Source organism: Pempheris klunzingeri, chromosome 6 (genome assembly GCF_042242105.1).
Source record: "Pempheris klunzingeri isolate RE-2024b chromosome 6, fPemKlu1.hap1, whole genome shotgun sequence".
Classification (NCBI taxonomy): domain Eukaryota; kingdom Metazoa; phylum Chordata; class Actinopteri; order Acropomatiformes; family Pempheridae; genus Pempheris; species Pempheris klunzingeri.
This window is the reverse complement of record NC_092017.1, coordinates 17,621,089-17,765,267: the sequence shown is the minus strand read 5'-3', so window position 1 is coordinate 17,765,267 and position 144,179 is coordinate 17,621,089. Positions and strand designations below refer to the sequence as shown.

Below are 144,179 nucleotides of genomic sequence, written 5' to 3'. Positions count from 1 at the left end.
CTGCACTTTGTACATTCGTCAAACCTTAGTGCTGCATTCACTCAAAGAAACATTACCTGTGAACATAATCCAGGTAGCAATTAAATGGTCAATGGTCTGTATTTGTATAGCGCCTTTCTAGTCATTTCGACTACTCAAAGCGCTTTTTTACATCACGTCCTCATTCACCCATTCACACATTGTTCATACAGGAAGAATCTAAATTGTAGGAGACTATTCTTTCACACACATTCACACACTGAGGCTGTGCTTCAGGAGCAAGTTGGGGTTCAGTGTCTTGCCCAAAGACGCATTTTCTTCTGTCTTTCTGCAGTCAGGTCACAGTGGCAGCACGCTAAGCAGGACACTTCAGACTTCCCTCTCCCCGGTAACACCTGTCAGCTCTTCCTAGAGGATCTTAAGGCGTTCCCAGAGCAAACAAATCCCTCCAGTGAATTCTCAGTCGGCTTGGGGTCTCCTCCCAGTTGAACATAGCCAGAAGACCTCCGAGGGGAGGCACCCCAGAGGCATCCTCACCAGATGTCTCAACCACCTTAACGGATTCCCTTTGACATGAAGGAGCAGCGTCTTTACAACGAGCTGCCCCTCACTTTTTCTCTCAGGTTGATCAAGTCCCCTCAGGAGAAAATTCAGTATTTCTGATTCATTATTTTTGTTTCAGTTAACTAAAATGTTTTTCACACCTAGCTTTTAGTTTTTAGCTTGATTTGAATTCACTATAATAACCTTGACTCCAGCCTGGTACACTTTATTTATTAGAGCCTTTTCAGACCTCCAATTCTGTTTTAACTGGTGTGCAGCTGAATACATTTATCACAAAGCATGTGGGGGGACTCTGACTCATTGCCTGTCTTAAAGTGAGATGTTGGAAATGAAAGCTTTGCATCTCAAGTCTAATTTTTAATCACAATCAGGAGAGACAAAAGGTGTGCTTTTTGTATGTATAAGTCTACAGAGAAAGCACACATCACCTCATACTGAACCTGAAACATTTCAGTGATCATATAAAGTTTGTTCACTTACACAGTAAAGTTAGATTTGGATAAACAAGCATTTTTGTTTCATGCATCATTTTGAAACATATCACACCGCTTGAACGCTTCATCTATTTTAATGAATGGACACAACTGAGGTTTTTAGCCGTGTTCTCGAAGGGGAGCTTTTGGTGGCATTTGTTTACTTAATTAAATCATGAGAGTCATCTCGAGTGTGACAGGTGAGCAAAACAGACGGTCGAGGGTTTCTTCCCCTAATCCCATGGAGACACTTGGATCCAGAAGCCTGGCACTAATGATTTCATTAACATGGCTAACAGGGCATCAGTACACCTGTTCACAGGCGTTCCAGCAGATACCTCAGTAACCTTGAGACAACGGTTCGAGGCCCCTGCCAACACTCTTTGTTTTATGACTGCTGTCTCAGCTCCTGTGCAGTTTTATTAAAAGCTACAGCGCATGCCTTTGGATTTTTCTTTAAGCACAGACCGCTGCACCCACATATGTGCTGTTCTAAATGAAAATATTTCTTTCTTTCAGCCGTCTAGGAATAGCAGATCTGTGACATTTTCCACATGGAGAAACGAGTTACAAAAAAACTTAAGACAGCTACAACAAAGTGTCAGAAAGTACATTTTTCTCATATTGCACCATGCTAAGTCTGACTGTTTCAGAAGAAATCACACCCATCTGGTCCTCCAAGAAGATCTCAGACAAATCATTTTCACATGAAGTCCGACCCTTTTTGTTTGTTTGTTTGTTTTTTTAGAACAGTTGAAGCTCTAAATTAACCAGCTGGAGTTTCTCATATCCTCCCGCTTTTTGCAGCGATATTGCTCTCCATGCCTCTGACTGTGTCCGTCTCTGAACCCCTTTTCTCACATTATCTGCATGCTTTAATGGTCTGTAACTTGTCAAGAAGGCCTATCTGTCTCCTCGCCCACTCATCTGACAGCCTCAACGGCGTTTCCCCCCTTTCCTGTCTCAGAATGTGATCGATAGCCCCCGAGCCCCCAGTCCCACTGTCGGCACAGGTGGATATCATTAAGGGATGAAGAATCAAACCAAGCCATCTTAAGCCCTCAGTATAAACGGAGTAGTTCAAAACTGCATCATGAATACACACATTCACATGTGTACACTAATATAAAATGCATGAATGTAGTTTTACACATTAAACACATATCGTACAGACATGAGAGTAGTGTGGCTCTTCTTATCTATCACCAAGATCCAGATCCCACTGAAAGGCAAGTGAAACAGCAGTTACCAAGGAAAGGGGCGAGACTTCATACTTTCTACTCACAGGAGCAGCACTGGACCTTTTCGAATCAGTAGACAAAATATTCAGAAATGTGCAACATGACTGAGAATGTAGGTAAGCTCACTAGCCACAGAGTAAAGTAAGTAAAGAGGGTTAGTGGTGGAGCAAAAGAGGAGCAAAAGCAATTGTGGTTGTTATCCTTTTTTCCCATCTGTATTACTGACAAGACTGATATTAAGCCAGCAAGGTAACTTTATCTCAATCAAGAGGACTATTTCTACTCCCAGAGCAGCTCTTACTCCATTTTTAATATGACCAAACTGCAGGCAGGTCCTCCTCTATCTCTTCAAGGCATATTGCCAGTAAGAATGCTCCAGACTGAGAACACATAACCCAGACATTGTGCCCTACTTTGTTCAGGTCTTATGCGCAGGGCCTCACTGTTTGTAAAAACAGTGTCCAGTGTCAGTGTTCTTGCTCTAGTGGCAATTGCATTATATTTCACTGACTTTTATATGGTTGATAAAGAAACTGAATGTCAATTGTTGTTGATTATACATCGGTCCTCACTGAATCAAGGGGTGGTCCCACTGCCATGGAAGACCTCATCCAAGAAAAGACAAAGCTTGCTCCCTCAACGACCACAGTATTTGTTGATTCTCCTTCTGCTTTTAATACCATGCAGCGTTTTATTTTCAGCAAGAAACTGGACACTCAGTTCAATCTAGACCAGGGTCTGATTTTATGGATTATAGATTTTTTAACAGACAGACGCCAGCAGAGTCCTTTCGTCATGGCACTGCCTCCGATACACTGTGTACCAGCAAAGTTGAATGCTGCCAAGAAAGGAGACGGGAGAGGCCCACTAGTCATGCGCAGCGGGGAGGTGGATGCTGTGGACCACTATAAATATCTTGGTCTCATCATCCGAAGCCTAGCATCATATGTGAGCAGCAGGTTAGTGCAAAGGCCCTTCACATCGTGGGGGACAGCACCCACGTCCTTCACCCTCGGTTCCAGAGGCTCCTTCTCTGGCGTCACCTGTGCCTCCCCAGGTGCTCTACCAACCGGCACAGAGCATCACTCATTAGCCATCAGGCTGGTAAACACGGAACTGAAGGACAATTCAGTGCTTTATCTGGAGTTTGGCACATGAAATACTGAAATACTTAAGAGCCTGTCCGTATTTATTTTTCTCATATCTAATTGATTGTGACTATTATTATTACTGGAATAAGTGGAATTGCACTATCAACCCAACATAATCCCAAACAGCTCTTTGGCTTGTAATTGTGTGTCTGCACATACAGTATGTCTAATTACTAACGGTTTGTACTTATGCCCATAACCAAATTGCTATTGTAGAATCTGAAATGAATTGAAAAGAATTCAATTAAGCACTCATGACCCAAATCAATATGAGTATGATGATGGGTGAAATTGGGTTTCAGTTTAAAGCAATGTGCTATTTACATTTAACATTCTGTATGGATGTTAAGGATTTTGATACATGATACATATATTTTATACATGATACAGCATCAATTTCAGTTAAATATAATATTTTTGCTCCGTAAGGTCCAGGTACATTTTTCACAGGGTGAAGAGTGGTACCTCCCAGGTGATACGATCAGCTCCAGGTATAAACCAGTACTTGGTATGACTATCATGGTTTTCACAGCAGGCTCACAAAGAGACCAAACTCAACCTGGAGATTGGATCAGATCCAAGCGGCTGTGTTTTGTGAATCCAGCTGTGCCTAAAGAGAGAGGTAAGTCAAACTCCTCGGAACAAGCAGCATATTCAGGAGTGGTATGGGTCTTGTGTTAGATCCTTGCTGATATGCAGCGATAACACGCTCTCTTTATCACACACACACACACAAATGCACAGACATACAGTCGCCCGTGTACACACACGCACTCCTTCACCGCCCATGTATGCTCTTGTGCAGAAACGCCTACATGCACACATACACACACACACACACCGTCAGCTGTGTGAGATCCCATAACAGAACAAACATTGTCCAGCAGACTACCTTAGAGGACAGGGAAGAAATGTGCCACCCTTAGCGAAAGGCCTATTATTTTAATAGGCTCTTGTGTTTTCTCAAATGCTTAGGTTGCAGAAGAATAACGAAAGCTACAGCACTGAAGATAAGAAAAAGAAAATAGATTACAAGGAGCGCTCAATGTGAGTTTGTATAACCTGTGTACGGACAACTGCCGTAGCTGTAAGTGAGATTACCATGTTTAAATATTGTGTTAGTGGAGTGACTATGCTACGCCTTGCCACTTCATTATACTGCATGAGAAAGCTTCCAAAGAAATACTGCATAATGCATAACTGCATTACTCTGGGGCTGTAACAAGTTTGTTCCCTTGCACGCTCCCATCTGTATTCGAGTAACTTCCCTTTGATCCTGATTAACTGATCCTTGTTTAAACACCAAAAAGTCACAGAGCACTGTTGTCGATCCCTACTTTTTTTTATGTTTTAGTACATATTTAGACCACAGAAAAAAAAAAAGCCAGAGATATGGCTTTGACTCCCTGACATGAGGGGAGGTGAGGATGTCAGCCTTGTCTGGAGTTATCTGGAGCTGCAAGACCCTCCCCAGGCTGTGCGAGTCTTGCTACGAGAGCGATATATCAGCCAGGGAGCGAAGGGAGGAACGGTGACGGGAGGGAGGGAGGAGTAGTGGGGGAGTCTGCCAAGGTCCAGGTTCACTTCTTCTGTTTGACTTGGCTCAATAACGAGAACATCAGCGTCATCAAGAAACCCGCAGAACGTTTTATTACTGGCCATTATCACTATCTCTCCTACTCTCCTACACTACAAAATCATGCAGAAAATATGCTGTTTCGGGGTCAGACATGTGCTGTTTTGTATCATGCACATAATGCTGTAAAAATGTGCTGGAAGTTGTACTCTGTCTTTGCTTCTCTGGCCTGATGGTCATTTACAAGCTTGCAAGCATGCTCATCCAGCAAAGATTGTTCACTCTTTCACATTTATCCCACTGTCAGGTATCTAACACAGTGCGTGTGGCTGAGGAGCCTTGTGATGCTGTAATATCCTTTAGTGAAAATATCCTTTGTGATGTATTATTTGATCTTTCTTAATCTTGACCACTCTGCCTCTTTGTTCCAGCATTGACCTCTAATCAGACAACTCCAGTGGGAATTAGAAAAACATTAGGCTACTAAGCACAATAAATTTAGATGGTTCAGCTAAATCAGAGGAAGTCCTCATTGGCCAAATAACCTTATTGACTGACAGTGAACCCTAAACCCACCTATGAGAGGCTTCATTCAAGTCAGTTTTTTCAGCCAAGGAGGCCACCTCTGAGATGTGTATGTTGCTGTTGGTTGGGTTTATGTTTAAGGTTGCTCGTTTAGAGAACAGTGACCCCTGTCGAGTTATACCCTCCCCGTTGGAATGTAAATCTAGGTGGCGTCTTTCAGGATGCTAATTTATGTGTCCCCACTGGCAGCTTAAGCCCTGGTCCCTTTTGAATTGGCAACACCACCAGCTGGTGTGTCCTCACTCTTGCTGAAAGCAACATTGTCTGTGGAGCGTTGAAAAAGTGTTTTGCGTTTAAAAACCTGTCCCTGATCCTGACAGAAGTGTGGCCCGAATGGGTCTGGCTCAAGCACTTTCTAACTGATTCTTTAGAAACATAAAGACAGTCTCTGTCACATGCAATGTTACACTAGAGGGTTTACTCAACAAGGCTTTTATGCCATAGTTGCTTATCTCTGGGTCATCCAGCTGTATTCCAGGAAGGAAAACTCAGTTTAGCCCCGTCTTACAGTTCATGTACTGTTTTCTTAGAGCTATTTTGTGATTATGTTCCTCTTTTCCAGCAGTGAAAAACAGGTTGGAGTGTTGATGACTGTGCAATCCACTTTTATCTGATTTCGGAGAAACACATCCTTTATCTCTCTGTTAAGAAATGCAAGTTAGAAACAGGCGTCTCTTTTTGGCACATTACAGCTATACTGGCCTTAAACAAATTTCCGCAACTTAACAATCAACCCATTTTAGACTTATGTTCTCATGTCTGAGTCGGAGTAACAGCAGGGCAAATATCAGTGCACTCCAGTCATTAATTGTGAGGATGCATTAGGAGCAGTCTCATTATCAGATGTGTTAAGTCAAACAATGTGTAATGATGCTTTCTCTTTGGCTTATGTCAGCACACTGGTGCTGACGGGCTGTTGTAAATACAGTTTGTCAGTGCCAGTGCTTACAGCATATTCTGCTACTAGAAATGCTGAAAAGGTGCTCACACATTTCACTGGCCACACAGGTAACACAAGTGATTATTATTTACACTGTTTGCTCATGTTAGAATTAAACTGCTTCTGTGTTTTGCTCATGTGCACTGTTTTATTGGTTATTACTGGAGGAAAAGAGTTAAAAAAACAAATAGTTCTACTACTACTAATAATAATGATATTGTATATCACAGGATTTCTCAGTGGATACCAAAATCCTAATCCCAAGGCCCCCAAATTATTGTTTTGAGTATGTTTTTCCTGTAGCATTGGAAAATGTAATCATGCTATATTTCAAACCTTATAATACATTTAATTATTATTTGTTCACTTAAAATATATCAAACCCTCAGGGTTACCCTGAACTACATCTGTATATCAATCTGATCCCAGCTTTATGAAGCACAATTACCATGTCAGATTGATCATCTTTCCTCACATAAATGTATAATGTGCACACTGAAGAAATCAAAATGAATGACTTATGGTAGATGGTTGTTGAATATGAGTGTGTCAGAAAGAATTATACTGATGACTACCCAGTCTGACAGCCTGTATGTGATTCCTTACTTTCAATGAGCTGTATGTGCAACTTAAGAACTGTTCCCTCTCTTATGAGAAGTGCTGATAGAGATCTTGCACAGCGTCTTTTGGCTTAAGAGTTATTCCCAGTAACAATTTGCTTGTTTTTTTTTGGCGACAGCCATCTTGGAATGCTGCCACGTGGCCAATTTTAAATAATTACACGGTCAGGTACAGGAGCACTTGAATATGCCCCAGGCCTCCCTTGGGCATTATACACAAAGGGTTCGAAATAGAAAACAACAAGCAAAATAAAAATTCTGTCTGACATTAACAGGTAGCTCACTAGCTCAAATTATAAGGTGTATATTAAGCTGAGTAAAAACCAAGAAAAGCAGATTCAGGTTTCTCGTATACTTGCATGCCAGAATCCCGTGTCTATTTGCACCATGAATGCAGCTATTACTCTCCATTTTAAGAGTAATTATGCGTACTAACTCAAGCTCTCGCTAAAGAAAATACCTCAGTGGGTTAGGGCAGGCTTTCTCCACCCTGAGTCATGGTAGAGAAATTCACCAGGGAGAAAAATGGGTGGAAATGTGTTTAGGTTGCAGAAGGAAAAGAGTTTTAAAGTCCCTTACCTCACTTGACCTGAGAGCCTTAATGGAAAGCTTAAACACAGGTAACAGTGAGTGAACTGTTACCAAAGTTTATTCAGCTCTAAACAACCAAAACATACAGAAAAGTCACAACCATATAGCAAGTTCAGTTTCACTTTTGACTTTCTCGGGCTCAATTTTGGCTTGTTGATACACAGAGGCACTCTGCCATGTTGGAGTTAGACCAAAGGAAGACACTTAATGAGTATTTTTCTCCTTTTGTTTCGATGTGGTTTGAATGCCACTGCAGCAAAACATTTGGCATAATAGGTTTCTATTCAACACCAATATGATTCTTTCATTTAGAAAAAAAAAAAAAAGCTTAAACCTGTGACATAACAGCTGTCGTATGACTATCTGGTGTACCATGTGATTTCAGAGGTCTGACATTAAAGATGGAGTCTGCATGTTGGAGGAAATCAAAATGATTAAAGCATGTTTAGGTGTTCTTTGAGGTGTTGTTTCATGTTGATGTTATGTGATAAATCAATCTTCGCCAATCCCACATCCCTCACCAAAACCATTCAAAAATTGTGCCTCATCATCTCTAACTCCACTGTGTCTCCTCCCCCACACACACACATCCACTACCTGTGTGTCATTTTCAACAGCAACCAGACCTTTGAACACAAGGTCAATCAAATTGAAATCACCAGAACTGCCCGTTTCCACCCAAAAAAAACATAGCTTGCCTCCACCCGTCAGTCTCTATCTCTGCTGCAGGAAAATCCATGACATCCAGAATGAATATCAAATTGAAAGGTTTTCTCCTGCCTGCTCATAAAGTTGTTCATAACCAGGCCCCCTCCTATCTCACCAACATGATCCACCACTACACCCCTCCCTGTAGTCTCCGCTCCTCCGATGCCAACCTCCTGTCTCCACCACTCAAGAACAAACACCAGACCTTGGGTAACAGAGTCTTCGCCACAGCTGCCCACTCCCGCTAGTATCTTGCTAGCTGAAGTTAAATGTCCTGATAACATTGTTGATATTTTGTCACTTGTGATATTACACAGAAAGTCATGAGATTATTTCACTTTTTCAATATGAAAATGATATTAAGTTACTAGTTGTAAGTTACGAGCTAAATGTATTCACATTTCCAACATTCAGTAATGTAAATAGCAAAATAAATGAATATTTTAACAAAACTTTTTTTTAGGGATTTTAGCTTTAATAATAACATATCGCACAAAGCAGCTTATCATTTACATCTAATTATTGGACTTTATTGTCCCCGGGGTGGGAAATTCTTTTTCACAGCACTGATTCTGCTTGACAAACTAACAGTCAGACAGTAGACATGACAGCACAACAATTTCACATAATTGTACTAAATGTATCAAACTCGCAGCATTTACTACCCCTTTAAACCCCTTATCTTGGCAGAAAATAGCGTGGAAGTTGAATATGGCAACGATCACAAGACACAGTTAAAGGGCAGATACAAAGGTTGATCCTGCAGGATGAGATCAAACTGACATTTAAAGATAACAACAAGGGAGCAAGAGAGAACATCAAACACTGAGGCATTGTTAAGATGCTTTTGCACAAGTAGGGCACTATTTACGCACTCAGACATACGCAAGTCTAAACAGGCTTGCTTCTATCTAACATTATGCACTGTGCTCTACTATCTCTCTTGACAGTCTGTAACCCTGATGGGATAAGGAGAGACCAAGCAGTGTGGGTGGGTGGGCTAATTTTCAAATTAGGAGTAATGTGAGGTTAAGCTTTTTTCACAATGCTCTCACATTTTTAGCCATTTAAGAGACTTTGTGTGCATCTAGACATTGTTTTGAGGCCACTCAGCTGTGATTAAAGGATTTGTAATACAAATGCATGTAATGTTTCACTACTTTTGCTTGGTTAAAATTAAGCACAACAGCACTTATCATAATCTCTATAAACACATGTCCTTAATGTCCTGTTGTCTATTATCAACACAATATATGTGAACTACCCACAATATGTAATGCATTAGCACAGACGGCGTCCAGAATATCCTCACCTTGATCCTCGGAGCCCCGTTTTTTAATGGATACACGCCATGAGAGACAGTCGGGTAAAGGCAATGGGAAGTTAGGCCTCAGCAGTGTCAGATAAAACAAGAACACAGCACTTTGTGTTCGTGCCAGTGGGGTTGGAACAGCAAAGACAACAGGCGAAGAGAAGGTAAACATAACAACAAAGGACACCTCTCCACAAAAACTCACTGTGACTCGTGGCCAAGATAAAGAAACTACAGTCGGCCATTATCAGCTTTTGTGTGAGCACAGGGTCTGGCAATGAGCAGTTGATTCAAACTGTTTATGAACAAAGTGTAACATGATTTTTCTTTGACTTACCAAATCCTCACTATAAAATGCTTTCAAATGCTTTCATGATGTCATAAATCATAAAATTAAGTATTGTAAGGATAGGATATTATTATTATGTACTATGTATTATGTACCGTTATCCTAGGTATTGGTTATGGTATATAACATGAAAGGACTCATCAAGTAGGGTGGTCAGTTTTAAAACAGGACTTCAATATGAATATATTATATGTGTATGCAGTGAAGAAACTTCAGAGTAAAATTGTTCTCCTTATGTCCTTGATATCAGCAATGCTCTGTACAGGTGGATTCAGAAGCACCAGCTGTTTTACGTCCATCAAAATGTTGTATCTATAGAATAAAGCAGTCACACACCATTATCGTGACTGTACAGTTTATTGTCATGATGTTACACAACTGTTTGGTAAGTTATTGTCAAATGTTCACGCTCTTCTATGGAAGCCCTTGTCTGCCGGCAAATTTGAAAAAGAGTTATAATACATGACAAAAATGAAAATACTCATAGAAAGTTAAGATTATACGATACTCAGTCAGATAGTAAGTCAAAATTCATTATTTTCAACTATGCTAGCTTCATTGCTCTACAGAGGCAATGCCGGTTGGTTGGTCTACTTTCAAACTCAAATATCTTCAAATCAAATATCAAACATCTTCCTCCGAGGATGAATCCTCTTGAGTGTGGTGATACTCTGACTTTTCTTCCAGTGCCACAGGTGGGTCACTGAACTAGATGAATTGACACAACACAGTTCAATAAATCTCACTGACTGATCCTGACTGTGATGATCCCCTGACACCATGACGCTGACACACTGGTTCATAGAGACCTGTCTCAACAATTGACCGACAATTATTGGATGGTTTCCATTTAGATTTAGTACACACATTCATGCTACCCCAAGAATGTACTCTGGTGACCCCGACTCTTCCTCTTAACAGCATCAAACTTTTCACTTATCAAGTGAAATATGTTAGCATCTGCCAGATAGATAGACATTTTTCCTCTTGCTGCCATTTGCCAATCTGTAATACTGTTCAGGGCCTTCACTGACTTTGTGTTTTCCTATGAGCCCTGAGAAAAATCGATGTGCAGTGGGAATCAAGTATGCTACATTCTTCATCAATAGTGCACCAAGTAAAGTGAAGCTTTATTCGTGATTATTTTATTGTTACAGTACAGGTACTGAAAACGTAGAACAGACACAATTTCTGCCTTGTTTTCAAGTCACATATATCCACAATCTAGCCTTTGTCTGCATTGTTTTACATTTTGAAACATTTTGTCTTATCACAGCAGAAATGCTACAATGCGTACCTGCATGTTTTGCCAGTTTCAGATAGCTATCGACCGACAGTTTTATCATGACTCACCCTTCCCTTCTCTTTCCGAGATGCATTCCTTCCTTCACCCGCATCAGTCTGTAAATCTCTCACCACCACGAAGTACAGTAGCCATGTGAAAGAACAAGGGAGGGCAGGGTTGAACGGAGGTGGAAGGAGAGATGGGGCAAGAGCTCAGAGTTCTACCAGAGTGATGATGGCTGTCCACACCTATCTAACACGGCAGCCGTCATGTTTACAGGAAACCAGTTTGAGTCACTGTTCAAACTTGTTGTTCACAAACACCTCTGGTTAACAGGGTAAAGGCTTGATTTCTCACAGTAGCTTCCTTTTTCAGGTTGTCTCGTCCTGGTATTTCTGTCGATCCATCAACCATGAGGATCAAGCAAACAAAACAAACAAATGTCAAACAAAATCAACCCAAAAACCCCAAATCCCAGACCCCATACACTCTGTACCACCCACATTCGTTCTAACAAAGGACCATTACATGGATTGTTCGGCCAAAAAATAATATATTCATTTATATAATTTTATATGGCAATGGGTCCACATCTTATGAAGGCCACCATGTTAACTGCTATATTCAGAACATGTAACCAGATGGGCTTAACTTGCTGTAGGAGACCACCAATACCATAGATTACCATAGATTACTATACATTACCATAGGTTACTATACATTACCATAGATTACTATACATTACCATAGGTTACTATACATTACCATAGGTTACTGTAGATACCATACCATACCATAGAATAACATAGGTTACCGTACCATATCATAGATACCGTAGAAGACTATAGATTACCATAGAATACCATACCATACCATAGTTTACCACAGAATACTGTACCATAGTCACCTCCATACAAGAGTGACTGTTCTAAATTAGTGGAGACATTTGCAGGAGTGTGATTTCATTTAATTTCTAATACCAACCTTTGCTCCAGTGGAAATATTAATATAATAAATCGGGAGTTAATTCTTTGTTTTTGTAAGCCCCCTGGCTTGAACTAATGTTGACTTGAACGTAAATTTGAACTTTTGTGTAATATCATATTTTGATAGAGGCCTCCTTATTCCATAAATGAGGTGCATTTATAATACAGTATACAAGATGTGGAAAAATCAATGAGAATATTGTTGATTGTTCCTTCATACACTGTCTGTCTTACCCTATAGCTCTTATTTAAGCTCCTCTTCTTTTGTCAGTTAGACCACTGTATCCTTCACAGTTACAATCCTCAACATGCTATTTGTACTAGTAACATACTTAGAGGCCACATCTGCTGTTTGGAGTGAGCATTCAAAGATGCTGAATGTTCTGGATTTGGTATTTTATTCAAGGGTTTGAGTGCAGTGGACTGAACAATGTTTGGATGGTTGCATTCAAATATAGTGTATCATGGTGATTATTATTATTATTATCATAAAGTCAGCAGGCTCATAAGCGAAGGGGCACTAATTACATCAAATAACTTAATTTATGTTCCAAGCTGCTGCTGACTCTACAGAAATATATTGACGTGTGTACAGGCGTGCAGAGGACCCGATTGGAGGTTGAGGAAACCGCTACATGTTTGAAATTACCAATATTAGTGAAAGACAGAAGGATATTTAAGAAACTAGCCTAAACATGATGTTGTTGTTTTATATTCTAAAGAATGAATCAGATTTAATACAACCGTGGTTGTCATGACTATCATTCTCATTAACACACCATACCATAGAATACTTTCCAATTAATTGCCAGGAAGTACAATAGATTTTGGAGCAGGAGAACTAGATTTCTTTCAGTAAATATAGCACACACTGAGGTATTCAATTGATTGTATTTACCAACAACACTGATTGAAATTCATCTGTACGGTATGAACTGTTCCCATCAAGTAAAAAAGTGACAGACAGAGTAGGAGAAACAGGGGGAGGAAGACAAAGAAAGAGATAGTGAGTATAATATAGTCTCTTGTACCGCCTAAAGCAATACATCTCCCTGGAGAGGTTACAGCTGACAACAAGACATAAAGCTAGACAGAGAGGCAGAACAAGAGACGAGGAGAGAAGGAAGAGTGAGAAAGGCAATCACCTGCTACAGGCACGAGAGGTATGGAGATGAGAGCAATACTTAGACATTTCACATCATTCAGTCACAGTCATTTTCACATAAGTGCAAAATCACTACCATCAGCTGCATACAGAATGACTGAGGTAACACCATGTACCAGGGGGTCACTCATGGTTTTTAATAAAGAGCTCTCAATGGGAAAATTGATGCAAATTTTGTGACTTTCACAGTGGAGAAAATGTTGCCCTCACATCTGTTTAGATTTTAGGATCCTAAGAAATAAGTTATGGGCATGGTTGCATCTACATGTGAATTAGGGCAGTAAAAAAGTTTACTTTTTCCGTCTATTCAGAATAAGTTTTTCCATGACAGGAGCCGGTTTCCTTGTCTTCATACAGCCTGAGGTCGTACACAAGCCGACAGTTTAGCACATTATTTGAAAGTAAAACTGAAAAATCTGTTGGTTATTCCTCATTGCACAAGAAAACTACAGCGAGCACGGAAGGTCACAGTTTGAGTAGGAAGTGAGTAGGAAGTGAGTCTGGAAACTGTGACGGATGTTGGACAGTTTTGGTAATAACATTAAAGTTCGCCTTAGTTTACACTTCCAAATTAGTCTGACTAACCCAGGGGCTCGTCTTTCTGCTAGTGTTGCTTGTCTTGTCAGGCTTCTTTTTAGTGATTCATCACTGAATTAACTGAGTTACAATTGCATCATTGTTATTATTGGGAATGATGAGAAAACCTACAAAAATAGCATCCAAGTTGTAATAAACCACATTCGTCCGTTAAGTCTTGAACAAGTAGATACCCATTCCTCAAAATGTTTCAGCTTTTTAATATGTCAAACTAGCTCTTTATATATAATCTACGATGAAGAGGCTGTTCCCTTAAATGTGTCTTATGGGTTTTAAGAGAGCAACGGCATCTGAGGAATGTGTGCAGCTGGCTTGGTTTTCTTTGCACGTTGTGAGTGACACTTGCAGATTGACACTGACTGACTGACTGTGCCTCTGGGAGACTACCAAAGGGTGTGAACCAGTGAGTGTCGGCGTGTGTGACTGTATCTGTCTGAGCATGCGTCTCTGTGTTGACAAAAGCACAGATGAGTTTCTGATTGACAGAGCATTCTTGTCCATCCAGTTACTTGGTTATCTATCTCTAAAAGACTGTCACAGCAGTTGACTCCACCACACACACACAGTGCTGGTTCCTCTGAATTCCTATCCTGTTGGAAAGTTCAATTATCTTAATTTCATACACAGACGGGCGCATGCACATATTTATCACAACCATGTCTTTAATGTGGTTTGAGTTGCGATTAGAATAAAAATTTCAAATTCTTGCACCTTGACATGTTTGTCCCCACAGAAGACCACAACGAGGAAGTTCAGCTTTATTCCCCTGGCAAATCATTCAGGTAACTATGCGCTCGCACACAAACATAAACAGACCTTGAATGGCGCAGACTTTGATACAAATACAGACACAATACAATGCAGCAGAGATACGCTTCAGAGGCAGAGCCGCTCGAGTAAGCTCATCAATTCAGACAACAACAGAACAAGTCTGTTCATTGGAAATGTAACAAGACGGAACTGTGGTTAGAATATGCTAAATTTATTTCAGTCAGAGACACTTGCTATGCTATCCAGATGCTATGCAAAGGAATTCACCATTTACAGCAAGTGGTTACAGAGCGAGGGTTGCTGGGAAAGGCTCTGAAAGGAAGAGCAATGAGGATTTTGCAGCAAACTATTCCCCCCCATAACAAACATGTGAACATTAAATCAATCAATTAGTAGAGTGAAATATAGCAGAGTTTTGTGCATAAATGGTCAGGAAAGACACCCAACATGTTTGTTAGCCCTTAAGGATACATGTAATTCATTCTGGTGAGTAATGAAGACAGAACTTGTAGCCAAGCATCAAGCCAGAATACACTGCAGAGAAACTGATGAGAGCATTGCGTCAGTGCATTCAAAATTCTGGTCACAATGTGTGTGAGTTGTAGAAAGAAACCACGTTCATAATACAGATTTTTAAAAAATCAACAAACACTGGTGAACATACTGTATTGTGTATTGCTATTATTTTCAGCAAGCAAGCCACCTTACCCAGATGCCTGAGTCCAGTGTTGTTGTTGTTGTTGTTTGAAACTGGACGGTGATTTATTTTGCCAACTTAAATAATAAGTCATATAAATTACTCAATAGGCGTCTTGTATGGAAGGCATTTTGACATGTTGTGGTAGAAAAAGCAGAGGTGTATACAACAATAAAATTAATGATGGCTGTATTCCATGTAGCTGCTCCAGATTCAGGGTCCTGGTATTGTGCATGCTGGCTCACTGTCATGGCTTACTGGAACACTTGAATAGGACATTGTTAATGTTATGTCCCTCTTCCTACTATTGCAAGTCAAAACATCAACCACGTATTGATACAATCAAAACTATTACAAATATTGCACATAAAAATAACCAATGAAAATAACTGTTGAATGCAATGTTTTAATGTTTCTTGCAGTGACTTTTTTACATTGCAAGGTCATCTTTAAATGCGTGTGTACAGGCATGCACACAAACAGGATAAAACTAGAGTATATGCACACACACACACACACACACACATACACACAATCATGCGTGGACACGCACACACACACACCTTGCCCAGAGCCAGTGCGGTCCAATTATAGGAAGAGCCCAAAGTCCTGCTACATCAAAATGAGGAGGAGAGGATTAAGACCTGGGAAGAAGGGAGGGCAGCAGTGAACTGGCAAGCAAGTTGCTGACAGGCCCTTCAAGCATCATCCTGCTCTGTTTGCCTGGCATGTACTGGTGCAACCTGTCTGTGTGTGTGTGTGTGTGTGTGTGTGTGTGTGTGGATGTGTGTGCGTGTGTTTGTATGTGTGGTTGTGGGAGCCTCATCATGGACTCCACTTCATAATCTGCTTCCTGTACTCTCTGCTGCCAGACCTACATGTATTTGGACTTTCTGGGTCACAAAGATTCAGGAAAGTGGAAAGTAGATGAGACCTGTCACTATGTCAGCCATTGTAGACCAGAATAGCTGTCAAACATTGAGCCTTTTAGGAGAATGATTTGAAAGTGGACTGATCTGGATTGGGCTCAGCTGTTTTGCTGCCATTAACAAGTGCTATTTATACAATACACACTGATTTGACAGGGTTTATTTTGACAGGGTTTATTTATGTGGATTGATGTATAGTGCCTGATGTTTTTGACACAAGTAATCTTGATTAAAAATGGGTCCACGCCCCGATGTCTGAGTTCAACCAAACCAATTTCTTAGAGAGCAAACCACATTATGCTTGCTGCATTTTAAACATGCCCACATGCATGCATGGGGAGCAAAGGCTATCGCTTCCCCCCCTCCCTCCTCAGTCAGCACACTGCAGTCTATTTATTTATTTTTTCTCACAGGCAGTGCCTGGAACAGATGGCCAGTTTCACGGGTGTGTTTGTGAACTCCTGGGCTGGGTCAATCAAACCGTTTTATGGGGTGAAAAAAGGAGGGAGTGATGGAGGTATAAAGTGAGAGGGAGGAAACACATAAAGGTAGAGGACAAAACACAATCAAAGCAGACTGTGTTGTGCTGCTGTGCGCTCAGCTCCTAGTCACTAAATGGATTGTTTGTAATCTAAATCTATTTTAATGTTGAGTGGGCATTGTGCAGAGGCTCTAGAACTCGTCACACCTTGAACGGGAGCCCCAAGCTCAGCGCAGCAGGGAGTAGGGGGCGATGAAAGGAAGTGGTGGATTCAGAGCCTACAGGTGGATGCTGGGGTGGGGCAGGGTCTTTTGAAATGCTCTTACAAACATACAATGCAACTGCAGCAGGACAACAGCGAGAGAGACTGGGCACAGCACCCATGGCTTAAGTGCACCACCATGATCAAAGGGGTGCGTTTGATATACTGTAGTGGCTTCCCACCCTTGTGAGTGGAGTGGCAGACTAGTGTTTACTCTCTGAACTAGCTCACAGGCTTTGTCTCCACGCATTCATAATTGAAAGCAGTTCAGTGAAAGAACTTATTGAATGAAAAGAAAGTTCTTAGTTACCCAGAATTAAATCTGGAAACATCAGGTGACAATGACACTTTAATCTCAAGACGAACACTGTAATAAAAAAAGAGTTATGTACATGCCTGCAAAAAAAACCAAACACAACATTAAAGTATAATTTTTCTCTTTTTGTTGATTCTTACCTTTAGCTTTGTTTTTGGTGAATGTAGGATATTAATTCACAACCACATGTTGATAAAACAGCATTTTGAAGCAAGCTTGCTGACTTGAAGTGAAAAGAGCTCAGAAGTGAGTTTGGGGGGTGGGGGTGTAGGGTTGTAAAGTTCTTCCTGGCAGTCAAAGAAACGGTTTAGATTAGAGTAAAACTTTGCTTGAGAATCCAGCAGCCTATTCCAACATGAGGGGAGACTTGCTGTACAGCAGGTAATGACAGCCCACTGTAGTTCTCTTTCTCCCTAATAAGAGTTCACCTTAAATTTGGCCTCTCTGATCTGAGAGACAATAGCTTGTTAAAGCTAACCTTGCACACTTCACCCTGCATGAGCTTTCCCTATACTTTTAAACTTTTGAAACTACCCTAGGAACAGGAAATGTAATTACCTTTTCTTCTGAGTTGGACATGGGGGTTAGGATTTGTTTTAAACTTCAGGTGAGAAGAAAAGTTGAGAGTTGCATGTGAGAGGTCAGGGTTTCTCCCCATTCCTTTCTTCATACCTCATATTAATGTTTAGGCAGGGATTACTTGACAAAGGGTATCTAAGAGTCCACACGAGTATATGTACTAATCATTTAATGTCAGTTAATAAATGAAGACAAAATTGGCATCTTCTCTTCTCTAAGCTTAAGGTTTACACAGGGATAATTTATGCCTGAATCACAAATCAGTAAAATATAAAGAGGAGGTGGTTTCAATGTGTCTCAACCAGGATTTATACTGTCTACAGTGTGGGTGTTTTATTGTCTCAGGATAGCTGGTAAGAAAACATTTCCCAATCCTGACATAAATGAGTTTTCAGTATTTCAACACGCTATTTGGATGCAGACACAAAATAAGATGGTCACACAAGGAAATACAATGTGTTGATTACCTCCAGGTCAGTTCGGGATAATTGGCTGGTACAGCATACGTTTGTTGACCAATTAGTGGGACAGTGACTTTGGTTCCTGAATTTCTCCACAAAGGAAATTATTACATTTTACGGCTGTGTGGACAATTTTATAGTTCTAGTGTCCCAGCAATCATGTGCTGTATGATGTTGGCTTGGATTGTGTTATTTAGACAAGACATTCAATAAAGCACATATGAAAACTGAAGCAATATTGAATACAGAGCTCTGTCAACAAGAGTTTTATGTTTTGACAAAAAGCAGCAAAGAATATTCAAAAAATCACATCATTGTCAAGGCAGTGTTTAATATACTAGTGTTTGAGTGTGATCTGCCATTGGCAAACCAGCTTGAGTGTGTTTGTATGTTTTGTAACTTTCTAACAGATTGTACCTCCCAAGGTTGTGCCCATGGGGAAAGTACTGGGAGAAGACAATCCCACTGAGACTGCCATGCACACAAACACTTGGCAGTATTATAACTGTCTTGCTCCTACAGAGTTGGTAGTACATGTGCAAGAAGAGAAAGAGGCCAAAGAGTCTGCAATCACAATAGTTGATTCAGTATTTACAGGCAACTTTGTAAGACTTCGCTGCGAAGAGAGAAAGACCTGACCCTATAATAACAAGGACAGGTCATGGTGATGAACACAGATCGAAAAATATAGGGAAAAACAAAAGACGGGAAGGTAGTAAGTGGCCCTGAGGTTTTGTAATCCCGGAGGGCCAAATTTGCTAAATGGAAGTTCTTGTGGCAGTAGACGATGTCTGTGAAATTGCTTCCCTTGAGACGTGATGCCTGTAAATGTCACTGTCCTCACGGGGCTCACATCTTCACGCAGCAGGAAGGACCTGCCGTTGGCTCGGGGTCAGACCTCGGAGGAGATGACCTGTCTGTGTCCTGCCTCTGCTTGTTCATGCCTTCCCTCTTCCACAGTGTGTCTTTCTGTCTTTGTCCTCTGTCTCTCTCATATTCCTCTCCATCGACAATTATTGTCCTCTTCCTCTGCTGTTCCTGCTTCTCTCTTTTGCACTCTTCTCTTTTATACTTACTTCTCACTCTGCCCTTCTTTGTCCTTGTTACCATGGCTACTGCCTTCTTCGAATGAGGTGGGGAGGCAAGAGGACTGATGGAAGATACAGCAGCCTATGATGCTCTCGTCATTTATCATTGCCCCCTCCCTCCACACACACACACACACACACACACACACACACACACACACACACACACCCCTTAAATCTTTATCTCTTTCAAGTCTTCAATTAACCGCTGCCAGAGGAAAGTCATGTTCAGTAAGTGCCACATCTATGCCTGCTTGCTGTCCTGTTTGTCCAGTAATTGTTTACGTCAGAGATCAAAGACTTAGAAAAAGTCATGTGTTAATTCAAGACTTAGTTAATTTGAGAATGATTTCAAATTCTAATTTGGTTTCCAGCTTTTGTTTTGAGGTCATAAAGAGCAAGATAATACCAGGCGATCTTGGTTGGTTAAAGTATCTGAGGATGTGCTAGTATGAAGAAGTATAAGGTAGTAAGCAATGGAAGAAACCCAGAGGAACAAAGGTATAGGCCCGGCAAACGGAGGAACAAGAAAGGGGAAAGGGATGTGCAAGTCTGTGATGCAGATCAAAGTCTAGGTGATACCCAGGGAGGGAAGAAGTGAAAGAAAGGACGAGAAAACACACACACAGACAGTGTTTGTGTGTGTGTGTAGCCGCAGACGGAGTGAGGCCTGTAAAAAGAAAGGGCAGTGATCAAAGAAGAGATGAGGCGATGGAGGAGGCATGGGGGAGACACACGGAAGAGTGGGAGGTACAATCAGACCCACAAGGCCAGTGTGCGCATAGCAACTTTACTGTTTTGTGCACTATCTTTATGGGAATGTTTTTCTTTCATGATCTCTTTCCCCCTTTTCGCTCAGCAGATGCATGGACACACCCACCCACACACAAACAAACTGTCACCACTTTTCATACCAGCTTTGCATCTGCCTGGCAGGGGAAGCTCCACAGTCATAAAAGATGCGGTCACACTGCGCCTCACAGTTTTGCCTTGTTAGCCCGACCGTAGAACAACCACATTCAAACAACCGTCGCCTGATGTTGCAGATGTCATGCCGCCTTTCTGCATTACCTCATTTGCCGGGCTTGCCGATCTAATGAACAGTCACCAGTGGAAGGGAACAGCAGGAAAGTTTAAATACACGTAGTACCCGCACAGCAGCAGAGGAAGTTATTTACATAATGCCTGCCTGATTACCCATCTCCCTGCCTGCTTGCACTTTTATGTGTTGGTCTTGTGGGTGAGGTGAAAAAGAGCGAAGCAAGTAACATGGGCAAGATTGTGATTTCCTGTGTAGTGGTGCGATGGCTAATGAGATATTAATTTGCAACCTTGACTTTCATGGCCTTGGGATGCACAGATCAAAGGGAGAAGATTTGTTTTCCTGATGCAGGGGGTGTGGAATGAATCTGATTTCCTTCCATTTTATGTTACAAAAATGTTCACAGCAGTAAAGGGTACAGCCCACACATTTTTGTTGACAACAGTACATGCACACAGCAATACTGTTAGGACTATAAACTAGTTATGGTCATATTGGCATCAGAATATCCTTATCTCTAGTGTCCTGTCAGGAGATGAGGTTTTCTTACCCCATTCCACTAAAAAGTCAGCTACTTCTAATGCAGGGGAAAGAACTGCTTATCCAAACAGAAACACACTCCTTACTGTCTTTACCTTCTCCCCCATCATTAAAATGTACAGCATTGCCCTCAGGAAGACATAGCTGTCAAAGCTTTACTTTAAATAAAAATCTTGTATTCTTCTCATTCAAGTGCGCGATAGACTTTCATTTCATGAAAGATTTTCTGAATTTGCTGCGCTAGCATCTTTCCACTGCCGGTGTACTGCATCTAAATGTATGCACAACAGTGTGTGAGTCAGACATTGACCTGATCAAATTGCGGGGAAAAAAACCAAAAAGATAAAGCAGTGAATTGTTTCAATGTCTCAATAACTTTTAGACATTATAAATGGTCACAATAAACATCGAAAATATATGTTGATGCAGTTCGCTCAGTAGCATTTGTGCCCCTCAAAGCCTGCAAAATATCACCTTTGAAAAGCTCAGGTTTCTCAAAACAATCAAGATCTTGTAGTGAAAAGTTTCACAAGCAAGCATTTTCTGCCGTGGTGGTCTCACCAAATTGTGTTAGTGGTCATAGATGAGCGTGTGGTGGTCATAGATGAGCGTGTGTTGGATATAAAAACCCAACTTTGTAAACATTTGCTGAGATTTACTGCTCCAGTAGTTCTACCAAGCAGCTCTGCATTAGCTAAACTTTATACACTGTTTACAACCACCTCCATATGGACAATAGCCCCCAGTTATCCATGAGTGCCATTTTTGTCTCCATTTACAAACTTAGCTGGCGTGTGGAATTTTACTCTATTTTGTGTGGCCTGACCTTTTAACCGTGTTTCGAATGATTACACCATGAACTTGACCAGGTTGTAACCAAGTAATGACATTTACAATACACACACGCTCTTGGTTACTTGAGTAACTGAGTTAAGAAGGGGATTCGGAGTAGGTATAAATAGAGCGAGGGTTAAAATAGACGTGTGTAATTCACATTATCAATGTCATATGAGACGATGCACCTCCTAAATCCTGGGCCCAGCCTGAGGCACTCCGTGTTTGTCTTTTGATGGTTAAATTCTGTTCACCCAGATGACACTTCCACCAAGCAACTGAACACCTTGTCACGTTTGCAGACAGGCAGGAGAGAACATAACTCAGAAAGGGCACTGTGGGGCCAGCCTTGGCCTAGAGGTTAGATGGCCCCAGAGTTGCTGAGCTTCTCTTTACAGTGCTTATGAATGATGCATGGCGGTCTGGAGTTTGGGAGGGTGTGGGTAGAGAGAGGGAGTGAGAGACAGTAGCCATACAAGCAAATGAGCATTGATCAAGAGAGCTACAATTACACTGACCTCAGCTAGTTCCTTCCAGTGTGTGCCCGCAGGAGCGGAGGAAATGGCCTCAGTTGGATAAAAAGGTCCTGATGTGTGTGTGTGTGTGTGTGTGTGTGTGTTCATATATGTTAAGTGGGAGGAATCGTGTACTCTAACTTTGGAGTTTTTCCTTTTTCCTACTTTTTGGTGTGCAGAATAAGATTCAAACTGAAAATCCAGACAGAAGTAGAGAGTAAAGAACAGGTCTTCTTTTGTGTTGAAAAACATACTTAGCGCGCATGCATGTTTTTTGTCCAATGGCGGCAACATGGTATGGTAATGCCTAAAATGGGACCGTGAGTAGGTGACAGGGATCAAGTAGGATTGGGGGGGGGCTTGGTGAGAGAGAGTGAGGTGTGAGATAAAAGGGAAGGATGAGAGGAATGCAACAGGGAAGAGGAAAGGTGATACGGTGGGCTGGGGAGTCGACAGATTGATGGATGGCTTCGCTGCAGATGGATACTGAGCAGAAACAGAGCTGCAAAAACACACTTTAGCGCACGCACTCACACACATAACGCAGACACACCTAAATGCATTCATACACACACACAGTGAGGATACCGTTCTGAAAAGACTCACGCATTGGCATGTATGTACGCATGTGAAAACAATCACACTGGCACATAAACAGTCAGACACTCTAATCCAAAAGTGGCATTCAGGTGACAACATTTAACCCATAACACGTCAGCTTTCTTCATGTCTAACACGCACTCACACATTATTAATGTGCGTCATGCAGCACAGGGTAGCGCGCTGACTAATAACTGTAAACAAGTATCACTATGGGGCCTATCACGCAGCCCAGTAATGGTTATTACCATCATCGCTCTTCCTATGATTATTAAGGCCTGTCGGTCCCAGCCAAATGTATCACTGGAATCACAGAAATACACTAGACCCCTCTCCATTTCGCTCATTTACATCCCGAGCACATCTGCTTGCAAGGTGTCACCGCTGTGTGGGCCGCATTAAAGGTTTCAAGCTGATCTTCTGTCAAAGACAAAAAATAATGCTTGGCTTGATGCATCTGTAACAACCAGCAACTTACTCAACAAGACTGGAATGCTCCCATCTGTTGATGTGTTGTAGTGCAACTGTGCAAGCTGAGTGTACAATAACCGCATGGGGAGCAAGGGCTTGTGGGTTGTAAATGCCAGAGAAGCGTGTATACTAACAAAACAAAAAGCCACCGTGAAACTCTGCATGCCCTGTGTGTCTTATTTTGAGGCTGAACAAGCACTGAAATCTGTCGCGATGAGGAGACACAGTCCGTGTTTGTGTTTGTGTGTCTGGGTGCACATTTGGGATTAGAGCTCCTTTTAAGTGTTACATTTCTTTATCAACCAATATGAAAACAATCTTTTTTAGGTTTTCAAAGAGTATGTCAGTGGCTTTTCACTTTACACTCCGTCAAACTAGGAAAGCTGTAGGTCAGAGGGAAAAGGAAAACATGATTTATCTTTTTCCTTCTCACTTTTCCTCTAAATATGTCATGTTGGCAATCAAAGATTTTCTACCAGTGCTTCCTTTCTGTCTGTTTTGTCCTTGAACTTGAAAGGTGCACTTTATTGCTTTTATTACTCAGTGCAGTAGTGCTCCCTTAAAAACCTGACCTGATCAATACTTATGCTGTTTGGTGATGTGCTAAGCAGAGGGTGTTTGAATGCAGAAGTGTATTGGTTAGTGATCAGGTTTCTTAACATATGCATTATGCTGTCAAACATGTTCATAATTTCTAAATGCGTCAATAGAACACAGGTATACAGACATACCAAGAGGGTTGTGATGTGCAGGACATTTGCTTCAACTATATGATACAGTTGCATCTTTATAAATGGAATTAAGCTGACAATGTAATCAATACCGTTACATTACAGTTTACATGTGTGCTGACAAACATGATCGGCTAAGGTGTCCACTTTAAATCATATAGCACCTCTGTTGGTTTGCCACACTCATTTTGTACCGAAGTCACAATAGTGAACACAAGGCTGATGTCCTGAAACGGTTACCGTTTCGTTAGATTTAGGCACCAGAACTATTTGGTTAGGTTTAGGCTGAGATGATGGTTTGGGTTAAAATAAATTTGTTTGTAAAATTTCACTTTTGGCTTTATCCAGGTCACAAACACCGGTCTACTGGGTAAAATTGCTGTGTTTGACCCATCAATCCACTCTAGCCTCCTACTTTAATAGCCTCTAGATCTCTCTATACTACATTGTCACATGACATTTGACTTTTCAATTCTTGAAGGTTCTTACCAATAATGTGCATTGCTGTGCAAAGTTGAGATATGTATGAGGAATAGAGGTATTGAGTTTGCTTTTGTCAAATTGTGGATGTTAGCTCACTGCATGTAATGCACTGTAATTGTAATGAAGTATTCCCTACACTCTCTGAATGGAAGTATGCTTAAAGGGTTATGTTTTCAATGAAATTCAGAATGTTAAATTTGTCATCAATCAAAGCATATCCAATGGACTTCAGCACAGGAGTGGAAAACCACCTACATCAGTGCACTTTGACATTGGTAGCTGATAGTGTAAAAAAAATAGAGACAGATTAGTCTGAATTTTTTTTTCCTGAACAGTCAATATTGATCCTGGAGCTATCTTCAATGTTTGTCCTATGTCAGGTGTAATCATGACACCTAAGACCTTCCTTGTTGGAGCTTGAGACCTAATTTTCCTGCTTTAATCAAGAAATTAATGGCCTTCGGTCATGGAGGCCCAGATAATAAACTCATTCACTGTAAATTAATTAACAAACATAACAGCAGGCAGTTAGAGGGAATTATGGAAATTGCTGCATGCACACAATATAGCGATTGTATACTATGCTAATATGCATAATATTATTGTGATATTTAATGTTATCACAAAGAGACAAACAAACCTTCAAAGCCAAGTAGGGCCTTTATATAGCTGATCTATAATGAGGGTGACTGTAGCTCAGAAGTAGAGCGGGTCGTCCACTAATGGGAAAACTGGCAATTCGACTCCTGGCTTCTCCAGTCCACTTCCATGGGCAAGATACTGAACCTCAAATTGCTCCAGAAGCTGTGCTTTGGTGTGTGTGAATGCTTAGTTTCTTTCTGATGAGCAGGTGGGTACCTTGCATGGTAGCCCCCGTCGTCAGTGGGGGAATGTAGCGTTAGAGCACTTTGCATGGCCAAAAAGACTAGAAAGGCACTATACAAGTACAGTCCATATAAACTGTCGATACTCTCTTTTTATTGGTCTGATGAGAACAGTTTTTCTTTTCAGCAAGGACGTCAGGATCAGCTACAGAAACATTACTGTGCCAGCCGGGATTCTTGCACACAAACACTTCGGCATAGCCAATGCCTGGCAAACTTTGGGCTCTAATATGGTTCTCCTTCCTCCAAAGAAGTTAGTGGAAAGAAACTGAAGAGATTGGAGAGCTCATGGAAACACAACAACAGCTATAAGCTGGACTTGATCCCACAACAATTCAAACCCACACTAATAACTCCTACTCACAAAGCCACTGCTTAACTCTGCCACAGAATTATTACCATTAAAATGCAAGTCATCTATATTTTCTTGGTTACTCCTGATGTCTTGTTGCCTTTGAGGAACAGTGGACAGAGGACTGCACAAAATTTGTTATGCTTTAGAAATTTCTTCCCACGGTGAACAAGAGGAAGGCAAGGACACATTCAATAATCACGGCTTTTAATGTTGTGGCACAAGACAAAGTATACGTTGATGACATATGACTTACACTGCTGTGCCTTTCCCTGTGTGAAACATCAAAATCAGTGAAAGTTTTTACCTTTAAGTTAGCAACATGCTTGGGTGTATATTTGTCAAACTGATACTGTATGTTGAATACATGATGGTTCCTTACTCAGAGGCTAAGCTGTTCTTGAACGTTTACCATTTCTCACTGAGCCAATTAAACTAATTGCTTGAGGTGAGAGCTGCAAATCTACAACAACTGTGTCATAACATTAGGTGTTAGTTCTGGGGTTTGTGTGAAAGAAATTGTGAAAAGCTGCCTGAAAATTGGATGTGGGCTACACTGGTACAAATTGTGTTCCCCACTAATTTACCTTTTACTTTCCCCTTTAGAAGAGACAAAGGTCGGTGACATCTAAGCTTGAAACACCTGATGAAATTCCCACCTGTACTTTTTTCCCTCTGTGCTACTACAGTATGTACACAGGCTTTCATCCTCTCAACAGTCATAGCAGGCTCACATTGTAATGGATTAAAATGGCAAGTGAACCAGAAGCTACACTTATTCAAGATGATGAATAACAATACTTTCTACTTGACATAAATACACAAGATAAAATTAATTGCTTATATGAACAAGCCCCCAAGAGGCAGAGAAACACCAAAAACCCATTACTGGTGCACAGTGGCAACATGAAGCACGTGGTCGGTTTGTTTCTGCTTAGTGTCCTGAGAGACCTAAGCACACATGCTCACTTGTCTGTTGCAGTCACACATTCACAAGTACGCAGATGCATGTAATGTACATGCACATATAGTTCCTAAAGATACACAAACTACGATGCACAAAAGGATGTGAATTTGTCAATGTCCCCGTAAGGAAGACGTTGGGGTAGTGGAGCTTGGGTATGAGGGTATCAGCAGAGTGGTGAAAACTGTCAGTCAATTAGTAGGCGGATTTCTCATCTGAGCCCATGAAGATAATGCATCAATGAAACATCGGGGGACTGATGCAACTTCATTGCTCTACCTAAACTTAGACAATGCTCCAAGAATGCTCCATCACTGTGTCTGGATTCTCAGTAAGAACAGCACTCTGTTATCAGGCTATTGAATAACATTATCATCACACATCTATCCCAAATGTATTGGTGCGGCTATGGCTCAGTGGTATAGCAGGTCGCTCACTAATGGGATGACAGCATTTGACTCGCTGATGAGCAGTTTGGAAGGTGGCCCTTGAATGGTGTATGAATGTAGTGTTACAGTGTTTTGAGCGGTCACAAGACTAGGAAGGCGCTATACCATTTAATGGCCTGCTTTACAAGTGCAGTGCATTTAGTTATCACTCAAAGCTGAAGTCAGGTGCCATAATGCGAAGAGTGTAGGGAGAAGGTCTGGGTGGTCAGATGATTCAAAAACAGATCCGTCGCGTAACACAAGTTCCTTCGATTCATTTCCGCTATGTCTGTGCGCGTTTGTATGTAACTAACTTACTTTACTTTTACTTTAACCCAAACCAACATCTTCTCCTGATGCTAAGCGTAGTAGTAGTTTTGGTGCCTATACCTAAACAAAATGTGACAATTTTACACTGTTAACTGGCTGTCTATTATTATTACCATGACGACGAAGGCCCAGTGCATTTGTCTGTGGTAGTCCCCAATGGCAATGCATAGCAAAACATTGCAGCTGTTGGACTCAGTTGCATTTCACACCACCCGCAACCATTCAGAAAAAGGAACCGTCTGAAGCCACAGTGCACACAGCAGTGAAGTGGCACTAGCTGCTTTTGTGAAAGTGTGTATGTACATGTATTTGTGCGTGTACATTCAATTTTGTGATATAGCAGTGTGAACACTTCTTTATCTGTTTGTTTGATTGATTATCCAGCAGTCTCTCAACACCTTTATGCTTTTCTTATCACTCTCTTTTCACACACACACACACACACACGCACACACACACACACACACACACACACACGCATATATGTACACAAGCCATATAGGGGGTGAAGGAGGCCCAGCTAACGGCATATTAGCCACCTGTGGGCAAGCCAAGTGCTGTGTAAATACCCAAGGGAGAGAGGGGATGAGCTGTGGCGCCCTGTCAGCCCTAATCTAGGAAGACACCTAATCTCCACAATCCCCCATGGAGCCTTCTCCATCACTCCCAGATGGATAGGAATAGTACCTGAAGGAACTACATGCCAGTACCACTGCAGAGAATTCTGGAAAATAGTCTAGGTCACAACAGGCCTTAAAGGCCAGATCTGAGGATTAATTAAGATCTACTGTCAGCATGTACTCACAAAAAGTTAGGGATATTCAGCTTTTGGGTGAAATTTCAGGATGAACCTAAAATGCATTCTAACCTTTCCAGGTGAACTTAATGTGACCTTCTCTAAACTTTTGAATGCGCATATCCAACTGTTCAGTGTTTCAGTACTTTTTGCACAAGTTGCTGTTCTCTAACAAGAAGCTTAACAGCAAAAGTCACAACAGGCTTGATCCATGAATCGACCAATACATTTCCTTGTTGTGGTACACCCACCACTGTTGTTAGATTTTCTTTCAATAAATTGTTTAAGATGAAGAAATTACCATTGCATGCTTCTACTTAAATGCACTACTTTCATGATATAATATCACTGTAGCATTAACTTTTTGCATTTTCCATAAATTTCACCTGAAAGTCAAATATCCCTAACTTTTTGTGAGTAGTGTATTTTTGGATTACACTGGCATGAGTCTCATTTTTTGAAGAACATCATTAATCAGTTATGCTGATGTTCTACGCATTTGGCTGTAGAGAAAGATCTTTTCTTGTTTCATGAAAATATGAAATAATATTTCGCTGTTTAACTGAATCAGCTATCATTACATTTTTATCTGGTCTTACATTGTGGTTACTAAGATCAGACACTTCACACATTTGAACAAATTACCATTTTCACTGGCTACGCTGACATGAAAGAAGATATTCTCTTGTAATGATAGAATATGACAATATTTCCATTGTTAGTGCTATGTACTCAATAATTTATGATGACACTGTTTATTCTCCTGCTTAAAAATGCCTTTTCATGGTTACCCCTGTGGAACAACTGACTTCATATGTGTAATTATATGAGAAAATAGGGAGAAGTCATTATCATTAATTTCAGTAAAATTATTTGCTGTTCTCAATTAACTCGATCAAGTGTCAGCAACAATATCATCCTCAAATGTATGAGTCGTTTGTGCGGTATCTCATTTTCAAGACAAATGTGTCATTAACGAGGCAAAAAACAGTGTTCGAAGACGGAGTCCGTAGGAGTGTTTTGTGGTTTCAATGTTGTGATCAGTCTGATGTTCTTATGTGACCTCCATATCTGTGTGAGGGCTACTGCAGCTATGAAAGCCAGATGTCACATTAAGTGACAAAGGGTTATCTATATGATATGATTTATATCATGCAGACAATAGTATTGCATTAAGAACACATCAATGTCATTGGTGAAGACCGTTGAGGCTTTAGCAATTTCCAGTCAATGTCTGCTGCAAAGATGAGAATTACTTTGACTCATAACCAAGTATTTCAGTAAGGGTCTAGGTTGGAGAAGGAGTAGGAGGTAGTGTTAGAGACAATAAATAATAAATTCCTCTGAATCTGATCCTTGTACAGTCACGCTTCCAACATTTAGAATCAGGTAGTATAGTCTGCAAGGACGGATGTTTAATATTCAATTGGTTGTCACTGAAGGACATCTAAACACATTATTATGGTTTGAGCATTATGTTGAAATAACTGCAATGGAGAGCTCTGGTTTGTACAGGGAAAAAGCACTTTCCTGTGGAAGTGGGTCTGAGCTGAACCTCCACCCTAATCCAGTTACTCACACCCAAAATGTTACTAATAGCGAGGCTGCACTTCAAATCGCACTTGAAAGGTGAGTGGGGGAGGGGAGGAAAAACATCAACCAATTTGCATTTTTTAAGCACCGCTCTGGCAGGTGGAGTGCTAATGAACAATTCTATGATCCATTAATCGGGATCTCGTTTGTACGTGGCCGTCATCACAAAGTGCCACTTGAGTTTGCGTGTCTCCATCAGAAGGGTTAATGGAGACAATGGTGCTAATCAGTCCAGAGCAAACAGCTTTCCTCCAGTTTTAATTCACTAGCAGCCAATCAAGGATGGCCTACTGGGGTGCCTGGTTGAGACATACTGTATCATTGTGCATCAGTGTCATAACAATAGCCTCATGTGCAATGCTTAACAAGAACAAGGGTATTTGATGACCCTACAATGACTTTTATAATCAAGTTGCATAGTGCTGTTGTTGGTGGTATAGAGGTCAGGTTTGACCTCCATTCTACCTGAGGGATATTTCTTCACTAGTCGCAAAAAGAGAAGTTGTACTTTTTAAATTATTTCGGGTCTTTATTTTACTAAATCAAACCAGTTCTTACCAAAACCTCATGTTCACATGGTCAGAATATGATATGGTCAGACCACAGTGAAGATCACTTCCCCTACCCCCATCCATCATATGTAAACCAATGCAGCACATTGCATTCCTCCTATCTTACATAATCTACCAGTTCCTCAGTGCCAGCACTCCTCCTTTCCCTTCTCCTCATGGGACGGCACGCTGACTATTAGACCAAACAATGTCCACTCTCTGCCTGCTATGTAGGCCACCTTTTAACCAGTATTGGGGTTTTGCGATGTCTGGAAGGATTACAAGGTGAGCTGACAATGGGACACACAGAGCAGAGAGACACACACCTAGGTGTCTTGTTGCTAAACATAAAAGGAGAGTGTTGAGACATGTTGGCCCAGCCTTGACCTGAATAGGTAACCTCTAGTCAAAAGCTAGATGGCAAAAGATGAAAAAGAAAGCGACCGGTGAACAAGTGTGTAATCACAATAGCTGCGGCCACGTACGCTTAATGCATCTTTGTGTGCATGGATTCACACACACACAATGCCTCCCACAAGAGTCTCATGGGGGAAGTTCCATCTGTGCAGAATTTACATACGCATGAATAATATTTTTATGATCAACCCAATATTTATAAGTATGGGAGGTTCACTTAACATCAGTTGTCTCATGCGTCATTTCTTTGACAGCATTATCACACTTATGTGACAACCAATTAAGTCAAGCCACTCACCACAATAAGATTATCAAACAGAGTAGTAACAACTGTTTGATCAAGTTTTGTAACTGACCTTGATCACAAACTCCATACAGTTTCTCATATTGGTGGAATTTTAATGTGATTAAAATGATATGATATAGTCATGTATAGTCATACTAGTCACACTTTCAAACTTTTTGGTGACATATATCAAATAATGGGTGTAGTGATTGGCTGGAGGTAAAACCATACAGAATCAAAATTCATAATCTGTGTTTAAAAAGGATTGAATGCAGGTATCTTTGAGTGGAGAAATTTTGATACAGCTTTGCATTTGGTTATTTCAGTTGCTACCAATACCAATAAACAGTCTTACAATCAACGAATAGTGATGAAAACTGGAAGATGATCATAACCAAATGACTTAAACAGCCATAAGCATTACAAATTAGGATAACAATGCCAGGTTATCACTGTAATTGCCCCACAGTTGCGGTACTCCGCATGGATTTCCACCTCATACAGCGAACCATGCATTTATGTCAGGGCCATAATATAAACACTTGACAGGGGACGAGCCTTAATGAGTCAACATGGGGAGCTGCTAACTGTGCAGTCCTGAATGATTTATTGTCATGGTGAAGATTATGGCCAGTTAAGTTAAAATACGATTCAAGACGTGTAACAGTTCATCGCCGTTCATCATTTTATTGGTTTGTCCTACATGTCTTATTATTTTTTGTCTCGGCTGTTCAACCTTTCATTACCTATATATTTTTTCTCCATATGCTTCATTGTATGTTTGTTTAGTGCATCATTGAAGTAAACACATACGAATACATTCAAAGCAAAATGCGTAAGGGAATTAAAACAGCATCAATGCCTGTTGTTGTGAACTGACTAGATTTTCCGCTTCACTATCCCTCCTCTCTGCTCTGTGGTAAATACTTGAATGAGGTCCCAGTATTAGTCATGTGTCCCTTCCAAGCGATGCGCAGTGATATGCAAAATGGCACCAATCTACTCAGGAGACAAAAAGGGAGACAAAGCAAATGTCAAACTGTGTTCCTCTGAACTGGGACTGGGACTGGGGGTGCAGGGATGGGGGCATGTTGGTGTGGCGGGGAGGTTATGCTAAGTTTTGTGTGTGTGTGTGTGTGTGTGTGTCTGTCTGTCTGTGTGCTAGGGCTTAGGTGTGAGAGCAGATGTGCGCAAACACATGTGCGTGTGCGCATGTGTGTTTGTACATGTAATTATCAGCTTCATCGGACATTACCTCGTCAAAGCCATCTCCCTGTCACCCAACCATCCCCGCAAACACAAACACACAGCCTCACAAGGCTCCATACTTAATGCATGGGGGAAGGAGGGTGTCTGGTGTGACTGTGGGGCCCTAAGCCGGTTAATGACGCCGGGCACCAGAAGCCCCACAGATGGCTAATCTAACCATTGTCTTCCCCACCGAGCCCTTCGAGCAGACTTCCATCCCATTGGCCCCCCATGCACCATGCTACTGTTTACTCCTATTCTGACCAATTCTAATCCTGTTTAGCTACATTCTTAGAACTCTGAATGGCCTTTCCCTCCTACCTCTCCCCTCTCTTTTCTCTCTCCCAACTCCTTTTGTTTTTTCAAATGATAAAACAGGATGGCTGGGTGAAGAGGGTCCACGGTTACCCTCACTTGTGTAAAAAGAGAGATAGGGCCACTGGGGAAGGGAGGGAGCGGATAAAAGCAAAGAGGGAGGGTGGGAAGACCTTGGAATGTTCAGGGTTTCTTTCAAGGCGAGTTCATGCCCCAGCTAATTAACGATTATGCTTCATAGTTCTTGCATTCACTAATATGTGGGGATGATGGATACGGTGCTGACATCTTCAGCCTCCTGATGCTGCTCCTGGAGCCTCCCTCTCTCTTTTCTCACATGGTCTGTCACTCTGTGTCCGCCGTGTCAATCTGGCCCCAGTCTGGCTGACTGATATTCCCAGGATTCCTTTCCCTCTGTCTGGAGGGGGGTGTCTGTGTGTGAGGATGGCATTGTATGTGGCATCGCTCCTAAACGCGCATATGCATAAGTAGACAACTACAGGGACACACACACACATGGTCACACACACACATTGGCTGTCTGTAACCTCTACTAAAGCGGGAATGTCATGAAGCAGCCTAGAGAGGATCAGTGGATTGGGCCTGTGTGTTCACATTGCCCTCTCTGCTAGTCTTTTCACTTTTGTTTCCATACATCTCAAAGCATTTTTCAGTTCTTTTGCCTAGCCTGCTAATATGACACATTGCCATTTATACTGATTTGAATAAGTGGATAAGGGGCACAAAGGCCCACACAGAATAGGGAATGACTTGAAACTCTTTCATCGGCCGCTGAAAAGGACATTGTTACTGTCCGACCTCACCGCCGAGTTTCAGAGGCGTTTCAACAGCGCAGGAAGATTACAGGCGACGAAAGAATCCACTTAACACGTTTTGTTTTGTATTTTTTGTCTTTTCTTCTCCTCCTATTTGCTCAGCAGTGGACGTATGAAAAGGATAAATCATGCACAAATGGGATTGCTGTCTATCTGTTGCGCCCAGGTATTGGCACGCCATGACTTCAAAGGCCACCAGAGCACTTTGAAGTGCAGCTTGAAGAGAGACACCTGTTTTTTTTCTTGTTGTAATAATTGTTCAACACACTGACACTTAACACCCCGCCGAATGACAGGCTTGGATTCTGTGAACATCACAATCGGTCTGGGTCACAAAATCCTCATATCGAATGACGCGGCAGGGGGAAGGACACCAGGAACACAATGATACCATACTGAGGCGATGTTAAAAGGCAACTCCCCAAGCACTGGCCAATGCAAACCATTTACAAGGTAGTGACTTACGATAGAACTGTACGTTCTGTGATCTAATATTTAAATTTGAATGAATTCAATTCATTGGCACTGCTCACTGGCTCTGCTATCCTGAGCTATCATTTTCCCTTTAAAAGCCTTGTGAGAATCAGTTTAGGTAATTAAGAAAACCTACATCAGCCGAGCCGGCTGCTGTCTGTGAATTTATTAATTTTTTAATAATTTTTCTCTAAACGTCCATAGGCAACTCCGTCATTAAAGTGTTTTCTAGAGATGGAGGAGGAGAAGGACCCAGTAGAGCGGGTCTGCCTCCGTTAATCCGCAGTCATACCTGTGACTCCTCAGCCTCCCCTGTAAAGATGAACATAAAAAGGTAATGTGTTTCTGACCTCTCACCCTAACTCTCAAAGCATTTCTCACATTCCTTCTTCTATCACCTTGCTTCATCTTCTTTTCATACAGTGTATACTTTTATCCAAAGGACCTTACAGTGCTGTGAGTGAATGCATTTTTTAGCATGGGTTGCACGTGTTATAACTGAAACCCTGCAGGAATAAAACCTCTTTTTCTCATCGTTCCCTTCTCTCGCTCTTTTGCTAAACCATACAACCATAAATCGGAGAGACCTTTCCCCACAGTCTCATAAAAAGCTTTGGCCTTGTAAATCAAGTTTGGATAAGGTTAGTGTTGGGGTTACTTTAACCCTTTATTTGCACATTGTGTAAAATATTCATACATTTGTCCTGGGAAATATGCTGGCAAACAGTTTTCTGCTTTCACATTCAGCAGCAGCAATGCAACATTAGCATTCAATTGGTGTCATGGTTACCTGATGCATGCAAGTCCAGCCTTCATTCTGTTGCTGAGACTCAACCGCACGGTTAACACACAGGTTCTAAGACAGAAACGATGACCGTGAGTGACTAATCCTCTAAGGTTCCCGCAAAGAATGCATTTCTCATTTCTAAGAGTCATCTAATTCAATCTTAGTATGAGATATGTGATTTATAATTTGATTGATCGATCAATCAATCAATCAATCAATATTTATCTAAATAGTACCAATTCATAACAAATGTTATCTCAAGACACTTTTCATAAACAGCAGGTCTAGACCAAACTCTTCAGAAAAGAATTCAAAATTGAGGATTCAAGAATCCCCGCATGAGCAAGCATCAGGTCTCCCCTTTAACGGGTAGAAACCTCAAACAGAACCAGGCTCAGAGGTGGGCGGCTTTCTGTCGGGGTCTGTGTTGGGTGGGGGTTTGAAGGAAAGAGAGAGAGAGGGAGAGAGAGAGAGAGAGAAGGGGGTTGAGGTGTGGGAGGGGAGATGCACAGCAAACAACCATAATGATAGCAACTATATTACATATATTACTATATTATAATAGGAATAGGACAAACAATGAGCAATACGGTAACAGTGAATAACATGACAATAATGAATATATGAATAATAATAACATGACTAATAACAGTAAAAAGCCGCAGCAATGATCCATGGAGGCCAGAGAACCATGACCACCATCCGCAGGAGCCTGAGAGATGAGAAAAGCACAAAAAGGCTCCGGGGAAGATACCAAGTTAGTAACAGACATTAAAGGGACATGGAGCATAGAGATGCAGAGGAAGGAGAGGAGAGAGGAGCCTGGTGCGTCATGGGAAGCCCCCCCCCGGCAGTCTAAGCCTATAACAGCATAACTAGGGGCTGGTCCAAGGCTTGAGCCAGCCCTAACTGTAATATGAAACATATTATCATCAATACAGGTTTATGCTCACTAATGCTCACTAATAATAAAGATTTGGACTGTAAAGGAAGTGGAACCAACTTCTACAATTTTTTTTTCTGTATTCAATTGTATTATACATCAGACAGGCATTACAAAAACTGCATTTAATCAGAAAACAACTTTTTGTTGTTGCTCTCAGATAACACTCTACTGTTGCAGAACAAAAAATCTTGTTGGCTCAATGAAATTCCATTAAGATACTGTACAATGTTGACTCTGCTTTTTCATATTTCTCTATCACACATTTTTACATATATAGTATAATATTATTAAAATAAAAAAATGGTTTATAAAGGGAGAAAATGAGCAGTGATCTATATGTGCAGAATGAGGAAGCAGAATTAGTGCCAGTCGATTAAACAAATTCTCCTTTTTTTTTTCAATTATAGGTCTTCCCTGTCTAGTTAAAGCACTGATTTGGGATCACATTTTGACAACACAAGAATAACAATTGTATTAATGTTAAGGGTTTGATAAACTATAATGGAAATTGTGCTTTGCATAAGCTTGAATTTATGCAGTCAAAATTGAGGATAAAAGTAAACAAGACATCCTTCATCCTTACCTCTATGATGCTTTAGTCAAAATAATCTAACTTTTTCCTTTCCAGGTTTTTTTTTTTTTTTTTTTTTAATGTAAATGTAAAATTTTGTATTTTTCTCTTTCTTTGAAGCCCAGGCCACATTATTTACATTTTAAGACATTCTGCTTATTCTGAAATTTTATTAGACCTGTTACACAGGTATCCCAGGCTGAGACCTTTAAAAAGAGAATGGCAGGACAGCAGCATCAGCAACATGAATCTACAATGTGGTTTCCAAGCTGAGCAATAGGAAGGCTCCAGCACAAAGAGAAGCTCTGTTCTCCCATTGATGAGCCAGCACAAACTGCCAGTCCCCTCACTGAATCATTCCCCTAGTAAATGTCCTTCACCATAGGCTTTTATGCAGCACAGCCCCCTCGCCCAGACTTCAGGCACTGTAAATGGCAAGCAGGGTCAGAGTAATTGAAATCATTAATCGTGTTTTATTCCACTTTGGGGCAAAGTAAGCTTGAATTGGAGAGAGGTAGGTAATGGCTTTGGATAATGTACCAGTCTTTGAGGGAAGCGAATGAAACAATATTGAGTTGTGTAGACTATTGAGTTTCTAAGGTGGAATAGTTGTAGATCATGAACTATTATGCTGTCATAATAAAATCATTGATTTATCTTTTGAAATTAATCTCATACTGTATTTATATCTTGAATTAAATGAAAGCCGCTAAGACATAAAAAAGACAAAAGACACCTTCTCACACATTCACATACACCCTGGTACCTCTTGTTATCAAAGCAACGATGTTAAGCAAAACAAAAAGTTTGATTGATTGATTGATTGATTGATAATAGCAAGGGAAGGATATGTTCTATATGTAAATAGATTATGTAGGTTTAACATGTGTTTTCTTTTTTCAAAACATCAACATGAGTAGTTTGACTTGAATACTTGACAGTGTCAAAAGAATTTAATTTTATGTCGCATTTTATTCACGTTTCTTGATCAAATGTGTACTGCAAGCTGACAGTTGTCACCCTGAGAGACCAGTCATCAAAAGTAGAAAACTCAAATGGTCCACCTATAACTGGATCACAGTCTTCCTATGATGTTTGACAAAATCAAAAAGTAGGTATTTTCCCAACACTGACATTTCAAAATGTTTTTTCTTGTTGGCTATGACGTTGATGCACATCATTACTATAATTAAAATATTCGTCTTTACCCTTGTGTCACCACGGTAGTAACTACGATCACATGTGTCTGAGCCAGACAAGAGCCTAAGGTCAAAGGTGACTTGACAGTTGATTGCATGTCCATAGAACAGAGCACCCTGAGGTGCAAGGGCACAACATGTCCCGTACCCCATGGGAGCTGAACAGCATGCTGACCTCTGGCGCCATGCTCCCAGTTAGGCTATGACCTCGTGATGTTCCCCCACTGGTTCAGACAGGCCAACAATGTCAGCTTGTGTCTGACCTGTCTCCACCTAACCCTGCTCGAGTTTCAACATCGATAGACACACTGGATGAGGACTCTAAATATGGTGGCCCATTCACTCCAAAGACAGCTGCTCACCATGCACAAAAAAGTTTGCTGTCCTTGACAATAGCACATGATCATGATCATTTTCTCTGCCTTTGCCTGACTTATACTGAAGCAGTTGGGTAAAATTGTAATAACTAATAGAGTGATATTAAATATTTGTATATCCATATAATTTGTTTGTGTTTTCTGTATATACTATGTTAATAAAAATGCATAAAAATGTTTTGAAATAACATAAGGACACACAGGATGTCACTGAAATAAACAATGTTAGTCTCTCTATGTAAAAACAATCAAACAAGGTCCAATCATTGTCTATTATCTGTTTATCTTAACATAGAAATATTGACATATAAGTTGTTTAGGTTACTTTAAAAACACTGTTGCCTAAAACAATTAAAAGTCCCCCTCTGTAGTTCAACCAACATGGACACAGTCTGCCCCCCCCCCCCCCCAATTATAAAACCCAATGGATGCTCTCACTTCCTGTTTAGCACCTTGGACCCATGACAAGCAAGTGATATGGATGGGAACACACGTCAACAAACACTTTGGTGAGTAAAATTAAAACCAATAAGCGTTGGCTGTGTTTGGCTCACGAATAACGGCAGCGTGCTCACTTAGATGACCAGAAATTTGCTACTGTTAGCAGCTTAGCATGCTAAACTCTGTGTGTCACCATGCTAACTTAACCTCAGGCCTTAACCTACCTGATGCTAAGAGGACCGTTGCGATGATGGGCAGCCTAGCCGCACAACTAGAACTACAAAAAAATCTTTGTTGCTGCTGGATGAGATCAATTATGGTATTGCTGGTAGCACAGTGACTCCTCCTCTTCTGTAGCCTGGCTCTATACCTCTGGTAACCTGGCATACTGACCCCATCACGTGTTACCGGGCAGGTGTTGTGAGATTGAATGGGCTTTTCTAGATTCAGTAAAGTGGTGGGTAATCTGAGTTACTCCATAATGTTCCTCCTCAATGTTGATGTTGTCTCTGTACATTGTGTCTGTACCAGAACTCAATAAACTAATTTATTTGCTTCCTCCAGATGTGGTCTAGCTTTTCTTTAACCTGCTCAACACTGAAATCAGACTGTTTAGCCTTGAGCCTCGGTTCAGGACTTTTCTGTGTACTTTCACTTGTTACTGGCTTTTCACTTGTAACCCTATGGATCCTGTTACAGGGCAAAGCTTGAGTGAAATGTGGTTAAGTTACAACATTGTAATTCTAGCTCTATGTTAGGGTTGAGTCAAATCCACATTTATTTGGCAATTTTTTTATGAATATTTATTTAGTATAATGTTTTAAAAGCTGGTGTTCCTCATAACAGGAGAGTGGAGGAGAGAAAGAGCACGGACTGAAAAAGAGCAGCACAGCCTGATTACAATATGGGCAAAACATGCATTGCTGTGCCACTATTTTGTTTTAATTAGGTTTTTTTTTTTTTTTACCTCAAGTGGTTTGCTGAGGTAGTTCACTAAACATTACTTGTGTAAGCTATTTTAATGAGTTGCCTGCCTGCTACGATGGATGCTTAAGCAGGAAGAAATCCCACTGCTGACACCAAGGTTTGAGGTTATGAGTTGCATCTCTGTTTATGAGGATTACAAAATAATAACACGGAGGCTCCGTATTTTGAAACAAGATAGCAAACTTTATTATTCTCTTCCCTTGACAAAGGCAGCACGTTTTAGATCCACACCTTCCTTTGTTACCTTTCACAATAAAAGCCTCAGACACGGACACTACATAATTGTTTGCCAGAGGGAACTAAACGTCATGCAGAGTTGCCTTTTTGCTAAAAGGCAACTTTCTGTTTGTCTTCCTGCAAAGCGTGACCAGGTATTTATTAGTAACATTTGAGTTTATTGGTTTGAGTATGGATAAGAAATTTATGTTAGTTTTAAGATGATTTACTTTTCAATGATGCTTATGGTCTTACGTGTTTAGTGTTGGGTTTATAAAAACCATAAATCAATACTACGTTTAAGTGTTCATAATTATTATAGTGATTTATCAAAGAACAGTTACATTAACACTTCAATATACTAAAATTAGATGTGCAATAAAACAAAAAAAACATATGCCCATTTCCACTTTTTTTCCTCACACAAATATTTTTGCTGCCTAAACAAATATAGATACAAATATGAATACTGGGCTTTCTGCACATCCCTTCTCTATGAGATTGCGTTGCAAAACAAGTCAGGGATCCTCTAGATGCCTGCGTAAACATCTATAAAGTCAGTGATTGCATCCTGAAACGAGTACAGCATATACATATAAACAGATGCATATATAATGTTTCTTTGTTTAGCTTTTTTTATTGAGACTAAAGCTGCACTACACCTTATTATCCACCCTTGCTGTGCCATCTCCATGACATTGGTATGTGATGCTTGTAAAACTTGTATTTAATAGCTTTGCTGTGAGTTTGGGTGTGTTTTGATTACTGGTTAGAGGTGCTGAGATGTGATGTGGCTCCATCCTCCTGATACAAAGCAGGTTAATTGCCTCGGTACAGGGCAAAGTATGCCTGCATGCTGACTCACTGGCATGGCAGAGCTAACTTTAAGTGCTAACTAGAGATATAATGGGATTGCCTTCCCTGCCATCATGCCAGCTGGCACACCTTATCAGGTTAACTACCATGGGGTTAAAAAGGTTAAATCGTGCTCATTCACTGGCACGCAAGGGAGACTAAGGTGAGAGAGTGACAGTTGCTTTGGGACTGCAGTTCCTCTTTTTAGTGCTCTAAAAAGTTTGTTTTTAGTTTTGTTTTGTGGTTTGTTTCATGTGTATCTTTGCCAAATACCCTTCTTTAGATATCAGTAGCACTGGCACTTGACACAAATGTACTGATCATCACAATTTGATGAGGTTTGATTTTCTTCTTGAGACATTAAATTAAGTGCAATCTTTTGCAAGTATAACATTTGTTACACGATTTAAGATGCACAAGTCTGGCATTTAATCCCGAGTAAGCTATGCGTCATTAAGAAAGATTATACCATACTGACATTCATATTTTACCTAATTGCTCACAATTGACTCAGTTTGCATTTAAATAATTGCAATAATCAGTGCTAATATATATTATAACTTTACACAAAAATGTTAAAAAAAAGAAAAAGAAAATGTAACTTAACTTCAGGTCGATTAAATTCCACGGCTTCCAAACCTCACCTTTAACTTTCACTGATCTTGGGTGAATAGAAATGCAAAAATGTGTTTTTAAAAAAGGCGTCCCATCTTTTGCAAGGTTACATTTTTTATGCTTACCACTGATGAACCCCTTCAGACTGTAATGAATTTCCTAAAAGTAATCCGAATGGCCTTTCTTGTGAACAGCAATTATCTGACTAAAACCCGTTCCAGGAGGTGTGTGAACCCATTTTGTGGCGTGATTGAAAGCCATTCATCACAGTTGGCAGTCTCCTCACATCTGCACCGTGCACGTACATGTGCCATGTCTCGGTCCTCCGCAAAAAGCTTCTTACATTTCAAAACAGAGAATAACTGCCTGTGCCCATACTTTACTGCTCACAGCAAGGTTTTTAAGCTTTCATGTGGTAAACACTCAGCACTCAGGGAATAAATGCAACCTACATTGCGTTACTGTGGATGGATCGATGGTGACAGTGGAAATATTTCATTGTAACCCTCTTTAGTCAAACACGCTACACATCAAGTCGCAGTCATCACTGTGTGCACGTAATGTGGAGCGGAAGAAGCACTATGTTAAAAATCATGTTGTGCTATGCTCAACAGGCCAGCTGACTCGAGGTGGTTACCCCATTGTCGGCTCCACTGTGAGTGAGCAAGACACAGCAACATATACCATAGCTGTATAGAAATGTGCACAGAAATGCTTACATGTGCATACACATTACTTGTAATTAAGCAACAAAAAGAAAGAAAATTGTAGAAAGCATTCAGTTGAGCATAGTGTCACGTTGCATTGGCATGGTGGGAAGAGATATACTGTATTAGAGTTATACAACATGTGTAGTGTTTCCTCCAGGCATTGATAACACGCACACTTAATTTCTTCAGTCACGAGTTGGTGTCTGCGGCGGAGGAGGAGAGAGTCTGTGGAGGAAGAAAACGCATGATCGAGGAAAGGAACAGCATGGCTTTGTAATAAACCGACTGTACGTCATAATTTCTCACCACGGCTCATCTCCATTTTAGCAAACATGACCGCTCTTTGACCCTCGGAGCAGGGGGCAGATGGTGATGAGGATTAAAACGAGGGCAACAAATGAGGGAGGGGGGACAAAGGCGTGGAGTATCAAAGAGGAGGCAACAAAAGAAGAGAGTAGTGAGAAATTAGCGTCCCTTTTAGAGCTTAACTGTTTTTTTTTCCTGTGTTTTTTTTTTTTTTTTCTCTTCTATATGCCATAACAAAGACGTATTACCATAATCACCACTTCTCCACTATCATCACATCGATTAAATTCCCCTCCACTGTTCTCAAAGTCCTTTGGGAGAAACATCAATATCTTTGTGTTCAAGGTGAATTGTGTGCGCTCTTGTGTGCAGGAATGCATGTTTTTCTGCGTGTATATAGTGTGTGTGTGTGTGTGTGTGTTAGTGTTAGTGTTAGTGTTAGTTGCATCTCTGTCACCACTCTGTTTGTGTGGATGTGAGCATGTTGAGAATGCTCCCTGGCAGAGGCAATAAAGTCTGGCAATAATCACCAGTCCAGTGAGGTGTGTGTCCTGAGGAAAAAATGGGCTCAGCCAGTAACCACAGCCACATTATCTATCATATCATATCATGTTCTATCATATCATTATCTCAACTACACACAGTGGCAAGTTGACAGTGAGAGAATAGAGATTTTGACCAGCGGGTTTGCAGTTCAAACCAATTTGGAATATCTAAACAGGAAGGTGTACGAGATGTCTGTTTGCCTCTCAAACTCACCCTGTCATTACTGTTTTGCTGCCCTTCAGAAAGGAGATGTGACCCTCTAAGTGCTATAATGGGAGCAATTTGGCAGCCAGTGGAACAAAAATAATGCATGCGGGTCAGCTTTTAGATAATATGTGTGTATAAACCGAAAAGGGAAAAAATATCCAATCACTCACAATTAAAAACAAATGTTTGCAATTCTAGCATTTTCACACCTTGTTATTTGGTGGTGTTCTTACAGGTAGCTGCAATTACTGAATTTTAGATGGCAGATGTGTGTAGTCAGCCAAGAAAAAAAAACATCAGTAGGAAGTTTTGGTATCAGCACCTCAGAATCAAAGTACTTATTACTTTGATGCACCACTAACATGTTACACCCACTGAGTGTGTATTGACTGAAAAAAAATATATGATTGTAAAATCCTATTAATATCCTGGACATCTGCTACCTGAAGTAGATTGTGAGAGAGCCCAGTGGTGGATGTTTCCTTTCATTTCCATGTAGCTAATGCTTAGGCAATTCTGTAAATAGGATATATTCATAGTCAAGCTTTAAAGCACCATAGAAAATCAAATCAAAGTAAAATATAAAATGTTACCCTTTACAACATACTTTCTGTGGAAATAAAGTGGATTGAATAACGCACCATATTAAATTTACATTTGTGCTATTGAAACCATTTTGTAAGGTGCAGGTGCTGCTTCTTTTCAACTCAGCGGTACATGGTGTGCCAGGAGAAGTGATAGCTACTGGATTGTGCTGTGCCTGTGCATGTCTTCCGTCTGTCTGTCATGCCTCTCAGCCTATGTGATGGTTTTTATCACATCACACGGGACCACTGGAGCATGTGTGGTAGGAGGAGTGCTTGTATTGTTGTTGTCAAGCATGTCTAGATTTTTTTTTTTTTAAACCTGCTGCTAATCCTTTTTTCTGCTCCCGTCAGGCAGGGATGGTGTTCATATGTCAACACAGCAAAACTGTCTTCTCTGAAGACACGCACTCTTTTGCAGCTGAGTATGAAGACATGAGAGTAAACATGAACCGCCAGAGGTATGACCACACACAGCCTCAGTCTGGTGCTGGTGCAATCAACTGGAAGAGGCAAAAATCACAACCAGCTTATATCAGTAATGATATTTGAGTTGAGAGAAGGTGGGGTCAAAATAGCTTAAGTAAACTAAAATATTGATTTTTATTTGTTTTAGTTACTAAAATTTGAATTTTACTTACAGCGCTTCCTTCCATTTATCATACCATACATTGTTGTAAAACAGATAATAGCTGAAAATCACTGGTTTTGTAATTAAAGCATTGTCTGTAACTGCACGCCATTTATACTCTAACCATCTAGTGTAGGATTAAGGGGAGAAGGATTAAGGGTAGAGGAGAAGAGCAGAACAAACAGGACATCACTGCTGTTAAAACAGCCACTTCCCCTTAAAGTAATTTTCTTCTTCTTCTATCAACACTTGCAGCATAGTACTACATAATGCTGCTTCACAAATTAGCACAGTCTAATTTTATTATAGAAGCTGAGTTTATAGGCACCCTTTGATGTGTGGAGCGTAGTTTTTATTTCACATTTTCCATGTGTTTAATATGACGGCTCTAACGATCTAGAATGTAATGAGAGGTAATTGCCGGCGCTAGCTCTGCCTCTATCGAAAGCCTTTATTGTTCTTTATTGGACACCATTTACACTCTGATAGCACACTCTGCTAAATTAGGCTTGATGCAAATCTTTGTTAATGAGCGATATGTGAGCACTGTGTGTTTAGCCTTGTCTCAATACAGCAATTAAACACAATGCTGGTGTAGCATGAGGCAACAACTACCCTTACAGCGTGAATGTCTGATTAGTTTATTTAAATCTGTGTCTAGTTTACCAGAATGATGCCCTCTCTGTTTACCAGCTGTCCTACATTTTTGCTTTCACAACTGCCGTCCTCCTCGGGAAAAGAGGACACATTTTACCCAAGATGCATCACGATCTGGCCTTTGTATGACCTCGTCCGCCATGATGCGAGTGTCTGGCCGCGGGCGGAGTCACATATCGGTCATTTTTGTCCAATCGGAGCCCTCTGCTCTGACTGGCTGGCTGCGACTGTTGCCGAGACTGAGCCGAGCGGCGCGATTGGAGTAGCGTCGCAGAGCAAACGCAACAAACACAACGGAAAAACAAAAAGCAGAAATCTAACGAAACATGGCAGGTTTTTTAAATCTGTGAAAGCGAACAATGTCCCACTTTTCACGATTAAACTTATTTCATTGGACGGAAAACACTTCGGCTTTCCTGCTGCGTTTGGTTTACACTCAAGCTGCACTTTTTTTTACCCTCCGCCTTTGTTTCGTGACAACTCTAGGCGACTCATATTGTTTACAGGTCATTGGCAGTGCAGAGAGGTGAAGCCGAGTTCGTAATGAGTTGACACTTGGTTCCACATAAAAACACCTCACCGGCCTTCGAACCCACACAGCTGCACGGACCACAAGAATGTTAGCGCATTACCCAACACCCCCCACTGCCTCACCTTTGTCCGCCTGCCACCTGACATTAGACTGCTTCACTTTGGCCTTGTTAGAGGTCCTTAGTGAGGTCAAGGGGTAGGACTGGACACCTGATGGTAGACATAAACAACTATAGTTTGTGTGTGAACAAAAAATTAATTTACACCCTTGATGTGATTTTTACGGGGTCACTATTATGAGCAAGTTTGTTGAACTACTGCACATTTTCAGGAAATTAAATCTTAATTTGTACCAGCTTGTTTAGATTAAACCATAACATACATATGAAGCAGGTTTTCCAGCCGCTGGAAACTGGAGCAAAGTTTGAACAGAAACAATGGTTCCATTTTCCTCTTTCTGTCTGTCTTCCATCTCTTTGTGTCTGAGTTTTTATTTTTCCTTGGTTTTCTCAATATTTTGAAATGTGTCTTTTGTTGTTGCTATGGTTTGTATGGGATGCTTATTTCCCCCCCCCGCATTCTACATATTTGGGTCTTTTGGGATATTTTGCTCATATAATATTGTAGTCCATCATCACTTTCTACATATATCCTTGGGTGGCCCTCAGAATGCCAAATGTCCAAAATATAGTAATTATTATTATTTTTCCTTTAATTTTTCTTTGTCTTTTTTTTGCGTTTTGGTCTTTTTACATTTGGAGGAATTTTAACCTGCTACACTAACCCCAGTATTAGCACAGTACCAAGGTGTTGCAGTGTGTCAAAAATATTCCGATACCAGTTGACCATTCTTGTGATACCTTGTTTTCATTTGATGATGATCTGTTAACCTCAGCAGAATTAATGCATGCAATCATTTCACTATCAAGATAGACAACCTGTTGATTTAACAGACCAAATAAATGTGTTTTTATGGAGGGAAATGCTTATGGCACTATTCGCACCTTCATCTCATTGAGAATGTAATTCCTTTGGCTAAGTAATGTGTATTATTTCTGTGATGTAAAATCTTTTCTACACCGCCTTATTCACTGTCAACACACAATAATACAACCCTTTACTGAATTTTCAAGAGAGGAAACAAATATTCTGTCATTATTGCCAAGCTTGGACACTGATGTATTTTATCGTATGCAGTATGTTTGCAATAAGGAGCGATAAGGCAGGAACTGGAAATATGCTTTTTTCAATTCCATCTCCTTTTTCTACACAGCCCTCTCAAACTTCCTCAAACAAGCCAGACTATTTTTGCCCCCGTAAATCAAGGACGGTGGGGAGGACGAGGTGTGATTGCTTTCACACCCAGGAAGTAATCACACCGGACCTGCCACAGCTCTGATTAAGACTGATAAATATCGACAAGCAGTTAATGAGATGTCAGGGAGGAACAAGGCCCTTCTCTTCATGCCTACCGATGACACCAATGGAGAGGAAAAATGACCTCAACTTGGCAATGTCATGACCGTCTTTCATAAGTGCAAACCACAAGCTATTAATTATCTTTAGCTGGTGAGCAAGATTATCGATGGTGCAGCTGGATTATTCACATCAAAGAAATAGTGGCCAGCAGATGTTTGTTGGGATATTATTCTTCATAATTACATCAGTTAAAGTGAGAATGATTATTGCTCATTTTCATTCAGCACAATTATTTTTTTTTCTGTCGGCAGGTTCACACGGACATGTAGTCATGAAAAGGCTCCTGCAGGCAGGTCAATTAGCTGATCAAAAGATTATCTGAAATGTTTGCCTCCTATTGACTGCACTGCTCATACAAGTCGACGCCCATCATTGAGTGTAGGACTTTAAGACCTATTGATGTTTTTCAAATAGGCACAGATTAATGTTTCCACGGAGGGAGATCATTTTTGTTTTAGGTTGGCATAATGACAGAGTCCTGCTTTTCTGCAAGGTAAACATGCCTGAAGCTTTTTGCAAACACTGCTGTGCATGAGACTCCCATAAAGACACACAAACACAAGTCTGCTAGATGTCTGCGCTGTGGTGAGGACACTGGCACAGCAGGGGACTGGAAGAAAGTACATTCATTATCTCATCAAGCATCGCGTATGCATTGCGGTATGTGTGAGCTCTATTTCCCTCGAGTAGCAGGCTCATGTCAGTGCAGTTTCACACCAGGCCGTGTGATTTATGCATTATGGTACTGGTATTACACTCTGTTTACAGTAAATTAAGGTTCTATCTTGATAACTGCAGCCATGAGGACAGCTTATCTTCCCACAGCGGCATTTTGATGTGCTTGTTCAATGGCCTCGCCGTACCTGAAGGCCACCATACCTCTCACATGTGATAGATTCCCACCAACTGTCCAGCTTTGACCATGAACTCCAGGTCACCCCACGTTCCCTGGGCATAGTCCTGTCGAATATTGTTTCCCTGGCAGACATACTCAACTCATCAGACAGAAAGACCATGCAGCTGCACCCAAACACCCAACAATAGGATGCTTGTTCTGGGGCAGAAAAGGTCGGGTCCCCTTTTTGGGGAAGGGGGCGATGTGAGCGGGTGGTCAAATATTTCAGGGGTTTTGCAATAGGATAATCCTTTGTGATGTTACTTTGAATGGAAGCGGTCGTCTGCAGATTTCAGGAGAATTCAACAAAGTGAAAAACTCACCCTTACACTACATGACTACTAACTATGTTATTTTTATGGGGTCTCACCGCCAAAGACTATATATCTTTTATCATGCATTTATCCATGAATTTTCTTAACCACTTTCCAAGTCTTTTATGCAATGAGTCTCTCCTGATTGAAATATTTATTTAGTGCTATCAAAGAGCGTGAGCGTGCTGACGTTCTGCTAAAAAAAAAAAAAAAAAACCTTGACATATTACTTTTTTTGCATTCATTTCTTTGATTTTTAATTTGCTTATTTACAGTCATGACTAGCTGAAAGGCCAAAGCAAATAAAAGGAGAAACACTGCAACATAATTAATCATTTAGTAGAAGTAATAGTAGTAGTATTAATTATTGTTAAACTAACAGGAATTAATCTAATGCCAAAAACCCTAGTATGTGATCATCTGTTCAGTCAAGTCTGTAAGTGAGTGCATGTGCTGGAAATATGGTGTGGGGGTGTTGAAGAACAGTATGAAAAACGAAGGAAGAGGGGAAAGCCAAAAGCATGGTGTGTGTGTGGAGAAAGCCTGAACTGAGCTAAGCTAATCAACTGGAAAGTTAATTAGCATTGCCATGACAGACAGCAAAATAATGCAACGGCAACACGAAAGTGTGACTATTGGAGGTGCAATTTAAGGAAATTAATGGCACATTTTGAAACTCTTGTAGGCAAACCAATCTGATGTAGCCTATCGTGCATGTTGTTTTATTCTTTGTATATATATGTATATGCATATAAGCTGTTTTTTGTTTTGTTTGCTGATTCACAGGACTCTTAAGGAAGGAAACAAGGTGCACACAGACACACACACAGATGCACAGCCATGATTCTTTGTTGGAAGCATTTGCCAATTAGCAAGTTGTGTGGTTGAGTGGTAATTAGGCTTTCCAGTCGGCTGGCGTCTGTGTACAGCTTAGCTGAGACAGGTCCGAAGCTAAACGCCTCGCTATTTGTCCAGCAATTATGTCAGGTCCCCATGTCACAGTACAGACGTGACCAATTAGCTGTGCCAGGCTAAAGTGAAAGAGAGGGATTATGGCAGAAGAGATGGAAGAGGATGAAGAAGTAGACAGAGGACGGGTGTGGGGGTTGTTGGTTGGGAGCTCATAAGAGTGGCAGAGTGAGAGATGGTCTGTAGGGAACAAGAGAGAATAAAGGGGGAGAGTAGGAGTTTGGCTTTGGAAATGAGGAGGAGTGGATAAAGAGGGTGTAAGGGAGCGGATTTATTTTTTTTCTGTCGCTTTGTGCTCATGTTTTGCATCGTCCTCGTCCTGACCGACATGTGGCTAAGACATGCTAATGCTTAGCAATATTTATGCTAATGCCACCCCACTGACCGAGTAGGAATTGATCTTTATTGACGTCTTCATAATTCTCTCTTGCGTTATTTGACATATTTTGATGAAACAGACCTGCATCCTATCAATATTCTCCAGCTTGGAGTAATATGACACTATGTCAACAGCCGCAGGAAAGTATACAGTGCTGTAGCTCATCTTGGCATTGGTCCATATTTACCTCAGTCTGACAGATTACGCTACATGTCGACAACTGAAGGAGCACCTGCTATCTGGGCTAATCAAAACAATTCAAAACCTATGATATGGACCCTAGTCTGTCTCAGGATACATACAGTCGCCATGCTTAATTATATGTTTGCCACACTGGAAAATTAGAGACTGGTTATGATACAAAATCATGATAAAACATAAATAGAAACACAAATTATATGTCAATGAAATGCTGCTGGTGTCCAGTGAGTCCATCATCTGACAACAGCGGTGAAGAAGGAAAAGCTTTAAAAGTTGGAGAGATCTGAGATAAAAATTTATTCTGCCCGCTGCAACAAAAAACAAGAAATCACATAATCCTCTGCTGAAACTTCTCTGAGCGCATCTAGGGGGGAGCGTTTCGAAAATATCTGCTCTACCCAGACACCGAGACCACCCTATCCAAGGCTCTGTATTTAATTGGACAGGGAAAGGGAGAAGGGGGGAGCCAGGGGACAAGGCAAGGGGCGGATGAGGTAGAATGTATGATCTGAGCATCTTTCCCTTTTTTGCTGGAAAACAAGACTGTTGGCTGAGTGCCTGCAGAGATGAGCAGAGCTCATATAAATTAGTGGGCTTGAAAGACAATATGGGGAGCTTTAGTGTTCCATGGTATTGAAACCTCTCCGCTGTGGATTGCAAACTTTTTGATTTGATTGTGACATGTCTTGCAAACTTGTGAGGCTGAGCAAATTGACCCTGCTGTGGTGGTAACTTTAGAGAAATTGTATCTGATTTGGAGTTATGCTGCAATATTTTGGTCTGAACAGATGTGAAATTTAACTCACAGCTAAATTTGGCAAACTACTTTAAAATTGTCGTCTTTAACTCCTAGTAAGAATTTCAATAATGGCTAGGAACTAAGCAGCTAAAGGAGCATTAGAAATAAAAGAACTCTGGGTAACTTCTCCCACAGATCAATATCCATTCATCAGGTGCCCGTAGCTATAAAGATGAAAGACAGTAATACAAAAATATTTTTTAGAGACAGTTTTACTCTGAATGTCCTCAGGCTTTTCCAGGGCAAGGGGAATAATGCAGCCCAATCCTGTCTGAAACACAATCATTAAATCAGAGAGCTTTGGATGAAAAATGAACAGTTCCTGCTTACAGGTACACTGAGCCCATTAATAGAAATATGCAGAGTTAAAATCTGGGAGTGTGCTGTCTTTATCTGAAGCAGATCGTTATCCGAACTGAGGCTTTGGCGCCACTTTATCAACAAAAAATGCTATTGTGATAACTGCTGAAAAACTCCATGAAGTTCTGGTAATGATTATAGGAGCGAGAGATGGCCATAAATGATAAGCGGTGAAAGTGAACGTGTTTGTCTTGGGCAATTACTTGACTGGAGAACACGTGTGTAATTATGTGTTGGCATGGAGCCTCGTGGAAGAACAATTTTACTTTAAGCCCACACGGATGAATCATCAATTCGAAACACAACATATACAGACTGAGTCAGGAGATCGGGTCACATTTCTTAAATAATTTAATTGCAAAAGGGTTTTTTAAAAATATTTCTACAAGAATGCATCATCATTTTTTTTAGTAATTTGTTGTGTATGTCTGCACCATTAAATACATCTTAATGCTTTTCAAAGAGGAATTAACAATTGCATTTGTCAGCGCCTTATTCTGCCCCCCCCCTCCCCCCCCTCCGTCCCGTTTACTATACATGTACAGTACTCTCTGAAACATATCACTTCCTTGTATGAAGAGGGGGTTTTCAAAAGTGACCAAAAGACAGATGTGGTGTGAGCTTATTAGAAGACAGCGGAAAAGACAGTACTGTATATATTTATTTAAAACAGACAACTGAAGAAAAGAAAGTTAGAAAGTTAAAGTGAATGGGGTTTGGGGGAGGGGAGGGGGGGGGGGGGGGGGTGTTTGATGATCAGTGGAGGATTTAAAACAGGGAAAGAAAAGGTTGAAGGAATGTTGGGATAGTTTGGATCCTATTGGCACAAGTAGAGATAACCACATCTGACAAAGCCTAAACTCTGCTGATCAAAGTGTTTCTGTATAAAATGGCGATCCTTTTTATTTCACACACTCTTTCTCTCGCACACAAACATAACAGTCTATCTTAATTTCAGCATCTTTCAGTCAGAAGGATGTACAAAAAAAACAAAAGAGTGAGTTTCTTTCCTCCGTGTGAATGTTGAATATTAAACACTCCCATGAATGTGTGAAAAATCCACTTAAAGATTAATTGTATGCAGTTGATGTGGTGGCAGTTTAATCATTTTAAGATGTGCAACAGTGCCAGTTGAGCTCATCACTCACAGCCGGTTGACTTTGGTGAACACAACTCCAGACCCCAGCGCACCATGTGCACCTCATCAATAGTTCATGCAAGCTCCAAAGCACTGCCATTTTTCATGAGTGGGCATGTCTGCCATCTGATTGTGTTTAGCTCCCATATGCCCCCCTTCTCTATTTTTATGCTCATCAACTGTGTCTTTCTTGGTGTCACATGTAAGTTTGCAACAGTGCGGCGTAGCTGATTGAATGATTGAGCTGAGAGCAGTGAGAGGGAGTAATATTGTATATTCCTGGGAGACACTGGATAAAATTGAGCTTCTGATTGCATTAATTCTCCTCTTCTTTCATTTTGTCATTTCCAAATGTTGATTCTATCGTTCTTTTCCAATCAAAATGCTTTTTTTGCTTTGAGGGAAACAAAATAATTCTGCACTGAGTGATATCGAGGAAAAAAAACGTTTGCTCATCTAGCAAGCACTTTCCAGAGTTTCTCATCGTGTTAGCGAGTCATGCCGACGATACCAGCCCGTTTGATTCTCAGCCATTTTATCTGTAATATGAACTGATGCTTAGATGAAAAAAAGTAAAGGTTGTGAGACTTTTTTTTCCTGTAAGGTTTGAGTACACAACAGTTAAATGACTCACTGATTGGGTACAACAACTGTTACAGGTTAGCAAGCCCTTTACGGAGTGAAAATGTCTGTATGTGGAATAAGATGAAACGATATAAAACTAGAAACACATTGTTGATTTGCATAATGTCCTCCATGACTTTTGAAGGCTGACAAAGGTAATATGGCAAGACACACTGCATGGCCAGTAACATCACACTACCATTACACACCTAACTAATAATATTCACATATTGCATTGATCAGCTCCAACCCAAACAATATAGAGACTGTCTGGAAAATCACATCAGTGACGCAGACCCATCCCTTAATCCGCTACCTTCAAACACCCCTCTCTGTGAGAAGTGCAAATAGTATGGTCTCTGTGATGCAGCTGCTATCATTTAGGATGAGGGGGCCTGCAGATTTTGGCTGTCTGCGTGCCAGGGCTGTTGATCCTGCACTGTACTAATCATGCAGCAGCCCGAGCTGAGACAGGATGATTGCAGGCCAGACAGGAAATGAAGAGAAATAATGATAGGTCAGCCTGCCGTATGTCTGCATTTGCTCCATGCTCGTATCCTCGCAGTGCCAGATTGGCTGCTGCATTAATCGGCCTGACAGACAAAGACCAATAGGTTTCTCATCTGACAGCTCTGGATTCTCTGATGAGGATCATTTTGCAGGGAGGCAAACTGCAGGTCTAAGTGATGAAGCTCCACCTCTGAGGTGATTGAAATGATTGGCAGGTAGGCTGCATCCTCTCTGGACCTATGGTAGACTTATGGTAAATAACTACAATTAAAACATAGGTAAAGCACAGAGATGGTTCGCAGGAGGTTTTGAGTTAGACAAAAATGTGCCTGGAAAACTATTAGTATCAGCCTGACGCTTCACAAATGCTCTTGTTGGGAATGTGAGTGGGTTGGGGAGGTGTAATATCCAGTTCAGGTGGCACGCACAGACTTGAACACACCTACACAGACACTCACACAACAATGGACGGAGAGCAAAAGGGTGACACATTATTACCAACACTCTAACCATGGATGTTTTCAGCTCTTCCGTTCTACCTCCTGACCTCCATCCTCTTCTCTCTTCTTCCTTTGCTTTCTGTTGCTTTCACTCCGAATCAAACATTTCACAACAGCACTTCCATTTTGTCAAAACACCATTTTTCTTGTTATTTATCGTGTTTTTGTTACAAAACATGTACAGGCTGTTTAGAACAACAACAAAAATACAATATCCAATTTATATGCAATTTCTTTTGTTTAATAATCATCAATTTATTAGGTGAATCCTCTTGGAGTTTCTCATCCTTCTGATTGTTCCGAGTCCACCGTACCAAATGGCCTACAGTCCACGTGGGTGTTGATGGGGGGCAGGGGTTAGCGGGCGAGGTACAAATAAATACATAGGGCAGGATGTCAAGAAATTAAAACAAAAATTTTGATTATTTCTAAATCCAGAGAGTAGAAAGTAAGGTGTCCGTCATGGTCTCTCTCAGTTTCTGCATGATGCATGTCTATATATATATACATATAAAAAATGTTATATTTTTTTATATATATATATATCTGTGTGAATGTCCTAAGATCATTTTTTGGATTCAATAAAAAAGAATGTTTAACAGTTGTCCACAGAATATAGCGTAATTGTTTCAGATATATTTGCTCCTTGTCACGGTTCAGTTCATGCGTTAATTCTCCATGGTGGCAAATAGCGGAAGCTGTATTGTACAGTATACTTGTGTGCAACTTGACACACTCGCACATCCAAGCACACTTAATCACACATACACGCACACATGCGCACACGCACATACAAAAACGCACACAAAAGGCCAAGTGGTCTTTCTATTGTGTTGCCACAGTCTTCGTCTCCCCGTAATCACAGAAAGCGTCCAGTGGGGGTACTTAGGTTTGACCGGCCATTTTGAAACCACAAATCTCCCAAAAATGTGTAAGAAAGCCAAAAAAAGGGAAAAAAAAGATGGTGTATGGACAAACAAAAATATTTTTATGTGTAAAAACACAGTTGATGAGCAGGTGATCCCAAGCTGTAGTCTATCCTGATGTCAGGTTGGAGAGGTCGTTTGATGACCTATTGAGGATTTGGCAACCAAAACAAGTGTCCAAAAATGTGGCTGCCCTTCCTTTGACCTTTTTGACCTCTGACATCCTTTTGACCTTTGACCTCAGCCCATCATTTTTCCTCTTCCTTTCCACCACCTCAACCTTTTCCAGCAAGTGCCCTTTTAGATAACACACCTTCAATATGAAGATGGAGAACGACACGTGCACAGTAAAACAACTTCTATCAGGGGAAGAACTGTCCTCTATCTCCTGTGGGTCCAAAGCACCTCTGTTTTTGTTTTTGTTTTTTATGTGTGTGAACATTTGTTCACTTTTTTTTATACAAGGGTGTTCATTCTTCACTATGTATAACGTCCATCAAAGCTGGGTTGAGAGGTCAAGGGGAGGGACTTTTGTGTGAGGATCAGAGTGTGACGTTTCAGTTACAGGGCTAAGGCCAACCTCACTAAAACACACATGCATGCAAACGTCAACCCACACCAGAGCTGGTGAGGCACGCATGGGACATAACGGGGGTAACTCCTTTTCCTCTTTCAAAAACACACAAATTCTGATTGGATGGAAAAAGAAACAATGACACATAACAAAAAATCAGGAACAGGTAATGGAAGTGGTAGTGAAATCAAGAAAAAAAAAATAGTCAGAGGCACTGCAAGCCAGTTTCATAGCATCTAATTGGCAGAGATGGGTCAGGCAGCTAGGGTTTTCCAATGGCTCTCTCTGGCACAGTTCCTTCCCCCATTTTCCTGTCTGGCTGTCCTTTGACTGCATCGGTCTGTGTGTCCTGTCGCTCACACCTGGACAGGAAGTGTTTGGTTCATCTGTAGTCTCATGTCCTGAATGCTACCAAGAATCTTCTTCTGATGGCCAGCCAATGTTACCCCTATCCGCAGCAAGTCCCTGTGGAGTGAGAAGAAAGGAGAGGAAAATAAGAACAGGTGGCTCGGTCGTAAAAAAATAAAAAGTCGACAAATATCACACGGCCGAATTTGAAGTGCAGATTTCACTTTTCACTCACAAGTAAACACACGCTCAACCTGGTGGGAACGGGGGCAGGCGAGCCACTTGGCAAGCAACCATTAAATGGCAGAGGGAATGTCAACAAAATGGAGACACTCATCCAGCTATGGTGGATATTGCTGTTAATGTAACATACTTCTGTTGCCTGGCAGGTGGGCAAGAGGAAGAGAGTCAAAGCGCCATAATGTGATAGTTAATGATTAAAGAGCAAACTTAGTTACTGTTCAGCAGCTGGCAGACTTCACAAAGTCCACACCATCCTGCCACTTAGTTCTAAAAACAGGGAAGCAGCATTATCTTTTTTTGTAAGATACTTGACAGATTTCTCCGTTAGGAGCCTGTCAGTCATACTTAGAATAGATCTGTTGGTAAATCAGCTTTAACTCGACCACTGCAGCACAGCATTTCTCAGTGCTTAAAAATGTCCAGGAAAAACTCCGGCAAATGAGGCTGGGAAGTGTAACTTAGGCTTTTAGGTTTCACACCAGCTACAGTGGGATCTGTAGACTGTCTTAACCTTGGGTTGAGGGTGCAGTGGGAAATTCTGAACATGTTGATATACTGTTGACATTACTACACCCTTAAAAAGGCCTGGGAGAGCGCACCTGCTTTAGCCATCATTAGTCAGACAGCATAATCTAATCATCATGGCCATGTTGGTTTAACACTGTATAATAATATCACGAGAACCTATCTTTTCCGCTCGCTTGTTTGATTTCCCCAGTCGATAACTGAGGAGAGAGCGGACGGCGTCTGGGGGAGCGATTAGCTGACTGTTGGGGCTCTGCCACAGTCTGCGTCCTCTCCGTTCAGTCACACACACAAATACTGGATAATCTAATATTATACGCAGACACTATACACTTGGCTTGTCCCAGTGACTTTGTGGCCCCATCCATTATAGTGCAAAAGTGCGCACCAAAATCCACACACACATATATGGTCTATTTACACACACACACACACACACACACCCAAACCTACACTGCACATCCATCCTCTCTAAAGCCAAATATGGGTGCATCATTGCAATTTCACACAAACAAATGGTGTGTTTTTGTTTTTTCATATTTCGCCATCCCCATCAGTGCAGCAATGGAGGATGAAATGATAATAAATGGGCGCCATTAGAGGAATTACTGGCCATTAAGGGCAACAGAGAGCCACAGTACACCACACCTGTCAGCCTGGCCAAATTGAAACAAATTACCCCCACCTCCATTGCCTATTACGGAGCTAATGAGGATAATTTATTTATCATTATAATCCTAATTCATTTATTTGATCATCACTGGCCTCCAATTTCCATGACTTCCATTACATCATTTCCTGTTAGTAAACATGGCAGCAGGTGGGCGAGTCGTCAAGGTCAACTGGAGATTGTAGTTAAGGAAGCAGCTACAAGTGCTTGCTGACAAATTGTGCTGCACTGCTCAATTGTGTATTTGTTTGATTGCGTATTCGATTTGTTCACTTTTGAGGCAGGTGATTGTTACTAGTCCCATCCTGATTACGTAATCCATACTATTACACAGCAAACTCATCCTGATTGGTCATACATACCAAATTATAGAAACACCATTGTTTTTTCATAAAGTACCTCTGCTTTATCTCTCTTGTGTCTCTAGGCAAGTAGTGTTCTCTGTATACTACATTACGTGTATATAAACTGGAACACATGATAATAAAAGGCATAATACTGTCAGTCTTCAAGGCAAGATCTTTCTTCATAGCACATTAAATGTATTTCCGGAATGTTAAGTGTGCCAGTATAGTAATATGTGTTTTTTTTCTTTATCCTTTGCATTATCCATTTGATGTCTGATCCTACCCCAGGACTGCACCCCCCGCATCATATCTTGTTTAACTTAGCCATGAGGCTATTTTTATTCCCTCAAGGTCAATCTGTATAACATTAATTTAACTCTCAAACACAGCCCAGTCAATCACTTTAGGCCTGATTAGCTGAATCCACTCCCTCTCCACTTACTCTGCTGTCATCTGGGCCACCAGGTCAAAGGAAGCAAATCCGGCATTGACGAAGTTGTCACGGTAGCGGCTCATCTTGATGGCGTCCAGCCAGTCCCCCACAGTGGTGAAAGTGGTATAGTCTGGCACACAGCGGTCAAGCAAGGGCTGGGATACCCTACATTGGGGAGGGGGAGGGAGAAAGAGAAATAGAGAGAGAGAGTGGGTTAAGGTCGTCAATCTACTGCCTCTACCGGCCAACCTCACCCCCAAACGCCCCCCACTGAGCGCCAACTCTCCATTTCTCCACCTCTCCTCCTCTCCTCTCCCTTTCTCTCCTCCATGTGTAAGGAGTTGTGTGCAAGGGGTGGGGGCATGGGGGGGGGTGGGGGCACTTTTATGACAGTGGAGAGACTGGCTGGAGGCTCGGGTGGTGGATGCTGGCGCTGCAGCTGGTGAGGCGAGATGTTGTGTGTTCAAAGAGCAGATGTCAAATCTGGTCTTGAACGATGGCTACCCACGTTGTAATTCAAAAGGAGCCACATCGGATTTTTGTTAAGAAACTGTAATCATTTCCTACCATTACAGCAACAGGTATCACACTAACCAAGTGGGCAATTTTTAGTCAAGAATGCATTTATTTGGCAGAATCCCTGATGAAACAAAACCAGAATATCCCATGTTTCCTATATGAACCAGATGAAACCTCAACAGGACAAAATCTCACTTGAAATCCAGTCTGGGTGGTTGTACTCAATTGCACTTTAAAATCACCTACAAACAAGGTTTCAATCTGATCAGGGAAGATTGGATTGTAAGAGGTTTTGCTGGACAGCTCAAATGAGATTTGGGCTGCCCGTAAGAACATGACTTGACTAGTAGTTCATAAGCCGTATCCTTTATAGGACATTGTTGTTGCAGTACTTTGACTGTACATGCATATGCTCATTCTAGAACAGATCTTCTGCGGTTGGCTAGACAAAAAAGATGTGTGCAACACAGTTCCACAGAAGTGGAAAGACATACTAGGAAAATGCTTCATGACAATGGTGAAATATCAGTGGAATGTAAACACAGATGTTGTTCACATGTGTGAGGTTGCATGGTGGGACTGACTCATGAACCTGCGGACACAAGCGATACGTGGAAGGAATGTTTGACTGTGCCTCTGTGTGTATATGGATATACTGTATTTTGTCATGTGATAGATTCTTTAATCAGTGTGTGTGTGTGTGTGTGTGTGTGTGTGTGTGTGTGTGTGTGTATTCCTGAAAATGTGTTTAAGTGTATTTTGCATGTTCCTGCACACCTGTTGACAGCCCAAAAGGGCCTTTCTAAAGAAGAAGCTAAACCCCTGTGCTGATCAATGCTGTAGATAGAGAGGCCACCTTGGGAGTTTTAATAAAACTGTGCTACAACTCAGAGAGAAATGGAGCGGATGAACAAGAGAGGAGGTGGAGGTGGAGGGGGAAGCAGGGAGGTGCAGGGAAGTGAGGGAGGAGAAACAGATGAGGGAGCAGGCAAACTGAAAGAGCACCACTGTCTCCCCTCCTCTCTGCTCTGTTGATCTCTGTCATCCTTTTTGATGGCATTAGATTCATTAACAATTAAAAGAGGAATGGAGAGAGCAAGAGGGAGAAAAGAGTAAAGGCATGGAGGGGGAGTTAATAACAGTGATACAGAGGCTCCATTGAGTGGTGTAGATGGAGTGATTTTTAATAAGGCCTGTGCTTCAGAGCCCAAGGCCTCGGGCCGTCGTTAACGCCAGACTCTGGCTTCTCTTAATGGCGGATTGTTGGTCCTCCTTCTCTTAAGTTGGCTTCAAAAGGGTCCAGACCAGTGTTAGCCACATGTGAGCCACAAGCAGAAACACAGCGGGAAAGCAGGGTAATATTGTACCCTAGCTAGTGAGACAGGCCGAACCTAAATCCAAGGTCAATGGTTGGGGCAGTTGCAGTTTCTCCTAAAGGTTTAGGTCTGTTAGGCTATTTTGCATTTTATGAACTTCAGATATTGAATGTGGATCATTTCTGAGGTGTGACTTTCAGCACTTACAACAGTAGCTCAACGGTAGACTGATGAACACAGAAATGACTCATGAAGTTGTGGCACTGTTGCCATAAGCCTAACGTCAGCAAAGCTCAATTGCTCCTTACACTTTACACCCAAGATGCAATACGCAGTCATGTCAAGTTTACATATGCACACACAGCCAAAGGACTTTTACTCCCGACCGTGTTCGCTAACCTCCAGCCACCCTTCAATGGCGACCAGGACGACGGTATCATCTCTCATTCCTCCTTTGTTAGGTTTGTCGGCAGGAGGCCACCTCTCCACTGGCCCGTTTAAAATCTCGTTAGTGGCTAATTAAAAGGCGCTCCCATCTCTTTTTTGCATCGCCTTAATCGAGCTAATTAACCGCAAGCTTAATCTTCTAAGAACGTCACTCCGGTGGCCAACCGAGACCCTGGTTTCCCCCATGAGCCCAAACCAGGATTGTCTGCGGCCCTCCCTCAAGACAGAAAGACCCTGATGCAGGGACAGATAGGTAGGTCACCCCCCTCCCTATCACTCCAACTCTGCCACCTTCTATCCTCCAAATTCTTTCCAAGAAACAGGTTGTGGAGAGAGGTAGCGCAGCTAAATGTAGATGTGACATCATTGATTGAGCTCCCAGTCGGCGAGTGAGTTGCTTTAAGGGCTGTATTGAGCGATGGTAATTTGGATTTGCATAATGGCTCCGGCTGCATTTGTGAGAACTAAAGAGTTGTATGGGAAGAAATCTTCACTTTATGTGTGTTGAGAGATTGTTACAGCTGAGTCAGAGTGAGTCACTTACACCGTATCAACTTGGATAAGGAATATTTGCACAGTGGAAAGCATTATCGAGGTTACTCTGGCTCAGGTGCAAATGAAATGGCTCGACCAGCACTCTCACGGCTGAAAAGCCAAGTGACTTTATTCAATACACTAATGACTAATCTATCACACGAGACCAGCAGGTCTCTTCAAACATATGACTTAGGAAAACTATTGAAGATTTTCAGAAGGCAATAAGTGCTAATATCCATAATGATTTCACCATGGTTAGACATAATTGCCCTTTATAAAGATCAGTCAGCAAGTACCTCTGGGGAGAAATAGCATCACAGGTAAAATCTATGTCTATAATTACCAGTTCCAAATATGATAGAAGATTTGGCATTTGAGAAACAATGCTTTGCATTTGACTTTCATACTGATTCTGAACGTATTTCACACGAACTGAACATATTTTTTATATCACAATATTATAACTTACCCAGTGGACTGTGCACTGTTGGTGACTACCTTGAGGCTGGCAGCATTGCGGATAAGCTTATCCAGTGTGGCCACAATCTGAGTGAATTTGGGTCGCAGGTTCCTCTCTTTCACCCAGCAGTCCAACATGAGCTGGTGCAGTGCTGTGGGGCAGTCCATGGGTGGAGGCAGTCGATAGTCCTGCTCCACAGCATTTATCACCTGAGGAAGGATGACAGAGAAATCATACTCACTTCTAATCACAGAATATGGTGCAGTAGGAGGACAGACAACACGCAAACAGAGATGGGTCGATGAAAAGAGCAAGTAAGGGTGGACAGAAGAGGATGAATGAGGAAAATGATGGGAAATTCGGAGATACGCAAGAAAACTGCTTTAGGGAATGCATAGGAAAGAAGGGCCAGAGAAACATTAGCTTCGAGTCATAGTTGAGGGTAGAAAAAGAATGGCTTTTGTATAGCGACAGCAAAAGTGGTTGAAAACAAACACAATTTTAAAGTAGCAATTCTTACATCTTGATTGCTCATGTCCCAGTACGGCCGCTCGCCGTACGACATCACTTCCCACATGACAATGCCGTAGCTCCACACATCACTGGCCGAGGTGAACTTCCTGTATGCAATCGCCTCGGGAGCCGTCCAGCGAATGGGGATCTTTCCACCCTGTGGATATGCGAATGAGTAGGTGAGCATGAAATACTGGAGGGATGGAGCACAAACACAGGGTCGCACACATACAAGAGGAAGAGAGAGGGTGAGAAAACAACAGTCTAAGGGAAATGTTGATGCACAGCACATGGGTGCATGCTGTAGAACCCAAACACCACATATACACAAGGTTAGTAACACGGTTACAGATAATGATATGTACAAATATGTGAAGCTATAAGACTAAGGTGCTACAGACTGTATTTTTCAACATCAATATATCACCATCATAGAACCCTTTCATAAAACTACCTGACAAGTTGAAGTGTAGCCAAGGCGATTGGCAACAGTGTCTCTCAAATGAAAAAACACACTTCCCAATTAACATTGCTTCCTGTCACCAAGAGACTTGTCATCGCTCGCTCTTCCTAACATTGCTCTGGGTGGTTTTGCTTTTTATTTTGCCTTACCAAACATGACATACATGTTGTAAGCGATAAGTCAATCAGTCTGAATCATTTGTTTTATGATCTGCCACTGTAACATATGCAGAAAACTTTTACTAAGTTGCACGGAAAGACTAGCACCCCTTTCCTGTTTTGAGAAGTCAATAGACGCAGTAGCACACAAACTTCTATATACAGTCCGAAGGAGATTGCCTATCTTTATTCCAGAGCTCATGTTCATTTATGACAATTATATTCAATCTCAAAGGACCCTTTCCTGTGTGCCTTAACCTGCTTAGCTAATTTTGTGTCATTTGAGAATAGGAGCCAGATAGAATTATTCATAAAAGACATTCACGTAATTTGTCAGCTAAGGATCTCGTAAAGTCTCATTGGCAATGTAGTGAAACCAATAGAAAAAAAGGGTAAAATGAAATAATAGTGATGTATTTATGTTAAAATGTTACATGTAGCACCTTGTAAATGCTGATTTTAAACATGAATACACTTACACATACACACACATATATGATCTGACTCACCAGGGAGCTGGTGTAGGTGGGGTCTGTAGGGTCATCCTCGAGGAAACGAGATAGGCCAAAGTCAGACACCTTACACACCAGATTGCTGTTGACCAAGATGTTACGGGCAGCCAAGTCTCTGTGCACGTAGTTCATGTCTGACAGGTACTTCATGCCTGCTGCGATACCACGCAGCATGCCAACCAGCTGGATCACTGTGAACTGCCCGTCATTGAGCTGGCAAAGGAAAAGAGAGAATGACAAGGATAAATTGGATTTTAGATCAAGGTTGTATGTTCAAAAGAATATACGTTTGCCTCCTTTTCAACTTTGTCCTGCCTGTCTTTCTTTTTTTTTTCAGTGTCTTTTACAGTGATTTTTTTTTTTTTTTGCATATGTCCGCTTACTTACATCTTTTATCTCCCATCACTTTACAATGTAATGTCTCTCTCTTTTCTACCTATCAGCTGTCTCCTCTCTATTTCTCCTTGAATCACTCCCCTTTCTTGGGCAGACAATGTATGATGTGACTTTGAGGCAGTGATTCATTGGAGACTGAGCTCTTTGTAAATGTCACCAATTGCCTGAATGCAGCAATTGTCAGATATCAATTGTGGGATGTGCAGCAGAGCTTAAGAAGACCTTTTATGGCTCCAAAGAAAGTGAGATAACTAAAAGCAAGATCAAGCAGATTTGGATGGGTTTATTTGTTGGACAGTGTTGCAGTATTGATAAAATCAAAAGTACATCTTTATAAAGAGTAGCTAATATTAGCTCTATTCTAGTGTGTAATTTTTTTGGCCTGTTTTTTCTTACCCTTAAGAAAGAATCCAGTGCTCCATTTTCCATGAACTCGGTTACAATCATCACTGGCCGACTCTTGGTGACCACACCTTCCAGACGAATAATGTTGGGGTGGTCGAACTGGCCCATGATGGAGGCCTCAGACAGGAAGTCTCGCCTCTGGCGGTCAGTGTAGCCCACTTTGAGAGTCTTGATGGCTACGATGATCTCCCGGCGCCCAGGCAGCTTGAGGCGACCGCGGCACACCTCCCCAAACTCTCCTGCGAGAGCCCAGGTAAGACAGCCAGAGAAACGGTAAAAGAGGAATAAGAGGGAGGGGAGAGAGGCATGACGGAAGAGTGGAGGAGAGTGGGGGAAAAGAGGGGAGAGGGGACAGTTAACTGGTTAGAACCAAGGAGCCAGGGAAGGGTAGCAGGAGGGTGGGACGGGGGGCGGGGGTAACTGCAAGAGAAGCCAGGACTCTAGGCCAATGTCAAGGGATGGTGGTGATAGAGGGGCACAGAGTGACTTTGCGCTGTTAAGCTATGGATTAAAAGAAACAGCATGGTGAGTGTGAGGCATTATGATGGAATGTGAGAATATGTAGACTGGAAAAAAAAAAAAAAATGTAAGAGGAGTAATGTGAGAGGAGGTGAGGGGGTCAGGAGGAAAGGGACAGGGATCAGGGGGGGTGGTGCTATGCTTCGGAAGGGTTGGAGAAGTGAGCACAGGAGGAGGAGATAGGTGGAGACAGAAGCTTGGGAGTTCTTGGGGTTGTGGATGGTTTACGTTTAGAGTCTACACCAAGCGTGTGCAAGAATGTAAGAAGAAGTAGGTGATGAGAGCAATGTGTGTCACCATTGGTGCAAAGGTGACAAAGTGGGGGAAGTCAGGGGAGAGAGGGCAGGGAATGGGGGGGATGGAGGAATGGATTGAGGAAGGGGGAGAGGAGAGGAGGGGAACAGGGAAGACAGGGGTTGAGGGTTCGTCACTTTAAAGGCGAATGCTGGGAAGCGACGGGTTTCAAGTAGTAGCCTCAGCAGTAGAAGAGCTGTCGTAGTAGTAGTAGTAGTAGCAGTAGTAATGGTAGTAGCAGAAGCAGTAGTAGGAACTCCCATCTCTGCCATCACAACGTCCTCCATTTTGGCTCAGATACAATGCTAAGAAAACTCAATCTCACTTGGCACAGTCCTGCAGCTTTTGAGCAGAGATATTACTATCAAATATATCAAATACATAAAATATTTTACTATCTACAACATCACATGTTAGGGAGAGTTTCTAAAGGAGGGGACACAACCACACAGTGGAGGAAGGTGCCAGGACTGGGTTAAATATAGAGGTAGTGATCCAGAAGAAGCCATCTTTAATAAAGAGGTTCTCAAGACACTAAAAACTGGGCAGGGTCAGAGACTGCCAATCCTGGACTTGAAACACTTTAATATCTTGAGCCCCATCCAGACAGGATTAATTAATATTTCAGGGGGATGCAGGAGATAAATATTAACTGTGCTCCTTGGTAACAGGAATTGCTTTGTGCAACCCAGCACATTCCCCTGGCTACTACACATTAAAAAAATGTAACGTAAGATAGCCATAACCCATTCGACAGGCCTGTGGGGTCCGATTCTCCACATGGGCTTCCAATATCAACTGTTTGTGAATAACTTTCGATTCTTTCATTACATCCCACATAACTCAAATGCAGGCGAGTGCTGAAATTCAAAACTTGGAAATTCAAAAATGGGAACATGATGTGCAAAAACTTGCATCGTAAAGCACAAAGTGTTTTGACAGTATAGGAAGCTAAAAAAAAAATGGAAGACTAATGTGCCAAAAAACGATATAGCTGTAATTAATACCAACAGGAGAGATAAGAGAAAACCACACATATGCACTGGCATGATTAAAATCTCTCTTCTCCCTGGAGAAATAAATCCTTTCTGCATGGGGCTGTAGTCTTGTATTGTCCAAAATTTGCCTCCAATAGATTCAAGAAAGTTTTTAATCAGTTTGAAATGACTGCTGTTTCATACAAACTAAATAAATGTAATTTTACAATTATTAATCTCTCTTGTTCCAGGATTGGGCTCCATTTTTGGGGCAGGGGTGAAATGATAATCCACCATACAATAGGTATACAGCTAGATGCAAAGGTAAACAGGACTGGGTCCCACTAACTAATAACTACTGTAGCTAGTAATGCTTTAAACCCAGGATAGTGTTGGAGACATCTGTAACACTGGAAAGGGATTCCTAAGAGGTGACGAGTGTGGGAGGAGAGGGAGCAAGGAGAGGGCTAGCGATGAATTGAGTGAAAGTACCGCTTGGTGTGAAGTCCTCTAACGGTATGGCCTGGAGGTGACTAGCAGTCTTCCCCCTGTAGCTCAGGAGCTTTGGTGGGTTACCTGCGCCGATGACCTCCTCGATCTTCACGCAGGAGACGTCGATCTCCTTGGCAAACTCGCGCACTGCCTCGTTGGGGTCCTCGTATGTGAAGGGGTCAATGTAGACCTTCATTCCCGGCGTTACTATCGGGGATTCAGTAGCAAGAACAGGAAAGTGAATTTATGCTATCAAACAAAATGTCAACAACATATAAAACTACGTAAAGTTCTGAAAAATACTCTATCAACCAAGTATAGATTGAATCAAGAATAATACATTATTATTCCATTCGATGATCAATCATGATTCTTTGTAGTTGAGGATGCTCATGTATTGCTAAGCTGAAGTATAAGAATACTGCTGCTGGAATGTGAATACTGCAAAAAGGAGGGGTATCTCAGCAAAGAGACTTACTGTACTGCTGCAGTTTCTCTGTGTATTCTGATTCTGAACCGTTTCTCTGCTTTCTGTTGAGAAAGATGACAACACAAACTCAGTCACGTGGACTCCACACAGCGGGGTGCAAATACTGTAACAAAGGCATGAGGAGAAAACAGATCCCTAATAATGCATGCAGAGATGTAGCCACACTACGGTGTTGCTTGGAGAAGATGTTTTGTCTTTTTTGCATTGGAAGCCAGAGATACACTGTAGATAGAGATTGGATCAATGCCTGGTGGAAAATGATTCATACTTGGGGACTGTAACACAAGTCTAAACAAAAGGATATCATACCATTGTCTGAAGCAGCAATTGAAAGGCATTCACTGTCGGTACCCCCAAAATGAGCTGCCGAGACAAAAGGAGACTCAAACAGCAAGCTCAGCTGTCTTGCATTTCTCGCCTTCCTTGCCCTACAGACATCACACTGTTCATTTAAATTCAGTCTGCCTCTTATTTTCTTCTCGTGGACTCTTACTCTCTTGCTATCATTCTCTCGTTCCTTTTTTTTTTATCCATTTCACTTCTCTCTTTTCCCTTTTACCCATGTCTTTCAATTTCTGTATCCTCATCTTACTGCCTATGCCCCTTCTACACCAGAGGAGGGGACATAGACGATGACAGAGTGAGGGGGCTGGGTTGTTGAAATTACATGTTAATGTGCTTCCTTTGTTGTCTAACCAGTAACCAGGGCAATAATACCCGATGGTGATTTGCATCTTATTTCAAATTCTAATTCGGTTCCGGAATATGCCGAAGCTCTGTGTTTTGTATTATTACTATTTTCTCCTTCGTCTGTGGCAGTTGGAGCAGCGGCTAAGCCAAGACCCTGAGAGAGACACAATGTAGCGGTGTGAAAATAGAAGAGAGCGAAGAGGCAGGAGGGATAAGGAGAGGAGGGGGAGCCAGGGAGATTATTATTCAGTCTAGCGTGACCGATGCCCACGCTTGTCAGCCGCTGCCTGAACTGGCTTGTGGAAGGGACCCAGTGGGTGCCAGTCAGTGGTGGGTGCCAACCTTTCACACATATAGACACACACGCACTACATTTGCTGCTTGACAAATGAGTGGTATAAGGATAAACGAGTGTGGTTAGGCCCAGCTGATGCAGTGTCAGACTTTTTGAAAGGTCGGAACAGCCGCTCACATCTTCCCAGTCAATTGGGCCCAGCAGACAGGGGCGCATCTGGGTTCTTTGTGGTCGGGCAACCGCACAGTTGATTCTGAGTGCAGGGCCATGAGGGCAGGGCTATCAGGCCCAACAGCTGCTCCACCATGCTGTGTCCAGTGAGCATAGTAGCATTTTGGCCAAAGCTGTTTACTACTCACAGATTCAGAAGACTAATCTGGCATTCAGTGGCCTCACAGGTGGCACAGCAGTCCGCTGAGACTGTTCTGGGGTGGTTTGGAGGACATGCAAACAAAGTTGACATTTGAAGCTATCTCAATTTTTTTTTTTCAACTTGAAGGAAAAATATTTTCCACAAATGTTTCTCGTCCTCGCTGTCTGAACATATTCTGTAGACCCGACTAAAGGAAACGAGTGTAGAGGTGTTTTGCCTCCCTGTTATCTACCATTGCCACTCTAGTTTCTTATGCTCATTGACGTGCTGTGACTTTTTCGAGAACCTGATAGAGGAGTTATATTCTGACCTGAGGCAGACGATAGCGATGACCACAACTGCAATGATGAAGACCAAGGTGGCGGTGGCAGAACCCACGATGAGTGGCAACTGCTCCTGCCATGATTTTGGAGGGTCGCCTTTAGGGGTCAAAGAGATAAAGTGGTTACTGGGGAAAATTGTCACAAACAAACACCAACACAAGCTGCAATCCATTCGTACAACTGAAGACTGTGTCACTCTGTGTGCTCTGCCATGAGTCTTTCTATATAGGCTCGTATGCCTCTCACACCTACAGTATGTCAGTGCATTCTTATATATGTAGGTAAAACCATGTCCTTGTGTTCTTCAGGCCGTATTAATGGAGAATGCAGAATAGAGAGCAACCTGGGTCTATAAATGCATTTAAGAAGACTGCAAGTTAGACTATTCAGTTCTTCCTCTTTGTCTGCTTAATGATGAGAATGATGTAGAGCAAGAGTGAGGCTTGTACCCTGACTGATTGCTAGGAAAAGGTAGATTTTCAGCAAATCATAAGTCAATTTCTCTACGAGGATTTCAGTTATTTTTACATGAAAAATAGACATAGACATTCTAGCTCTATAAGCTTTTGAGCCTCCATTATGTTCATATGCTTATGCATAGAACTATTATAGAGGTATTGCTGCTAAGCCACAATTATCCCAATATATCCCTGGGTAATGAAGTAGGTAACATACTTTGAAGGTTGGTGCTGAAGTCGGCTGGGCTGCTGTAACGGCCGTAACCTGCCACTGTTCGTGCACGGACCTGTACCACATAAGGTGTGCCAGCCTTAAGACCTTCAATGCGGGCGTTGCTCCGTTGGGCAGTCATTGTATGGGCGATGGCTTCTCCCTGATCCTGCAGGGACAGTAAGTGCTGAAATTAATACCAATTTGCAGCCCCCTTTTTGTGTCCCACTCATCATCATCCCCTCCCTGATGCTCTATCCTCCCTGACACGGCTGACCGATCTAACCATGCGGGTGGGTGAAAACAATATGGAGGCAGAGAAATGGAGAGAGACAGATTGTATCTGATGTGTCAATGCGATGGGAGGAGGACAAGACAACAAACAGAGCAGATATACACTGAGCGCCTTTGTTCTGTCCCTGAGGCCAATCTAGTCACAACTCTCTGGGCCCTTGGAAAATACAGAAACTTTCTAATGCATGGATTGAGGAACGACAGGGGATAAAGAGAGAGGGCAAGAGAGAAGGATGGAATTAGGAGTACAGAAAAGGGCACGGCATAATAGAAATATCGCAAAAGGATTGGGAGGAGAAAAAGAGAGAGAAAGAGGGAAGGGATAGAAGGATGGAAAGAGAGGACTAAATAGGGGAGAATGATCACACAAGCTAAGATTGGAAATGGTGACTTGTCTCGCTGCAACCATGTGTTTATCAGCAGAGGCATTGTCTTCCACATTTACAGAAACACAGATGAAACCACGACCATGCAAGTCAATGAAATTGGATTGAATTAGAGGCGTTGACTTACATTGCTGCTTACCTTCTCATGGTACTTAATCTCATAATCCAGAATGATTCCGTTGGGTTTCTCTGGAGGCAGCCAGGACAGGCTCATGGTGCTCGCTGTGGCCGCCATCAGGTGAACTGTGGGCACTGCAGACGGAGCTACACAGGGCAAAACAAATAGGAAAATCCGCTTTATTTATCGTTTTCTGTGTTATGTCTTTTCAAGTTCTATGCCCTTTGTGTGTTCACAGAATGCCAAATACAAAGTCTTAGGCTGTGAGCTTTGTGAAAAGCTTTGGTCAGTAGTTAGTATGCAGAACCATTCCCCACTAATGCTCAAATTCTCCCTCTCAGAGTCCATGGGGAGGGAGAGGGGATGTCTAATTCTCCTGTGACAAGAGAATCAAACTGCAAAACTGATGGATAAGCCTCTGGTACATGCAGTTCCCTCTACCATGCACCAACTTGTGTTGTGTGCTGGCTCCTAAGCACACACAGACAGATGTAGACTTTTCTCAAATTTAACCATGTGCATGCTGAGCTACTGCTGCACTTTTGCTCCATGTGCTAGAGGAGGTGTTTGTCCTGTCATGTTTTCCTCTGTTTGTAGCCTTCTTAACTGTAAGAAATCATATGCATTTAGCACTGCACATGCATATACTGTCATCAGTGTGAATGTGTGCAAGATGATTTATATAATGTGGACCAAAACAACACAAATAGACATGCATGGACACATGTGGACACAGACACTCATAGAAGACCATAAAACATACTGGCACTCCACCCACCTGAGCTTTTCATGCTTTGATCACATGTGCCTATTAATGGCCAACTGCTGTCTGCCTCCTTCTCTCTCTTTCCTCTTTTCTAAGTTGAGGCTTGTTCTGTCCCTCTGACTCACTCCCTCCTCCCAGTCAACAACACTGTTTTTGTTTCATAAGTGTGTATCGCCAGTCGTATCTTCTCTTCAACAATAAAGTTTCTCACTTTTTCCTATACTCACACAATCACCTTCTATAATTTTCCCTGTCCTCTCTAGCTCTTCACTTTTCATCTTCCTTTTCACCACTGTAGACCTCCATCTCTGCTCTGTCTTAGTCTGTCTTCTCTCTTGAAGCGTTTTAATCCCCGGTTTTTAGTTCTTTGATCCTCCCCCTTGCATTTTCTTTCTCCCTCTGCTGTCTCTGACACGACCATCCTTCTGTTTCTCTCCTTCTCTTTGCTTCTCAACCCTTTCCTTTCCTCTTTCCCTCCCATGCCAGCCACATCCACCGTGGTCCTCCACGTCTCTCATTCCACCCTAGAAGACAATGCTTTCTAGGCAGATCCCTGGTTACTCTAGCCAGGGGATTAGGGGCCCTCCCCTGGGAGAAGACGTTGCAGTAACCATGGAGGTGGCCTCTGGGGCTTATCACCGCCCTCGTATTTATTTTGGTTCTTAAAAGGTGAATGCACATGCAGGGATGGTCTTGGGACTACACCAGGGGATAATCTGATCACAGTTGATGCTCCCTTGCCCCTTCCTTTCCTTTCACCTTTCTCTCTGCACTCAACTGACCCCAAGCACCCAAAGATGGACATTGGTCTCTGTCAGCCCTGTGCCAAACCCCTTGTAAAACAATGAGGCCCTCACATGGGGCCCTGTGGGACCTTTGGGTCCTAGACCCACAAACAGAGGGGAAGCAGGAACACAAGGTTAGAGGTGAAGAGAACGAGGCCACAGAGAGAAGAGAGAGATGATGGGGGAAGGGGCAAAGGATAATCCTTGGTGTTGTCTAAGCCTGCAGAAATAGTAAATTTAACATAGCTAAACACATCCAAGGCACAACTTAAGAGCCCTCAACAAAAAGACCAACTCGTAAGAAAAAATGTGTAGAGTAAGCTCAAGAGCACTGAAGCTTATTGAGGTCATTTAAGGTAAAGCGAACCAACTAAGATGAGCAAATTACTTTAATAATTGCAAAAATGATCTTCCTACCTACCCACGTACCTATCTATTTTAACCCACAATCAATTACCCTGAAATTCAATTTACATTATATGTCTTATAAGCAACACGCACAATCATTACAACCCTATGTTATTCTCTATATACATCAGTTGGGTTTCAGTTTTCTCTTCACAAAAAATGTCAACTTTGCAGTGATTGCTACATTGGCCTACTTACTGTTGTTGCTGTGGGATGGAGGAGCGGTGGGTTGGAAGCAGTGGGCAGCTAGAATACTGAGGGTTCAACACTTTGAATACACACTGCCTCGCTATTGCTATTTGCAGCAGTGTTAGCACAGAGCATGCTGTGGGCGTGTGAAAAAGGTCCCTTTCTAAGCTCATTCAGAAGAATGTCTTCCTTCCTTCCTTCCCTCAATCCCTGTTCAAAGGGAAATATGTAACACTCCTACATGCATACAAGAAATTGATCCCTACTTCTTAAGTGCAGAACGTATTCTTTGACATTCTGTTGTATCTTTTTCTAGCCTTTACAGTTGGCAGTGCCTACAAGTTCAATATTGATCTTTGACAGGTAGCCACAAGGCTGCAGGTGTACCTACCAGCCTGGTTTGTGGTGATGTTCACTGTAGAGAAGTGAGGTGTATAGGGGCTCTTGTTGGAAACACCATTGACTGCCTGGATCTCGAAGCTGTATTGTGTATGGGCTTGTAGGTTACGAACAGCCACACGGCGTTGGGTCAAGCCAAGATGACGTGGCGAGATGTCGACATTGTCGTCACACCGTGAGCACATTCCCCGCTCGGGCAGGCACTTCTTACAGATGACGTTGTAGAAGATGTCATCACGGCCACCCAAGTCACGTGGCTCACTCCATTCCAACACGAGCGAGGTTTCATTCACACTCGAGATGACACTGCGTGGTGCAGAGGGAACAGCTGCAAAAGGGAGGTAAAGCGTGGATGAGATGAGGAAAATGGGTTTGGAATGAGAATGAATTTAATCTCCATGCACAATAGGTGTAAAGAAATTTGTCTTGGTGACAGTACAGAGACAAACTGACAATAGACAAAGATTCATATTGCAAAACACAGTTTACATATCATTATATACACATACATTCATTACTCCATCGCCGCTATCAATGCAATTCATGACCCAAGAATTTTCCTTGTGCTGTGGCATTAGTACATTTTTCATGCATTAACTAGAAAATGTTTTTCTTCCTCATAACAAGAGACTGTTCCAGCAGTTCTTCAGAAAAAAAGAGGACAGGAGTTCAAATTTGAATTGCATGCTCATTTCCACTGTGTCTGTGTGTCTGTGTGTGTGTTCAGTGCTGGGGGGGACGAGCGAAACAAAGTATTGGCAGAGCCTTGGCAATTCTTATCCAATTACCGGTGCCTTATCTCTCACTGCACTGTGGGAGAATCAGCCCCCCGCCCCAGCAGCAAAAAAAAAGGATCTTCTCTCTTCAATAGCAAATGAATTAGCTCCTACGTGCGCGTGTTTGCTCTTAATGAAGGCACTGTTACTAGAAAAATTTCTCTGCTGTGCTTCTGTAAAGGGGTGGCGGCACTGAGAAGAGAGTCACAGAGAGGCGGGTGAGGGAGCGGTGGATGATAAAGTTTTGGATAACGTTGGGAAAGCAAGCAGACTTGTTTGCCGTCTGTGTGGCGTGGTGAGAACATGCTGTTCAGGGCCATTTAGGGCACAACTTTTCCCAAGTTTTGGAGAACATTTATCACACAATAATGACATTTCTTTTATGGCTTCTAATACATCTGATTACTGCTTGAATGTGACCTGTAAACGCATTTTTGCATTTTGACTGAGAACAAGAATACACCGAAGTTTTCAAAAGGATTGCAATGACAGCATTTCATGTTTTCACTATGTCTTTCAAACATGTTGATGTGATATAGTTAATTGAAAGTCGTTTTTACTTACTGGTGCAGGGGGAGTCTGGAGAATCAGTGTCTGAGCGGTAGTAGCCGTTTCGACAGGAGCAAACGCTGGATGCTCCAGAGCTGGCACGGCTGTTTGCTGGACAGGGCAAGCAGATGCTGTCTCCCTGTTTAGACTTGAACGTGCCAGGGCTGCAAGCTGATGATAAAAGGAGAAAAATGGAGAGAGAAAGGTGTGAATAACAACTGAATAACAAATATGTTGACACAAAATTGAATGGTTTAGCCACGGAGCAGTTGACGGACTGTGTATAACTATTTAATTTCTATTATTTTTGCTACATTCATATTACATTTGTCACATTTTCCAAATGGGCAGTGGGCCACTCTCATTCTGGAATGAAAGTACAAAATCGTCACTAATCCTTAGCTCTAGTAGTCAAGCATTTACAACAGGATGTAATGTCTAAACTATAGAGGATAATTTAATGGTCACATGGCCTGCACTTGAACCACTGTTCCAGCTCACTGGTACAAATGACAAAAACTTCTTATTTGATGTGTTTACCATGTGTTTGTTTATGCACATGTATGCATGCATGTGTACATGATTTGTTTTTGTCCACATAACCACACATGTTTTCCTTTCCCTCACTTATGGAAAGGGCAACTTCAGGAAACTGCAGTGGAAAAGCAGTGGGCTTTTTCAGCAGCATGTAGCTGTTTGCATAAACCCATGCACGCACGAAGAGACTGTCAACCCAAATTACATACACGACCCTCAGAGCCAAAACACTGGCATGTTACTTTCATCTGAATTCAGTCTTTTATTAAATACATATAAGATACGCAGAAATCAGTGGCACACACATATAGTACATGCTGATGTGCACACAAAGATGGGTCTGTGCACAACATACACACACACACACCATCCTGTTACTTCAGTGTACTCAATGTTGAGATGCTTTTCTCTAAAAGTATGTCTGCATTGTTCTGTCTTTGAGACAGAAGTCTGTACAGACCTACATAAAACTACCTTCAACATAGTTTTACATGAACTGGTTCTTGATTGCTAGTTAATCAGATGAAAACACTGCTAACCTTTGTAAATGCCCTATCTCCATTCATAGCAGCTGTTTGGACGTTTATAACTTGGGAGAGATAAGTTGCACACACACAAGGAAACACTAACAGCGGCACTGTGATCCAGAACACTTTGGCAGTCTCCATATCTTTGATGAATTGTCTCGTTAAAAGATGAATGAGTTTGCCGCAGTGCTTCATAAAAAAAAAAACGAGAGCAGGTAAGACAGACAAAGTTTACAGGGGCCCGATGATTAGCTGACCCACTAGTGCGTTAGCTCGTCAATGTCAAGGGCAGACTGCTATGTTTGTCCCTCTGAATGATAATTATCACCATAGGTTCTACAATTGTTTTTCATTCCCTGTGGAGAACAACCAAGGTTGGAGGTCAAATCTACAGCAGACCACTTCCTGCCCCTGCTGTTCTCCTGTTTCTGAAAGTTCAATATTAGCACAAAACCACCAGTTGACTGCACTGTGTACATTAGCACTGAGTGTATTTGTTCTTCCACCATTAATCACAGTCATCCACACCACTGACTAACAGGAAGTACCGCTTGATAGACAGATAAGAAATGACCTCGAGTTTTAGAACAGCTACTTCGATTTGGTATCATGACTCATACGAGTTAATTCAAGTTCACACACAACAAAGTAAACTACAAGCAACTGGCAGGGGATGAATATTAGTTTTTGAACATGTTAGCCTAATGAAAGATTTTGAGGGAGCATTCCCATTAAATAAGCTTATTTTTCAGGGAAGGGCTGAAAGTGCTGATCAATCACTCCCAGTGAGTAAAGGGGTCATCCTCCTCCTTTCATCCATTTTCCCTTAGAGGAACCACTAAAGAATAAGGAAGAAAGAGAGACAAGGGGCTGGAGAAAAAGGGAGGGAGAGGTGGGAGAGGTGGAGGCATAGAAAATGCTAATCCTGCAGGCGCTTTTTCCCCTCTTCCCCACTCCCCTGTGTCTTATCCTCTCATGCAGAACATAGAGCTTAAGGAACTGATTAGAATGTATGCTGAAATTGGAAAGTGTGGAGCATGAAGAAAAAAAGTAAAGAATATTGGGGGTGAAAAATGTGCAGCAAATGAGTGGAAAGGCAAAAAAAAAAAAGGCTCATCGATTAATATTAATGCAGACATCCTTACTGTAACTCTGGTGGCGTATTAATGAGAGCAACGGCCTTCGGATTTGGAAGCAATGGGAGAAGGAGAGGTGAGAAAGAGTACAGAGAAAGGGAGAACAACAGTGGTGGTGGTGGTGCTGGAGGAGATGCTGCATGTTGGAACGGGGACAGAAAAGCAGAGAAAGGAAGAGTCATGGCAAGGAGATGATGAAAAATGAGTACGGAGTTAAATAGAGGAAGAGTAAAATAGTGGGAGAGTGGACCTCAGGAGAAGTGATGTGAGAAGAGAAGAAGAGAGGGAGATTTATCCCCTGTGGTTTCCAGTGAAGCTTGATTAGAGAACATTTTATCAGGGCCCAGTCACCAGGGCTTTAACCTTGAGCTGCCAGGAACAAACAAATGAGTTTTTAACCACACACACCATACTTTAGATTTACTATGCTCTCTCCCTCAAACACAAAAACATACCCACTCTCCTCCTAAAGGTGAGCACACATTCAATATTTAGGGTCTGCTAGAAGCTGCCAGAGTAGAGTGTCCATCCGCTCTCTGCCTCATCACCAGTATGGGCATTGTACAAAAGGTCTTATCAGCCTCACCTCTCTCTGCTACAAGAGGAGGAATGAGCCCTCTGAACCCAGGCAGGCAAGCATGATACAAAAACCGTACATAAACTGTGCATGCACTGACATCTCAAAATCAAGCCCACTGATCAATAACCCTGCCAACTCCCCTCTGTCGCACTTATTCAGCTGTCTCTGTTTGACCTACACCCCAAGCCTAATTTTACGCCCCCGTGCCCCTTAACACAGGCACATTTTCCATTTATCCTTCCCTCTCCTCCTGCTGTCACCTGCACTCCATTTCAGCCGAGACCTTGGTGTTTGAATTCACCTTGCTCTCAACCTCTGTGAACCCGTCATGTTTTCCATCAGACCTGGAACCATCATAGAACCTCACAGCTCTCAGAAACAGACAGCCTCTCCTGCATTTCGATTTATTTAGCAACCAGCTGCTAGGCAAAACTGAGGTCAGAGGAGTGAACAGTCGCCTGCTGACAATGTCATCTAGTCTGTATTGCCAATGGATTATTGTGTCAAAGAATACAAGGCAAATAAACGGCTCATAATAATGTGGCAGGTGGACAATCTAGTGATAGAGGCTGTAACCTGTAGCCAAAACAACACCGCTTCAATCTGTCCAACAATCACCGTGTCCACAACAGTCATATGTCCAGATGAAGTGTCCTTCAGCTACACCCTCTACTACCCTCTCATTGTAATTCACTTTGCATAGAACCTTCAGAAAGTATCCGCCTAAAATGCAAATATAATTTTTCTCAGCAGTAATAATGTAATACATTATTGATCGCCATGGGGAAATCCCCCTAACCCCACCAGCATCCTCAAGGAAGGTAGACTGTGGAATAAGTTACAAAATAGCACACCATTCTGTAGATTTGTAAAATAAAGATTCATTGACGCTTGGGTCAGTTCCGTTGCTGAGGTATCTGTCACTCTAACCCTCTAGATTAATCAATCATCACAAACAGAAATGACTTTAGATATCTGTTGTGAAAACACTCACCTTGACACTGTGTATCCTTCATTGCTGGTTCAAACCCAGCAGAGCAGGTGCAGGCTCCTACGGGAACCATCCACTCGCCATCTCCGTTACAATACAGCTTCAGTGGCACAGAAACCTCCAGGGCATTGGGGACACAAGTTCCCGGCGCTATGACCAAGGAAGTTGCCTCGGCCCCAGTTGCTGTTTCTGGGAAAATGGCAAAGTTGGCGATGGTTGTGGAGCACTTCTTGTAAAAGACCCTCACTGAGATAAGTGACATGCAAGCACCAAGGTCCTGGAAGGCCAAATAGAACCCGGCTTTGGACAATGGCCCGAAACTTCGGACTTTTGTGTTCACCCGTCCAGACTCAAGCATAGAAAAGCTCTCATCTGGGGCAATAGTGTCCACCTTCACATAAGGGTTCTCCATCCAGAAAGGGCTGGTGGCTGTAGCTGAGTCTGAGTCAGACTCATAGTAGAAGAGGTTGAAGGTCTCTTTGCAGGAACCAGGGATGTTAGGAATGCTGTTGCAATCACGCACTGTGAATTTCATCTCCACATACACACGGAGAACATCCTTTCGTGGGATGAAGTCACTGCGTAGCCAGTTATTCTGGTTGAGCTCACGTACATTGCAGACTTGGTACGTCCGGATGGGGTTCATGGCATCATCGTAGCCACTCACCTCTTCCCACTGAAAAGTAAGTGCAGGAGAAACATACACAGGTTAGGGGCTGTTTGTGTTTGTTGATGCCTTTGACAGACACTGAGACATTGTGTCTGTCTGATATCTGGAATGTGCATTCGCTCATCTCCAGACGTCTTGCATTAAAACTTGAGGAGCTGTATTCAGTCATGTTGCATGATAAGAGAGTGGAAAAAATGGGGCAGAGATTAGGACCTTGAGAGAAAGAAGGAAAGGGTAATTTTTTGAGTATTTTAAGATACATTCCCTTGCCTCTGCCATGCTGCGCCTTTCATCTGTAGTTAGTGTAGCGAAAAGCCAGGACAAGGACTGCAAATTTATCACAATTACAGCAGCCTGTCACCTCCTCACCACAGAGCCACCACAGCATGTTTACCTCATATCTGTTTGGAAGTAGCAGCCATATTGCTTCACAACCAATTACGCTTCAATTACTGAGCAATGATCGCAACGTCCTCTAATAAAGACAGGGAAAAGACGCTGGTTAACCTTCATGCTTCTCTGTTTTTACACTCCTCTACATCTTTCAATGCTACTAGAGTGCCCAGGGGGTGAATTACTCTGGATAAAATGGGATTAAATTTTCTAAACTTTGATTACCAGCTTCATTAAGTGAGCGCAAGCAAACTAGACTGTAAAAGCTTTGCTGTGAGACATTGTAATGTAATGCATTTTTCAATCTTGAATGAGGACACCACTGTTAAATCATTTCACTTCAAATAGCAATTCCTGTGTGTGTAATGTATCTTCGAGCGTGTGCACATGTGCTGAGGGATCTACTCCCCTTTCCTATCAGACAAACAATGCCTTTAATTTTTAGGTGAGCCATGACCTGGCAAGTTTATTTGCATGGTACTTTTCAAATACAACGGCAATTCATAACAATGCATTCAGGCACTTAAAGGCAATGAGGAGGGAAATTAAATAGAACAAAGTAAAACCAGACAAAGGAGTAAAAGTTAGAGTGCAAAGTGTAAATCCATGAGATTGAACCTGTGACTTTAACCTATTTAACACTGTCTTCTCTAGGCTGGAATGTTGCGCTATTATTTCACCTCACCATCTGCATAAAACGTACAAAAATGGAATGGGGAGGAGGGGTCATTGTTGTTTTGCCTTTAAGCAGCAGATAGTAACAGAGCAGAATTGATAAAAAGGGTGGGATTACACCAGACGTTGACATCGTGTTCCTTGTCATGCCTGTCATGCCTCTTTTGCTTATTTGTTGTTTGGTTCAGTGTAAAAAAAAGCAAAGGTGACTTAATGGTGAGTCTTTACGTCGATTTTGCGGGATCTCTGTGTAATAAGGGTTCTTCTGGTTACAAAAGGGTCTTTTACATCACTGAACCCCCCCTACCACAACGACTAAGATAAGATAAGATAAGATAAGATCTCTTAAATGCCAAGAAAAATCTATGACGAATTTAAATGTCTACGGGTGCACTCACGGGACCAAAGTTTGCCGTTTGACTGTCTCGAAACTCTGGCATAAAAGCACCAATTTGTTCTCCAGAGCCAGTTGTTTCCATCTGAGCTATGAGCATCTTAATTAAAGCAGTGATATGGATGTGGTGGAGACGAAGCTATTCATCCAAGACCCTGGAGGCCATGAGGGAGACAGGAAGAATGGGCGTAACTTGGCCGTGGCATTAAAACGATGGCCCGACGAGAGAGAGAAGGAGGAAGCGACCAGAGGGAATCGATAATCACCAGCCAGGTCAATGGGATGGCTAAAAGCATGAAGTGTCAATGGGTATTTAGTTCAGTGTAATAAATCACCCACTGCAGAACAGCAATACAGCCAAGTGTTTGTGTGTGGTTGTGTGTGTTTGGTTAAATGTACTTGTGTGAGTATGTCTGTCTAGGTGTGTTGCTTGCTTTGTGTGTTTCCTTGAGTGTATGTAGGTGTAGGTGTGTGTCTGTTTGTGTATGCGTGTGTCTAGAGAGAGGTCATCCCCCAAGACACGCACCAGTGGCCAAACACTCTGAGCGCCTGCTTACCAAGCCTGAATGAATTAAGTAGGTCATGTGAAAAAGGGTCAAGTTTCTTGGCATCGATATCTAACAAGATTAATAGTTATGCAAGATTTGCGATCCACTCCATTTTTTCTTTGTCCTTTCCAATCAAAGCCTTAAATTTTACTTTCAGATGACAATGAAAATGCTTCTGTGACACACTATCATCCTCCTTGAAGGTCCAAAGCCCTGCTGGAAAAATACAGTTTGTAAAGTTTTGGCAAAACTGTGACTCTTGGAACAATGATTTCATGGACGATTTGATATTTTATCACTCTTCAGCTTAAGATTAATTCAAGGTGAGCGTTAACTGTTGACCTCGATGGTAATGAGCTTTTAGGCATTAGCTGAAATTCTGTAGCACCAACAAGCTCAGTGCTAGCAATTAGTGTGCTTTTATTTCTCTGTTTGTTGTTGGTATGAATAAGCTCTCTGAGGACATTTTAGCTTGTTCATAGCGTGTTTTAGCATGCTGGGGGTCTATGAAGCAGACAGTGATATAATAACAATAGTTATTATCTCCACAAGCAAACTAAATGGTGTATTGTTATTAGTGTATGGTTATGGAAAACCCTGTGGGTGTCATTCCAGGTCTAAGGGGAGCTGCTATAAAGTGGAATTCCCCTTTCATCGCCCATCTGTTCTGGAAGATAAATGATACGGTAAATTGACAAAAACACACATAATACAGGGAGAGATGGTGAAAATTCAAGCAACAAGACCATTGGAGGTCAAGATAGGTGTTGACAAGCACACACACACACACACACACACCTAAACACAGACGTGCCTGATGCACAGATGCTACAGGCAATACAGACAGACGCAGACAGTGAGACTGACAAATCCGCATACCAAAGTGCAGACACAGAGGTAGAAGAATATGAGAGAATACATGTACACACACGCATATATATAATATGCCATGTGAAGGCAGTGGTTTGCATGTATTGATAACTGAATGTGCTCTTCACGGATTCACAAATGGATTTCACACCTAGCTTTTACACTAAGGGTGGCAGCATCAATAGTAGCGCCTGTATGGTAGTTGCCTCTGGACTGACTGTCACAAATAGACACAGCTTATGTTCCCTCTGTGCTTTATGTCAGCTGCTTTACCTGTACGTGTTGTGCAACACTCTGAAACAGGACAGAGATGCTGTGACTCAGATCTGGCTGGACAACATCCTTGGGAGGATATGTGTAGTCTGTTTGTGAGTGGGTACATTTTCTCTGGATTTTTTTCTCATAAATTGAATTTTTTTTTTTGCGCATTTGCTGTCTCCCTCTCTCCGTGTGGACCCTCCCATTTGAGCTCTCTCAGTATGTTGCTTTGTTTATCCGCTCAGCCACTGTATCGGTTCCTCTTAAAGACTTGTCACCCCTAACACAAAAAAGCCGCAACGTTCTTCTTGCAAGACCGCAAAAGCATACAAATAAGCACACAGACAATACATTGTGCATAAAGACGTGCACACGCACACAAAATCAATCCTCCCTGTTGTCTTGTTTGTGTGTGTGTGTGTGTGTGTGTGTATTTGTAAGAGGAAAAATAAAAGAATAGAAAACTTAAAGGGTGGAGAGACAACACAGGGATACCACAGTCTGTTGCGCACTCTGGTGCAAAATACAAAAAAAAACAATAAAGGCAAGGGATGAAACTCATCTCCAGTCTTTCGGTTGCTAATTTGGGAAATCTGTGCAAAAGGCTTTCCACTGTATATACAAGGTACATCTCTTGAAAAGGAGCATCTGTTGTGGGTTTGCTTGTAAAAGAAATGGGGAGGCATGTTTTAGTTCCTTTGCCATTCTGCATGGGACCAGTGGGAGCATTGCTGCCACATTGTAGCTTAATGAGGAGGGGGGGTGGCAGAGGGAGGCAAAGGAAGATGGACGGATGGAAGGAGGAGGGGGGGAGAGGAAGGGGAAGCAGGGAATGAAAATCTCTGAGGGGGTTTGTCCTACTGATTGTTGCAGCTGAGGTGGCTAGTGTGTCTGGCTTCATTAGTGCTTAGTTACTTGGAAGTAAAGGAAGGGGAGAATACAGAGGGTGGCGACTTCCAACAGCTGGCAGGGAATCTCCCAGCAAGGGTGTTGGGGTAAAAACAAAATATAAAAAATAGGGGCCCACCTTTCAAAACACAAGGGCCAAGTCAGAGGGCCACACAAAGGCGAGGGGAGGAGTGCTGGAGGTCTTTGAAGTATAGCTGAGGAGGGGTCAAGACTCTTTTTGCTCCTCTTTAGGGCCATTGTGGAGACCACATGGGAAAGCAAGATGAGGCTGTCACTGGCACTTTGTGTGTGGTAGATTTGGATGCCTGGGCGTGCCATAGGTCAACGCCAAGAAATATTTTAGTGTTTAACAGGTTATTCCGCGAGGAAACAGACATTTTTCACATGTTTCAAGTGCACTGAGGCAAGAGGAAGGGAACATCTGTGACTGGGCGGGTCGGTGAAATTGGATTGCAGTGTATCTTTCATTGCTCGCTAAAAAGCGCATCCTGTTGGATCCTAAAACATATCCTGTTGAGTGATTTGCTTTGATGATGGTGTATTGGGCTGCAGTATGTGTAGAGAGACATGAACACACACACACATACACACACACACACAGACTGTGCCCCATGAATAAAAGTAGAATCCAAAGTTACAGTTAAAAAGTTATAAAGAGAGAAATCAAGAGCGGTTATGTTGTGTACAGTTATCTCTTCTTCTGCCATCTGTGTCTCCATTAATTAATCAGTCTTACTCTACAAAAACACACAGGGGCACACAAACACACACACACACTGCACAGTAAACTCACCCCGGTCTCAGGGTGTGCAGTCCAGGCTAATTCTGTTGTGGCCCACTTCGTGTCCATCAGTGTCTCTGTAAAAGGAAGCAGAGAAAAAGCAACCAGGTCAGACAAACAGGAATGGGGAAACAGTGACCAATAGAACTTTCAATAGTTTTACAGCAGTGTCATAAAACTTGTTCTGCAGAACAGATAAAACTTTGACCAAAGTAGTTCTCAGATAACTTGGTGAGTAACACAGTGACAGAAAGCGCGGGCTTGGCGCGATAGTAGATTCAATTAAACAAAGAAGTGCTGTGTGTGTCTGTGTGTGACAGGAAGACCAAGAGACGGAAGGAGAGTGAGACAGAGATCTAGGTGGGCAACCTGTGAGGTATTGTGTGACACGTTTACTGCGGCTCCTTGTCTGGCTAATTAGTCTCAATTAGACGTTTGCTTTTATGCAGAGGAAAGGAAACAACGGCGAGTCTCACTGAGAAATGGTTCCGCTTCCCACAGGGCCCTGCGAGACATACACACACTTGATCACACGCACACACATGAAGTAACAGGTTGTAAAACTCCACAAGATATATAACCCAACAGAAGGCTTGAACGGAGAAGGGTGTTATAAAGTTAGGTGCCACAAAAGAAGTGCTCTTGAGCGGAACGGAGGTCAATATACTTCAATTGGACTCAGTTTCTGTCAATACTCAAACACGTACACACTTCAAGTTTACCTTACATTTACGCCAGTCTCTTGGCACACACATAATATACACAATACACACAAACACAAAATTGAGTCTCCTGGAAATCCCTTTTCTCTTTCTCCACTTTCCACTCTCTTGTTCCTACTGACAAAGATGCTGGCTTTGTGAGAGCAGGGAGGGAAGACTATAAATGTCGAGTCTTTTACTACCTGGCGCTCAAGGCACAGTATGCAGCCACCGTTATTATCTCAACCGCTGTGCTGTTCTACAAGATAGTAAAAGATGATGAAACGGCACTACCAGAATGTGAGCTTGCGCTGTCCCTGGTCATGGAAGGGAAGCGAGAGATGTTCCGTTTTTCCTGCCTTCGTTGCAAGGGATGAACCTGAAGAAGACTCTCAGCTAACTTAGCAACTCTACCACTATCTTAGAGGTTTTGTCTGCCTCTGTCGGCTTTCATCTCCGAAAAAAAAAAAAAAATGGTAAGCTGACAGGAGACAAAATAAGTAAGTAAACCTTAGGATTCTACCACACCATCTCCAAATACCTGCTGCGTTCTGGAGCACATGTGAATCATGTCTAGCTCTGTAGAGATGGCATGCTACTGGAGCTGGGAATTCCCATTGAATTCCATCCCCTCGTGTTTTGAGTGACAGTGTCTCTGACATGTGGACGTGCTTATTACTCTGGTGAGAAAGCATGACTTTCAAAAGAGTTTGTGCCAAATGGAGATGGCTTCCTGCGCAAAAAACACACGTACAATCTGATTTCAAATGTAGTTTTGGCTTGTGGCCCTCAGGCAAAATGGTCTGGAACCTTCACTGTAAGCCACTTCATGCAGTGAGAACTGTCTCTCTGGGAGTGGCTCTGGGAGCTGAAGTGAATATTGTGCACTCAAAGGAACACAGGGTCAAATCCAGCTCACAAGCTTTGCTACAAACTCTCCTTTCCCTTTCTCTCCTGTCAGTCTCCCATATTCTCTCCACGCTGATGGTGGATTTGCTTTTTAAGAAATCTTGAATGCAGTCTGCTTTTGCTGCGAGCTCTTTCTGTAACCAGATGCAATGAGCCGCATTTGTCACTTGAGCAAATAACGGCCTATGAGTGTTTTCATCTTGGAAACTGTGTCAGTGCATATTAGCTGTGGGACTTCCCCTGACTCCAACCGTGACAGTGTGTGATTTCGGACCAGTTACCTACAGCTACGCAGGTAGATAAGCTGGTGCGGTGGAAATGATACACCTCCGCTGCCTAGTGTTTATTGTTATGACTGAGCCATGTGTATGGTACGTTGGCTTGTCATTAGAGCTGACCTTGCTGAAAATGACAACGCGGTGAAACACAATGACAGACGGGGAGAGGAGGGTGTGACAGAGATGAGACAGAAAGAACGAGAGCGGGACAGCAGAAAAAGAGATATGCAAAACACACACAGCTGTGCAGTCTGACTCAGTGGTTTAGACAGTGGGTCATCCGGGAGTGCAAGTGCAGCAGTAACCCTTCCCTTCTCGATGCAACTGCATTGTTTAACCTCTATGACTGTGTGTGAGTGTGTATGACTGCGTGTGTGGGAAGGTAATTGTGTGCATGTGTGTATTTTGTGCAAAGCCTTGTATTGTGCCCAAAGTGGAGCACCAATCCTGAGTCAATGGGCCAAGGCAAAAGCACTGAATGACCCCGACCTAACCTGCCGCACCCTCTTTGTCAGTGTGCGAGTGTGCATGTGCATGTATGTGCATGTGGGGGGGCTGTTATGCTTATTTGTCTCTTTACGCTGTGTTTATGTGTGTGTGTGTGTGTGAATAACACATTGGGCAATAGAAGCACACTGCAGTATTTATGAGCGTACAGCAAATTCAGACACCTGCACAGTCACAGAGATTACACACACACACACACACACACACACACACACAAAGGAAGCAAAACAAACCAGAAAATACAGAGCTGCATGCCCACGCACCAAGCAACTGTTTTCATGCACCAAACCGACAAACTTGCGCTTTATGGATGATAAAGGATTGCAGAGATGAAGTGTAAGACAGATTAAAGAAAGAGAGGTGTTTTTTTTTTTTTTTTTTTCTAAAGCAACAACCTCTGAAAGCTTCTCAGACCATGCTGGCAGCTTGCCTAATGGGCCTGGTTGAGAGAATATAGGCGGAAAGAAAACCAGAAGGACGAGTTGAGGGAGTAACAGCCACTGTGTGACTCTCCCCTATCATGCTCTTATTTGCCTTTTAGCTCTGTACATTTCACTTCACTCTTGGAAATCCTGTAAAATGACAGAGGGAAACGTTGTAGGTTGGATGGGTGGTGGGTTCAGAGTAAACCAGGCAAATGAACATGCAAATTTACTGCTGTTAGCTGTTCAAAAAAAACATGCATAGGCAGTGAGAGTGAAGCCTGCAGATGTGGGAGTTAGCATGTGGATCTGGATACACAAGATGTACATGGCTGTTTAATCCATCTTCCTCGCTCTCACTTTTTCTCATTCATTTTCAATCTCTTTCTCATCACCTACCCCTTTTTTTTTTTTTATCACACGCTTTCTCTAACGGCGTTCTCTCCCTCTTACCTAATGATAGATTGAACCTCTTTTCAGTTGTCTTTTTCCCCTTCTCTTCCTTCCTACTTTTCTTGCCGATCTCTATATCTGCGCTTGTGCGTTCACGCTGTTCTGTGATGGATGTGACATGCGGCGTTACAGGGGAATGCTTCTCAACCTCCTACTGTTTCCCAAGACTATTCAATTAGCGAGTCACTGTTTGAGTAACCCGACGATTGCTTTAGCAAAGTGTTATTTATGATGGAGGTCAAATGCACCTGGGATTAGCATAACAAACATGGGGGGGGGGGGGGAATGGCAGAGGCATTTCTTTTCTCTGCGAACTCTGATTGTGTGAGAAAAATTGCAGAAATACAAACAAGCTTGAGGAGATCATATGCGGGCAATACGCACACACGCACAAACACACACACACACACACACACACACACACACACACACACTCATACATGAATAGACGCAAAGCCAACCCCTGCACTCTAATCCTGTAATGACAGGGCAGGTCTAATAACAGGGGAGGGCAGTGAAGCATTTGTCCCTATGGCCGCATCCAGCACGCATACACACACACACACACACACATCTGTGCACACACACACAAACACGCACAGAGTTACAAGCCTCTTAAAATATTTCTTTGTTCAAACAAGCAGACTTCTTAAAAAAAAGAAAAAAAAAAAGGGGAGAAGGACTGAAAGAGGAAAGGGGAAGAAAGGCTATTATTGAGAAAGAGGAATGTGTAGTCGTTTCACAGGACTAAGTCCCCGGGTCGCACGGAGTAGACAGGTGAGGGATTTAGCTTGGATCTTGCCGCGATTACTTTGAGCTTTTTAGCGTGCTCGTCTTTGTTAGCGTGACCTCATCAGATGACAACTGAAAGATAACCGAACCAAGCCGTGGGGAAGCTAAAAGATACGTCTTGACAACCTTGAAGATTTGTTACAGAAAGAGACGCTGAGCGGCGATTGAAATGTTAGCCAAAGGCTTTTTGTTGATGTAATAGCTTCCTGTTAGCTTCTCTTCCTGCTGTAGCCTACGCCGGGAAACAAAATGGCTTCTCCTCATGCTAGCATTAACTTCTGCATTAATGAAATGTGATGACAACAGGATTTTGTTTTCAGCCAGAAAAAGTAATGAAAAGGAAAACTTTCAAACCCCCTAATGGATCCTTCCCCGAAAATCCCCCCCCCCCCAGGCTGTTCCACTAGTTAATTATCTTCTCCCCACCTCTTCTCTGAGTTGCTTTTGTTGTGTTCTTCTACAGTCAAACAGACCAAGCACATGGCAACCTGGCATGGGTAGCCACTCCATTAAAATACTATGCCGTCTGGTTGCCAAACACTTGAGCCTCTGTTTAGCCACAGAAACAGTGAAATGTGTCAACATTGAGAGCGAGGACCCCACGCTCAACTTATTAGCGCTATTAGCCTGATTGCTTTGTGTGCCATCTTTGTTGGCTCCGCTTTTGTCGCCCCAACGTGAAGCGGAGGCAGAGAAAGAGGAAGCGAGTCACAGAAAAAGAGAGCAGGAGGAGAGATGCTATTCAAATTCAAATTGTCCAAGCAGCCTTTTTGCCTTTGTACGGGGCCAGAGTGCGATGATTAGGAGAAGTCCCCTCCATTTTATGGCGACACCTCCCCTTTAGCACCCACACACACACACACACACACACACACACTCGCAGTCACGGTAATTGGTTGCAGAGACATGGACAGGCCAAGGAGGTGATTCCTCTGTGGAATTCCTGAACGGACTTGCCTCCCATGACAAAACCACCCCTCCCCAACCACACACACACACACACATTTCACCCTGCTACCACTCACTGTCAGTCATCTGACAATGGCTGTCACACAAGAGGGCCTGTGTGTGTGTGTGTGTGTGTGCAAACAGGGTTATATCGTCGATGCCTCGGAAATAAGCTCTCTTTCTACCTTTCTATCTCTCTCCTTGTCCCCTTATTTTTTTCCTCCAGACTCTTTCCCTCTCAGTCAGTCTAACTCTTGTATCATCTCTCCCCATGGGCGAGTCTAATGAACGAAGTCTTTGCCCTCTACATTTGTCACCGGGCCCCTGCCCTCAATTATTTTCCCCTCATCAAAAGATACCTTGAGGCTGAATGCTATTTGGGTTGTAACAGCATGCCCTTTTTGGGTGTGTTTTTTGTCTGTCTGCTTAGCCCATTGCGTCTGCAGAGGCAATTTCTGACAAGCAGCTCTTACCCGATGACACTGGAACTTGCGATAAATAAACATAAACAAAACACAATGGTGCTCTTTTCTGTCAGAGGCTTTGAGGATGTGGAGCAAGGCATTTGAAATGGAAAAAGATGAAGCTTTGATCGCAGAAAGGAGGACATTGTGAGCCACTGCGGCTGCTTTTTGAAATTACATACATGTGCGTGAGGGTGTGCAAGTGTGTGTACGTGTGTGTGTGTGTGTGTGTGTGTGTGTGTGTGTGTGTTTGCGTGTGTCTACTGCAACCAAGAAGTGCATTGCCTTTTTCAAGGGCTCATGAAGTCTAGTCTAGTTCCTGTACTGCCAATGGAATGGGCCTCTTTGTCTTTATCCCCTCCCTTTTCTCTCTCTCTCTCTCTCTCTCTCTCTCTCTCTCTCCCTCCCTATCCCCTTCTCTCACTAACTCTCCTAATTACAAAGCACAGAGGATCTGACGAACAGGTAGCCCTAAGGGCATCTGTCTACAAAACCAGGTGTGCCTCTGTGTGTGTGTGGCTCTGAATACATGTGTGTCAGCTTGTGTGTGTTCAAATGCTTGTGCGTCTGTATGTGTGCATGTTCAGGCTTTTGAAGCTGCCGTCTCGCTATGACGAGTCTGAGTGATCGTACGTGTGCCTGTTTGAGTCACGTGTAAATGTGAGTGGTTGAAACTGGAGCTTGTGCTTTGTTTACTGCATTGTCTCTGTGACTTTTACACTTGTACCTCTCAGGATTAGTCGCTCTATTGTTGGCAACTTAGAAATGAAGCTTATTTCATTGTTTCACCAACTGACTTTCATGGAAATGCTTATATGTGAAACTCTCTCTTGCTCTTCTTTGCCTTTTGATTCTTAGCATGTGTGTGTGCAATTATGAGTGTGTGTGTGTGTGTGTGTGTGTGTGTGTGTGTGAATGTGCACATTCTCTCCCTTCTCTTCCCCAACTTCCTAGTTAACCACTCAACCTCTCACCCTGCCCTACACCCGGCATTCACAGCTGTCTGCATTGTCCCATCGGCTCATTGAATGGCTCTGTGTTCAGTTGCTATTGAATAAGTCACAGCCCCTTCATCAACAGCACTGACAACATAACACATACACACACAAATGCACGCATTCACGGTTGGGGGTTAGCCATTAGCACTTGTTTAACTGGCTACTTGCTCTCTGACACAAGCACTTCAGATTACCTTAAAAATGCCATCTTTGCTCCTGTTTGTGTATCTCCTACCTTCTCTTGTAAATGAAAATGCAGAGGTAATAACAAGCCAGCAGATTGCCCAAGAGATGCAAGTCTAACTTACAGCTTACTGACATGGCATTTTCAGTACTTGAGCTGGCTTTGAACCTGCAACCTTGTAGTTACCGCTTCATTTCCCATACTGTGAGAACTGCACTTAACACTTTGCTCTCAGAGGAGAATGTTAAAGCTTTTGCTCACTGTCCATAACACTCCACATTTATCTTCATGTCTCCGGGCCCCTACGCTCAACATGTACACCACTGTCTTCGCGTGCGTGTGCTGCTTCCACAAAATTGCTGATGCGGACTATGGCGACTTAATAACAGAGTTCAGGGCCTTTGTCTGTGAAGACCTAACCAGTTTTTTTTCTTTTACGGTCATGCCTCTCTGCGTGATGTGAATTCAACAGTTCTACAGGGTTTCATTCCCCACTGAAGTATTCCTCTCGAGGAGTCATCCCAGACCATGCTGATTTACGACACTGAGATGTTTGGCCTTGTCATATGAAATCTAATTAGGGCTGCTAGTGCTTTAACTCACCTCTAACTGGAAACCAAGCATGGGGCCACATATCTGATCCTGACATCATCTGAAATGGAAATATGACTCCTACATTTAAATAAGGATATTGTCACCGCAAAAATAAAAACAAACCAAAACAAAAGAATCTGAGTAATAATCTGCTAAGCATTGTTTCATTATAGCAATGACTTTATAAGGTTTTGTGTTACCTGTACCACTCATATTTCATTTTGGAAAGGCATGTTCCTCATTTGCAAGTGATTATGTTAAGGGCATCAAGGCTGCTTGTGTTTAACCACCATCAGGAAATGGGCACACAACCAGGTTTCTGCCAGGACACGGGATATTTACATCACCTAACATGGAAACTATTGCCTCAACTGAAGCAATTTTTCACTTACAACCCTTCCTGGAGACTGTCCACACCTCTCTCCCTCTCTTTATGTTTTATAACATTTCATAATTCAGTCTGGGTTTTGATTTTTTCGTTCCTCCAACTAAATTCAGTGTCGTATGCTGACAGTAAACGCTCTTTTAAGCACAAGACTCTAGTCATGAATTAAGACAGCTGAATCCAAGCACAGGGTGACTTGTGCGGTGTGTGCCTGTGCGTGAGACACCTAGATTCCATCATCTGATTTCCTGGCAAATGACTCAGCCAACTGCGACTGAAAAATGCAAACAAGCAAGCGAGGAGCTGGTTCACTTTTGCCCCAAGGATCTGCATATGGAAATACGAGTCTCCTTGTCAAGTTTTGTGGGTAGTTGTGCATGTGTTTGTATTAGTCAGATTGAGAAAGGAAGCGAGACAGAGTAATTTGGCTCAGTTTGTGTGTGTGTGTGTGTGTGTGTGTGTGTGTATGATAGAGCGTGTGCGCGTGTCACTACAGCTGCTGATTTTATTCCGTTTCACCTCACGCTCCGTGGGGTAGGCAGCAATGCCTGGAATACAATTCATATTTAAAACACAATATAGTGTAGCGGCAACCTCAGCAAGCTCTGATTGATTTACTTGTCTGTCATGCAGATGAAAGGCAAACAAATACACTACACACATACACATAAACGTACGCAGGTACACACTTCACTTCTGTGTCTTCTGCTTCTTTGAAAATACTTCTTTGACACATACCAAAATAACAAGCAGGCAACACGCCTCCTAACATCAGCTCCACCATTACGTACCTCTGAACCACACTATTTATAACATATACTGTAAAAAAAAAAAAACTGCACTCTGTTTTATACAGGCAATACCTTCTTTTGTATTTAATAGGTTCAAAGCCTTCCTCCAGGGCACTGCAGTAATAGAAGTGAAAGAACAGCAGACTCCAGTGTTTTGCAGACAGTTTACTGTGTACAATAAAACGGTTATAGAAACGGGGCATTATTTTTCTGTCAAAACTGAAAATTCCTTGGATCAACCAGTTATTTAGGAGCTATGGAAGAAGACCATTACGTGAATTATCTAAAAATATTCCGTGCTTTCATGCAACCAGCGTTCAGGAAGAACGCAGCCAGAATGACGGAAAATATTCTTTCACATCTTCCAAAACAGATACATGTCTTTTTATCTCTCCATCTCATATTCCATGTACTTTGGCATTTACTTAAAGCTTGTTACCGAAGTTCAACAATTGCCTCATTATGTGTTCACCTACAAAGACATAAAAGGGGGGCGGTGGAGTAATTTACTCAATGAGATAAAGCAGTGCCGATATTCTTTGATTTGCTGCTTTGTCTGGCCAAACCTGCAGACTGCTATGATGACTCCTCAGTGGATATGGCTGATGAACAAACGGCACTCTATAGCTTGCAACACTGATAAGAATCATGCAAGGTAACTCAGACACTAATAAATATGAAGTGCCTCAAAGGTCAAATGAGAAGAGGGAATTATATGTTGTGATTCAATTAGTCTCGGAAGAAGCTGCATTCTTAATCAACAGTTTCATTTAAATGTTAGACCCTCAACAAATTCTAATTAAAATGAATCACAGGGAGGCATGCAGGTAGGTATGGGAGACAGACAGCCATGCTTACACAAACAAATTGTTTATCTGTCTGTCTGTCTGTCTGTCTGTCTTCAAGCATCCCAGCATTATTTTACTCTGTGTGTGCATGAGTGTGTGTCTGTCTGTGAGCAGAAATTCACCTGGCGCCTCTGCCTCTCTAAGGGATTTCGGGCATTAGTGGTGCAGGCTAACATTGTGACAGGTGAGTGTCAGGACTCGCTAACCCCATCTCAGTCACATTTAGCATATCAAGTCTGCCAAAAGGGTTTTGGCAACCAACATTTCGCCCTCATGCTTTGCCTTCATCAACCCCCCCCTCCTCCCAGTCACATTTCCACAGATTACAGTGTGTCCTTTTGTGAAAGCTTCTTGGGAAAGTGTACCCTTGTGGGTACAGAGACCACGCTGTGACTGAGGCATCACAGGTTTGATCGCCAAGGTCGGTGTGTGCTCATTATGAGACTGTTGAAATGTCCTTCAGTGAGAAAAAGAACCTCTATTTGGTCAGTGATTGTAAGTCGCTGTGGTGACCAAGCAAGACTGTTTGTAGTAAAATGAAAACGTTCGGACATTCACGCCAGATACAAAAAGCAATGAATGAGGATTGAACAATGTGAAAACAATAATAGAATATCTGCCAACAGTCTCCTCCATTTTCAATGCATAACTTTCCAGCCTGATACAGCCACAACACAAAGGAAATAACTATTGAATACGGGTTTTTCTGTCAAGATAAGCGAGGGAGCTGCGAGTGGAGAGAGGAAAAAAAAAAAGAGAGCGAGAGATTTCCAGCTTTGGGTGTGGCTGCTTGTGATTTTAAAAACTCATTCAGTGTGCACTCATTTATGCCAGCATTGCTTGTACGTCTCCACAGATTTCAGCCAAAGAAGGGGAGGCAAAGTGGAAGAGTGGGAGTCAAGGAAAAATGGGGGGGGGAAGGGAGGGGGAACAAGAGATGGCAGTGCGAAAGAAAAGATGAGATATTCAGAGAGGGAGGCAGCAAAGCAGAGAAAGAGATGGGAATGAAAGGCAAAGGGGGCCAGTAAGGTAACACGGGGGGGGGGAGCAGGAGGGAGGAGCGAACACAGAGGAGAGAAAAGGAGAGGAGAGGATGGAGAGCTGGTACACGCTCTCTTGTATTCCCCACAGTCCCTGCACTTCTTTCATTGCCGCTGTGTTTTGGCATGCTGACATGCTGTGGCCTTCAGAGACTGTGTGTCTGGGAGAGAATGTATGTGTAGACGTCTACAGTATCTTGTGTATGTTTCTGTGTCTGCCTGGAGTGTCTATGTTAAACATGCAGCCTGATGGGAGCTGTTTTTTGCTCATTGCCTTACTGCAGCCCAGGGAGCCATCATCTACTTCACTACTGTCCTTTTCTCTGCTCTTTTCCTCTCCGGTCCCTTTCTTCCTCCTCTCCTCTTCTTTCCTCTCCTCTCCACCGCCCCTATGCCAACCAGGGCATCTATTCACAACAGCTCGATAGCTCTGGCACAGACTGTGTAGAAGATAGCAACACAGATTCCCAGACTAAATATATGAAAATGTGACAGCAGCAACTTGTCCTTGGGGAGCTATGTGTGGATTTCAATGGGAACATTTCATTTGTGCCGAGAATGGTGTTTGTGTGTGCGCACACGCACTCACCTGTGTGAATGAATGAGTATTTGCTTGTATGGGTGGAAGCTAGTGATTATCTGAGTGTCTCAAAGGCGCTGGAAGCATAAACATGCACATATACACACACACATTCACACACACTTTTGTTCAATAGGAGGTGGGCTATTGTGCTGCCTGTGCAGTCAGAATGTCTGTGTTACCTCACTGCACTAATAGCAGGTTTCAAGCAATTTTTTGTGTCAGCAATGGCTGACTCAACAAACAGAACTCAATCACAAGGGAACACAAACTCATACTGTACACTTACATAATGCTAATGCATACACTGTATGCAAATACATTATTTAAACGATAATAACATCAACACATACAAATAGAAAACGAGACATGTTATTAAGACTCGCACACACACACACACACACACACACACACAACACAAATCCCGTTTGTTGAATGGGGGTGTAGCCTAGAAAGAGCTGGAAACCGGGCATTGAATAAAAGCCGTGGCTTTTTGAATGGCTGAGCACCACAAGAAAAGGGCTTAGCACCCAGCTTTGCCATTCTGTTTCAATAGCCCCTGCATGCCCCCTCCTCCCCCATCCCTTCCTCTCCCTCACTCTCTCACTCTCCCCCCTTTCTCTCTACCTTTGTTTCTCTTAATACAGTTTCTCCTGATACAGTCATCTGCCAACAAATTAGATCACCTTACAATGCACTTCCAGTGCAGCATGTAATGATCGTGTTGAATCTAATTAAAGATGGCTACTTCCTGTCACACCCGGAACAGCTGCCTATGCGTCTGCATCGAGGGGCAAAGCCCCAATGCGGTCCGCATTTTCCGCATGCCAGTGGCTTCCAATTACTTTAAAACAGTTTAAAAAATACTGCGGTGGTAGAGACCAAAAGTCTTTGAGGTTTGCTTGTTTCTTTTCTGCTTCTCCTCGGAAACTTGTACAGACAGGATAAACAAAAAACAGAGCCAAACTAGGAGCTGAGAACGCTATTAACGTGGACTCCAGCTAGACATGTTAAAAGCCGTCTTTTGGCTCATCGAGCAAGCACTGATGATTTATGAAGATGTTGTAGAGTAATTATCAAGTCAATTATCACCGCCAGTCATGTTAATTTCCCAGGTATGCCCTCGTTTACCTATGAGGAGGAAAAAAAGAGAAGGGTGGGAAAAAAGGAAAGGAAGAAAAAAGTGGCAGATGGGGAATTTTAGTAGATGAGTAATTATACTCTACCCTACCACCACCACACATACACATCATCATCACCCTCCTCCCCCCCCCCCCCCCCTCCCCTGTCCTCTCTTCTCATAAGGAAGGATAAGGAGAACCAGGTGATGTGTAAACCCCGCGGGCAGCCTGGTGCTTCTCACACCAGCTCGTTAAATAGGCAGAGAGCTTGTTACAGTTTACCTGCTTGTCCAGTCATTAGCCATTCAGGTCAAAGACACAGAGAACAAAGAGGAGGTTAGGGCAGTTGAAGTCAGGAATGCAACCTGCCAGGTCAGGGCTCTGCGGGCCTGTGTGACTGAGACACTCACATATGCACACACCCTTTCTGTTACAGCTGCACAAATCCACACACACAAAGATCCATAAAAGCTCGGATATCTCTTTCTCTGTTTCTGGACATACAAAGAAGTTGGGGAGTGGCGCTTTATGTAAAACAATTAAAATCGTTATGTAGAATGTGGCACTGCAAATGCAAACAGGAACAATGGCCCTCACACAGCTGTTTATATAAAACAGTGGGCAAGGTAAACTGGGCAGGTCAGCTGGTTTTATCCTTTCTCTTCCCCTCACAAATCCTTCCTTCCGTTCTCGTCCGTTTCTCTTTTGTCCCTACCTTTATGATGGAGTCTCTACTTCTTTCATATCACTACCGCTTCTATTATTCTCGCTTTCTATCGTTTCTATCGCTTTCTCCTCCCTAGGTGTGTGTTTACTGCCTGTAACTAACTAACCAGCTTTGGAGTGACGTAGTTCAAGTTTCCACCCTGCAAAAAACCTTGGAAGCAGCATTGCTCTCTTGCATGAGATAGCTGGATACAGTCTCATTTCTGTCTGCCTTTTTTTTTTTCCATTCTTTGCACTATGAACAACGGTTAAGGGTCTATGATGACAAACAGCTGCGCATTGATTGGTTGAAAAAAGGTTTATATATTTATTTTGGGGCTTTTATTTCATTTCTGAAGCAAGTGGTGGCCGATAAATGTGTTTATTTGTTATTTGGCATCATTAACTTGGAGTAAGAGGTGCAGAGGAGAGATCATTATTATTTATGGCTATTTTGTTTTTCAGTGCCACATACCAACAAATGGCTAGGTGAGATTAATCATGTTGATCTGTTTTGGAGTGGAGGCTCTCTCGTTCACTATCTGCATGTCTCTCTCTCTCTCTCTCCCCTCCCCTCACTACCAGCGAGATTCTCGTCGGACCTGCATTCTTAATCGCCACTGAGTTAATTAATCTCACACTTGGCTGCTGTAATAACTTGACTTGTTAGACCTCCTCTGTGCAAATGGACTTCGCCTCTTTAGCAGCTAAAAGCACCAGTAATGAACAAGTCAGGAGACGGGCATAGAAAGATAGGGAGTGTAAGGAGCATCCAGGAAAAGCTTAAAACATGGCCATGTCAACGCTATTATCTGCTCGACCTTGCATGTACATTACATTTAGATTTTATCCATTTACCTTATATTCCTGCAAAGTGGCTTCTTTTCTTGTAAGTGTAGCGGTACTGTTGAACATGTTCCAGTTTCTAGATTGCCAACAGTGCAAGATTATACTGTATGAGAAAATGCAAACATCAGCTGACTCATCTGACGACAAATGCAAGAAAACCTTTGTGTGACTCTGAAAGGTATGATGCAATTTAAAGGAAATACGTAAGAGCTGAGCAGAGGAAAAAGAAGTCTCTGGCTTTTAAAGGCACTATTTGTTGTATTGCCTCAATACATTATTGCCATCTTTATTTCTTTATTTTCAGGCATTGGTATAAGGTAATTATACCAATGTAATAAACAAAATCACTGCTGTCAAGATTGGCAATCTTTAACCTCCTAATACACTTCACACAGATTCCAGGAGCCTGGCTATATATCTTTACAGTACACAGGGGGATTAACTTTATGACACAAAACCAGAACATATATATTGCAAACATTACAAAACTTTATTCGAGTTTAACAATGAACAATGAAGGTTGTTTTTGGTTTGTATTTTTATGTTTACTCTTAAAAGCAAATGCAGTGGGTGGAAGGGGACCGTAGCGGCACCTACTCTTTATTGGAAATTTGGTAGTAGTGCATTTTATTCTTTATATGCCACCTTCACATAAAAGAAGAGGGTGTGAATGAAATGAGGAAGACAATAAGAGGAGAGGGAAAGTTACATCCAGGTTTGAGTCTCCTAGCATCCAAATGCTACGTGTTCTCACTCCAGCTCAGCAATATCTAATGGTCAGGGATTGGTGAGGTCCCAAACCTTATTACATATTAATGTATTTAACCTATAGAGAAACCACTCGATAACTAGCCACGGCACAGAATCTTGGCTCTGGGCAATTAAAAGATACGGATGGACAGATAGACATCCATGGCTGCTGGGGTACATATGGCAAGGGGCTTTCACAGGCCCACTCCAATTACATAAAGACCTCAGTGCATTGGCATGACACACAGAGGGCTGCAGACAGCAACACCAGAAAACGACTGAATTAACCATACAGCGGTTAATAATACGTACACGTGCACAGAAACAAACAGACTGGCAGAGGATTCACACACACACACACACACACACACACAGAGAGAGCACAGGTCGGCGTAGACACAGACAGACAGAGCTTTCTGTCTTTCTCTAACACACATACACAAACAGAAACTCATCCTGTCATCATTCTAGTAAGATGGATTGCTAAATAATTGCACCATGGTTACAGAACCACTTGCATCACCGATCAATGCTCAAGGACCCTTACACGCTCCTGAAAGTCTGCTAAACCTGAACCTGGCCTAGAGTTTATGCCTGGACTCCTCTTTCATCTGAAGGTGTCCTGTTGTCCTTAAGGCACCTAAACAGCAGCATAAATCTAAGAGAAAGAAGCTGGTTGTACATCAGGACAAGAGAGGGGGAGGGGGAGGGGGACGCTATCAAAACAAGAAGTGAGGTAGGTTAAGTTTGATGGTTTGGCGGAATGATGTGGATGACAAATGAGATTAGGGAGGGAGTGGGAAGCTCTGAGTTAAATATCTTTTTTCTTCTAATTTGTTTTTTTTTTTCTCACTGGTAGATACACAGTGTAGATATTTTTGATTTTGTCACCAGCCTAACTCTCCATGGGATCTCTTGGGATATGTAGGAGGAGTATGGGTGCCCTAGCTAATGTATTATTCACCCTTCATTGATGTGTAACTAAAGCTGGCAGTTTCGAGGGAGCGGGGTGTCACCAATTACCCCTATGCCACTACTACCTACACACACACACACACACACCATAGCTCTAGCCACAAGGCAGCCAGGCACTCATTGATTTATGTGCTGACACAGAGTGCATGTCTGCACACATACATACACACACAGGCACATTTTCCTGTAACTAAAACATGGATTTCAATTTTGAATGGATGTGTATCTGTGTGTGTGTGTGTGTGTGTGTGTGTGTGTGTGTGTGCATGTGCAGGGATACAGATGGTCATTTGGGAATTTCAACAGGACCACAGATGTGGCAACCACCAGCTACTGTGTGTGCATGCGTGTGTGTGTGTGTGTGCATGTTTGCATACATGGGTTTTCTGGTGTGTCAAACATCCTACAAAATCAAATGCATGATGGGTCAGGAGAAAAAGGAAAATGTATTAAAGGACTTTGGACAGGGATTGTGTTAATACATTTGCAAAGAACATCAGTTAATGGGGTCGGGTTAGAGGGACAGTCACTAGTGAGTTTATACATTAACCTTGCTGCTGTTTTGACTTCCCACTCAGTTTTGAAATAACATTATTTTGCTAGAGTGAAAAGGAGAGGCAACAGTATTCGGACTTGGAGCAACAATCAGGAGAGCAACAGATTCTTTTTTTTACTTTTTACTTTTTCAAACATACATATGCAAAGGGACATCTATGTGTACATTCAAGTAAACACGATTAAGAGGAAACTTGTTTTGTATTGGGACTGTCCAAGCCAATGGTTTACTGTTTCATAACTCACCTAGAAGTTTCCCCCACTTACTCACCTTCCTTATTGTGATCCTTATAACACAGCCTCTGGCGAACTTAGCTAGTTAAAAAATAACAATCCCAATGTTTATGCCTAAGCTCACCCATTAGCACAAGTGTTCAGCTGGGTTCAGTTCTGTTGTGGCCTGTGGCGATACAATCTGAAGGGAATAAACAACAACAAGGGGGAAGTTTGTTTTGCTCCCAATATTGGAGACATGGGAAATGAGTTGCACCAAAAATGTCAGTATGTTTCCACCCAGCTCATATGTGTTCCATCTATCTTCAACACACACACACACAAATACACAAGCCAGACCTCTTGGTGGTCCAAGTGAGCTAGGTGGGGTTGGTAATGCTCCAACCGCAGGGTGTGGATCAGCACTGACCTGATTAGTCATCAGCCCTGACCCTGAACCAGCCAAAGTGGGTAGAATACAAATGAATCCCTTGGGCCGCCAAATCTGACTCTGGACCAGTGTTTATGGGATTCGAACCACACCACACAAGGCCACAGCGGATAGGCTTACTGACCCTGAACAGTGACTTCATTGAGATGAGGGGAAAAAGACTTATGGGAAGGGTGTTTGTAGGACTGATTGGTAGTTACAGTAATCATACGATTGAGGTTATAATGATGTTGTCTATTGGCATACCTCATTTAAAAAAGGTGTTATGAAGCCAACAAACCACATCTGTTGTTTTCCATGCTTGCATCAAGCCCCTGTTAAAACGAGGATCCATATATCAATAAATCATGGCAGAGTTAAATCTGCAAAGCCCTTGCTGCTCTGGGAAAGTGTTAATATTTTACCAATGTGAAGCCTTCCGTTCTTTTCCTTCAGGTTCTCTTCCATATCTAATGACTGTTGAGGCTCAACACATCCAGGCTGTTCTGTTCTTGGGTTAATGAACAGGTGAGGAATTACTAAGACAGACGGAGATAGAAATCGATTTTTTTTAAGTGTTGCCTCATTATCCCATGTGGAGCACTTTATCCAGTACCACAGAAACACAACACCAGACAATGTGGGTTGTGTAACGTCAAGGTCATATGGGTGTTATGGTTCCGTGTGTGTGCATTGACAGTATGGGGGTCAGTCTGGATTGAGATTGTATAGATTGTCTGGAAGCAGGGCCATTAGTGAGGGACTAATTAGGGGAGACCAAGTGGTCTCCAGTAGCGGTCGAAGCCAAGATTCATAAATAAGTAAGTGCGGGGGCAGCTTGGTCGCTTAATTAACAAAGCGTGAAAAAAGGGCGTGAATCCCAAGAGGCAAAAACCCAATCTGGTTTCAAGGATGGGCTATCGGCAGCAATCCTGTCGATCTTGGTGGCATTGATTAATGGGAAGCCAAATTGAATCTCTAATCACCACCCTTTTTATACGTACACTCCTGGGGATTTGTGGAGGCCAAAAGTGGCACAGGGGATAATGCTTTTGTATCCCTTTCCTGACACTAGTGGCATAAACATTGTAACCCCCACAACCTTTCTCTGCTGCTCACTTGACCATCCCCATCTGGCCAGGGGTTATCTGACCCCTCTGTGTGTTCTCGCTCACACTGTCATGTCTCTGTCGATTGTTTTCACACTCTAAGCTGTTTGGCTTGAGTGTTTAAAACCCAGACACCTCACACGACTCCCACTTAGACACCCTCAGCCACCTAAAGAAACATATTGCGTTACAGCCCACTGAGGCACTCTTGTCTTTCTTTTTTCTAGCTGTTTCTTCTGCACTAATCTTTTCTATTGTCCAAGCTGACAGGCAAGCAATATGTTTTGTGGGAAAAGCCAAGGGCGACAATGACATGTTGAGAGAAAAGTGCATGTCAGACTTGTCATGTAAGGAAACAATTTTGGTCAGTAAAATGAGGGGAGATGACATGCATTTGCCATGCCTTTTAAGTGCAGACTTTCCTCTCTTTACACACAATAGGGGAAGTCATCTTGACAGTCGAGACCTTATCAAGTAGTAGCCAACAACAAAGGGTCTGCATAGTAAATGGCATCTGTCTCCCAGCTGCTTTCTGTCACTGTTGGGATTGTTATATCACAAGGGCACGAGATAACAGGGAAAGGAAAATAATACTGCAATTAGGATCTACTGTAACTGTGATAAGCTGTGGTCACAGAAAAAGGAACTGAAGAGGGGCAGAGGGCAGAACGATGGACAAAAAGGATGGGATGAAAGAAGAAAGGATGAGAATGACAGTTAAAGAGAGGGGGCGGAGAGATCATAGGCTGAGAGCAGGGCTGGGAAAGGGACAAGGCCAGAGAGAGTGACAGGGAGGTGGAGAAAGAGAAGGTAAACAGCGTATAAAAGGGGGCTTTGTCTGCAGGGGATTTTGCTTAATGCCCACGTTTTTTGGTATATAGCCTTGAACCTTTGGGTTCTTCCTCTTTGGCAGGCCGTAGCACCATACTGTCTAGCTGGCACAATATATATGGGGAGCATGTAATTGGTGGTACCTGACAAACATGTGCTAAACCTCCACGGCAGTTATACAATCTCAGACTTCCTCTAGTCAAATGGCAATAAAATATATTGGTCCATATAAATCAATGACCATCTAAACCAAAGGTAAACTTTGACACTCCAGAAAACCAAATATTGAAAAGTGACACCATGCGTGCCTGTTGATAGCCTGATATAACAAGACTTTGGAGTTTTCAGACATTTAGCCATGAGCAGGAAAAAAACCCACAATGCTCGGCTATTGGTAAGCTTGAAATAATTGCTCATATGACATTTGTCTTTGCTCACTCGCTCAGTCCCTCTGCCTTTTGCTCAACTCTAATTATTTTGTTCTATCTGCTATTGACTCATCCATTCTGACGCTATAGGAGATTGCATCTTGAAATTGTCACACAGTATTTCCATTGATCGGCACTGGCTTGCTTGTCAGATTTATTAAAAAACCGCTGGCAGATTCCTTCCAGACAGTATCAAGTCCTAGGCATATCTTCTGGGACCAACGAAAATGTATGTGTGAGTGAGATACAGAAGACTGAGGACAAAAGATAGTGAAAAGAACTGGTTGAGGCCAGTTGCTCTCCCTTCCCAGCCACAATCCCGTATCTGGGAGGAAGCTGCATGGTGTGAAAAAGCAAACTTGGATAGGTTGGTGGAAAGTATCCAAGTCAGGAGATTACAGTTTCTCTGCTCAGACGGATCTCACAGTCTGAGAAACTACTGCTGCTTTTTGTCCCTGAGCTTCACACACCTCTTCTACTCCGCATCCAACCTGCGCTCATCTACGTCCCCTGCCCCCAACCTCAAAATAATTGACCTTGGCTCCCTGTAACCTCTGGCTTGCATAGTTGCTTCTCTCATCACCTTTGGAAATGAAGTGGCTGGCCAATAAATAGAACTAAGTGGCTTTTGAAAATGAAAACCCTCTCTTCTTGCCTCCCTCTCTCTCTCACTCTGCATGGCCTCACACACACACACACAGCTCCAACTTTGAGGGGCTTTAATAACTGATAACCTTTCTGACTTTGACTCAGTAGGTGGGGGAGTCAAGCATAGCGAGAGTTGGACCCACCAAACACATCGCTCACATAGCCAAGCTACAGGCTCAAGCGCCAGAGCAGGGCGGGGCAGTTTACGCCTCATGGCCAAGAAGGGGCATCCCTGGAAGTGAATGAGCTTGCACCTGGCTGAAATCCGCAACCTGCTATGTCCGGCCTTCCCGTGATGTTGGAATCCGCAGTGCTCACACTCTAGTCTCACAAAGGTAAAAGGAAGGTCAGACACCATGTATAAACTCTAGGAGAAGACATCTCGCCTTCTTGATCTTTTTTTTAATCCTTTCTCTCTTTTTTATTCCACACGCACACACATGCACACTTCCACACACCATCAAAACACCATATTTCTGGGGAACCAAAGTGGATAAAAAATGAGGAGTCTTTGAACTGCTTGGATGTTTCAAGCCCCTTCTTCTCCTCTCAATCTTTTGAACTCCCCTGCTGCTCTGTTGGGACGGGGAGAAAGGGGCTGAGCGATGGGGTCTGACAGCAATGAAATGAATGGAACCAGCTGATTGATTCATTAGCCGAGCAGTGAGTGGATGTGGATGTGGGCTCTGACGCTAAGACGCGGGTGGGTACGTGGATGAAGATTTCGTGGGGGTTTGAGTGCATGTGTATTAGGCGGAGGTAATGTGTGCATGCATGTGTATGGCTGTGTGATTAAGCAACTGTCACCATTCATGTGTGTTAAGTGCGTGTGTGTGTATGTGTGTGCGTGAGTAGAGAGGTCAGAAGGGATTTCCATTGGGTGTGAGAGGGGAAAGGGAAGCTGTTTATGGCCTGACTTGGCACAGAGGGAGGGGGTCAGCCTATATTGTCCAATGCTTTCATCTGGCTCATTGCAATTAGTCTTTCACAGCACTCATTGTCAAATCCTTGTTAAAATCACAGCTAACAACCACAATGTCACACAGGCATACAAATACTGAATATACATTTTAAATTGCATTATATATGTGAATTAATGATTTGCTTTACGGTGGAGCTTGCCGTGAGGTGAATGTACTGTAGTACGAGCGAACAGATTTTATCGGGACATAAAGAAGAATGTCCTTTCTGAAATGAAATTCACTATACTCAACCCGTTGCAGTTGATTGCATCTTACTATCAAATGGAACAGTGAAATAACAGCTCTGTGAACTGACTGGGGCTGGTGGCAAACCCACAGGGTGGCCTCACTTCCATTCCTTTGTCTGCTGCTGAAAACACACATCACAAGTTTTTCTGTGTCACACACACACACACACACACACCACTTTATAGCTCTCTGCCATCCACGGCTCACCAAATGGACAGGTGTGAGGGCCATCTGAGTGACAAAAGACCAAAAGCAACCCTTTCACATTGGCTACATTGCTGTCATGAAACAATTGCCTTACAGCCAACAGCCAGTTCGACTTTCTCACCTTCCTTTCATTGCCCTCTAAATATTGCTCTTCACTTTATAACATTACTACATTAAAGTCACTGTGTCACTGAAACTCCATTTCAACTTGAGCTGAGGTTAAATAAATGCTCCCCACAGCTGGCAGTACCTCCAGGAGGCTGCAGTGTGGAACCATGGGGATTATGTAAATATCTTGACAAAAGGTCACGTGTGAGTGGTGATGCTGCCACTGAAATGAGTTGGATTCAGCGTGTGTGAGCTGTGCAAAAGTAAGTGTGCTTAAGACGTTCGGAGTGAATGTGGCGCAATGTTGATAAGAGAGCAGGAATTGGGGTTGAGAAGGAAGGTTTGCTGCAAGAAGAGAGGAGATGGCGAAGAGTGATTTACATTATTGGTGCACTGTTGTTCTCAAGAGGACACAAAAAGGGAAAGGGAGAAATATTCAATAGAAGTGGGGAGCCCTCCTCTTGCCTGTGGGGCTTCTGAAGTGTAGATGAAGTGCAGGTGGCTAGTGTTTTTGACACCAAGGATGAGAAGTGGGGCAGAATAAGGTGTAACAGCAGCCTGCTGCAATACTGCACTCAATGTGGACATGAACACTTGCACAGACCCCTTGCCAAATAAACTATACAATGCTCAAACACTCTTGTTCTCACACGTGCATTATGGTTAATTAGAATGGACATTTGAGCCCATCGCATCTGTCACGACTTCAGCCTTTCCCTTGAAGCTGTTCCTATCATCACACACAGGCTCGCTATGCTGTTTAAAAATGAGTGAAACCTGTTTTCCTGCTCTTGGAGGTAACAAGGCCCGGAGCTAGGCCTTGAAAAGTCCCACCATCAACCACCCGGTTATGGTTTAACTCAGCAAAGAAATTTCCCCCATCTGTCTTTTCTTCTTTTAGTTAATAAGACCGGCGAAGGCTGAGCCCAGGTGATGTGGCCTTTTCCCCCCTCAAGGCACTCTGTTTTACAGCAGCGTCCACTCTCCAGACAGATGTAACTGGCTACTTTTTAAAGACAAATATCAAAGATCTCTTTCTGCTCCATCGGCAAAATTTGTTACAAGAGTCTGCAGCTCGTAAAGAAATGGTGGGAGGAGGCCCTGAGGTAGATGAAAACTGCTGCTAAGAGAAGTCTACTCCCCAAAACTCCACCCTGTGTGAAAATCCCTGCCTCTTCTGTGCTCACCAAGTGACAAGAAGCATAATGGCCGCTGCATATCCATACAGGCTCTTAGTCATCTCTCATTACTGCCCTGATGTGCAGGCTGCTCACGATGACAAAAAGAAGTCAAGCGCACATCTCTGACCTGGTCTCCAGCTGTGCTTTTGACCTGATCTGTTTGTGTGAGTGTTTATGTGTGTCAATGAGCCATGGAAAGTTGCAGTCTGCCCCTCTAAATGCACACATCCTCTCTCGGTGTATTTTTATTCACTACTGGAAAAGGATAACCCCTGGAGCTTGATTGTGTTAGGACAGCTATTGTTGAGTAGGAACAAGACTAGCCTTGGGGAGTGAGCCCCCTCCAAATCCATCCAAACAGACCCCTCCCCTGACCTCTGAAAAGGGGTCACAGGACGTGGGTTGAGAGTGGGCGGAAAGCAAAGCGGGTCCTAACTTATATCTAGAGTGGACATTTTGACACATGGTAATTTCAGCTGCACTTCACGGACATCCGGTGCTGACAGGGCCTATAAAACGCCAACTCTGATGGCCATTAATATTATGTCAGACATTTCATGAGTATTTTGAAAGCCATTAATATAGTTCAGTAAGAACCAAAGAGGGGAACATCCCTGTCTGAGTGAGCTGGACAATGTGAAACACCCATCATACATCCACACAAAAACACACACATTCCCATACACTTTCATACGCTGGTCTTTCCCATGACAAAAATGACCAGATTCTGAATACATTTAGACTAACATACAAATCTGGACTGTCAATTAATATTTATCCTCATACAGGGAAAAGAAACATTGAGATTAACCTTTATCCAAACGATTTGAGCTCTTATTAATGACCAGAACTAATGCAGAGGTTGCTGATTGTGTCTCTGTATGCTGCTCTCACATGACTTTTTATATTAATTCAATTCACCTTAGAGGAGCAGGCATATCTTGACAAACTCTTCCCCTAGCGACACACACACACACACACACACACACACACACACACACACACACACACAAACACTCCCCAAACCCATGCAACCTCCCAAACACACAAACACGCACTCCTACACCCCAGTGCTCCACCCATCTTGCTCTCCCCGTGAGTGCAAAATCTCTCCCTCACTTTCTTTCACTGCCTATGTCTGTGTATGAGTGTGTATGAGAGTGTGAGTGTGTGTGTGTGTGTGTGTCTCCTTGTTCTGCTCGGCTGACTACAGACACCAGCAGTGTGTCTGTGCAGTGGGCAGGCCCAGACACATTCGCCCTCCTCTGCTTGCTCTCGACAGTGGGTGTCAAAGACCTGCCATCCCACAAGGCCCCTCTGTCGGATGCCAGGATGGACTGCACACACGAATGCCATATACAAAACAGCCAAAACACAAGCTGGATGCGCACATACAGCTTTGGAAATGGTCCAGAAAAATACCCTTGGAATATCTTACTCTCAAAGAGCTGAAATACTACTCGCTGCGGCTTATTTCATGAATGAAAATATTTAACGCGTTTAAAGCAGTTACAACAGCATAGGAAAGGCCCTTTTTTAGCACTACACACAACTATATTAGGATCATTATGTTTGTAAAAGCAAGTGTTAAAGACAGTATTGGTTGTAATCTGACTTGACAGTAATGCCACATAAACTAGATTGGTGTCACTTAATAGTGTTACATAAATGGCTGAATTAAACTATTTTGAGCATTAGCTCTAGTGGCTTCATGCTGTTGCTGGTATGCACATATAGACATAGCCATTAACATTTATGTCCGCTGAATAAGAGGGTATGATTTAGCTGCATGTGGAGGTCACTATAAACTAACACTAACAACCTACTAAACGTATTGTATTACTGTAATAATAATAATATACGAACACTCATATTACTCTAACTGCATCATTTTGCTGCTGAATTTAGATTCTCCCATCTGTTAGGGGAAGCTCCAAACGTTAAGCTAGAAACTGTCTTTATGTTGTAGAGCCCCTAACAAACACAATAAACCGGACTTGACTTGACAGCATAACCAATGTCATATTTTGTCTCATCCTCACTTAAGACTCCACTGTATGGTGCTACAGACTCTAAGCTGACTTGACAACATCCCTATTTTCATCCCTGCTGCCTTATTTTCACCGGTCATCCGGCCTCGTCAACTTCCTGGTGTGTGAAGGCCCCAGCAGGCCTGACACGGCTGTTGCTTGCCTACATGTGAAATTCCAGCTCGGTGAATCTTTCCGTGCCGCCATATGAGCCATGAACCATTGGTCGGTGCACATGATCGCTCCCGCAGGCCCGTTGCATCTGTAAAGTCTGTCAACTCTGCTGCTCACTGGGTCTCTGATCCAAACCTGCCCCTTATCCCGACCACAACACCTCACACCACACCACCCCCCACACACACACACACACCATCCCACCCCAACTCCCAACATGTCGTAATCCACCTCACCCCCTCCTTTTTGAGCGCCTTACGCCAATCTGAACCTAAGTCACTGCAAATCTGTTCAACATGGCTGCTGCCTAGCATATGACCTACCGACTGGCTGGGTTGCCTGTCGAGGTCACCGGGATCCTGCTGAGGGTGGTGGACTGATACTGTGGGTTCCTCTCATGTCTAAATATCCTTTAAACAAGTGAATAAGGAGATCCATTCAAATTCACTACCAATGGGAAGTGCAGTTTGTCATTTTTTCCTGTCATGTTTATAACATTAGATGTAATATGTATACATGCTTTATTCTAATATGCAAATTCAGTTGGCCGATAACAACAACCATATGATAATAATACTACTAATAAAAATACAATCAAGCCAGACTAATTTATTTTATGAAGGAAAATATTATTATCATTATTATTATTATTATTATTATTATTGTTGTTGTTGTTGTTATTCTTATCATTTATTATTATTTTTTTTATTATTATTATTATTGTTATTATTTTCCTTAGTAAAATAAATTAGTCTGGCTTGATTGTATTATTATTATTATTTCTACTTGTGATATAATAATAGTGATAATAATAATAATAATAATTGTGTAGTTATTTGGACAGGCAGAAAACCCATTGTGCCTAATGTGCATTCGAGGCTGTTGCACAAGAGGCGCAGTCATCCTTCACCCGTCTAATTGATTCAGGACGCATCGATAAATATCCTTATGAATTGGTAATTGCTTCTAGGAAGAAGACAGCTAGGCAGTCTCCCGCTTCAAACCTGATTCTGCGGTTTTAAAAGGCTGAGCGGCGCTGATTCACTCGATCAATAGGACCGCATCAATTGGCGCTTTGAACACTCTTCGAGTTGTGTGTATATGTGTGTGTGTGTGTGTGTGTGTGTGTGTGTGTGTGTGCGCCTTAAAGAGTATGTCTTCACTCCTCTACCAGCATTATCTTATTTTCTGTCGTGAAAAAAATCGTCTTTTTTCTGCTTGATATGGCAACTTTTATAAAATAAAAAAAAATTAATAAATATTTAACAAATGCATCATGCCTAAACTAGATAGATAGATAGATAGATAGATAGATAGATAGATAGATAGATAGATAGATAGATAGATAGATAGATAGATAGATAGATAGAATCAGGATCCAAATGATTTACTACTTTGCTGACCCCCACATTTCCCTGGGGAATGATTTATTAGTGGAATTGCCAGAATGACTTTGCTTTTATTTTGCAAATTCACTTTCACGCTTCTTTAGTGCGTTTCCACTCGGCCCCTGAATGGTCTGCTTGATAGCCACCATGGAGTCACTAATAGTTCCCTTTGTCCCTCCAATTGTGACCCTAAATACATTTGTTCAGTGATTTGCTTTTGAATGTTATGTAGAGGAGCTCCTGGAGGAAAGTTTAACAGGGCAGCTTCACTGTGAGTCCTGCTCAGGCCACACAGGCTGCTGCTGCTGCTGCTGCTGCGCTCTTACGCAAAGCTCGGCGTGGAAAGGCAAGAGTGCCGGACCAAGTGGACCCGTTACTCCCCTTGTTAATGATGTTAATTGACTGTAAGCAACATACAGCCGCCCAAACTTGTAAAAAAAAAAAAAAAGTCCCAAATTTGGTTTGAAACTTTTTATTAATATCGAAGGGAACAGATATTAGTCAGGCCCACACAGTCAGGGGTGGAAAAAAACCCATCAAATGAGCATTTACAAGCCTTCCCTTAAAAACGCTTTATCTGATTTTCACTTTATGCGCGTTTTATATTTGTTGGAAACATTTTTTCTCCACTTCTGCCTGATAATCCTCAGCGCCCCATACCTTATCATATAAAGCAGCAGAAGATAGATTATTTTTGTGTTATTTTTAGATATATTTTGAATTTCTGTTCTTAACTTAACATTGAATCTTTTTGTTACAGTTTTTTTTTGTTTGTTTGTTTTTTTTGCCTCGCCAGCTGGAAATAGTAAGTTACGATCCCTTCCCTTTTATGATTTTGCCACTGCCTCAGTGCCAATGCCTGATAATATTAATAATGAAATCATGATGATGACGAAGGAACCTCCTCTGCTAAAGAAAGACCAGGGGAGAATAAATCATGGGAGAGAGAGAGAGAGAAAGAGAGAGAGAGAGAGTTAGGTGAGAAATGCGCCAACTGCAAACAGGCACAGGAAAGCTCCCGTGGAGGTGTGATCTCACCCACGTAAAAACATAAACATGTGCGCTTCAAAGGCCCTGGTTGTGCGTAATCACTCTACGAAATGCACCGCCATAAATAGTAAAAAAAAAAAAAAAACACACACACACACACTGAGTAAGTGGGGAAGCCTGAGCCGTGACCATAAAGGCCCATTTGTCCTCGTTTAGAAACTAAATTATTCCAGGTGAGAGTTGTTCAACTGGAAGTGGCTGTAAGGGGTTCGGGTGAGTCGAGCCTAATGGAATTGAAGTTTTTGTCATAATAAATACGAAACTTTTTTTTCCAGTGAGCACAAGTCTATTCAGTTGTGGCACCTAAACAGGGAGGTTAGTTGACCTGAAACTCCCTCTAATGCTCACATGCTGGAGGGAACCTAGATAAGGAACTACTATCTTCTTTCAACCAGACTGCCATTCAGTACAGATGCAATAAGACAATTAAACTCAGATGGACGGCATCGGAGTGGGTGCCACTGCTGGTTGGCCTGGCCTGAGTATCCTTATGGTGCCCTTTTTTTTTTTTTTTTTCTTCTCTGTGCTTCCTCCCTCCATCACAAGTAATTTACACCGAGGGGTAACCACACCGCCTGCGCGCTACACAGGACTGTCATCGGCGCAATTTGTCTCCCCCGGCACACTGATGGCAGCTCAGAGTTCACCAGCCATGGCCTCTCTCACACCCGCTGAGGCCACCGAGAAATCTGACATCGACGACCCAGCTTCTCATTTTAAACAGAAATATCATGAAAACACTGAAAAAGTACGATTCCATCAAATGAGAAAAAAAAAAGAAGAAAAGATGTGACGTTGATGTTTCATTGTTTTAGACAGCCATGAAACGATTACGGCAGGAACCCTGCGCAAAACAAATGCTCATTCTTTTTAAGAGCCTCATTTGAGCCACGTAAAACACCCAATCAGACCAGAATGAGGTAAAGTACGTGAACAGATCCAGATTATTCTTTCGCGTTGGTATTTGCAGCCACTCGGGACTCAGACACGGACTGAAAACTCTGCGTGTGATAGGCTCATAATTAAATAATTAAAAGCAAACTACATTTACGAGACTGCAGAAGTTGGGGTTTGGCAGTTACGTGTCGATTTAAGGAGGGGATGTGAACAAGAAAGGAGAAAAGGAGGATGAAGAAAAGAAAAAAAAAAAAGACAAGAAAACGTGAATTCATTAAGAGCGTTTCCCCGGGCAGCGTGACCCCGGGACCCGCTGAGACGCACGGTGGGGTCGGCAAACTTCCCCGCCAGGCCGCTTGTCCCCCCCTCCCCAGCCCCCTCCCTGAATCACTATAAACCCAGATATCCCAGAAAGAAGCCCCAGCAGCGGCCATAAATCATCGGGCTGTATTAAAAGCTTTGGTAAACCCCCAGCCAGGTCAGCCGGGTACAATTTATGGCATCACTTATGTACGGAATAGATTGTTCTAACGAAATACATCAACTTCAGGCCGTGCGCGCAGCCAGCTCCCTACTATTGTCAAGAAAACACCAAGCTGGCTCTCTCTGCCGGTGCCCCCCCCACGTCTCTCTCTCCCTCTCTCTCTCTCTCTCTCCCCCCCTCTCTCTCTCCCTCTCTGTATCTACATCTGGAACCACCAACTTCTGCACAACAAGAATCCACTCATCCATTCATGCCATGTGTTTTAAGTCAGCGGTTCCCAACTGGGGTCCGGGGTGACCTGCAGGGGTCACTGAAAAGGGTCCCTAACAAAATAAAGGACTACAATTTCAAAATAATTTTGTTCAGGAAGGAGCTGGTATTGTAAAAAAAAAAAAAAAAAAAAAAAATAGTAATGGGAGTGGGCACAGAGGGATGTTTAATGAATCCAATACTTTATTCAGCAACATCCAAAGTGCATCAAAGTTTGATTGGTGGTTCTAATGTGAGGATGTCTGAGAGAATACCTCACTTCTTGTGTTGGGACTCCTGCCGTGCGGCCGCGCTGTTATTTAGAGGCACCAATAAAACGACAAACCTCCTTTTTTTTTCTCTTTCCCACCCCTATGGTGTATTCTTTACGCACGGTCCTGGCAGAGGAGGCAGTGCTGTGAAAGGCACCTCAGTCCGAATGGCTGATCTTTTCTCGCCACCGACTGCAACAGGCCTATACGGATGTTTTCTCAAATTAGGGTCAAGACACTGGAAAGTGAGCCGAGACACGGACTCGAATCAAACGCCAGACTTGCGAAACGTGATCTTAATTTTAAATAAGTTTTGTAGGCGTTTAACGAGCAGTGCATTACATTGAAGTGGAATTAATTCAAGTTTCTTTTTTTCAGTGCAGCGTTTCCCCACTCATCTACTGTACACAGGCAGCCTTGTATCCACTTCGTATAACTGATGTTTTATTTCAAATAAGGGACGTCAGGTAGAAAACTGTCGAGTAAAAGTGAGTAAGAATAATTAACTCTCTGGCATTTCACTTGTTTTAAGAAAGAGAACTCTTCAGACACTGCGTGAACAGAAACAAGCTGAAAAGGGGGGAAGCGTTTACTGAGCCAGTGGCCCACTGTCCTACTTTCCTACTGGCATCTCAAGTCAACCGGGAGCCTCGTCTGAGCTCCAGCATTCGCAGACCGAGCTTTAGGCCCCTTTCAACCTTGTTTCCAGTAGCCTGTTCCTTATTCTCGTGCCTTCAAACGGAGCAGGGCGAGTCATTCCGAAATGTAAGAAAGGAATAAACAGAGGAGTGAGACACTGTCCTCGCTGGGAGAGAAAAACGACAGCCAGGACTTCCCATCGATTTTACGCACGGCGAACATCAACACTCAGCTTAAAACAGACGGCTTTGTTACTGGAAGCAAGTGTTATATATTAGAACTGTAAATAAGCACGTGATGCCACTTGCATAACAATTCTGATGTACTACAGTGATACATGGGTGACAGTTCATTTGAATTTATTTACTAAGTGACAGGTTTGCTTTTCAAAGCAATTTTGGACAAATAAGAAAAATCCCATTGCAGCTTTTGCAAATTAATCGAGTATGAAAATAGACTATTATATGGGATTTTTTTTTTTTTTTGGGAGAGGGGGGGGGGGGGGGTGTATATTTTGTCCTCAAACTGATAGTGCACATGTCAAAAGGCCACACACTCACACAGCCCTAAAATACACGCAGGCGACCTGGGGGAAAGTGTCTGGGGAGGGAGGAGGAGGAGGAGGGGGGCTCGGAGCTGCGACTCCCCGATGAGATACAGTGTGGAGCTAATTTCTTTTAAGTGACGAAGAAACACCAGCAGCCGGCAATAGCTGATCTAACAAAATAGAATACACGTCTGCCATTGAAATGAATGGGCTTTCGTTGGAGCGCATAACAATGGTGTAACTGAGATTTGTACGGCCACAGCGCCTGGCTGCGTAAAGCCACTAATGCCATTAGTGATCCCCTAAAATGAAGCCAGATGGTCACTTTGAAAATGAAACGTAAGTTTTAATTCGGGGGACGACAGATAATGAAGAATTTGGGTATAGAGCAGCCTCACCCGCTGCGGCGCCCTGCCTCTGAGAGGCTTTGGTGCTGGCTCACTTGGTATGAAGAGAGAGAGAGAGGGGGGGTGAAATACGCTTAAGGCATCCTGCAACGAAACACCAAATGAAGATGAAATTTCTTACCTTCAACAGCGGACACGGCAGGCAGCAAGAGGCTGCATAAAAGCAGAAAGTAATCCATTGTCATAAAGCAGTCAGGTCGGACATGTAAATAGACCCACAGAGAGAGAGCGAGAGAGCGAGAGAGGAGGGAATACAATCCTGGGTGATCCGACGCTCCACGCACCCAGTCCCGTCCCAGTCCCAGTCCCAGTCCCGGTGCCAACTGTGTCAAGCCTCCAGGATCAGAGCCACCCCCATTCACTAAAACGCGTAAAGGTGAGTGTTCGGAGGAAATAACACCCTTGGTGTAAAACGTGTGAGTGTAGCAGCCCTTCTCCCCTTTCCAGTGATCTCCAACGTGCCTTTGATCAAACTGTAGAAAAAGGCAACTGGCTCAAGTCTCCCAGTCCTCCCAGGCTCTGAGCGGCTCAGCTATAAAACAGGTAGTCCGGTCCGCGGCCACCATCCGGAGAGTATTTCCAGCAATGTTTCGTTGATAGTCAATGACAACAAAAGAAAAAAGAAGAAGAAGAAGAAGAAGAAGTAACAGCCTTCTGGAGGAGATCCAAAGACTTTGTGTAGTCAGAGGAGCAGAGGCAGAGATAACCGCACCGGTGTCAGAACCATGGCGTGTAAGTCCCAGCCAGACATGTGCGCGCTCACATGCGTCCACGACCAAGTGGTATTCCTGTAAAGACACAGCCGCGCGGTTTATAGATGTTTATTCCCTGAGCGAATTTATCAGCGTTGGCTGCTGCGTGAATCGTCTGCTTCGCTCGGCTTGTACACTGGAATGAAGCACAAGGCTGTGGAGGAATAACGGAGAGAGAGAGAGGGAGGGAGGGAGAGAGAGAGAGAGGGAGAGAGAGAGGGAGCAGGGGGGCACCGACAGGAGGAGGGGTTACGGTTAAAGCAGCTGCACTGAAAAAATGTCTACCTTGACAATCATTTAGTCTCATATTTATACTCAAAATAAAACCACTGTCCGCTTAAAACAAGGGGTTCATTTATAATATTTTAATTTTTTTTTTCACAATTAAGGCGGACGCTTTGTTTAAAACATGTATGTGAGAAAAAAAAAAAACTAGTCTTCGGGGATTTATTGGAATAACCTGCGCGACATTTTCAAGTCTGTCTTCCCTTGCATCTACTCAAGGATTTTTCAAGTCTTAAAACGAATGGCTTAACAGTGAAGTTTTTTCTTTCTTTCTTTCTTTTTTCTTCTGTTTTATCTTTTTCTCCTGCAGCGTGTCACCCTGCCTCTCCTTCCGCGGCGCACAGGCATGGACGCACAGCGCCTCCCTGCGGGTGGCTCCGTGTCGACGTAGAAAGAGAAAGGAAGTTTCTGCTGAGTTTAAAAACATTTTTTTTCTTTACAACTACTCGAAAATACTAAAAACGCTCCGAAAAAATCCGCGACGGACCCTGGATTAATCCCCACCCCCTCAATTTGAAAAGCACCTCGTCCGTTTTGAGACTTTCTGTGAGTATGAAATTGGCAGCATCACATCCAGTGCAGTTCACGTTCTATAGACTTGGTTTATTTAAAGAAAGCACGGGTGGATGAGATGTGCAGCTTTAGACTCTAAATTCAATGATGTGCTCGTGAGAAACATCAAACTTTTTTTTTTTTTTTTTTTTTTTTCCTCCCCACTCGATTCAAGAGTCCGGTGGCAACAAAAGTTTTCAGATAAATTCAAAGTAATAAATAAAGCTGAGAAACTCTCGGACGCGGAGCGGAACATGTGACAGCAGAGTTTTCTAAAAAAAAAAATCGTTTATGTTTATAACACAGTGAAACTTTTAACTGATCGGTCAGGCAAAAGGCAGCAGGCAGTGTTTTTTTTCTTTTTCTCCCCCCCCCCTGTGGAATTACAGACCAGCTATTTACTTTTTCCTCTTCCTTGGATATGTTGAAGAAGTGGGCATCTGTCACGACCGGAGCTTTTACAGCCTCCCCCCCCCCCCCCCCCCCCCCCCCCCCCCCCCCACACACACACACACCCAATTCCTCTGCCTTTACAGTTCTTTTTATTGTATCAGTCTTCAGTCTATTCTCAAAACAGCAGTAAACAAAGTGCAGGAATCTGTTAGGAGAAAAGGAAACTTTTGCTTTGACAGAGAAAATACTTAAAAGCTTTCAGTTTTAGTGGCGAGGTTGGGGAGGGGGGGGGGGGGGGTCATTATAGTGTTTTAAAATGAACGGAAATAGCCGTTTGGTCGCTCAAATAAAATCCTGTGATCTGCGGGTGAATTACAGGACTGCTGATAAAAACCAAAGCCTTCAGTAACTAAGCACTCAGGTTATGAGCACACCCTGATGTGTGAGGAATATTTCAAACAACATCGACACTTACTTGCTTTAACGCCGTGTGATAATTTGTCCAATTTGTTTAATTTAGTAATAACCTTCTGATAAATTTAATTAAATCAGACCCACATAACAGAGCCAGAGAATACAGAGAATACATTTCTGCTAGAGGCTCAACTTGGCACTGTCAGAATTAATATCAGGCTACTAAATAGGAAAAGTTGTCTACATTATTAATTCTTTTAAATATTTGAAGTGTTCTCTGCTGTAGAAGCGGAGGGCCAAACATCACTCTTCAAATACAGTTATTAGAAGGCTATTGAAGTTAATATTAGGGGTTTGCAGTATATTGTCAGGCTGCTTCCACTCTTAACTCTGTGTCAGCAAAGGAATAACTTGTGTTAATGCAGTTGTAACGTGTTGCCTGCTCTGCTAGCGCATGTAAAGAAATGTTTAAGGTGTGTTATGAGGAAACAGCACCTGTGAAATGTCCAAGCGAAGCCAACTGAGCGCTCTGTTAGTGTAAAGTTGAAAGGTGATTGGATGCCATTTCCTGAGAGGTGCAAGCCGACAGATGTAACCACGAGCTCTGTTATGTGTCTCTGTCTCGCGCTTCGCAGAGTTGGCTCATAAAAAGTTGCTTAAAAATATAGTCTTGTGCCATTTTTTCTAATTTGTGTAACTTATTTTCAGTATTAAAGTTGCTGCTTTTGCACCGAACAAAACTCCCACTTCGCCTCCTTAATTAGATTTGTCAAAATCATCTTTTTCTTCAGTCGTTTTCTTTTCTTCTAAGTCAGTTCCTGTGTGAAACAGCAGAAATGTTGACTTTCGGCATGAAGAAATATTACCAGTACTTTTATTTTTTTTAATCCAGAACAGCAGAACCAACATATTCTATACAAATGCATGTTGGATCCCCAGATAATTCAGGTTTCTGATGTGAGAGTGAAACCCCCATACAGATATATATGATATGTTGGGATTCTTCTTTCAGTGTTGGGATTTAATTGGCTAAAACACTTGTAGCACTGCTCAAAATCTCAGCCCTTACTAAACTAAAACATTTAGAGCGACCACTTGGCTCAGATAAGAGAGGAAAAAAAAACATGAAGAAAAGCTCGGACTCCTGGATGTGAATGAGAAACTCCTCGAAGTTTTCCAGCTCGGTGTTGTGGGCCAACTTGTCGAGGGGATGTTATTACTTTGTGGTCGTTCATATCTTAAAACTACTTCTATGGTTGCATGTGATTTATTTGTTAGAATGTCCGTAAAAATGACAAGAGGAACATTTTTGGAGGCAAACTGACTGATCCACACTGTTCTCATCGGCCAAAATAAAACAAAATACCAAATGAAAAGAAAAATGATAAAGCAACAACTTCTGCTGGTTGTGTAAACAGCGCATTGAATGTGTCCTTTAAACAATTGTTAGCTTGTTTTATCCTCTGTGATAATTATGGCTCTTGTTTGATAGCAGCCCCAGCATGTGAGAATAGACACTGTGCTAATTTTATCTCAAGAACAAAGATTCGGAAAGTAAAACAGGTGGGAAGTGGACTTGAACAATATAATTTCTGAAAACGAATGGCTTGAAACTAGATTGTCTCGTTATAAACAAACCGGAAGGTCAAAAACAAATATTTCAGAACTCTGGTCAAAAATGGCTGTGAACATGGAAAATGTTCAGGATTGTGTTGGAGGGGTTGTAGGCACCTAAGGGACCTGAGCCTGTCCAAATCTGCAGGGGAGCTGGGCGGGTGTCAAAGAAGAAATAGAACTAATATTGGATACAAAATATAACTTCCACCCAAAGTTATTCATCTTACAAAAATAAAACAAAACTTCCAACGATCCTCTGGCTGCAGCCACAAATCCCAAACATAGAACAATGGCAACAGAAACTGAATGTGGAGTTCAATATGAAAAAGGTCACAGCTGAAATGCAAATTTTTATGGATACACGGATGAATATCACCATGGATACCGGCCGTGCCAAAAATAAAGAGCTAAAAAGGAGACCATTGTTATGATTCCTGTTTTTTTTTTAAATAATCTTTAGTTCATTGTTTGTTTAGTATCGTCTTTAGTTATATCAGTTTAGTTGTTGTTGTCTTGGCATTTTGTTTCATATTCCTATGAGTGTATTCCATGACATTCATATGTAAAGATATATAAGAGAATGAGGAGATGCTTATTTACTAAATGATAAATAAAACAAATCCAACAAAAAGAAGCCATCAACAGTTATTTGATGCTGGTGCTATATACAGAATATTGTTGTACAATTGTACGTATTAACTGTAACTTTACGGTACCGTGCTGTTAGTGGTGCTTCGGCGTCACTGTAAATATCTACTTTTAGAAATTCAGCAATGTAAAGAATTTAAAAGACACCTCTGGAAAACGTTGGATTTATTTTACAGTAACATTCATTGTTGGCTTTTTGGTCTCAAAGTGCGAAAATACTCAGAAACTAGAAACAGAGACAAGAGGACTCAGACTTAGTCAATATATTTCGGGGGGGGGGTAGGTGTCACTCACACAAAATTTGTTCGATTCCCATGTGAATTCCTGCATAACTCACAATGACATAGTCCGTTTGAAAGGAAAATCGTTGTATAAGTGAAGGGACGAGGGTAAGAGGATCTGCGGAGGCTTCAAAGGAGACTGTTTCGTTTGTTGCCAAAACCACTGAAGCCCCAGCTCTCCCCTGCCTGGTCGCCATTACAGGGCAACCAGAAGCACTCCGAGTCCACGGCGGCCACCTCTGTTACTTTTATAAGCTTATGGCTGCTCTTAAAATGAAATGAGGTAGAAAGACTTTAGAGCAACTTTGCTAAGAAAAGAAAACAGATTTTTACAGATTTTTGTTTAGAGTCTGTGACACCGTTGACGGTTTCTTCCAGAAGACCAGAAAAAAAAAAAAAAAACATGGTCTGTGATGGACAAAGGATTACCAGGGTTTAGTCTCAGAGAATTCCTGAACCCCCAACTGTTTGCCAATATAAAAAATAAGTGTGTCAAACCATAAATATGGGCTTCGTATAAACCAGCACACTTTGGGGGGGGGGACTTTTTCCTATGAATGGAACGTCCACGTTAATAAATCAACGGTTGTGTGCTTTATAAGTTTTTACAAAACCTATAGAGTAGATTTATTTTTCTACATTTTATAGTGTGTGTCATTTGGGTTTGGTTTGACGGTTGAGAGTTTTCCTGTCTATGAATGGCTGCAGTAAAACTGTACATACAGTCTTTTTGTTATATAATGACTGGAACTGGTCAAGATTAATGCTGAAAACACACACACACACAGAGATAGCTTATTTCTGGAGACATTGCATTGATATTTTTTTTCCTGGAGGCTTACAGTAACCATTACCCATTACCAAAACAAACCATAACCATTGCCCTTACCTTTACCCTATAATCTAACTCCAATGAAGAGAGGAGGATATTTCAGCAGTTCCTGAATGCAACAGATCTGAAAGCAAATTCTGGATACCAATTTTGTCCTGAAGCAGTCGCTGAAGCGGTTTGGAGTCCACAATTTGTTCCAAATCCGACTTGAAACAAAGACACAAAGACACAAACACACGTACTGCACACAGGCGGAGAGCAGTGGTCAACTAAGTGCTCCTGAGAAGCACCTGGCACACATTAGAAACTCAATAAGTAAAGTGGCAGACATTTTACCGCTATATGGAAATTTCTCAAGCTTACACCTACTGCGCCCTCACCAGACCCTTGCTGACCTCATCCATCCTTCCTGCCACTCATCTCGTGTCAGGATATCAGCGTGTCTACTTTCTCTCCTAAAACGCAACACACACACACACACACAAACTTAGACCCAAGGCCTTTTATGACAAATACCAAACTTCTCTAACCCTTCCTCCCTCACAAATCACATGCCCGGACACAAACACAAACCCACACAGTCACCCCCTCTAGCATGCATAAAACTCTGGCAGGCTTCACACACACACACACACACACACACATGCACCCTGTAGCTCTCATGTCTGCGTATGGTCTAATAGCAGCACTAATGTGATGTGAGTGTGAGGGGATCGCTTTACTCTGGCAATATTAAGGGAATGGTGAGCTTTTGGTTATGTTAGAGTGTCTTTTGACGTGTGTGTGTGTGTGTGTGTGTGTGTGTGTGTGTGTGTGTGTGTGTGAGCGAGAGAGGGAACAGACAAGGGATACTGGTAGTGCTGGTGGAGGAGCAGTTGGTGGTGGGTGGGTCTGGAGAATCTCACAAGGCTCAAAGCTGGAATCCAGGCAGAGAGGAGGTGTGTGTGTGTATGTGTGTGGGGGACAGAGGGGGCTGTTTACAAGAGTTTTGGGGGTGGGGGTTTAATCCTAAAGGCCTTCACCACTGACCGAGCACTTAACACAGGATCACAAATGCAGCCCCGACTGAACTCCCTCAAGACCACCATCATCCACCTTCCTCTACACACACCCAACACCACATCCACCGTCTCCAGTCCTGCCTCTGTAAATCAGTACCTCCTTGCCAACCCACCCCACCCCACCCCATCTCTCCTCTTCCCTTACTACTATCAACACCCCAACTTCTGCCACAACCAGCTACTGTCTGTCTCTGGTGAGTATCTATCACCTTTCAGCACCTCCTTTACCTAACAGAGAAAAGATATACTTCACTGTCTCAGCTGACTGCTGATTTATGACTCAACCTCCCATCACCCCGAGCCCTGTCTTTGTGCCGACAGACAGACAGACAGGCAGGCAGGCAGGCATTTAGGCAGACGGGCAGTCATAGCTATGCGTAGTCATATACGTATGAGGATCACTGTGTCACGCAGGCACACGCATGCTGACAAACAGCCTGAGTAAACTAATTACACACTGTGGTGACACTATCACAGCATTACGTAGAGAACATGGACAGAAATGGACAGTTTTGGGTGTCGAGGTTGAGCTGTTGGGTGTGCGATCACGGTTTATTTCAACTCTGGCAACGGCAAGGTTCAGTCTCTGCCTTCAGAGGAAAGCCTTATCCTAACTTCAACTGAGGTCTCAGTTGTCTAACCTCAGCTGAAATTGCTTCACTTGCTTAAACACAATTAGCTAATATTTCACCGCAACTTGAAATTAGCATGTCCAATTTGTCACCTAATGCTGTCACGAGATTAAATAGCTGCTGGATGACAAATGCTCTTACAAAACAACAACGATCACTACTTTGTCATAACATATTCTCCTCTTCCAAAACAGAATTTGACACTAGAGGGCTGTTTTCACATACATTTGCTGAGAGGGGAGAGTTCCTCTGTGATCACCTTCAATCTGAATTTAAGGTGTGTACCGTCATTGATTTTGTGATATTACAACTGGTGGGGAGGCCAGTCATAGTCCAATATGTGGAAACTTGAACCCTCCAGCACACTGAGAATTGATCTTTCACATAAGCCAGCAGCAACATTTGAAATGAGGGAGAAAGGAGTATATGTCACTTTAAGAATTGTTAACTTTGTAATTTAGCCTTTTTGTGGAAAACTTCCATGAGAAACAAATTATTATTCTAAGCAGCATATTTTTCATCTCTTAAAACATTTCTGGAGGGGATCTTTAATCATTATATTTTATGAACTCGTTTCTGAAATGGATATGGTCTTAATTCAAAAGCATTTGCTAAAAGTCATTTAAGTCAGTAAAGAAAACACGCATAAGTCCATACATGTCTCTATCAACCCTTCATTTCTCAAACATGTTTTTCTCTGCCTTCAATTTTGCCACCTCTGTTCTCTGTATTACAACATTTTGTCTGGCCTGAGTGAAAGACTAGGTGGGAGGAGGTCAAGGCAGATGCGGTGACTAGCAGAAATACTACTGTACGCTTCAGAGCTTTTCCCATTAACACAATGGAAAAATCCTGTGTGGCATGTGTTGTTACTGTCATTTCCATTGTAAATGCATGGCCTTCCCAATGTGTGACCTGCTCTCTCTCTGCTCCCGAGGTATGATTGCCTGTACATTCCAGATTTATATGCTGTCTCCTTACATCCATGGCTGAGCTTGAAATATCTCGAGCCTTACGCGTGCCAACAAAATTGCTTTCGATTCATAAATATTCTGGGCGTTTCCATTGCAGCAAAGGATTACTTTCACGTTGGACTGAGAAAAGGACACTCAGTTTACTTTAATAAATAAATGTTTTGAGGAAAATACAACCGTGACAAATTCCGAAGGACAGATACAGACAGGCAGGGAAAAAGGAGGCTCATGTAGGAATCATTTGACATCGGCCAATATCAAAGGTCCAGGATGAATAATCACCGGTGCTGGTCCAATAACAGAATGATTGATTGGCCCAGAGCCGCACACTGTCTGGGATAACATTGTTCAAAGTGTCCAAACACAATGTCAACACACTGTCTCCCTCGTGGGCGTCATTTTCCCTCCATACCCAGAAACCCAGTGTTGACCCTTGACCTTTCAGCATGTCCAGCTGCAAAATGCAATCTTCCGTGCAGTCTGTGACCCTGAGGGTTGCCAACAGTGGCAAGTGGTGGCAGATGCTTTCCACTGTAGGTTATTGGAGGTCAGTATAAACATCTCTCAAAAAACAAACCAGGAAATCAACTTATTAAACAGGCCCGGAGGCATTTTCTGTTATTTGAAAGAACATCAAAATTTGTGATATTGTAGTTACCGCTACACTCAAATCTCATACAGAAGACTTACTTGAGGCCTTTGAGGTCAATAGCTTTGGCGTCTACTTTTTATGAGCATCAAATCACAACAAATCGTCCCTGTCTAGTTACTGTCAGTCAGGTGAAAAGGGATTTTCTTCCCCTTCAGTGTCCAGCTCTCCCAGAGGTGGTTAGTCATGACAAAGTTTCTAACCACAAAAGCACATGGTTTCAGTTTAGCCCTCGCTACCATTCAACATGGCTCCCATCCGGTCGCGCTCTCTCTCTGCATGATCACACCACTTGTATACGACATACCATGACCTACAAGCTGTGTAATGGGAAGCAGAACCACCACCACCACCACCCTCCAAATCTGGACACCCTATAGGAAATGTCATTCACATCTTTGAGTAAATGCTTGTAATATTTCAAATGACTCTTCCTTTGTGGGTAAGAGTGCTCTACCGAATGATGTGAAACCTACTTAAATGCATCTAAATGAGGGTAGAATGAGAGCAGTGTTTTGCAGAGGTGGTACTGGTATGGGGTGTCAGCTGGTCAATTGGTTAGCTGGTCTTTCGTTTGGCCCGCTTGCCATTGGGCATGTGGTGAGAGAGCACAGACTTGGCAAGATGGTGCAAGACTGTAGTCATTCAGTGTGTATGTCTGGGAGTGTATTTATGTGTAAGCCAACCCCTATTACCTCAGTGTGAGTGAGTGTGAGGTGGTCTGTGCATGTGTGTGTGTGTGCGTGCTAAATCCTTATTACCTTAGCGCATGTGTAATGTTACCAAAGTACTTATTACCCTGGCATGGCATTGCTTGTGCGCCTGTTAGCATGCATTTGTCCCTATTAGCCTCTTCCTCTGTATCAGATACTCCCTGAGTACTAGTTAGCATAAAGCAACAAAACACAGCAGGACCCTGTCAGACCTGCCACAAACATTAACAAAAGACATAATTTACCCCATTCAAGGTTAATTATTGACATGATACTCATGATTTTTAATCCTTAAATGCATAGTTTAATAAAACTAAGATCATGTTTTTGGTTCTGCTAGTTATACTAATAATAAACTTGTATCACACACACCACTCCACCACAGAGCATAAAAACATAATTTGTCATCAGTCATAAGTCATGTAGATAGTTTTAGTTTTATTTGTCCAAATTTTACATCATGAATTCTGTCCCAATACAATAAAGAGTTTTGTGGTTTCACGGCAGTGACAATTTAGATTTAACATTCTTAATAGCAGGCTGACTTTCCAGAAACCCTCTCGTTTTGGGGTCGGGTTTTTCTAAAAAAAAAAAGTAGATTGTATAAAGTGTCCACCCTTGTTGCGAATCAAAAAGGTGATCCCAACAGCCGCACTCAAAGGCGGAGTGACAAGCCAGCAAACAGAGAGAGGAGATGCAGTTATTGTTTGAATACGATTAGAACGGCAAATATTTCCACATGGTCTCTCCAGGAAGACATTGATTTGTTCACATTAAAGTGACAGAATAGTTGTGCCAAGGATAAAAAAAGACAATAAAACCTAGACAATAAGAGAACCTTGCACTAAGGTAATATGTTTTTTGCAATGTGGGTGAACCAGTCCTTTGATATGGATCCTGTGATGTACTGGATTTAGATATACTTATCTCAAAACTGATACAGTATAACACAGTCCTGTATGAAAGTAACCAAAAAGAAAGAGTTGAGAGAAAGTATCTGAACACAAAGCTATTCTTAGGTCCAGCTGCAAACAGTTGCAGTAGTTAAAATTCCATCTTTATTGTCAAAAAAGCCAAAGCAGTGCAGTTCCATGTTCATATGATTGTGCTGCCTTTACCACATATTTTTCAGCTCTTGAGTAAATAGCGCTTCGATTTGTACCCGAACACATAAAAGTCTAGCCATGAAACCAAACATTCACAATCACCCTGCAGTTTCACAGTTGCCTTGGCCCCCGCTAGACTCGAAGCAGACAAAGGCTCGACATTATTGTTTTGCCTCAGGGCTCTGACTTGTCCGTGCACTTACACATGATTACATCATCAATATTTGGAGCAACAAGTGAAACTAGTGGTGCTTGGCTGCAACTCACAATATTTCAGCCACTTATGAGTAACAACAAATTATGCTGCTATGGATACTGGTGGGTTGTTTCATTTGTAGTTGTTATCCTATTTTGTCTGGTATCGGAGGAAACAGTCACTATAACCAATAATCACAGACTGACGGCAGATGACTTTCAGCAAATTTGTGTTGTTTGTAATACTGATTCATCTTTTAATCAGTCTGATTTTACTTACATAGTGTTAAGTTTCTGTGTCCTAATCTTTAAAAGTACTTCTGTTTTTTTTATCACTTCATTTATGTCAAGTGAGCTGACCTATACCATCCTGCCTAAATGCTGCACAAAATCAAAGCTAAAAGCTGAATCAAAACTGCAGCCGGTTGTGTGGGTTTAAATATGAGGTTTGGAATATGGTACAGCATGTAGCTCCCTCACTTTCTCTACTCATGCATGCTGTAACAACCGACCAGCAGACCAAGAGAAAAACAAGATCCCTGGCAGAGAAGGTAATTTGGTAAAGCGGATATGTAATTCAAGAACGTGCGCCCATGCACAGACAAGCCTGCGCAGTGTGCACATGGCAGCAGGGATGAATGCATGCAGTTGTGCAGGCACACACACAAACACATGACTGTACCCAACAAGCATTTGACAGACAGCAACACGCAGGAGGTGGCCAAGTTCCACCACTTTCAATTCCTGATGACATTTACATGACACACAGGTTTCCCTCTAAAAACAAAAAAACATTAAAGCAGCTTTGGAAAATGTTTGGAGCTGATATCATAATTAGTTTCTGATTTTATGGAGCAATTATGGAAAAGACATCATAAAAACTTTGGTGCTATATTTACATGGATGCAGTCCTTCACATAAAGATTTATTCAACATTAAAATGTTGAATAAGTATAAGTATAAGTATGCGTGCTGGCACATACACACAGATGCACAGAGGAGTTATGAATGTGCAGACTTTTTTTTTCTTCCAGCAGCTCCACCCATTTTTATAGCACAGATATTCAAACACGAAGAAACAGTTGCCCTGCCAGCACCTACCCGCACACCAGCCCATAACCACCAGTCAGCCGCCTCATGACTGCAGCCGATACAAACAGACAATACAAAACGCTCTGCCAAGAAGCAATCAGTCAGAAAAAGTGTCTCAGTGATTTGTTATGAGCAGGTGCTGTGAAGAAAATTGACAGGCGATGTATTATCAAGACAGAGTGAATTTACTGCCGGTAAATTGATAGGAGACATAATGAAACAATAAAAATGTCTGCAGCACCAGCCGGGACAAGGTGCTCTATGGTTGCATATATGTGTGTGCGAGCGTGAACATAGCGCGTGTGTGTGTGTGTGTGTGTGTGTCAGGAGAGATCCATTGCTTTGCAATTCACTAAACCCCCACAATACATACTCATTCATGCCCCATTGTTTTCTTAACTGATAAGGAAGTACTTGAGCTGTTTGCAAACACTATATCAACAATGGGGTAGGACAATAGAGGTATTCAAAAGGCAGAGAGAAGGAGAACAGGGCAATAAGAAGGAGAGAGGGAAGGAGAAACAGAGAGAGGACGATGAGTGTGTGTTTGAGAGGTATGTGTGTGCATGCGGTTTCGTGGGGACGGAGAATGGGTGCCATTCAAACAAACAAACTTAACCAAAGTGGCTAATTTTCAGCATTGTTGCATTTTATCATGTCGCCCTGCTGCAAGTCAACATGGGGTGTTTAGTGACTTTGCCCAGTGCTCTCAATATACCTCTACCTCTACCCCTCCCACGACCCACACACACAGGTCTGTCACCCATGGCGATGTGAGTAATCTCTGTATGGACGCTGCTGAGCTGCTCAAGGGGGCATCTGGTCTTTTTCCCCTCTCAGTCGCTGAAATGTAAACACCCCAGTTGCCTGGATTTGCCAAATGAGCACCTGGTATTTCAAAGTGGCCTCCTGGCTGTGACTTTTTTTTTTTTTACAAGTTGGGGTGGGAGGCAAGGCTGTTCTGCATTATGCAGACATGGACACAAGCATGCTTGCACGCACACTGTTGTTCACCACAAATGTATAGTGGGAGTGGAGACGCAGGGTGAGACAGGCCAGCAGGTCGACACATGCACATGTACGCACATTGACACAGCAAACGTTAACGAAAAAAAATGCACACATAGGTGCACACACACTATGCGCTCACACGCACGCATACACCACACACTCCGTCATTGCCTCACCTGGCCTTGTGTTTAGTCTATACCAAGTGTAATGGTATACGGTAGGATTACTGCAGCCCTCTGAGGTGCTGCAGTATAGCGGTGTGGTGTGTGTCAAGACTGTCTGTCCTCATCCCTGTGGGCTGCTGCGACTTGTCATCGGAACAGTTAGCCGCACGGAGCTAAACCAGACCCAAACCTTCACACTGTTAATCTGAGAAAAAGAAATTGGGGTCATCACATTGAATATCCATTGTAAAAATAAAAATAGAAAAAAAGAAAGAAAAGTTTTTTGTCACATAGTTGAAGAAAAAGAGACATTTTTTTTTCAGAGACAGGTTTTTCTCACCAAAAACTCACAGAGAAAATGTTGTCTGACCTTCAAAGCAGATAATTGCTCACTGGAGGATGAGGTATCCAAACACTTACAAAGTGTGTGTAAGACCACACTGACTCCAAGCGTTTGTTTTCTTGGCTAATTTATGGTGCAGCATCGCACTAAATTGCTCAGAAGAAATTTTACTGAACACATTTTGGCACTTAGGGTTTCATCTGGGTGATACCAGATCTGCAGTGGACTCAGTTGAAGGTTGAAATAACTACAGACTGGCCGATAAACTGGAGTGGATTCATATGATAATCCTGCCTTACATGTTAATATCCGCAACGCAATAAGTGATAAGTAATCCTAATGAGGAAAAAGAGGAAAAAGATGAATTTATTCAGTTGACGATTCATTTATTTGGCGTCACTGTCTCTATCTAGCTCTCTTTCCTCGCTATGTACTGTATAATGAAAGCCATCACTCCTTGATAAATGTTATTTTTGATTTGTTTTTCTGTGCTCACTTGCGATTGATCTTCCTTTGCCATTTTTAATGAAGCAGCATATTTTTATGTTTACATGTATGCACATCCCTGCTGTTCTAATGTTTGCTAACAAGCCTATTGCATCCCTCCTACATCCCGTTGCCTTTTATACAGTTTTTTTTTTTCCCAAATGACAAAGAGAGAGGAGAACTGATAAAATGTGAGCAGTTGCTTTTTAATTGTGGGGATCTTGGTTCTCTCTGCCATGAAAGAGGACACAGTCCTCTGTGGTGTAACTGCTCATTGTGTTGTTTGTGGTAACACTTGCCAAGCAGACTCTTGGCCAGATTTTATTCTGAAATAAATAGCATGTCTAAAAAATTATTATTCTTGTTCTTTTTGCCAAAACCAACTGAAAGAGACTGCAAATGAGAATGGCTATAATAGTCACAGTGCTGTATAAAAAAAAAAAAAGCTGTGATATAATTTTGCACACCCACAATGCCTCTAAAATCTAATCATTCTTGTGACAAAATTGCTGCCTGCCAGAAAAACTAGATATACAGGCAAAGTCTCCATTTGGCCCGGGGAGCCTTTTACTCATCCCCCCCCTAACCTCTCCCTAAAAAGGAAAATGTTGTCTTGTTGCTTTCGCTGATGTGATTTGTGGCCTGCTGCTTTTGGGGCTGATTCACATTCATGTGATAACAGACTATGTCATGCCACTGCATGCCTCGACATTGACAGTGTAGGGCTGACATTGGCTGTCTGTCATCGGTGCACGCTGACACATCCTGGCCCACGCCCACTCAGACCGGAGTGAGGCATCGTGGGTAAAAAGTAAGGTGTCTGCTTGTGGATTCCAAAACACATTCCATTGCACTTAATCACCAGTGTGGAAGATGAGTGAGAGTCTGAGATGCGTTCATTATTTATGTGTACATGCATATGTGCTGAGTGTTTTGTGTTTGCTCGACGGGATGCACAAGTACAAAATTTAGGCGTGTGTGTGTGTAACAATCTGTTTTTATTTTTGGTGTGTGAGATCATAGATCAAAGTACGTTTTTAAGTCTGTGACAGTGTGTGTGTTTGTGTGTATACTTGAATGGTATTGGTCTGGATGTATGTGAGTATTCTGACACGTCTCAGTGAAAAAAATCAGGCACACTCCTCCTCTCATGCTTTCAGGGAACTTTTCACCAGGGACTGTGATACTCTCCTCTACCCACTCCTCCACAAAAGTGATGTTCTGCCTTTGTAGCAAATCCCTGTTTTCTCAACTAGCTGCATCCACTGAGGAAACAGAACACATTCTACAGACAAGCATGAGAAACACCCTGACAAAACAGACAACAAACAGCGAGCACGGGTACAGAAATGCTGATAACGTCAGTCTTTTTTTTCATCTCTTTTTCCCTGGTATCTGTCATTGTTTGTCGTTTTGTCTTGGGCATTTTCTGCTGTTCTGTGTGAATATTCACAAGTTTCCCATGGGTGCTGATGGGGAAAAAAGGTACTGGCAACATTTCATATAATCTCCCAAGGTTGCAGGATAGTGAATCTTTCTGTCCTTCCTACAGCTCACCTTTGCCTTTCGTTACCTCTCTTTCGTCTGCCTCTCCTTCTCCTTTTGCCCTTCCTTCTACTCTTTTCCATCAAAACTTCAGCAAAACGGGAGCTCTGTGGTCTCCTCCTATGCGCTGGGGGCAAAGGTGCTCTAGATTAAAAAGAACCTCGCAAATTGAATTCACACTTGATGAAACAAACAGATTTGCATGTGTCTATCCGCCTGAGACGGGGTGGCCAGCTCCAGGCAACGAACTGTCCCACCTCTGAACAGTGTAATGCTCTCAACTAATTAATGGGCTGTTATTGGAGAAATATGTCACAGAGTTTGAGCTGAGGTGATGTAGAGCGGTGCGACCCCAGCCCAATAAAGGTCGAGGTCCTTGCTAATAGAATGGAACCGGGTCATTTCTTAATCTAATGAAAGTTTCCAATCATCCAATCCAAAGTTTATAGTGCTCAGTGTTAAGTTTCGTATCAATCTGCCTCATTCGTCTCTCAGACAGAGAGCAAAGACTGATTGTCATTTCTATGTGTTATTGTCATTTCTTTGTATTATGATGACAAAATGTAAAGTATTCAGGTTTCTTTGAAGCCATATTGTGGTGACAGCTGTGTATTTGAGTTGACAGCTGAGTCTATTATACACTTCCTTTTTTCATCAAAGGACATGTTTCTTCACATTACATCAACTTACAGTGATATGCTGAGGCAATAAGTGTGTGAGGATTCTGTGCACTCTTGGGCTCATTTATGTGATGCATTCTCCTCATTTGTGGCCTTTGGCTCTCAACTGGTGGTGTTATTTTATAATGTACGTTAAACTATTTCTGTAATGGCTCAGGCCACACACCACCACAACAAGGCTTCTTCACGAAGTGTTATGTTGGCCTTTATGGCAGCCTCCCCACTGGCTGCCAACAGAGGTCAGTGGGGAGATCAGTTGGGCATCGGCGACCACACATAAACCCTCCTCGCTCACTGGGCATGATGGGAAGGCTCATGGAACCAGCGTGGGCAGACAGGCTGACGCGTTTCCTCCCCCTCTCTGTCCCTTTAGCTATTTACCAGACGGAGGTCCCATCCAAGCAGGAATTTCACACCCTATTGACAATGTGGCTTCTGTCAGCTGCCGCTCCAGCACCCATTACCAGGGGCTCATCCTTTCTTCCGTCTCTTCCTTGTTTCCCTGTCTGTCTCTCTGCCTTATTCTAATCCTTCAAGGGGGTTTTGCCCTGTAGATTGTTAAAAGAAAAGGCAGGATCCGGACTTTAAAAGGATGGATGATTGGTCAGGGATGTGTGGCTAGGGTGTGGTTTTGTTGTCAAGGTGCTCTGTTGGTTTAGTGGGGGGGGGGAGGTTTGCTGAGCATCAAGAGAGTGTAGAGAACAGACAAAATGATAAGTCACGTGTCCTTATGGACAGGAAATAAAGCATTGCAGTCCTCAATTGTAGGCTTCAGGATGACGTATGTGTGACTAATGTCATGGAAAACATTTGGTCAGCACCAACCACTCGTGAAAGACGTTTTATTGTTAACACTAACTTTCCAATCCAGGTTCAGGCTGTAATTTACCCACTATGGTTATTCACAACAGCTCTTCACCATTCTACCGTTTTTATTTTCAGGTGTTAACCACCCAGTGTCACATGTCTCCTTACTGTGGTCTGGGCTTCTAAAAGTGCCTGAAATTGATCAAAGTTTCATACAGACCTTAACATGCACTTTGGGTGATCTGATCACAAATGGACAGTTTTAAGTACATTGAGGCAGCACTGAGATAGATCTCAGACCACATTTGGAGAGGATGTGTGCCTCATATGACCACATTCTTCAAGTAGTGTGTACGTGAATCTGTCCTGGACTATATTGAAGAAACACCTAATCAACTGACACCCTCTGCCTAAGCTGACATTAAGGCGATTTTACAAACTTGCTATCAGAACTAAGATGTTATAAAAAATAATTTCCAGAATCTCTGCACTGAGAGCTGCCCACTTGTGATTTGATCACACTAAATGTATGTTAATGCCAGGCATGAACAGGGCCTAACAAGGGCTTGATTTCACAGGACACGTTAATGATGTGAATGAGAAACTTAACACCAGGCTGAAGCAGTGTTTTGCTTTCATCTCTGTTTCACAGTTTCAAGCCCGTTTCAGCTCTGGCCACTCCCAGGATCACTGATGTGGTGAGGGTGGATGTGGTCAGCAATGTGCTCTGTTGCACCTATAAACACACCAAAGAGTGATGTCGTGTCACCCTGGCGTCCACCTGTACATCACCGCATCCAGAAGAAAAGTTAAACCGTTGGAGAAAAGAAAAGGTTTTCAGAGGGGTGTTAAGTTACTCTTTAAACATTCCTTTTGTTCAGAGAGATTTATTTTCAGGACAGCTTTTAACTGACGATTCAAAATGGTCACCCATTCAGTCAGAGCCACTCAATTTCAACAGTAATACATAGGAGAGGCAAAGCAAAGAAAGGTACCATCTCTGTGTACAGCTGGGGGTGCAATAGAAGTTGTATGAGGAATCACAATTGCAGAAATGAAAATGTCACAATAAAAAGGTAATGGGTTTATGATAAGTGCCACTGCCAGTATGCTAATCCCAATATCTCCAATAAGTCCTACATAATGAGTTCAATATCAGTTCTTCATACCATTCCATCTCCTAGAAGGGCCTGGTGGGGGAGATGGGTAGGTGAGCCATCTTGGAAGATGAAAACAGAAGAAGGCCCAAGCAGTGTGAGAGTAAGGGAGTGTGTGGCCTACAGTAGGAAAGCAGCAGGGGGACTTCAGGAACCTAAGGGCCCAGGTGTACTTGATCATAGTTTGTACAGCATGCTGTCCGACCTAATCAGAAATCAAAAGTGTTTATAGTTGTACTCGAAGGAGGGGTGTAAAGCCTGCCATCAAGGAAGACGGGCGACGGGAGGGAGCCTCTCCTGACGGCCCTCTGGTATGTTTGCAAAGGCTGATGAATACCAGTATATTCTCTTGGAAAGGTCATTTCTTACATACAATAATAGGGGGTTTACATGTCACGGTGAAGTAGATGACACTCAAAATAATCCTGAAGATGAAAAGAGGATGATATGACATGTACGGTGGCTGCAGTTATAGTAGTTTCACAGCTGATAAAACTACAGTCAAAATTTGCACAAGAGAGCCAATTAAATATTTCAAATATTCAGTAGGCCTGCATATCTTAGTTACCTCCTTCAAACACATATGACCTGCTTTTCACAGAGGGCATTAACAGAAAGCTTGTTGTATCTATTTGTGCAGGCAATGTACATGCACACCTAAATAATCCTCCCTACGAGATTGTTATTCTAAAGGAGGGCAACCTGGATTCCCTTGACTAGGACTGTCATAAAATGTCTCTCATCGCACATAAGTGTTCCTTCCTGAAAGGAAAAGGTCACATCCTCTCCCACAACAAGACGTGTGCTGCGGGGAGAGGGAGTGTTGCTTTCTCTTCCCTGTGTGTTTATGTGTTGGTGTAAACACCAAGATTGAGAAGATTAAAGGTAGAGTGCACATGTTTATTTTAAATTTCACCTAGATATCCATGGCATGCGGCATGATCGATAGGCATGTCAAGGTAAGCTTAATTCAAGGTGTGGTTTTTTAGTTTGTGGTGGAAATATTACAAAGCATACGGTTGTGTAGAAATCATCTGGCTTTTCACCACTGCGCTGTTTTTTGTACTGTCGACACACAGTATATAGCTGAATGCTGTGTCTGATAATAATAATAATAATAATAATAATCATAATAATCATAATCATAATCATAATAAACATCTCATTATTTCATTTCTAAAATATTATATAGTATAAAATAAACCTATTGTTCTTAGTCAATGCCGCTTGAGGTATAGACATAATATCTAAATTCAGAGAATTTGCTTTGTAAAAGTTCTAAAATAATGTTTCACAAACAGCCTCAATGCCTCATTTGGGGATGAAAACACAATCTAAAATGAACATTTTCACACAAATTAACACTTTAAGGGCATTTCTGGGGGGGGAGGCATACATCCCCAGCTACCAGTTACTATAAATTGGCATAAAAAAGAATGAAAATTAATCTTGTAAAAAGATCTTGTATCAGAATATGTTCAGCAAATAGTACAGCTTGCTGGCCCCCTTGCTTGAGAAAAAGTCAAACCTAAAACACTCATATGGTATGCTACTTGAAGCTTGACTAAGACCATATTGCCATGGAAACAGGATATTTCTTTGGTCTCATGGAGGATTTTTTTTTTTTCTTCAGGAGAGGTAGTTTCAATGAACACACTCATAATGGCAAGCTCATCTCTGTCACTCACTGGTCACTTGATGCCTGAGAGCAAGGGTTCTGGTTGAGGTGCATTAAGTTTACCTTAAACGTGATTAAAGAAGGGGTCTGGGACGGCAGAAGTAACTAAATGAGATGAAATGAAATTGGTGGAGGGGGAAAGAGATAATTAGCTTAATAAGATTGGGGAGACGGGGAGTGGTCGGAGCAAAGACGGTGAGGAGAGGGGGGCTATGCCGGTGTTTTGGAGGGGGTTGCTGTACCGTTGCGTTTCTCTGGAACATGCCAGAGGTACAATAGGGGTGCTAATCTGGCAAATTGAAAGGTGCTCGCAGGGATGGGTGTTGGTACAGGAGTGGCACTTGGGCTCCCATCCCTGGAATGAGAAAAACAAATTAAATTTTTGTAGCCTCAGAATAGCCCCCCCCCCCTCCCCTTCCACTCCACACTCGTTTCCTTGATTGAATTTGTGCCTTGCGCACAAGCCTGGGTGTAATTTTATGAGGGAGAGAGGGCTGTAAAGGTAAAATTAAAATTATGTTCAACATTTTGTAAGGGATGTTTAAACCCACTTTGGTCTTAGCTTTTTTTATTTGAACAATGATGTGATCTACACATATCTCTGCTGATTGAATATGAAACTGGGCTGTGACACATCAAAATAAAATAGAATGACTTGGAACTCATCTTTGCAAGACTTGCAGTACTGGACTGCTTTTGCTGTTAGATTTGCTTTGTTTCTCTGGATAAAAATGGACTCAGATACACTCGTGTTAACATTCACACGCGGAGGAAATTTTAGCAGCACTTGAGCTTCAGGTCATTGGACTGAAGGAAGAGATCTACCTGAACATCACATGCAAACTCTCCACAGAATGAACCTGATATTGAAATTCAAAATCCTGAGAAAGCTCCAGCCAGTTATCCTCCCAACTGTATAATTTACAGCCGATATGCTGTTTCACCCTCAATATTCAGTTTGTAAAGTTTGCAACTCAGATTAGAATTACTTAATCACTATGATGAAAAACAGAGGTAACATATAATTAAAAAAATATATTTAAAAATACACAAATATCAATCATGATTGATAGAAATGAAATCAGAACATTAACAACAGCCTTTTTTGATGTCCTAGTGGCTGTAATGCAGTAAATGCAGTTTATTCAAGAAGCGCTCCTACAGCCCTAAAAGCCCTATCAGCAACTTTGAGCATCTTCGCTCTGCACTTTAACCAATACTAACCATGCTTCCCAAGCCCTCATCTATTAAGAAGACTTGTCACTTCTTGTATAAAGGCCAGATCAGCTCTTTTATGACGCGCCTGTTTGATAAAATCACTATTACCCCAGAGAGGTGTCTACTCTGCCAAATCTGACAGCTTAAAAAAAACAGAGGCAGCCTCGTCTTTGCCTGTGGCCAGTGTCAAATTAGTTACAATCATCCACTTGTTGTCAGAATTAGACATATTTTGCCCTCGGTTTCATTGGCAATAACAATGAAGAGGGTGAATGACAAATTGAATTCACAGGCTTAATTGTGGGGTCCTTGATGGATTAGGGTCCATTCAAATAGGTAGATAATGAATGACAAAAGAAGATAGCAGAGCTGTTGCTGAGCAGTGAGGAGGACAGATTACCTCTCTGCCCTGAAGAAAGCTTTGATTTGTGGGATTTATTTGTCAGTTTGACTGCCAGAAAGAGATGAGGTGATATTCTTGTTTTGTTTTTTTTCCCCAGCACATGGTGTGAGATATGTAGTGACGTAACGTCTGAACATAACTGATCCTAAACTCTTAGAGAAAGGTCCCAACAGGAGGATCAAGCCACTGAGAAAATAAAGATGTCACAAGTTTTTACAATGTGTTTTGCTGCTGACAAGCCGGACATATCTTTGCTTTTAGCTAGCTGTGATATACATCTTATGTGCAGCATTGTTTTAGCTAGATTCATGGTGGAATGGAAAATGTCAGTCATATCATGTTTTGTAGGAGATTAGACAGCCTTCTATAGACTTTGGAACATCAAAGAAAGACGTAGGAAAGACACATTTTTCCTGTCTCCCTTGTTGCTGACAAAAAAAATCCGTATACATCAAATAACATGCAAGACTGTTGTAGAGTTTACACTTTTAGCACTGAGGGCCCAGAACCTGAAGGAGTTGCTCCGTCCAGTACTTCTGCATCGTCTCATAAGTAAAGTCTTTCACACAATTAAATGGTTGTTACATTGTTTAAATATTTTTCAGGTCAGAGGTCCGATTAGAGTGTGTTTTATGTCTAACTGGATTAAGATGTCATCTATCTTTGACAAAACCACTATGTGGAGTTGCCAGTGGCTACCGCACAAACAAAGAGAGTGGATCCCAGGCCAAAAACTTACGGCAGACATCAGCAATTCCTTCATGATCCCAGTCCTTCTGCACTCATTCATATTAGCTTCCCCATCTTTCTGTCTCTTATGCTCTCTCCTCTTCTCCTTCCAGTGACTCTACAATATGTTGCCCTAGAAAAATGCAAATAAATAATGCATCGCATGATTAAATTACAATTTCCATTGTAAATGCACTGATGTAAATGCGAAAAGTAACTCGCTGGCAAAGAATTAAAAAGCCGGTTCATTTCATTATGTAAAGGAGCCCTCTCAGGAGTCAAGAAAAAGAAGTTGGCAATGACCTTTTATTGGAAGGGTGGACCTGGCGCATTATGCAGTGTTTTTTAGTGAGCTTAAACTCAGAACATGTTGATGGGTTGTGGAAAAAGCACGACATACCAAAAGGGTTCTCTTCCATATTTCCTTTACACATTAGTTAAAGTTAGACATTACAACAGACATGTTATCGCTAGGTTTGATCTTCTCTCTAATATGTTTTTATTGCAACCATCTTTTGGCCCAGAGCACCATGTCACTCATGCCCTCTCATCAGCAACAGCTTCTTTGTCCTGTAATGTGGGCTGGTCTGCATCCCAGCAAAACATATGATCCAGGGTTTCTGCTGGCATTGGAATCGTTTTACTGCCATACCATGTCAAAAATAAACAGCATTCGCTCCCATTATGTGGTTGTCAGTAAAATGCACATCCCTGCCATTAAATAGACCACAGACAATAAGACTTGGTGTCAATCAGATGGAGAGTAAGATGCCAACAGGGTGGGGGAAATGAAGGAACCTGAATTGAAAACTCCAATTGAAATTCCAACTTTGGATTTAAATGTCTGAGTGGAGGCTCAGTGTGGATTTGTCATTGAAATGCAAACCATTTTGCTTGCAGTGCTGTATACTAAGGGATGAAAATTAACATACATTTTGATTTCCAACACATAAACCAGCGCTTTTTCAGCCAACATACCAGGGTTGGGAATGCATTTATTCAGCATGCAGTCATTCATTATTCATGTTTATATGTGTGCACCTCATAATTGCTTTATTCAGAGTCATGTCTTGTTTCGGCACGGGGCCTTTTGATGGCTTACAGACTAACTCCTTGAAATTTGGCTGCTTTAGATGTAATGAGTTTGTAATGGACACCTGCACTCAGTCAGCTGGGAAGACCAGTCTTCCAAAAACAGCTTGGCCACTATCCCTTTGAAAATGATTCACACAGGACGTCCTGGTGGCCAAGTGGCTCACACTTCCTGTCTCATCTGTCACCTCAGGTTTTAGGACCCACTCTCCATTACACCAGTCTGGTTCGCAGCACAAGGCTGTGTGGTATTGTAAAACCTCTGACCCCTGACCATCTGTGCCTATTTGTCACCACAAGGCCAAACATACCAGACACGTTTTGTATACGGTTAAAATCTTTGCAAGTGACAAGAGGTGGGGCATTTCCTCACATGCTTCCTTTAACCACACTGTCAAAAGTGACCTGGTTCACAAGTAATTAAAGAGAAAAATTGGCCTAAGCTTGAGTGGGGTAGAGGATTATTCCACTTGATCCCCCTGTGTTCTTTTATTCATTCTTTTTTTCTGGCTGACTACATTTCTTTAATATGATGAATGGAAATGCAACAGCCCAGTAATTTCATTCTCCAGCTATGGCCATTTTATTATTTCTTGGGGCTTAAAGAATTGCTGCCGAAATTTTTTGGAACAAAACCACTTCAAAGTCACACCAGACCTCAGGGCTATCAAGACTAAGAGCAAACAGTCTCCAGAATTGAGTTGATACACAGCGAGCAATGAATTTAATCCTTGACAAAATTCAGACCAACGTTCACATGGAGAAGAGAAAAAAACATCATGGTTATTACCTCCCATTTATGTTCACTTTGCATTTCAAAGGCACGGCCTCCACAACTTGTCACACCTCAGTTAACAGTTTAATCCTGACATGGGTGAAGAACACGGCCCTCCTTTGTGAGTGGACTGCTAAATGTCCAATGGCTGGATGGTAGGGAAGTGATGAAATCAGCAGGAAGAGATGGGGAAGGAGGGCAGGGAGGGAGAGATGATCTGAAGGCTACTTTATCTGCCAGAAGTCACACCGAGTGATTTCCATCAATGAGGCAAGGAGATTAGCGAGTGGGTGTTTGGGTGGGTGGACAAGGGAATAAAGTAAAGCATCACAGACTGCTGGAAGCCTGGAGGTGAGAAAAGAGCATGTCTGAGCATATCTTCAGTGAGAGTTGGCAGCTACAACGAATATGTCGGATCCCACTATACTTAACCTCATTGCATTTTTCATAAACCAACGTCATTATCATCAATCCATCACCTGCAACCCCTGAGATTCCAAAAGTGAGAGCTTCCCTTTTATCTAAAGCATGATAAATGTTAGAAACTGATAAAGTATGAGATGAACCAGTAAAGTCATTAGTAAGACAGTGCCTGCACTGTACTTTGGATAATAACCTAAACAAGTGAACATCATCATCCTGTCTGACTGGAATGATGTTCCTCCATATTGCCATGGAAAAAAGAGATGCCTAAATGTAACTCATAGTTATGAAAATGTATTTAGTTTGTCTAATCCATAGCCGAATACAAACGGTTGCAGCGGTCCCTGTGAAATTATATTTCATCAACTGCGAATGTCTGCAAAGGCCCGAGAGCCGAACAATCAATGCAGTCATTTTTCTTGAGAAGGCAGTTTTCTTCAAAGCTCCTGAAAACATTTCACACCTTGGCTGAATAAACAACAATCAAAGTTAAAGTTTGGGGAAGAACAGTCTAAGGTGGTTTTATTTATTTAGTGTTTAACAGTCAACAACTCTTCATCACCTGTGTGGGCGTAGTTCAGTCAGATTTTATTAACAGTGGCCTGGCAACACAAAAAGTCAAATATAGAAACTGGCACAAAGTTAAAGGCCACAGCAACTGGTACATCTTAATGTTGACCATATTTCTAGCTTCATACCAAATAGGACAAATTCTTTTTAACGCTCAGTTTGAATTGGATTTTTTTTCTGAATTAATAATTTACTGTACTTGCTGCTGTACCTCAGCACTACCACATTTTGGATGCAAGGCAAGTGCCACTGCGCTTGAAATACCATGACCGATGTAAAATTAAGAACACAATCCAAATCTTGACATGCTTAACAGTTCCACTGGAGATGGAAACGGGTCTTTTCTGACAGCTGACACTTTGTACAACTTGTTGCAGTCTTAACATCTTAGAGAGTCAATCCCTAGCAATGATAACAGAGCTATGTTGTAGACTGAAGAAGGTAGTTGGTTTAGGGGATACAGCTCATTCTCATGTTAGTAAAGTGGAATACAATCTTGCTTTGGCAGATATTGACTTTTTGTCAAGATCACAGAGGTCTACAGAAGGGCACAGAAGTTGGTTATGAGGGCAGAGATACAGTAGGCTATGGTTAGATTAAAAGAAAGTCGGTGAAGTGGAGTGGACACAGTCATGTCTTTCTACCAAAAAAGGAACACATATTGATAAACAAATATTTGGAGCCAGACAGACGTTTGCAATGGGTAAAATAAAATGTGGTAACCTGATTAGACAGACAGGCAAACTCCAGATTCATCAGCTCATTCCATATGCTTTTGAATGTCTGCGAAGAGTCTGTGAGGGCTGGATAAATGAGCAGGAAAGATATTATTATTTAAAAAGGAGACATCAGGAAATCAAACCATGTGGCAGGTTGTGTGAGTGAGGAGAGGAAGTGAGGAAGTGTTTTTTTTTTTTCTTTGTATGTGCACACATTCACGTTTGCATGCATCTGTGAATGTGTGCACGCATGTATACATGCAGGTGTGTGTTCATGTGTGTATGTGTGTGTGTGTGTGTGTGTGTGTGTGTGTGTGAGACAGGGGAGGAAAAGGTGATAAAAAAATAAAAATAAAACTAGGAGATTGAGAAGTTGATCAAACAAGAAAAGGGAAAGAAATTCATGTATGCATATTGACACACTTATGAGTGTCCTTGTGTGATTTTGTGTGTGTGTGTGTGTGTGTGTGTGTGTGTGCGCCAGTGATTGCCTTTGAAGTCAGAAGAAAAGAGACTTGTATTTCCGTGCCTATGCTTTATTCAGCAGGACACACACACACACACACACACATCCACGGGCCTACACATATCCATAATAAACTGTGACTACACCCTTTTGGGCAGAGAGAGAGAGAGAGGACTTTTATTTATTCATTTATTTTACAAAGCATATGCACAGCAAAGTACAGACCAACGCCTAATGTTTGTGGAGCAACACAACAGCTTGACCATAAGTGGCATACCCTTGTGACTGAATTCACCATGCTGGTGCCCCTAAACTCTGACCTCTCTGGAAGTGGACTTGATCTTTTAACCTCTCCCCTCTGCCCCCTCCCAGTCACATGGTTCGCTAAGCTGCGACCCTTTGCGACCTTGTTGGCTAAAGGGGAGGCAGCTGTGTTGGGGAGGTCAGGCTGAGCTACTGCTAATAACACTTTACACACCTTTAACACTCGGAGCTGCTGGGTGAAGCAAAGCGTGCTTAATCACTCCTGATGTGGATAGACCCACCAGAAACGAGTTTAAGACCATGTCAGAGTCTTTGTGGAAAAATACACGTGTCTAAAAAGGAAGTCTGATATTATTGAAGACACAATTAATACATTTCACTTTGCCTCATTTTTTCCGTGGACTACTTATTACAAATTGCGTGGCCACATCTCAGTCTAACACATGAAGAAGAATCAGCTAAATCAGCTAAATGTGGTGCATAGAATGAAATGAACACATTTTTCCATTGTTTCAGAAATAGCCGTGGGTATGCAGTGAGCAATGGGGTTTCATCCAAAGTATTATTTATTTTCAAGTACATGTGTGGTCTTAGTGTTGACTTCCACTGAGTCTTGGTTTCTTGACTTTATCGTACCAGGTGATTGTCTTGACTGACACCGGATTAAGAATTCAGTTTTCCAATAATTCAGTTCTCATTTGTTCTGCTACACATTACCTGAGCTTGGGCTTGTTATTTTTTTTGCATAGAAAATGAATAAATGTACAGTAAGACATTTGTCTTGAGTGCAAACCTGTTTACTTTAACAACCAGTTAGCTGATTGTGCTGGATTAAATGTACCAGCTAAACAACAACCAAGGATGATGGTGATGGTGTTCAGTATATGAGACTCGTAGCCTTATCGCCCACACCACTGTGAGATGGTTGAAAATGCCTTTTTTTCTTGGACATCCCAGTCATACTATTATATACTGAGCCTGCTTCTCTTCTTTCATTTAAGCAATTTTGTATTTTAAGCATTCTAACATGGTGATTTGTCAGTCTGGCCAGAAAGAAAGAGATGTCAAGAAAGAGATTAAAGTAGGGCTCTGACCTGATGTGGTCTTGGCTGCATTAATAGACCACACAGTTCACAGTGTGAACAAGCAGCCTGCGTGTGTACATATACTGTACATGTTTATGCACATCCACAGCATATACAGTCCCTTTTTGTAAATACGTTTCATTTATACGTCAGCAGACATGCCCAGACACACACAGTCTTTACTGAACTTGAGGTCTGCCAATGTTTTTAAGTCTACATTGAGGGGTGAACCCAAACAAATCCAGAGCATGGAGTGTTTCAAGAAGTGAACCTGACATTTATTGAATCAAATTGAAATAAAAATAGTGAAATATGAGCCAAACCTCTGTAACCTTCTCTTGGCCTTCTCACAAAGATTTGAGCTGTTAGACGGGTATTCTGTTTTCCACAGACATCTCTCCACTGCCACACACACGCACTAAAAATGATATGCTTTACCACAATGTGCTGCTCTGTACAAATTGCAGCAGTTACTAGATACAGCAGAAAAGGATTTTACAGAGCACTTACAGAAAATCCTTATTTATTCCCCATAATCCATGATAGACCTGATGTTAAAGGGTCTTCATAGTATTTTTCCTCAGGGTAAGTTTGCTTTACACCCAGATTAGGTTCAGACCAGGACTTTAGACTACTTTATATGGAGGTTTTCCTCTTAGGAGCTGAGCTTGCCGAGTTTCACCTGTGTCCAATTGTAAGGACAGTCTATTCTTTAACAAGTAAAGAACTGTTTGTTTCAGCTTATTAGTTTGACTTGGCAGATCTTAAAAACGGCAGGATCCCGCCATGCAGACGAGACCTAGTGGCATAAAATCAGCACCATGGTGCTGGTTTCTTTCAGAAGAGTAATACAGTGTGATATTGGGGTCAGTGCCACTGGCTGTCTAACTCTACGTTCAGAAGAACATGACTGTTTTCGTTTCTCTGTGTACATTTTCTGAGCTATGTAATTACCCCTGTCATCTCTATCGCACAGCCACTGCAGCCGAGCCAAAACAAATGTACAACAGCGACCTGGAATTGGGTAAAAAAAGAAATATCTTGGCTCATAAAATCCTGCTGGGAGGAGTTTCAGTCTGCTTTCTTTGTTCAAAGTGTATGCTACAGAAAGACTGTGGATTGCCCCAAGGGTTTAATTCTCTCTCTCTGTGCTGTCAGTGGAAGGGATGGGTGGGTGGCCCGGGGAATACCGCACAAATAACATGCTTGTTTACGCTGCTTGGATGCAAATGATAGACTGAGGTCACAAACTCTCCAAGTTTGTGAGACAAAAGGCGTCTTACATGCAGCCATGCTTTGTGGATGAGATTGGAGGTTTCACCCCAAGATTCATCATTAATCCCTAAGGGGTGTGTTTGATCTGGCCCGTCCTCGCCTCCACGGTCTGATGTGCGCCACTCTGTTATGGCTGCATCTTCTTAGCTTTGCAGCGCATCGTTACAAATTCTGATTCTGAAAGTTCAAACAATCAGTCCCCGAGGAGGACAGCTGATTCTACAACAGAGCAGACAGAGTGGGCACCCTGCTGAGACTTCCCCTGGTTTTCTGAAACTGGGGAAGGCGAGGGTGGAAGGGGGGACTAGAGTAGAGGGGAATGTTTGAGTAGTTGATCATCCTTCCATCTTCTCAGCAGCTGTGCAGCAGGATGGGCCTGAGTTCACAAGCCTGTGAACAAGTTTATGTCTGAGTCATTCATCTCATGTCAAACACGTGGGCATATATAGTAATTGGGAAGAATGTGGGTTGATCTCACAGCACACAATTTAAAAGCAGAGCTGATCCTTATACATTTTATTTTAACTGCATACACAAGCACTAACAAACGGGATGCCTCTTTGTTCTAGAGTCTGTGGGCAAAGCTAGAAAAGGGATAAATGGATATAGATTTAGCAGAAAGTCCACTTCAGTCTTCCACAGCCCACTGAAGACTAAACAGCCACATCGCAAACACACCGAACCTACATGTCAAGTGCATCAATTTCAAAAGGTAGAGATATGATGAGAGACAGAAGGAAAGTCTGGAGGCAGACATAGAGAGAGAGAAAGAGCAGACCTCATTGTCAAGTACATCACTTGTAGGATGTGGGGAAATGATGAGAGACAGCTAGACTGAGGAATGGATGAAGAGGGAGAGAGCCACTCCAGAGGAAAGTGGAGAGACAAAGCAAGAGGAAATGAAGAGGAAGAAAGTCCTAGAGAGAGAACATGCCTCCATGTCAAGAGTGTCAACAGCAGGAAGTGAAGTTTTGATGACAGGCAGATAAGGAGCCAGTGGTAGGCAAATGTAGGCAAATCCGTGAATAGATGGATGTTAGCTTATAGCTTATAGCGTGTTTCTTCAGTTTCAACTTTGTTATTTCTAAAATTCAAAGAGGAGGAGATTGATTTTCCCCATAGAAAGACTGCATGCCTCCAAGACAAATTTCTGTCCTTTATGCGATTAAAGTGATTGTGATTTTAAAATGACAGCCAGTTGAATGTTTATGTGCTGCATCATGTCAGCCTTGGAGATCTGAAGGCATCTATTAAGGGATAATGAGGAATAATCACAAAGCACCTTGCAGTCCCTCGATAGAATAACAAAATACCAACAATGTATCAGTAACATGAGTATAAACTAAATGAATGTGTGCACGGCATTTAGAGTAACTGCGTTACTTAATCTGTGTTTGCAAAGGACATGCCATCGTTTGCTGCGTGCAGATGATGAGAGGGGATGAGGAGGGGGGTGAAAGAAATGGGAAGAGAAAAATGGAAGGGGGGTCCCAGTCCCCATCTCCATCCCCTGGAGAGTCTGGCTGGGCATTAATCTTCTCCCTTTGACAGCTCCCTGAAAGTTTCTCAAGAAGGGCCATTTCCTTGAGCTATTATAATGCTTCACTCAAGCACAACCCCAATGCTGAGTGTTTGGGGGAAGGAGGGAGGACCGGATGGATAGAAAGGGAGAAAGAGTAGAGAGGTTTAATGGACCTCAGGAGCTGAATATAAGGGATCATTTAGTGGATCTAGTAGTAATCTGTCACATGGGGAAAAAACTATGGAAACTATTGCTTATTTTGGATTCACACTGTTGAAGTACTTCATATCAAATCACTGAGGCCATTGATCAAACCTTATTTAGCCATAATCAAATGTAAAACAGGAAATAAGCACATATGCTATAGCAAATGCAAGTAAATTAAGAAATACATAGTCCTACTGTAAATATCTCAATCTAATATTGAAAATTTTACAGTTGCGTGCATCAGAATTTTATGTTCCTTGGCTGCCATTTCAACACCACTGTTCAATTATTTCTTTCCACAAAGCTGTCTGAGCTGGTACAGTGACGCCAGAAGGAATCTTTCCAAAATCTTTGAACCAAACCTCACTTCTAGCAGTCAACACTATGGCAATATCCAGCACAGCATACTTTCAACTTAAAATCAAATTC

At 42.3% G+C, this 144,179-nt stretch overlaps 1 protein-coding gene across 8 annotated transcripts; it reads right to left on the bottom strand.

Annotated features, from left to right (window-relative positions):
* Positions 1-52,780: 52,780 nt before the first annotated feature.
* LOC139203086 (ephrin type-B receptor 3-like) lies at positions 52,781-113,810 on the bottom strand. 8 transcript variants are annotated; one of them, XM_070832740.1, is made up of 16 exons: positions 113,057-113,810; positions 82,596-82,660; positions 77,089-77,761; positions 73,330-73,485; positions 71,982-72,317; positions 69,452-69,588; positions 68,651-68,813; positions 67,963-68,071; positions 66,283-66,335; positions 65,805-66,023; positions 63,514-63,761; positions 62,719-62,934; positions 61,596-61,745; positions 61,085-61,284; positions 57,806-57,961; positions 52,781-55,695 (listed from the first exon to the last, which is right to left on the bottom strand). In XM_070832740.1, the coding sequence occupies exons 1-16, from the start codon at positions 113,118-113,120 to the stop codon at positions 55,587-55,589; spliced, it is 3,054 nt and encodes a 1,017-aa protein (XP_070688841.1). In that variant the 5' UTR covers positions 113,121-113,810; the 3' UTR covers positions 52,781-55,586. The 8 variants fall into 8 exon arrangements, with proteins under 8 accessions (XP_070688841.1, XP_070688844.1, XP_070688843.1 ...); XM_070832743.1 differs by having other exon boundaries at positions 65,889-66,023; XM_070832742.1 differs by having other exon boundaries at positions 65,805-66,011.
* Positions 113,811-144,179: the final 30,369 nt, after the last annotated feature.

Bases quoted from the DNA above. Each gene is read 5' to 3' on its own strand.
- LOC139203086 (XM_070832740.1), bottom strand. From the start codon at position 113,120: ATGACAATGGATTACTTTCTGCTTTTATGCAGCCTCTTGCTGCCTGCC. The intron at 73,486-77,088 runs GTGAGTGTTTTC...TTTTATCATCAG, and splicing joins GAAGGATACACAGTGTCAAG to CTTGCAGCCCTGGCACGTTC. The intron at 69,589-71,981 runs GTAGGTACACCT...TGCCCTGTGTAG, and splicing joins CATCACCACAAACCAGGCTG to CTCCGTCTGCAGTGCCCACA.